The 142,514-nt window shown below is 42.2% G+C and overlaps 8 protein-coding genes across 16 annotated transcripts in view; 6 read left to right on the forward strand and 2 right to left on the reverse strand.

The window, feature by feature from the left end:
- The first annotated feature begins 238 nt into the window (after window positions 1-238).
- LOC133404393 (BTB/POZ domain-containing protein 3-like) lies at window positions 239-11,476 on the forward strand. Its single transcript, XM_061680239.1, has 6 exons — window positions 239-420; window positions 2,659-2,893; window positions 5,381-5,471; window positions 5,657-5,775; window positions 7,110-7,518; window positions 8,735-11,476. Exons 2-6 carry the CDS (start codon window positions 2,709-2,711, stop codon window positions 9,356-9,358), a joined length of 1,428 nt encoding a protein of 475 aa, XP_061536223.1. The 5' UTR covers window positions 239-420; window positions 2,659-2,708; the 3' UTR covers window positions 9,359-11,476.
- A 698-nt stretch (window positions 11,477-12,174) lies between these two features.
- On the forward strand, window positions 12,175-22,823 carry acaa1 (acetyl-CoA acyltransferase 1). 2 transcript variants are annotated; one of them, XM_061679207.1, is made up of 12 exons: window positions 12,175-12,401; window positions 14,383-14,476; window positions 14,544-14,601; window positions 14,686-14,765; window positions 15,733-15,775; window positions 15,901-15,999; window positions 16,107-16,187; window positions 17,757-17,947; window positions 19,598-19,777; window positions 20,631-20,686; window positions 20,751-20,896; window positions 20,993-22,823. In XM_061679207.1, exons 1-12 carry the CDS (start codon window positions 12,234-12,236, stop codon window positions 21,066-21,068), a joined length of 1,272 nt encoding a protein of 423 aa, XP_061535191.1. In that variant the 5' UTR covers window positions 12,175-12,233; the 3' UTR covers window positions 21,069-22,823. The 2 variants fall into 2 exon arrangements, with proteins under 2 accessions (XP_061535191.1, XP_061535190.1); XM_061679206.1 differs by having other exon boundaries at window positions 14,383-14,468; window positions 14,675-14,765.
- Window positions 22,027-40,454, reverse strand: esf1 (ESF1, nucleolar pre-rRNA processing protein, homolog (S. cerevisiae)). Its single transcript, XM_061679205.1, is given in 14 exon segments — window positions 22,027-23,403; window positions 23,405-23,452; window positions 23,573-23,722; window positions 24,089-24,180; window positions 25,407-25,488; window positions 25,565-25,701; window positions 27,858-28,167; window positions 29,091-29,205; window positions 30,261-30,413; window positions 33,704-33,813; window positions 36,812-36,925; window positions 36,985-37,223; window positions 39,420-39,738; window positions 40,375-40,454. Coding segments are annotated over 13 exon segments (2,124 nt in total). The 5' UTR covers window positions 39,730-39,738; window positions 40,375-40,454; the 3' UTR covers window positions 22,027-23,139.
- A 3,561-nt stretch (window positions 40,455-44,015) lies between these two features.
- Window positions 44,016-69,232, forward strand: akt3b (v-akt murine thymoma viral oncogene homolog 3b). The gene is made up of 14 exons (XM_061679606.1): window positions 44,016-44,319; window positions 49,508-49,710; window positions 50,938-51,063; window positions 51,951-52,062; window positions 53,997-54,141; window positions 56,309-56,440; window positions 57,847-57,912; window positions 57,997-58,065; window positions 58,838-58,960; window positions 60,143-60,271; window positions 63,328-63,542; window positions 64,180-64,267; window positions 66,283-66,385; window positions 67,046-69,232. The coding sequence occupies exons 2-14, from the start codon at window positions 49,665-49,667 to the stop codon at window positions 67,129-67,131; spliced, it is 1,440 nt and encodes a 479-aa protein (XP_061535590.1). The 5' UTR covers window positions 44,016-44,319; window positions 49,508-49,664; the 3' UTR covers window positions 67,132-69,232.
- A 2,935-nt stretch (window positions 69,233-72,167) lies between these two features.
- pus10 (pseudouridine synthase 10) lies at window positions 72,168-86,262 on the reverse strand. 3 transcript variants are annotated; one of them, XM_061680356.1, is made up of 18 exons: window positions 86,108-86,262; window positions 85,560-85,690; window positions 84,500-84,724; window positions 84,049-84,135; window positions 82,515-82,549; window positions 82,331-82,445; window positions 80,184-80,245; window positions 80,043-80,088; window positions 77,955-78,019; window positions 77,805-77,890; window positions 77,579-77,704; window positions 76,719-76,775; window positions 76,114-76,190; window positions 75,982-76,037; window positions 75,751-75,868; window positions 74,377-74,519; window positions 73,986-74,085; window positions 72,168-72,606 (listed from the first exon to the last, which is right to left on the reverse strand). In XM_061680356.1, the coding sequence occupies exons 2-18, from the start codon at window positions 85,683-85,685 to the stop codon at window positions 72,568-72,570; spliced, it is 1,563 nt and encodes a 520-aa protein (XP_061536340.1). In that variant the 5' UTR covers window positions 85,686-85,690; window positions 86,108-86,262; the 3' UTR covers window positions 72,168-72,567. The 3 variants fall into 3 exon arrangements, with proteins under 3 accessions (XP_061536340.1, XP_061536338.1, XP_061536337.1); XM_061680354.1 differs by lacking the exon at window positions 72,168-72,606 and having other exon boundaries at window positions 73,496-74,085; window positions 85,560-85,687; XM_061680353.1 differs by lacking the exon at window positions 72,168-72,606 and having other exon boundaries at window positions 73,496-74,085.
- Window positions 86,263-86,943: 681 nt separating this feature from the next.
- cct4 (chaperonin containing TCP1, subunit 4 (delta)) lies at window positions 86,944-97,930 on the forward strand. The gene is made up of 13 exons (XM_061680520.1): window positions 86,944-87,232; window positions 87,666-87,718; window positions 87,798-87,887; window positions 87,975-88,083; window positions 90,387-90,651; window positions 91,462-91,594; window positions 91,667-91,806; window positions 91,890-91,986; window positions 93,396-93,506; window positions 93,573-93,703; window positions 96,283-96,517; window positions 97,626-97,739; window positions 97,820-97,930. Exons 1-13 carry the CDS (start codon window positions 87,115-87,117, stop codon window positions 97,832-97,834), a joined length of 1,611 nt encoding a protein of 536 aa, XP_061536504.1. The 5' UTR covers window positions 86,944-87,114; the 3' UTR covers window positions 97,835-97,930.
- A 1,589-nt stretch (window positions 97,931-99,519) lies between these two features.
- fam161a (FAM161 centrosomal protein A) lies at window positions 99,520-120,328 on the forward strand. Of its 4 annotated transcripts, none has more exons than XM_061680609.1 (8): window positions 99,520-99,854; window positions 104,446-104,675; window positions 106,049-106,595; window positions 107,854-108,464; window positions 112,712-112,879; window positions 115,043-115,142; window positions 116,147-116,265; window positions 116,572-120,328. In XM_061680609.1, the coding sequence occupies exons 1-8, from the start codon at window positions 99,687-99,689 to the stop codon at window positions 116,828-116,830; spliced, it is 2,202 nt and encodes a 733-aa protein (XP_061536593.1). In that variant the 5' UTR covers window positions 99,520-99,686; the 3' UTR covers window positions 116,831-120,328. The 4 variants fall into 4 exon arrangements, with proteins under 4 accessions (XP_061536593.1, XP_061536594.1, XP_061536597.1 ...); XM_061680610.1 differs by having other exon boundaries at window positions 106,049-106,586; XM_061680612.1 differs by lacking the exon at window positions 99,520-99,854 and adding an exon at window positions 100,372-100,704.
- A 3,619-nt stretch (window positions 120,329-123,947) lies between these two features.
- Window positions 123,948-142,514, forward strand: part of usp34 (ubiquitin specific peptidase 34) — a 110,142-nt gene continuing 91,575 nt past the window's right edge. For all 3 annotated transcript variants that reach the window (XM_061680643.1, XM_061680645.1, XM_061680644.1), the window contains exons 1-12: window positions 123,948-124,377; window positions 128,941-129,031; window positions 131,749-132,247; window positions 133,632-133,682; window positions 134,746-134,895; window positions 134,971-135,038; window positions 136,031-136,223; window positions 136,304-136,365; window positions 138,624-138,705; window positions 138,919-139,011; window positions 139,902-140,027; window positions 141,779-141,908. In XM_061680643.1, coding sequence (XP_061536627.1) covers window positions 124,335-124,377; window positions 128,941-129,031; window positions 131,749-132,247; window positions 133,632-133,682; window positions 134,746-134,895; window positions 134,971-135,038; window positions 136,031-136,223; window positions 136,304-136,365; window positions 138,624-138,705; window positions 138,919-139,011; window positions 139,902-140,027; window positions 141,779-141,908 — 1,588 coding nt within the window. In that variant the 5' untranslated portion in view covers window positions 123,948-124,334. The remainder of the gene's footprint in view (window positions 124,378-128,940; window positions 129,032-131,748; window positions 132,248-133,631; window positions 133,683-134,745; window positions 134,896-134,970; window positions 135,039-136,030; window positions 136,224-136,303; window positions 136,366-138,623; window positions 138,706-138,918; window positions 139,012-139,901; window positions 140,028-141,778; window positions 141,909-142,514) is intronic.

Consider the following 142,514-nt stretch of genomic DNA (forward strand, 5'->3'; position numbering starts at 1 on the left):
ATCTGCAGTGATGCAGACTTTGTATCGGTCAGTTGTAGTGAAGAAGGAGCTAAACCGAAAGGCGAAGCTCTCAATTTACCGGTCGATCTACGTTCCTACCCTCACCTATGGTCACGAGCTGTGGGTCGTGACCGAAAGAACAAGATCCCGGATACAAGCGGCCGAAATTAGTTTGATGATGAATTGTTCGATTAAAAACAAAAAAAAAAAAAAAAAAAAACGTTTTGGTCTTCTCTCCACCAAGGGGAGGTGGCGTGTCGTTAAGCTGGTCGAGCAGTAGAAGAAGACTGCAACTCAGCTCAGTTCTCGTTGTTTTCTTCTGTAAACAAGAAATGTGAATCTTTGACAACTTTTTAAAACATTCAATCGGGTTGCCGCCAGCACCACACGATGAACGAAGAGCGCGTGCAAAACTTGAAAGTAAGTCAAATCATTGTCACGATCGACAATTTGATGCGTTCATTAGCTCGGTCGCTAGTTAGCATCAACTAAGCTAACACCACCGAAAAACAAAACACGGCCGCCTTCGACACTTTTCAGCTTTTCTTGTTTGACTCGAGCGTTCTTCCTTTGCGCTGGAACTCCCAACTGCGTTCTTTTAATGTCATGACGTCAAAATTGTTGGATGTGTTCTGTCTATCTGCTAACGTTAGCTTAGCATCGCCCTGTCAGCTGGTGTGCCCTGACTTTGCTTTTGCTTCTGGTGGTTGTGTATGGGTGACACTTTTCAAAGATTCGTTCATTTACACAAGACCAGGATTATCAGACATATCTTTTAAATTTTAAAAACGATTTCACTGATACAAGTGTCATTCATTTCCTGTGATGAATGTTGTGAAAGTTATGACCCTTTAAAACCGGTGCAAATGCACCAATGTCTGGCAGACTTGACCCTATTTGTAGTGATGCCGAGATGAGGCATCGTAACACTTCAGCCATTGGTTCGAATAATGATCCATTTCTTGATGCTTCATGTGCACACGAAACCACCCGTTGGCCAAGTGTATAATCACTGGCAACTGTATTTTAGGCCACATAATGTGTGATGCATTGCAATATGGTTGTTGTTGTGGCACTTGGAAGTGACTATGAATGACAAAAAAACAAGTTTGACCAAATATTGTGTCGACATGAAATAATAAAATATTATTTGAATGTATTCTGTGTGCATAACTGTTTCCAAAATGATAGTAATCATATACAGGCACAGCTATAAAAAAAAAAAAACGTGAATATGGAAGAAAACTCAATTGATTTCAGTACTCACACATATAGATTTATTAAACACTGGGGAAAATACTTTTCAGAGGGCAAATTCCTGCCTAAATTCTACATTAAAAATAAATGTTTCGTAATAGTTTGTTACGTTATGTTCTAGTTTCTAGAGATGGTGAATTTGGAGTTGTCATTTGCTCCAAGCAATAATCATCAAAATTATACATGTATAAAAATAAATCATGAAATATTTCAGTGTGTGTGGTGCATCTCTAGAATATTTAACTTTTTTAAATGAACTACTTAACTAAATTAAGCTTTTGACACTTATAATTTATTGAAATGTACCAGTATGGCAGCTTGTGCAATGTGTTCGTCAACTTTGGAGAATGACATAAACCCCCATTTTCATGGAGCTGCTTGACAGGGTCTATATTGCTGTGCCAAAATGTCACACATTGCGCCAAATTCTGCACCACTTCCTGAAGCGGTCACGTGGTACAGTCGTGCAGCGAAGCTTCGGACGTTATAATTTCCGGCCCCTCCCCCAAATGAAGCAAGCCTCGATACGCACCTCGCAGACACGCCCCCTTAATTACTCGACACACGCCTCGAAGATTCGGCACAACCCGTAACATCACTGCCTATTTATTAAAGCCGAGTTTCAAACTTAGACATATTTTTTAATTTTATTTTAATTCTTAACAAAAAGGGCAGATATCTTCCACGGTCAACAGCATCTGAAATTTTAAATAAGTAAATCCCTGAAGTTTACCCAGTTTTAAATTGATCTCTTATCAGCCGTCGGATTTAAATGCCGAATATCGGCCAGGCTGAATTGGTGTATCCCTACATGACATCATGATTATCAGACAGATCTTTTAAAGTTATACAACTATCATTTTCCTGTGGTAAATGTTAAGAACGATATGATTATGAATCTTTAAAACTGGTGAAAATGCACCAATTTCTGCCCTCCCTTATCGTTCCCATGTTGGGCACCCCTAGCCGCCCTCCTGTCCACCTGGCATGGGCCACATGCTCGCCCTCCGGCTGGGACGGGGCTGAGTTCTGCGACGGGCTCTACTGGTTGGGGGGGTGCGTCTAGCTGTCCCGTGGGTGGGGGACGTGCAGCGAGGTGTGTTGGGCGGCCGGCTGGAGTGGTGGTTGGGCAGGGAGGCAGCGGTGGGTCCCTGCGGTGTCCTCCTGATGGCCGGTTTTAGGGTGCTTCAGTGGGGCTGGTGACCCGCCCTGGATCCCTTGTGTGAGTGGTGTCCTTTCAGGCACTCCGGCAAACTCCCACATTCCCCAAAAACGTGCATGTTTCATCTTGAATTCCCATTGAAACGTGGTAGAAACCTTCTGGTTATTTACCAGCTTTCCCCACGAGTTGGGTTTGACTGGGATGTTGGTGACCTGTTTTGCATCTGTGGGTGTGTACAGGTCGGCGGCTGCCATGAGCGGTGAAAGGTCGGCGGCGTGACTGTCAGAGAATGGCCGCGGAGTTGTTTCCCACCAAGAAGCTTCTTCCGTCCGCCTTGGCGCAGCAGCAACAACAGCAGAAGCAGAGCCAACAGTCCCAGCACACGCACGACCAACAGAACCTGAGCAACAACAACAGGACCTCCAGGCAGGCCGGCTGCACTTGGCAGGGCCTGTACCCCACCATCCGGGAGAGGTGGGTCCCTCTTTCCCAATCACCGCTAATTTACGTGACTCAGAGTCAGGACTGGCCCAAAGCAAAATTTCAGAACTCTGAACTTTGTTGTAATTGTGTCCTAAGAAGGTCTCAACGGATGGCAAGGTGTGGGCCACAATCCAACTTGAAGCAATAACAAGCACTCAGACAAGTAGGGGCAACATGGGCGTATCATCCTGTCCAACGTCAGACCTTCAAAATAAAATCACACGAGTATAGTAACAGTTTCGCCACACTTTCTTTGGCCCCATGGTGGCTTATTAACAAGCTAATCAAACTAATTGTGCTTTTATATTGAGTGTGACTGTTGAATAAGCCACCATGTGGCCCAAGAAAGTGTGGTGAAACTGTGTTATGAAATCAATTCATACGACTACTTATTTTAGGGACAAAATGTCTTGTTTTAAGTGAAAAAAATCTTCTCATGGAACAAGTATGAACTGACTTGATAAGATTCTTAAAATAAGATATTGTATCTTGAAACAAGTCTCTTTTGTCTTTCTGAAAATCTAGAAAAAAGTCTAAACTATCTTGATAGTTTCAATTGACAGTGAGTCAAGATATGATATTGGCAAAATATGTTACTGTGAACTAGGAATGTCCCGATCCAACTTTTCCACTTCCGATCCGATACCAATATTACCCCCTTGAATTTTGGCCGATACCTATATCGGTCCTATCTGATAGCAGCAATAATCATACGTACTTTCCTTATTTCTTACAATGGAATGTTAGAAAAGGCTTGATGAAGTGATGTTACTCAAGCAGAGAACAATAATAATTGTTTTTACTGTCATTTTTTTTTTACTGTCAACATTTGCTTTTTCATTTGCTTTTGTCACGTGCGGCAATACACTTGAACTTCTTGATGCAGCTGGCGTTTAGTTTTATTGACAATCGCTGTTGCTGCTGTGCAAGTCTTGGCCTCTGAGGGGCAGTGTGATACATGCAATGAGATAAACGCAGTAACAAAAAGTAGAAGTCACGATAGAATATTTTAATTTAACTCGTTTTTCACAGAGTTTGAAGAATATATGCCATTGAGTATTGTTATAATGCCTCGTTTGTATATGTTCACACAGCATTTTGGTACCAATATTCATTATTTTGAGATACAAGTGCTGCGAGTTCAATGCTAATTTTCATTAGCTCGTCAATGGTGTTTTTCATTCATTGTTTGTTAGCTTTGAGCTAGCGAGTTTTGTGAACAAATATGAAGAGACAAACAAAGGTTGTTATTTGAACATTCAGCAGGTGTAATTCTTTTGTTATGAGAGTTTAGTTTTACAGTGAACGTAAACTGTAGTGTCAATAAACTACTTTAAGCAAGCAACATTCACTCTTAGTCCTTGCTACTATGTTAGCAACTGAGCAGCCTGTTATTGGGATGACGTGAGCTCTGCATGCCCTCATGCCCTCCGGGCGCTGCTGGATAGAAATGCTGGAGTGGAGCATTTAATGGACCGCTTGTATTAAGAGTGGTCAAATCTGAGATTTTAGATACAGTACGATACGATACCCCCTCCCCCCAGCAGGAGCTGACAAAACAGGTAAATTAAAAACTCATTAAAAAAAAACCAAAGGCTTTACTTTTATTTGATAATTTCTTCGACTCAGAGGGGCAGTTTTTATAGTGAGGGCACCTAACCCTCTTCCCTGGGAAAAAACACTTAATTTCGAGCATTGCCACAACCATATGATTGACATACATTTAAAAATGATTGGATCAGTGTACCACCTCCATATAAAAGTATCATTTATGGTTAGTCACACTCTTTTGCAAATTACTTATGAGCAAAACAAACCAATTTACCTATTTAAAAATAATAGTCCCAAACAGAACATGGATACATAATTTCTACTTAAATTTTTGCACTTTATTTTGTCTTCAGTATACAATAAAAACAAAGGAATTGACTTTGCCATTCCAATACTTTTGGAAGGGACTGTATGTTGCAGCAGGCAGGCAATCATATTGCAGTGGATCACTTTTAACACAAATGGAATTCATACGAGTGATTGACATGGTGTCAGAGCGCTCTCTCTCGCTCTCTCTCTCTCTCTCTCTCTCTCTCTCTCTCTCTCTCTCTTATGTGCAGGAGGAGGAGATTTCAGGAGAAAAAACGGCAACTTTTAACCATTAAAACACTCGCGCACATGCGACAAGATGTAACTTTTAATTGCACAAGCTAAAAACCAATTTGGTCGCAGTCTTGAAAGCTATAAAGGCATTTTTTCCAGAAGAAAAGTCAGAAGAGTTTTACTTCTAAAATTCACTTGTTAAAATATGACTTCTTCCCTGGTTAAACTGAACAAAGACTCTTTCATTTCAAAATGATTTTTTCTATTGTCAATACTCGACATATCCAGGACACAGAAAAATGGAAATGTCGTTTCTCTCTCTACAATAACAGGAATAAAACAAATAGTACAATAATTGTGTTTTTGTTCCTTTATTTTATGCAGGAACTCAGTCATGTTTAACAACGACATGATGGCAGATATCTACTTTGTGGTGGGACCGCCAGGTGGGACACAGCGGATTCCGGGCCACAAGGTACCACCACTCACAAAAAAAAAATATCTTTGGTCTCCATTTTATGATTAATTGGCAATTGGATTATGAGGGGGGCCTTGGAAAAATGTCTCCCCGCTGTAAGGAGTTCCCGGCCCCAAAAAGTTTGACAAAGCCTGGTTTAGTGTACGTGACACCAAACCAAGCCGGTCCACTTGTGTGTGCAGTACGTCCTGGCCGTGGGAAGCTCTGTGTTCCACGCCATGTTCTACGGCGAGCTGGCCGAGGATCAGGACGAGATCCGCATCCCCGACGTGGAGCCGCCGTCCTTCCTCGCCATGCTCAAGTGAGTGCAGCTTGAGCTAACTTGTGCACTATGCTTTATGGAAAGCCATCTGAGCATTTAGTGCATATCCTGTTATCCATCTGAAGGTCCATACTAGTACCATCTTTGTCCATAATAGTAGGACAAATTGGGCATAATAGTAGATTTCCTTCGCCACTAAACAGGAAATGCTGAAAAACTCCCCTGCACATGCTCCAAAAAATCCCAAACTTCACGTTTCATCATAGTCATACCCTGAACAATCTATTTCCTTGTACATATAGCCCCACCTAGTGGCGAAAAAATACGTCTTCTTTTACATTTTAATGTACTGCGCCGAGCACGTTGAAGACATCCACCTGAATTTAAGCCTCAAGACATTGATCATGCTTTGTAAAAAAAAAAAAAAAAAAAATTGTGACATACGGCAGAAAGCGTGGGCGCAGTGGCGTGGCGAATTTTGATGATTCGCCGTGAAATCAAAAGCTAGGAATCAGTTGCCTTAAGGTTTCTGGATCTCATCTTCTAAAACAAACGCGAGCGGTCTCAAGCTGTCCTCTGCAGGTAACGTTATGCTTACAACCAAAAGCAGTTTATGCTTACAACCAAACAGCAGTGCTGGATACTACCAACACTACTAGTTTAACTACATTTCTCCGTAGCGTCACTATTTCAACATCAAATAGCTTTTCAGTAGTTTAGCTACTTTTGTAATCACAGCGATAGCAAAGTAGCGTTCCCCCAGCATTGAATCCGACGTCACGTTACGTACCTTATCTCAAGTCCCCCGTTGACACCGGGGCGAGCGGCGAAATGTGCGCCGCAGATTGTAAACATGCAGACAATATGTGAAAGGTGGGTGCAGTTTGTGGAGAAAAAAATCTTCAAAATGAATTGTTGTATTGTTGTGGTCTATTTAAATAATTAATTTGATATTTAAATAAAATAATATATTTTTATTTTTTACAGTGCCATAAAGCAACAATGCTCAGGGTTAAGTGGTCTTTTATTGTAGATGTTTGAAAATAAGGTTAGACAAATGTCATTTTATAGAATTGTGTTAAGTCAAGGTTTTTGATGATTAGCACATTAACTATCACACTTTTTCTGCACCGAATCGAATCGAGAATCGTATCACTCCCATACTGAATCGAATCGTATCAAATCGTTCCGCCCGTAAAGATATTGTTTTTTAATCAAATCGCTACCTGTGTATCTAGATATGTATGGAATCGGCCTCATGTCAGAGATTCCTATCCCTACTAGAACATGGACACCTTAAAATTGATTTGAACTCAAAATATGGAATAAAGGCTCAAAAGGCTTTCCATACTAAGCAGTGTTCTTCCCACCAGGTACATCTACTGTGACGAGATCGAACTGTGCGCTGACACGGTTCTGGCCACGCTATACGCCGCCAAGAAGTACATCGTGCCGCACCTGGCGCGAGCCTGTGTGAATTTCCTGGAAACGAGCCTGAGCGCCAAGAACGCCTGTGTGCTTCTGTCTCAGAGCTGCCTGTTCGAGGAACCTGACCTGACGCAGCGCTGCTGGGAGGTGATCGACGCTCAGGCCGAGCTGGCCCTGCGCTCCGAGGGCTTCTGTGACATCGATGTGCACACGCTGGAGAGCATCCTGCGCCGCGAGACGCTCAATGCCAAAGAGATGGTGGTGTTCGAGGCGGCGCTCAGCTGGGCCGAGGCCGAGTGCCAGCGCCGGGACTTGAGGCCCACCATTGAGAACAAGAGGCTGGTGCTCGGCAAGGTGTGGCGCTCTTCTTTTGTCCAAAATGACTTGGCAGGCACGATTTGTAGATTTAATTACAGCAGAAGCAATCATTCAGAAGTAAATGCTGAGAGAAGTGGCAAAGGTACTCACACTGTGTACTTGAGTAGAAGTACAGAAACTTTGCAAACGTACAGCTCGGCATGGCAACCACAGTGGGATTACCGGCTCGTGCATTGATAAAGACGGCAGCTTGCAGGCTGCGAGAACTAATGTGAATTGCAGGACACGTTGACCGTCGAGACTTCAAACGTACATCGTGGTAATAAATATGCAAATATTTGGTAAAATTCTGTGCCAAACAGCATTGAGTCTCGTATTCTCCGATGCGCTGCTCCCGGCATCTGGGAAAGTCCGTGAGCCTGACTGCTTATAGACAGCAGCGGCTGGGCGGCTGGACGGCAGACCATTTCACAAAGTAGGGAAAAACTAAACCACTAACACATCTCACACATGGCAGAATGAGCGCGCTCACTTTAACTTTTATCCGGAGTTTACCAGCGTGGCCAACGTAGGCAATATTCGCTTCGCCAAATCCCGTTTCAATTAGCCGTTGGCGAGGTGGCGAACGGGCAGTGCAAACCCTGGCTATATGTCATTCAACTCACCTTTTGGCATAGACGCACTATCTTTTTAAGTGTGTAATGATGCCAAACTTTGGACACTGTCTTTTATGTACTTTTTCCTCCTAGCTCGTGCTTATTGCTATGTGAGTCTGCAGTATTAGTCAGTGTGGAAAAAATGATCACCACAATATCCCATGATAAAGCAAAAAATCTGTGACATAAAATTAGATGTGTACAATGTAAAAATCTGCGATACAATGAAGCCCTGAAAACTGAACCGCGTTATGGCGAGGGACGACTGTACAGGAAAATTAAAAAGTAGATTACACGGGCTGTTAGTAGCTGCATCGGGAGAAAACCAAATACATACTGTACCTTGACTGTTTCCTCCCAGAGGTGCATTCAAGGACTGCCAACAGAAGACGACATCTGAAATGCAGATGGAAATACACCACCAATGAATTAAACCTAACGACACCAATATTCCACAAGATGTATCAAAGTAGTAATTTTTTTGTTTTTAATACTTTGACCTGTGCACAAACACAACAAATAGGTGAAGCCTGAACTACGATTATGCAGGATTGACTACATGTAAATAAGAGTGTGTCTGTGTGTGTTGAAACTAGGCCATCTACCTGATTCGCATTCCCGCCATGGCTCTGGAGGACTTCGCCAACGGGGCGGCGCAGTCCGGGGTGCTGACGCTAAACGAGACCAATGACATCTTCCTATGGTACACGGCGGCCAACAAGCCCGAGCTGCTGTTCTGCAGCAAACCCCGCCAAGGTCTTGCGCCGCAGCGCTGCCATCGCTTCCAGTCGTGCGCTTACCGCAGCAACCAGTGGCGCTATCGTGGACGCTGCGACAGCATCCAGTTCGCCGTGGACAAGCGCGTCTTCGTGGCTGGCTTCGGCCTGTACGGCTCCAGCTGCGGTTCAGCTGAATACGGTGCCAAGATGGAGTTGAAGCGTCAGGGCGCGGCCGTGGCGCAGCGTGTCATCAAGTACTTCTCGGATGGCTCCAGCTCCACCTTTGCCGTGTGGTTTGAGCACCCGGTCCAGATAGAGCCCGATGCCTTCTACACGGCCAGCGTGGTTCTAGACGGAAACGAGCTCAGCTACTTCGGACAGGAAGGCATGACCGAGGTGCAGTGTGGAAAGGTCACCTTCCAGTTCCAGTGCTCCTCAGACAGCACCAACGGAACCGGCGTGCAAGGTGGTCAGATACCAGAACTCATCTTCTACGCCTGAGGTGCCAACACAGGCGTCATGGATCATATGGAAAGCCATTTGAGCATTTATTACATTTATTCATACAAGTATGTGTTTTTGTCCTCACTAGGATGGACAATTCAGGACACTTGTAGAATATAATTTGACAATTGACAGCTGATGTCAAGTCAAGTTTACCTTTATATGGGTCATTTTCATATAATTTGATCAGTAATGATGGACCTCTAATTTAGCATTTTTTTTAATTGGGTAATGTCTCCCAAGCTGAAACAGCCACGCCTTAAATCCTATTTTTAAAATGTTATTGATTTAAAATTGGAGACATTCATGGTAAAAGCAATCTATATTGACAGAGCAATGGCCCACTGAAATAGACTTGAGAGAGAGCTTAAATGACAGAGAAGGACCATTTGTAAAATAAGCAATAAAATATTAACGCTGAAGACACTAAGATGCAATTGTTAGTTTTAATTAAGAAAATGGAGAAAATCCTATCCATCAAAAAAAATGGAATTAGTCTTCAGAAATCGTTGCAACTTCATTTGGGACACCTAACGGAAAAAGACATTTTGGCATTAAAAGTTTGAAAAATATTACTTTAGAATATTTGTTTTTCTTGGAAACAATTATAATCTGATGGATAACAACTGCCAATAATTAATAAATATCAGTAAAATTTATTGATTTTCAAGAGGAAATTAAGTGGTATCCACTGGTTCGCACATCTACCTTGCAGTTCTAAGGTGCTGGGTTCAAATCTGACCTCCCCTGTATGGAGTTTGCATGCTCTCCCCGTGCCTGCTTGTGTTTTCTCGCACATTCCAAATAACATGGATGGTAGGTTAATTGAAGACTCTAAATTGTCCGTAGGTGCAAATGGTTGTTTTTGTGCATGTGCCATGCGATTGGCTAAGCGACCAGTTCAGGGTGTACCCCGCCTCTCGCCCGCCTGAGATAGGTGCCAGCACACCCATGACACTAGTGAGGATAAGCGGTTGTAAAAATGTATGGATGAAATTTACTGGGCCATGTCTTTACCGTTATTGATCAATTTACATGAAAATTACCCATATAGAGAAGCGGCAGTAAAACAAAAATCCAGATGTCAGGGGCGGGGCAGGACAAGAGACTAATTTCATACCAGGTGACGTGTATGAATTTGCTTTAATGATATGACTCGCATCATTCCGCAAAATGTTCTGTATGTTTTGAAGTGATCTTTTGAAGAATGCAGTCATTTTGCTTGGAGATAGATGGAGCGGAAAAATTGGAACTGTACAACATAAGGGCCCGGCATATAATCAATTCAGCATACTAGTATGATATTGAATAAATGCTCTAAAGCTAAAGCTGTTGATCATTTGTCCGATGTCATCTTAAGCTCTATGTACTAGTATGCGTTTTGTCCTCACTAGTAAGACAATTCAGCATACTAGTAGGTTATCTAATAAATTCTCTGATGGCTATAGCTGCGAACAAATTGTCTTACTAGTGGGTACAAAAAGCACTACATACATGGACCTTAAGATGATATGGAATAAATGCTCAAAATGGCTTTCATAAGTTTACGCTTTCTATCTCCTTCAAAGCAACCGAGAAGCGTCTGCTGACTTCCTGTTCACCTGCACCACAGAAGATGCGAATTTCTTTCACGTTTCTTCGCCAAGTTCTGAAGTGAGGCAACAACTAAAAAAAAAAAAAAAAAGGTTTTGATCTCATCCTTCGCCTGGTTTTGTGTTGTCTGTGAAAAATCATAAACTGTTGACTCTTTTTTTGCCTTAAAAATAATCTGACACAAAAACTTTGCCTCTGAAAATCCTAAGAGGTGACATTTTATGTTGTTTTTACCAAGTATGTGGTCACGTGTTTGTGTCAGTAGTTTTCTGTGTCCGACCAAGTTTTTTCACGTCTTTGCTGAATGTGCGCGATGGCGGCAGTGGCCTTAAATCATCAAAATAAAAACAATTCTATCGTCTTGACTATTTGTATATATAGCAATGCGTCTGTTTATTGTTTTTACATTTATTGGCAAAGAAAAAGCTAGGTAGCTAGTTGGTAACTTTTTGTCATTCACGTCCGATCCAAACTTCACAACCCAGATGTGGTCTCAATCATAAGAATAAATACATTATATCACATTGACTAGCTATCTTTTGGTGTATTTTTGGCTTTATACAGTGAACCCCCGCATATATCTGAATTAATCTATTTGCAGACTTTCTTTTTTTTTTTTTTTTTTGCTGAGGGAGTGTCCATTATTTGCAGAAAAACTCACCTATTCACTGGTTTTGTTCTCAGGCCAAACAACAAAAAAAGGTTTTGCAATGTCTTGTGACAGCTTGTCACCAAGAAACTATATTAAAGTAAATGGAGGAGCTTCATTTGGACAAAGTAGCGCTTTGCTGCCATCTTTTGGATAATAGAAAATTATAAACCTTTTTAGTGGGGTTTGCTTTAAAGTAAATATCGGAGAGTAACTAAGTTTTAGAATTGCCTATAGATGCCACAAGATTGTGGCAAAGCACTATTTTGTCTAAATAAAACTCCCCCACTCACTCACTTCAAAAAATAAAATAAAATTCCGTACCGCGAACATGCGGGGGTTCGAAAGTGCAGCTGCTGGGCAGAAGCAGTTTGTCCTTGTCGCAAAGAGGCAGCATTGGTCGTTTTTCCACAGTTGTTTTAATCCTCCTAGTAAAAACATGATTTTACAAAGCATGCTTATATAGCTATCTAGTGATACATTGCTTTATAACGGGAATTGCTAAAAAAAAAAAAAAAAAAAGCAAATCTAGCTAGCATGTATGTGTCGTCAATTCCGGGACGAATTTACGAACCCGGAAGTAAGGGGCCAACTAAACAAACGGCTCGTTGTCATCGCCTTTTCGCCGTCATGCAGAGGCTTAAAATTATCTCGGGACATTTGTGTCCGTCGTTCTCGGAGGAAAAGTGGACGGTGTGGGCCAACGAGTGCACGGCGTCGGTCGCTGGGTCTGACGACGTGGTGGTGATACACGGCCTCCGGACCCCTATTGGGAAGGCCAAGCGAGGAGCTTTCAAGGTTAAAAAAAAAAAAAAACTCACAACTTTATAAGTGCACATTTAAACGTTTAAATCCGTCTTTTAATGTCGTTCATCTACTCAAATTTAATGATGAAATTAACTTTTCCGACATTCAGTGAACACAGCGCAAGTGACTGGCGGCAGGCCACCTGTGGTGGCAAACATACTCCCCCAAAATAGAATAAATAAAACATACAAATACTTAAAAAAAAAAAAAAAAAAGTACCCACACTCTGTACTTTGGTCAAATACTTCCATCCATTCAAGTCCTATACTGTTACTTGTGTGCAAAATTATCTGGTAAAAGTAGAAGTGCTGATTCAACTCCTTTATTCAAATCTTTTCCTCTTGGCTTGTCCCGTTAGGGGTCGCCACAGCGTTTCATCCTTTCCCATGTAAGCCTATCTTCTTTCTCGTCCCCTCTAACACCAACTGCCCTCATGTCTTCCCTGTTCCCTCACTACATCGATCAACCTTCACTTTGGTCTTCCTGTGGGTCTCTTGCCTTGCAGCTCCATCCTCATCATCCTTCTACCAATGTACTCACTAGCTCTCCGTTCCTCTCCTTTGCAGTGCACACCTCCACCTTTTTAAATGTGCCTCCACCTGCTCCCTGCTTTCACTGCAGATCACAATGGCATCTGCGAACATCATGGTCCATGGGAATTCCAGTCTAACCCGATCTGTCAGCTTATCCATCACCACTGCAAACAAGAAGGGGCTCAGGGCTGATCCCTGATGCATTGCCACCTCCACCTTAAACTCCTTTGTCACACCTACAGCAGACCCCACTACTGTTCTGCTGCCCTCATACATGTCCTGTACTATTACAACATACTTCTCTGCCACTTCAGACTTTCGCATGCTTCGATCATACTTCTCTGCCACTCCAGACTCCCTCCTGCAGTACCACGGTTCCTCTCTGGGTACTGTGTCATATGCTTTTTCTAGATCTAGAAGGACACAACACAGCTCCTTCTGACCTCTGTACTTCTCCATCAACACCCTCAAGGCAAATAATTCATCCGTGGTACTGTTCCTAGGCATGAAACCATTCTGTTGCTCGCAAATAGTCACTACTGTCCTGAGTCGAGCCTCCACTACTCTTTACTGTAACTTGATTGTGTGGCTCATCAACTTTATTCCTTTCTCCTTCCCACAACTCTGCACATCACCCTTGTTCTTAAAAATGGATGGCAGCACACTTTCATCAACCCCATCCATCCATCCATTTTCTGAGCCGCTTCTCCTCATTAGGGTCGCGGGCGTGCTAGAGCCTATCCCAGCTATCATCGGGCAGGAGGCGGGGTACACCCTGAACTGGTTGCCAGCCAATCGCAGACTTTAATCAACTCCTTTATTCAAATACAAGTTTTATCAAAGTAAAAACTTTGAAATGTACTCTACAGTGTCAAGTGTGGTACCACAAGTGGCATGCAGGGCTCCCTCTAGTCGTATACGAAAGAGCCACTGCCTAAGTGGAGTTCAGTTGTATTTAACTTTACAGTACATTTGCACTCTTGGCCTTTTAAAACTCAGAATCGTCTTTATTGTCATTGTATGGTATACAACCAAATTCAAAGTGCAACTCCATTGGTGCTTGCTTGTTTTTAAACTTTTTAAGTACAATGTTATGACATAACTTTTATTTGAAATACATTTAAATGTAATCAATATTTAGGTTCAAATTGTCCCCCTATATTTCGGTGTAGTGTTAATGTTCAGATGTGCACAATGTTACATTTTTATGGCTTACCTTAACATTAAAAATACTTTTTAGGAATAAAACCTCTGTCTCATTTTTGCTTAACACTTTGCCCTACTACGCTACTGTATTTTATTTTGGTCATGTTAGTGGACTAATCGTCCAACCTGACTCCAGCCCCTGACCTCACTCACAAGGCCACGCCCCTCAGAGGCACACATCCAACACCCATAATTGTAAGGTGTATTTGTACCTGGACACTTCTCCACTTCAGGACACCACACCTGACGAGCTGCTGAGCACCGTAATGAGCGCCGTACTGAAGGACGTGGGCTTATCTCCTCGCCTGCTGGGCGACGTGTGCGTGGGTGAGCCCTGCCTGACTGATGCTGGTCAATCAATCAAACCGGTCAATAAAGTTGATTGCTTCCGCAGGAAACGTGCTGCAGCCCGGGGCTGGAGCCTTGATGGCCCGCGTGGCTCACTTCCTCAGGTCAGGAGACCTTGTCTCGGCTCACGTTGACGATGTCACCGACACAGTTTGATGATTTCACTAACGGCTCCAGCTTCCTTCCAGCGGCTTTCCCGACTCTGTTCCTGTCTACACTGTCAACAGGCAGTGCTCGTCTGGACTGCAGGCCGTACTCAACATCGCTGGTACACACACACGTGCACACAGTGTTGGGGAGTGAAAATGTCCTCACAGGATGATAAAATAGTATCTATCCGTAAGTACAGGTGTACATACAGAATACAATGTATGAAATGATATACAATGTGTCTAAATGAATGTCTATTGCTGCAGGTATATGCTTTATGTACAGGCTGTTTACCAGCTGTGAACTGGCTCAAACTAAGACTAATAAAATGTGAAGCATCTGCAAAAAGACCTAAAAGGAGTAAAACAGTTACAAAATCATCAAACAAACAAACCAAAAGGTTGTATTCCTCTATTTGTACAGAAAAGTAAGTAACAAATTGGACAAATTTCTACAAACGGACATAAGTTCATCCAGGGAGGTTGGTGGGTCATGAAACATAACTTTGTTAAGTCCACTCGCTTATTGCTAATTTTAACACATAGCGGGAAATGCCATAGGCAAGGCCTATCTAGCATCTATGTCGTGGTGGCTTTAAACCTTTAAGTGATGTATTTTTTTAACACAAACAGTGCAGCAACACACGTAGACAGGCAATATAACAGTACTCACATTCTTTATCCTCTGTGAAAAGCGACCAATATTACCACTAAGGAGTTGTGATGACTCCTCAGTCTCCATCTATAGCTGTATTATACCGCCTCTAGGTGGCCAAGGCCTGCACATCAGTACAAGCAGCACAATGTAAATGAGCACTGAAGCATGAAAGTATGATGCACAAACGTTTTAATTATTGAAATTTCTATTGAATTATGTCATGACTATGTTTTTATAAAAAAATATTACAGTGATAGTTTTCTTATTAAAAAGCATGCAATTTTTTTGGGGGGGGGGGGGGGGGGTGGAACAGATTAATGGCACATTCATTTCAATGAGGAAAGATGATTTGCGATTTGAGTTACAAATGTGGTCACAGAACCAATTCAACTTGTATCTCAAGGCACCACTGTATTTTGTGCGTGCAGGGGCCATCCAGAGTGGCTCTGTGGACCTCGGCCTTGCCTGCGGGTACTGTGGTTTGACCACCCCTAACAACACCTCCGCTTCACCCAAACATGACAACTAAGACTGTGTACGTGGGTGTGCATGTGCCTATGGATGTGTGTGTGTTTGTGTGTGTATGTGTGTGTCAGCGTGGAGAGCATGTCCTTGCGTTCCATCGGGAATCCTGGAGATTTGAGCTCCAGGCTGGTGGACAACAACAAGGCCAGAGATTGCATCACCCCCATGGGGTCAGAGGGCACACACACTTCACACACGCATTTCACACACGCATTCACCTTCTGCAGTGACATCACACTCAGTGTGTGTGTGTGTGTGTGCGTATGTGTGTTTGCAGCATGACATCAGAAAACGTCGCAGAGAGATTTGGGATCTCCAGGGAGAAGCAGGACGCCTTCGCTCTGATGTCTCACCAGAAGTAATCGATACTTTTCAACACTTGAATTGATGTAAAACAAAGTGACTAGAATTGAGTAGTAACCCCCACAATTCATAGAGAAAAGTTACCGACCCCTGCCGCGAATAGCCACGATAGGCTAAAAGGGGATTGTAATTGCGTATAGATGCCAGAAGATAGCAAGAAAGCATTTAAAACCGAGAGGATCACAAACTCATTCACTGGCATCCATTTTCAGAGCAGCCAACCCCATAGCAGGGGTGTCAAACTCATTTTTGTCACATGCCACATGGTAGTTATGCTTTCCATCAGAGGGCCCTTATGACTATGAAAACCATACAGTATAAATGTAGAGTCACGTCACCAAATTATTTGATATACATAATTGCCCAGCAATAGATTGCTCCATACATTTTATATTGTGAGCAACCAATTTAATTGAAAATCAGAAGTCGTGGAAAATTGTGGCATACAAATATTAAGGATACAACTATTGTTCACTTTATGTTAAAAAGGGTTTTGTTGGAAAAAATGCTTGTAATATCTGTTAAAAGTGAAGAAAAACTGCATGAAAAGAACAAACCTACTTAGCAAGAAACATGAAGTAGACACTCTTGAATTGCTTTAGTGGGCCACATCGAGTGGTTTCATTCTATAAACTAGCTAAAACAAAATTTAGGAATGACTTTTGATCGAAAATAATCATCTACTTCCCAATACATGGGCTGTGAGCAACGTTGCCTCACGGATGGCACGTCAGTCGTGGGCTCGTATTGTTTCGTGGCTCCTCATATGGAAAACGTGGTCCTTGTCATTCATCCAAGATCTCTGTTGTACCGGCTAGGCCAAAAGTAGGTTTACCCGAGCAGGGGTGTCAAATTCCTTTTTGTTACAGTTTCCCTCAGAGGGCCTTTATGACTGTGAAACCATAAAACTTTAATCACATAATCATATTATTGCAAATACACAGAAAATTGGACAACTAGTTTTGAAATCAGGAGTCAAGGATAATAGTTTGTTCAAGTTACTGTCAAAGGGTGTTTGGTTAAAAAAAAAAAAAAAAAAATGCTCGCAACATCTCAATGTTATTATTTATTACTGGGATAGGCTCCAGCACGCCCTGCAACCCTAATGAGGAAAAGCGGATTGGAAAATGGATGGATGAATCGAACATTTTAGTACAGATTTGATCAAGAATCATGGAAGTTGACACAAAAGATTTGCTGTCACGGGCCGCATAAATGATGTGGTGGGCCTGATCTGGCCCCTGGGTCTTGAGTTTGACACCTGTGCTGGCAGGTATGCATTTTACAGAGCTAAAACATGTTCTTACATTAATGTGTTTGTTAATCTTACCTTTTTTTTAAGCCTAATTTAATCTTGTTCTTAATTAGATTTTTAAAAAAAACAAAAAAAACACGAATACACCATGTTACATAAACAACTTTGTTCAGTAGTTCATTATTCAACACAAACAAACCACCTTCACACAAGGCCCATCAATAGCAGTAGCAAGCATACGTGCTGAAATAACACGCTGGAAGGGATGAAAACATCAGTCACGAGTGGTTTGTGTTTGTCGCGTGCCAGGGCGTCGCGGGCACAGGCGTCGGGCGCGTTCGACGACGAGATGGTGGCCGTTGTCACCAAGATGGTGGACGAGGACGGCGGGGAGCGACAGGTGACGGTCACCAAGGACGATGGCATCCGGGCGGGAACCACGCTGGCGGGACTCTCCAAACTGCGACCGGCCTTCAAACCCGACGGCACCACCACGGCCGGTCAGTCGCCCTCGGAACGCCCGCCGCTCGTCCTAATTCCTCTTCATAGCAGTGCCAGGGTAGTGATGTGTGGAGTCTGTTCAGGAGGATGGTTTGTGAAATGGTATCAAAACCTGCGGTCAGATCAGAATCAGAATCAGAATCATCTTTATTTGCCAAGTATGTCCAAAACACACAAGGAATTTGTCTCCGGTAGTTGGAGCCGCTCTAGTACAACAGACAGTCAATTTACAGAACACTTTGGAGACATAAAGACATTGACAAAAAACAATTGTGCAAAATGATGCAGAGTCCTCTAGCACTTAGAGCAGTTCGAATGACTAATATTGCAGTAGTCCGGTGCAATGACCATTGTGCAAAGGGCGCTGAGACTTCAAGGAGTGTATGCGGTTTAAAGTGACGAGTAGTGCGATCATCTGGGACAATGATGGTTGTGCAAATGTTACAGATACTCCTCAATCAGTGTGCAAATGGAGCAGATGCTACTCTGGCATGAGTGGCCAGTATATGCAAATAGTGCAGCATGGCGAGACAACTACAGTGAGTGCACGAGTAATACATAATTGGCCCCACAGAAATGTGACAACGAACTCAAGTCAAAAAATTGCCAGCTTGTTGTAATGGAATTATAGGTTAGGTGTTTAAGAAGTTGATCGCAAGAGGGAAGAAGCTGTTGGAATGTCTACTAGTTCTAGTTTGCGTCGATCGGTAGCGCCTACCTGAGGGAAGGACCCGGTTAGAGCCGGTGACCGGGGTGCAGACGGTCCGAGAGGATTTTGCACGCCCTTGTCTTAGTTCTGGCAGCGTGCAAGTCCTCAAGGGTGGGTAGGGGGGTAGGTCTCGACGGTTGACACAAGGCAGCTGGACAACGTGAGGGGCAGCTGCGGCGAAGGATGCCTCCTGAAGTCCACGATCATCTCTACAGTCTCGAGCGTGTTCAGCCCCAGGTTGTGTCGCCCGCACCACAGCTCCAGCCGCTCCGCTTCCTGTCGATATGCAGACTCGTCACCGTCCTTGATGAGGCCGATGACAGTGGTGTCATCTGCAAACTTCAGGAGCTTGACAGTCGGGTTCGCTGAGGTGCAGTCGTTCGTATAGAGAGAGAAGAGCAGCGGAGAGAGGACACAACCTTGGGGCGCCCCAGTGCTGATGCTGCGTGTGGATGAGGTGGCCTCCCCCAGCCTGACCTGCTGTGTCCTGCCCGTCAGAAAGCTGTAAATCCACTGGGGTGATTTTGATGAGGGCCGTTTCGGGGTGTTTTTGGAAGCGATATGGGAGTGGAGCTGGGAAGCGACGGTCTTCACTAAGATTTTTGAGAGAAATGGAAGGGTGAAGAAGGTTATTGAAGTTATTAGGATCTCAACCAGGTTTTTTCAGTGTTGGGATTATGCCTGCAGTTTTGAATGCTGTGAGAAGAATACCAGTAGAGTGAGATGAGTGGATGATTTGAGTGATGATGCGGACCAGGGACAGGAGGCAAGCTTTTACCAAAACAGTAGGGAGAGGGTCAAGTTGGCAAGTGGAGGGCTTGGAGCCAAGGATGATTTCAGAAATCTGGTCACGTAACTTGAATAGGTTAACGATGGTACAGCCGTCGTGCTGCTGGGTCGCTGCTAATGCTAACATGAACGCTCTCTCTCTGGTGGTCAGGCAACTCGAGTCAGGTTAGTGACGGGGCGGCCGCCGTGCTGCTGGGGCGCCGCTCTGCCGTGGAGGCTCTGGGCATGCCGGTCCTTGGAGTCCTGCGGGCCAGCGCCGTGGTGGGGGTCCCGCCGGACATCATGGGCATCGGCCCCGCTGTCGCCATCCCAGAGGCGCTACGCAAGGCTGGTACGACTACAGACCAATAGCATGACGTCATAGTTTACGGTGCCCGAAGTCCGTCGGATTTAAAAACAGATATCACACTTTTTATTTGAAATGATTTTTATAATCAATTTTATCAAATTAAAATGTATTATTTAAAAGTAAATACATTTTAATGTTAACAGTTCAAATCACACAACAAATCATACTAAAAATATCATACTAACATTTTTAAGTGACTGTCACAAGACCGTTTTATTTAATGTAAAAAAGTGTAGTTGCAGTTTTTCTGTGTGTGACCCTCAAGGGAAAGGTTTTGCCCTCATACACTCAAAAAAGGATTTTTCCCCCTAATAAACATCAGAAATTATTGTGAAGTAAACTATTTGAAAGCGATAAAACTAAGAGTGAATTTGATAAGCATAATTCAATGGAAGGAACTTAGATGGGAATTTTACAGTAGACTTACCTAATGAAATGACATGGAAAAACTTCATGTAATTAAAACACTTCAAGTCGGTCTTTTTTGGAAGAAAATGTTTTGGGACTGTACCATGACATCATCGAGTGATGTCATACAGTGACATCATAATGGTAACGTCAACAATGTAAAGGTGCAAGTCAAATGAACAAAGAACGAAGTTGACCGTAATGGGGTTTATCCTTCTGGTGACCGTACTCCAAACACACAGCGCTCTGCCAAGCTCCACCCTTTTAGGTACTCGACTGCTGTGTGAGTGTACCAGAAAGTTCATTTCGTTACCCTGCATCACTAATTGACAACAGGAAACAAGTTCATGACATGAAAGATAAAACATGATGCATTGAAGCGAAACAAGACCTTAGTGGCAACTCTCGTGTGTGTGTGCGTGTGCAGGACTGAGTGTGGTCGACATTGACGTGTTCGAGATCAACGAGGCGTTCGCCAGTCAGGTGAGCTTCACGGCGCCTTCTTGCGTCCTCGCATAACATTGCGGTGCGGTCGCCTCGTGGCCAGGCGGTGTACTGCGTAGAGAAGTTGGGGATCCCCCTGGAGAAGGTAAACCCCAACGGGGGAGCCATCGCTCTGGGTCACCCGCTAGGCTGCACGGGTGCCCGCCAGCTTGTCACCATGTTGCACCACCTCAGACGACAACAGAGAAGGTACGTGTCCTTGTATCGTGCTTTCGTTTTTGTTTTGTTTTTTGTTTTAATGTTTTTGTGTGCGTGACATACGTGTGTGTGTGTGTGTGTGTGTAGGGCCTACGGTGTGGTGTCCATGTGCATCGGCACCGGGATGGGAGCAGCCGCCGTCTTTGAATATCCTGGCCCGTGATGAAGTGCGGGACCACGTGGCCGTACCCACAACCAGACGCTCCTGATGGCCCCTTTGATCGCGCTGATTTAAATAAATTCAAGCGGCTTCTACCCTCTGGCATCAACAAGTTGAAAGTTGACTTTGGTTGCTTAGAATTATGAATTTTTTTTTAGATGATCACATTTAGAGGCGTAATCAGTGGACAACTCTTTATCAAATTAATCAACAGCTATTTTGATAATCAATTAATCACAGAGGCATTATCTTAAAATTGTCCAATTGCTGATTTCAGCCTCTCAACAGTGAATATTCTCTCATTTCTGCAGTCTTCCAAGAAAGCAGACTGATTATCTTTGTGTTTGATCAAAATAAGAGCTTTGCAAACATCTGCTTTTGCTTCAGTCAACAATGATCAACATGTTTCCTGATTTTCTGGCATCTTATGTAACCTAAACTATTACAGGTACATCTCAATAAATTAGAATATGGTAGAAAAGTCAATTTGTTTCCGTACTCATACATTCACTTGGGATAATACTTTTCAGGGGGCAAGTGCTTGCATAATTTCTGCAGCACATTTTTTTTTCATTATGTAATATTCTACTTTCTATAGATGGTGAATTTGGGGTTTTTCTTTGCTTTATACATAAAATATTTCAGTCATGAATCTCTGAGTTTGACTTTTTGAGCTACCTAACTAAATTAAGCTTGAGACACTATTCTAATTTGAGATGTACCTGTATAAACCAGTCATTGAATCATAATTTATGGGGGGAAAAAGAAATCTATTCGAAAATAATGGTTATTTAAAGCCGTAGCATGACTAACGTGCAGTGTTGGGAAGATGACTTTTTGAAATGCAGTTGGGTAACAATTAAAAGCTATCCTGTTGAAAATGTAATAGTCATGAATGGATGCATCAGCAGGACCCTTGGATGTTTTCGCTTCAAAAAAAAAAATTAAAACCAGATAATGTTTTGGAATTAAGCATATATTTGTTCTTTACACAAATGAACTGATAACAAAAGATGTTTGTTGCTTGATGTGGCTAGCATGTGGAAAACCATACCCTATTGACCTAATAACAAATGTGCACATCATTGGTTAAATACTTTTAAATGTAAAAAAAAATGAACGCCAACATGCCAGTTTAATTCTTCGACGACACAATGAATTCTAATTAGCTGCCGTTTCTGTCCTGTTTCAGGCTGTTCCAGAACAGCGATTCTCAAAGTGTGGTTCTATTGTACCACTAGTGCTACACTGGCACCCTCACACTGTGCATAATAGCTATCAGTGGCTTAAATGTTTTTTTAAATCCAGTACAGTACATTTGTTCAGTACAGTTCAACTATATTTTATTTTTGAGTTCAATGCATTTCGATTTAATTTCAAAAACGTTTTTCAGACATTTATTTAGGTACAATTTTTATTTAACTTAATTGTAGTACATTTTATCATTTAACTTTATTTTCCTGTATTTAAGCGCAGTGTTGTGTAATTTGGAATAAAACCTCTCATGTTTTTGAGGAAGACTGTATTTTAACAACACGATTGTACTTGAATGTTGGTCATGATGGTGGTACTAGAGGAGCCAAGTATTTTTTTTAGGTGTTCTTGTCTCAACTTTCAAAACCACTGTTCTAGAGCAGTCTTTCTCCTAGTGTGGTACGCAGGCTCTATAGTGGTATGTGAAATGATCAATGCCCATGTAAAGCTCAGTTGTATTTAACTTTTTAGTACATTTGCATTAAAAACATTTTTTTTTTTGTATTTTCCTGTACTTAAACACAGTGTTAATGTTCAAGCTGCGTAATGTTACAGTGGCTTACAATGATAATGTAATTTTTAGGAATAAAACCACCTTGTTTTTGTTGAACACTTGGGCCTACTACCCTATACTGTATGTTGGACATGATGGTGGTAGTTGGAGGTCTAATGATTTTTTTAGGTGGTACTTGTCAAACGTTTGAAATACACTGTTCCAGAATTACTGAAGTGGCGAAACGGACAAGCTCCATTCAACAAGGTCAACGTTATGATGTTTGTTTGCAAGTTGTGTGTCCATCCGGGAAGTGAAGTTTGATGTTCAAAGTATTTTTGCTTTCTTCCGTGCTTGAAAGTCGTGCGTCTTGCTCTTAATGGACTTGACCAGCAAAGACAAGCTAGCGTCCATCGACGTCTCGGGGGCAACGTCCTGGTCGGCGCGTTTCTCGGGTACCGACTGAGCTACGGCGTCATCCACGAGACGCCGCCGTTCCTCTTCGTGTCGTCGTCGCCGGCGTTTCTCGTCCAGGATGCTCTGCGTGGCTCGCGTTCGTTTGAAGCTCGGGTGCGACGGGTCCAGATTGAAACAGGTGCGACGTGAACACGGCCTGGAAGCGAGGGTCCGACACGTCCACCTGAAAGCAGAAGAACCACGACGGCGTCGTGATGGTCGTGCTGACACACAAGACGGGCGCTGCTGTGGAGAATGTTTTTCATTTCTTTTTTTCCCCTCTCATTGTGAAGTGAACTCTGACCTGGAATTGGTCCTCGGGGGGCACCTGTCCATTCTTCATCATTTTCTTCTTCTTCTTCTTGCTCAGGTTCTGCTGCTCGACCAACTTGTCGTAGTTGAAGTGTTTGTGCTTGTCGTCTTCATCGTCATCCATGAGCAGCGACATCTCAGCCTGAACGTGCACATAAACGCACAAAAACATGTGTATGGGCACACACACATATTGGGACAAGCACACACAAGCGTGGAAAAACAGCCACAAACACATGTACAACTTCACACACACACAGGCAAACACACTAATCCAGACTTACAAGCAAACATGTATAAGCATAAACAGTACAACTGTACACACAAAAACATACATGGAAACACGTACAACAGCGCACAAACACACATTTACAAACATACACACCAACAAACACATTGGGCCAAGCGCACAAACAAAAACACATAAGCACACACACCAGCAAACAACTATGCACACATATACACTGTGTGTCTGTCACGTTGCAGTGTGTGTGTGTGTGCATGAGACCTTGTTTTTGTCCATGTGTTGTTGTTCGCCTGCCGTACGCTCTTCATCATGGTTTTTCTTCTTTTTCTTGTCTTTGCTTTTGGTCTTCATGTCTGAGGATCATCAGCAGGAACCAGGGTTTAGTTAACGAAAAAGGAAAGTCAAAATTAATTAAAGCCTATAATGAAAAATCGAACTATTATAACCTTGGCAGGAACACACTCGCATGACAACATACTACCGTCATTTCTCGTGTATAATACGCTCTCGAATATAATACACACCCCAAAAATCGCAGTTTCGCAGCTGTACTTTCATTGTACCCATGCATAATACACACCAGAACTGCTGGTATCCATGCTAAAAAAATTGAAGTATTATGTGGATAGTAATTTGTGTTTTATTAGGATTTCCCCCCCCAAAAATATATATTCTTTGAAGTAGGTAAACTAGAAATGCATACATTTGAACCTACGGCCAAACGAAACGAAAGCTGAAAATGCTTGCCGGATTTCCTTGCTCTGGGACGACACGGATACTTCCGTCTACGGAAGCAGTTACTTACCCTAAGGAATCAAAATTACATTCATGCACAAAGTACCTCATCGAGTAAACAAATACGGTAAAATTACGTCAAATGGACGCGCTAGCAAGAGATATGATATGATAAAAGGTATCAATATGGCGCCGCCCGGGAGGCCACCGTGATTCTTGGTGAGCAGCAAAAATTATGTTATTATGCATAAAGTAGTAGGGGATGACCAACATGGATTTCTTTTTAGGCCGATTTCTGATAACCTATTAATTGGTCAATCAATTTAAAAAATATGTAATGAATGAAATAACTTTTTTTTGGTCCCTTAACGCTTACAACAATAAAGATATGAATTACAGGCAGAACATTTGATTGTTTTACAATATGTTGTCCTTTAGTATTTGTGTAACTTTACAACAGAGGAAAATCAGGGAGGGGGGGGGGGGAGAGAAAAAAAAAAAAAAAAAAAAAACACGGCCACATTTTTTCAAAATGACAATTTGAGAAGGGTGAATATCAGCCAATTGAATCGTCCGTCTGATGAATCGGTCGGGCCCTATACGTGAGACATTACATTAGACATTACATATCATACATCATTACATTACATTGGAATGGAAATGCACCTTTTCCACAAAAGGTACCCGTATACATCTATACAATGTGACGCAAAATATGTACCCGCCCTCGATTTTTTTTTGCAAAAAAAGTGCATATCATACGTGAGCAATTACGGTAACCTCCAGCCGCTAACATGCCAGTGAGGCGTTTACATGCTAGGTTCACATGGTAGCTAATCCTCACCCACGGACGCAAGTTCCTGTCTGAAGAATGTGTCATCGAGGTCTACGTCAGAAGGAAGTCGGTCATCGCTCAGCTCGTCGTCCTGAAGAAGAGGAGCACACACGAGCATGTTTTCTGTCGCGAATGTGTTAGCTGCTAACAATTCTACCACCGCTAACCTTGTTGTCGTCTTTCTTTTGAGTCTTCTTCTTTTTCTTGTCTTTCTTCTTCTGCATGAATTCCGCCCAAGGCGTTAGCTGCTGCTCCTTCTGCTCCAGCTTTTTCTTCACCAGCTGCTCTGTCACCTCCTTCAGGCCTGGATGGCCAAACGTAACGATTGTCATCGCCATCATCGTTTAACTCGCATCATTTGACCATCACTACACCGATGATGTCCTGACATCCGTCCACCAAACAAGGTCTGAAAAGTGGCCACTAAGGAGCCGTTTAGCTACCGGTCAGTTGAATGCATTGATGACCACTTTGCAACTTTTCAGATTACCCCAGCAACCTTTTATTCCAAAAAAGCACGTGGCAACACATTTAGCTAACTTAAAAAAAATGTGTGGAAACTTGAAAAGTGACTCAAATGCCAAAACCCGTGCATTTACCTCAAAATGATTTTCAGTCACAGTCAGAAAAAAAACATTTACCCATATAAAAACCAAGGCGGCATAAAAAAAATTGCTAAATTATTTAAATTGAAGCTGGTCTGACTGCAGTCGTTTTTTTAAACCGTGTAGGCAATACTACTTTATGCGAGGGGCTCACATATTTCTTGTCCAGTACTTTGACTCTTTTTCAGCCATTTTTTCAGAATTAGATTAGTAGTTATGTTAGCTTTCGGGGCAGACAACTCTGCTGCACTCCTTACATGACTTCTTGTTTACATCACTTGTCCTGAATCGAAACATCTAAACAGCTGATGATCCCTTTTCGAGGCACTAGCTCCCTCACCATCATCTCCAATGTTTGCTGTACTTTTTTCTCCTGGCACGACTTGCTCGCTTGCCACTTCATCCACCGAGCGACTGACTATTGTCTCCCAGCTCCCGCTTCAGGGACTGCGCTCGGCTTGCTTGTTATTTAGGCAGGAAGGCCACCGCTCTAAATTGAACTGGGTCAGCAGTGCCTCTCACCCTTTAAAATCAGAATTTTTAAGCGTAGTTTGTTCAAAATTGATCCGTAGTAAGTTAGGAACTGCAACCGTTCATTTTGGCCCATTGATTTAACTGCCTATGAAAAATTGATCGCCAGTTGTCGCGAACCACTGAGCACTCATTGCTCGCGCCGGCCGTGGGTGAATGGTCGCGTAGCTAACTAGCTGCTAGCCACACGTCAGCAAGCTAGCTCAGCATATTTGATTGGATACCAACTTGATTTGAGCTCATTTAGAGCATTTTAAAGTCATTTTTTTTTTTCAATCTTGCACTGTACATTCTTAATAATTTTAGTTAACTGTCTTTTATTTTCTGGACTTTCTTTTTAAATTTATTTTGTTTTGTTTTTAAATGTTTTTAATCATGTGAGGCACATTATCTTGTGTATAAAATGCACTGTATAAATAAATTTGCCTTGCCTTGAATGACATGACAACAGCTGAGATTCCGCCCAACAGCGACGATGTTTTGCTTTTCCTTGCTGAATATTTAAGAAGTGTGCAGTTTTATTAGTAAATAAAGTGGGCAAGACACGTCATAATACGATTTTAACAAATACTTCACAGATTTAAGTAAACAGGAGAAGATGAAGATATGCACATTTAAAATGCAGTGGACTCCTGCATATTCGGGGTTATTCAAGAAATTGTTTTTTTTTTTTATGCAAGCCACTCTTATGCAGAACATCACGTGGCCAAACCCAATAAACAGGTTAGCTGGCTTCCTGTGTATGCTACTCTAACGAGCATGACTTTGGTTTGATAACATAATTGTCTGAAGCTTAAGTTGCTGAGATGTTGTTTGGACAAAAGTTAAATACATGCGTATCATTTATTTATACAAATGTGATAGATGTAGATATGAACAAAGCCTACACATCGAATATTGGAATCTTCGGTGGCTCTGTGGTGACATCTCGTTTATATATATATATATATACTTTATAAAAAAAAAAAAATAATAATAAAAAAAAAATAAAAAAAAAGGGCATTAGAGACATTTAAAGTTCCTACGGTCGTCCCGAACTGAGAGGAAGTGATTAGACCTGGTTTGCCAAATGCTGAAGTCGGTTGCGCATGTACCAGAATATAATGGGTATCAATTATTTGTGGATTTTTGCTATTTGCGGTCGGACACGGTCCTTCATCCTCCATGAATAGCACAAGTCAGCTTTATGACAGAAAGTTATAACATCTTGGAGTTAGTTCCCTTTTAAAGGTCAAATGTTTTCAACAAGCAACCAGAGAGAGCAGTTGACAAAATTCAAGTTTAGCAAGTGAAGATATTTTGTGTGTTGGAGTTGTCCTCCTACCGGGAACCCATGTGATCTCCATCTCCATGTTTTTGTCCTCCTGCTGCCGTTTCTTCTCTTTGTCTTGGAGTCCTCGCAGCAGCTGCTGGTATTTCCCCATCTGGTCCAGGCTCTTGCTCGTCTTCTTCGTCGTCGTCAGATTCTCATCTTCCTGCTCACCTTCCTCCTCCTTGTCTTCCTCAACGTCATCCTCTTCGCTGGAGGATGCCAGGTAGGCGTTGAAGTCCATGTCCAGAAGCTCGCTTTTGTTGAACTTCCTGCTGAGGGCACTCACACGGTCCTGGTCCGTCTCATCCCAGGTAAGCTCCACCTGATTGGACCGCAAAACATCGTCATCATCATGGCTACTTTGGGCCGGGTAATTCATTGACTAGACATACAATGCAGTTTCTTTTGTCTCTCTCTCTCACTCACACAAGAACCCGCTAGAAACACAGAAATTCACCACAGCACACACACAAAACCCCACACCACACGCAGGGTTCAGCATCTTGCCCAGGACACTTCGACGGCGGACAGTGGGAAATTCAAACCGCCGACTCTTCGGTCAGTGGACAACCCGCTCTACCAACTGAGCCACAGCGGCATAAATAAATAAAAAGTACATTTTAGCGTCTTCCGTATTTGAAAGCATGTCCCCGCTGATGTGCACTGCTTCCACTGCCAACAAATTACTTATTGCAAATTGCTTAAAATTACAAGAAATATGCACTAAAGTTTTGAAACACTTTCTCATGCTATTGAATGAAGAAGTGAATCCAAAATTTTGACTAGTAGTGTACTTCTTAGAATGAAGTCTGTCTCATTTTTGCTTAACATTGAGGTATTTTAATTTTTAATGTCATGATGCCAGTTCTTGGAGAGCCGAGTATTTTCTTGTACTTGGTACTTTGTGTAAAACGTTTCAGAACCCCTGCCCTACAGTGATTAGTTTTCAAAAAAAGTGACGTGCGACTAATTCCAGCTAAAAAAAAAGAAAAAAAAAAAAAAATAGCAGTGATTTATCAAGATTTTAGAAACCTTTGACCCTGAAGTGTTCATTTATTAAAGATTGTTTTTAAATAGTTTGAAGGAGACAAAAGTACTTATTTTCACATTATCTGTCAAGAGGAAATATTTGAAATGAGTAACTTTTTCTGTAACTATATTTTATTTGAAGGCAATATCAGCCACGCCTAAGGTTACTTCCTGTGATGACACATTGTAAACTTTGCTCATTGGTCACCTGACTACCTTTGAGGTGGCGTTGGCTGCCGAAGTGAAAAGTTTTGGTGTGTACATCGCCAAGTTGACATCAGTTGCAACGTCTTTGGGAGAGTCCTCGAACGTCATGTCATCGGGAATGAACCTGGACACACACACACACACACACAAACTTGACAGGTGGCAAATGAAGCAAAACTTGCTTGCTTCAAGCTATTTGTCATTCTCAGTTGTAGTTTATACTGTAAAACTGACACGTAAAACAAATTAAAAATGAACTTCAGCTTTCTTAATGCTAACATTAAAAAAAAAAAGCCATAGACATCCATCCATCCATTTTCTGAGCCTCTTCTCCTCACTAGGGTCGCGGGCGTGCTGGAGCCTATCCCAGCAGGAGGCGGGGGTACACTCTGAACTGGTTGCCAGCCAATCGCAGGGCACATACAAACAAACAACCATTCGCACTCACAGTCACACCTACGGGCAATTTTGAGTCTCCAATTAATGCATGTTTTTGGGATGTGGGAGGAAACCGGAGTGCCCGGAGAAAACCCACACAGGCACGGGGAGAACATGCAAACGCCACACAGGCGGGGCCGGGGATTGAACAGGCAGACACCCTAACTATTCGTCCACCGTGCCGCCCAAGCCATAGACATGCTAACAGAAATTACCACAGATGTTATGGTAATTAATAACCTTGAGGGGCTATGGTCATTTCAAAAGGTACAATTTAAACTGTACAGAACATGTTGCATTAACTAATGCACTGAAATAAAGAATGCATAGTATGTTAAAACCTTATATATAAAAGACTTGTACAAAATTAAGTAGTCGTAGGAATGTGCTAATGGCTACACAGTACATACAACAGTATAAATCGGCGTGAAAATAAATTAGTTTTACTTTGAGTCTCGCTGGATGATGAACCTGCTCGCTACAGTAAATCTAAATACAGAGAGACCTCAGTATACATCTGTGCTCAACTGAACATAGTTTATTTTTTACTGAAGCTATTATCCGTCCGTCCATCCATTCATTCATTCATTCATTTTCCGTACCGCTGCCAGTTAAAAACAAATATATAAATTACTGTGCTTTTTCCCCCTCATATTGTGCAGCTCTGACACACACACGCAACAGGTGAGGGTGTAGTTGGAGTGTTGTTTGTTGTCGTCTTGCTCAGTCGTCCTTGAGTACCTGAGGTCGAGAACGGAGCAGCTGCTCTCATACTCAAAGCCGTCGCACTCCTGGTAGATTTTGGCGGCGGTGGCAGCAGTGTTGCACTCGGCCACGGCGTAGTAGTATTTCAGCCGCTTGAACTGGTAGTTGCGGTTCCTCTCTCGGTAAAACCTAGCAACAAAACGCCATTGCTACGTCACACTGCCATGGTTACGTAACACTGCCATATGGCCTCGAAAGAACATTTCCCATTTTTTTCCACACAACAATCAGATTCTAATTGTTTTCTGTGAAAATAATTGTTTCCTCTAAGAAAAAAATGTCCTCTTTCAAAACGTATGTAAACAAGATCCTTAACATTTTAAACGTTCACCAATTAAGCATCAGAAAATAGCTGTCAAAATGCATGGATCAGCCAGTCCATTATGTAAGCATAAGAGTAACAGCGCACCCCTTCCTGTTCTCTGTCATGCTCTTTTCTCACGTACAGGTGAGGCAAGTTGCCCTTGGCCAAAAATTTGCAGATTGGAAGCGCATCATCTTTTCCTTTTGGCTTGTCCTGTTACGTTAGGGGTCGCAACAGTGCCCCATCCAATCTCTTGCATCCTCCTCTCTAACAGCAAATACCCTCATGTCTTCCCTCACTACATCGATCAACCTTCTCTTTGGTCTTCCTCCAGCTCTCTTGCCTGGCAGCTCCATCCTCAGCATCCTTCTACCAATATACTCACTCTCTCTCCTCTGGACATGTCCAAACTAGACCGCTGTTAGAAAGTAGGCCTCGACTGATATGTATTTTTTGAGGCAAATATCTGGTAGAAAGAAATTCTGATAACTGATTAATAGGGCAATTAATTAAAAACTATATATAATTCTTCTTTCGTCCCTTAACACTTGCAACAATAAAAATATGAATTACAGGCAGAACATTTGACAGTTTTACAATACTTTGTCCTTGACTATTTGTGTAACTTTACAACAGAGAGGAAGTAAAAAGTTATTTAAAAAAAATAAAAATAAATAAAAAAAAACATGCAAACAAAGCATCAACTGATGAATTTATCTTCAGATTTAGGCCATAAATGTATGCATAAAATATCAGCAACATGACTTTAGTGACTGGCAAAACATGATGTATGCTTGATGCCCTTTAACGTTAAATTACATTTATTCTACTCCATTATTTTCTTTGCTTTAAAGTGATGACCTCAAAATAAAAACCAGAGATAGAATACATCTCATCTTTGACAGAGTTACATTTGAAATCTATGATGTACACAGAGAGAGTTAAACAGAAACAGGAGTTGTTTTGCTTTTAAAAAGTTTCCCGGAAACAAATTTCCTGTCAAGAAAAGTCTGTCCACAGTCACGCAAATGCTGAAACTCGCTAGTCGCCTTTTTGGGAAAAATAGCCCCTTGGAGCAGTGGTCCCCAAACTGCCGGGCCGCAGATAGATGGGTTTAAAGGTCCCATATGTGGGCTATTTAGAGCTTTATAGTGAATCTGTAACATTGACTTGGTATAGAAGAGTACATTTGGCTTTGTCATACAAGTGTCAAGAAAAGGCCCCTCTGAGAGCTACTTTTGTTTGACCCAGTTTTGTATCCGCTTTGTCCATATTTGGCTAAGATTGTCCCCTTTCCTCACCTACTTGTGAGAGCACACGTGTCAGTTATGTTGACAGCGCTGGCTCGGGACCGGAGAGGTAGGCGGAGATCTTCGCGAGTGACGTAGATAAAATGGAGAAATTCGAATGACCTGATTTCAGGCCTCTCGGCAGAAAAACATCTGGAACTCAAGAATGAGTGGACGATTTTAATTAATATGTCATGTTTACTGAGCCACCATAGAGCCACAATTGCATCCCACATACAAGAAAAACCTAGTTTGGTAAAATATGGCACCTTTAAAAAAAAAAAACGTAATTGCATTGTAATTGTATTTTAGTAAGAGAGCTTGTTCACAATTGCACTCTTAAAGTTACTACATGATGCTGCAAATATAAACTTAAGATGAAATGCATTATTTTCTAATTATGCGCCGCCTAGCGTTTCAGTGGGCATACACCATTCACTTCTTAATAATGCTTTTATTGGGAAACATTTGCGGGAAGGTGTTTTGGGAAAACTCACTAGCAAGGTTCAGGTTAAAAACTTTTAAATTCTAAATCTACTGCATAACAATTAGGGATGTGCTGATCAGATACCGATATTACAGCCTTGAATTTTGGCCAATACCAATATCGGTCCCATCAGATATCAGCAATAATCATACATACTTTACTTATTTTGTAGTATGGAATGTTAGAAAGGGCTTGAGCAAGTGATATTACTCAAACAGAGAACAATAATCAGCAACAGTAGGTATGAGGAAAAACTGACATTTATTATTAACCAAAGGGTTGCATAAAGTAACTTAAAAAATAAGAATGTAGTACAATTGAATAAATTAAAGAAAAATATATTAGGAATTCCTGAAAAATAACTTCAACGAAACCAAAAACAAAAATATATATTTAAATTGCGACATAGACACAGAACATATGCCAAGGAGTAATGTTATATTGCCTGTTTGTATGTGGTTATACAGCGATTGTGTACCAATATTCATTATTTTGAGATATAAGTGCCACGAGTTCAATGCTAATTTTCATCAGTGGTGTTTTTCATTCACTGTGTTAGCTTTGAGCTAGCGATTTTTGTGAATAACGAAGACAAAAATGAAGGCTGTGATGCATTTGAACATTCAATAGGTGTAATTATTTTGTTATGTGAGTGTTATGTGTCTTATGTGTATTTTTACAGTGTACTTGAACTGGAGTGTCAATAAATGACTTTAAGCAAGCAACATTCACTCGTACTCCTTGCTATTATGTTAGCAACTTACAACCTGTTGTTGTGATCACGTGGGCTCTGCATTCCGTCTGGCCGCTGTTGGATAAAAGTGCTAAAGTGGCGCACGGAGTGGACTGCTTGTACGAGAGTGGTAAAATTTAAGGATTTTAGATCCAGTACGATCCGATACTTGTTTTTTTTGCTGGCATTGGACCGCTTTCCAATCTTATGGATCGGATTTGGGCATTCCTAATAAATATTCTGTTTTATTACATATTCTGAAAGCTACTATATATAAATGCTGCTTTGTTACATAATGTTTAGAAGATTCTGCATAAGAATTTTGTTTTGTTAGATATTCCTGAAAGCTACCGCATAAAATGCTGTTTGTTACGTATTTCTGGAAACACTGCAGAAATATGCTGTTGTGTTATGCCAAGAAGCTCCTGCATAAGTATGCTGTTTTGTTCTGAAAGTTGAATCTGAAAGCTCATATTTGCCTCAGTGAGTAATTAAAGGACAAAATGCAAATTAAAATGCAGTTTTTCGTTTGTTTGGTTTGTTTAAACCGTCATCACCACCACCACGGTCACATCATCATCATCATCATCATCATCCGAGCGTCACCTGTCGTCTTCGGTGTCGTCCTCCGAGTCATCGGGCAGCGCCTTGAGCTCCAGTGGTCCCTGGGACTCCTCCATCTTGAGCCGCTCCTTGCCAAACTCAGACGGGTAAATCTGCAGAAGAAAACAAAGGGAGTCAGCAATGACGAATGTTTGCAAACGCAGTCACCCATTCCTTCCTCCCTAATCAATAAAAAGGGATTGTCAGTGGACATTTTAGAGAACTACTGTATGTAGGTCCACAAGTGGCCAATACAAGCAGACTCAGCATTTTGACAGACATTTAACAGTCATTTTTAGGAAATCTTGTCGCTGTCATACTTCAAGGTTTAGCTTTAGCTCACCGGTAGCTAGTCAAACATGAACTAAGCTTCATGTTAGTGATGAATGCAATTGAAAAGACAAAGTAATGGACAAAATGGAGAGTTGAAAGATGTGAATGCGTTAGTACAGCTGACTGACTAACACAAGTACAGATACTGAGAGCAAGTTGTTTCATTTACTGAGCGAGATTTATGGCTTACAACTTGCTTGACCGAAGTCAAGACCTGACTTAAGTCTTTACAGTAAAGACTTGAGAATTGGACATATGTATTGGAGTACTTACTACGTATCAAGTGCTTACTGTAATTATGACCTCTATTTCAATTCTGTATATAAAAAAATAATAATAAAAAATGTTTGTATTAGGGGTGTGCGGTTTAAACGGTATAGGCGAGTGGTTAGCACATCTGCCTCACAGGTCACTCGCCTGTGTGGAGTTTGCATGTTCTCCTTGTGCCGTGTCGGCAGGGCAGCTACATTTGAATGAGGAAGACACTTCCGCATGTTAATGTTGTTAACTTGGTTAATAGAGATTTTTGATCGATCGCCCCTTGTCATTGTTGATATATAGTACCGTACAGCTTTATATGGTGTTCAACGTGTACAAACCTTTACTGAAATAGGGACTTTTGTTATTTATACATTACTTCTTACGGGAAAATTATGTTCAATTTACAAACTTCTCAATTTACAATTACCGTATTTTCACGACCATAAGGCGCATGTGAAAGTCTTACATTTTCTCCAAAATGGACGGAGCGTCTTATAATGTGGCGCGCCTTATGTGTGCACCGAGTTCCAACATCTATAAATGTTGTGTGATGAGCGCTCCGTTTGACTTTTTTATTTATTTATCCCCCCCCCCCCCTTTTTTTTTTTGGACCGCTTGACTGACTGGGAGCATTTCCTGCCGACACACTGCTTATACAGAGGAAAAGCTGACGTGGCTGAGAACAGCATGCGGACGTAAAGGGGGAAGGGTGCGTGAAGGAGGCCGCTAATGCCACGCCACCAGTAGGTATATAGCACCGGGGTGTGCATTGTGCAAAACAACATCGGTTTGGCTAAGGACCCCCGAAAATGGCACCTAGAAGAGACACACTTACGAAGCACAGTTTAAACTGCAAGCTATCAGTTACGCGGAGGAACATGGGAATCGAGCAGCCGCGAGAGAATTCAAGATCAACGAATCCATTGTTCGCAAGAGGAGGAAGCAGGAAAATAAGCTTAGCCAACTCAAGAAGACGAAGCTGAGTTTCCACGGGAAAAAAAAGAAAAACAAAACGCGGAAACAAGACGAGGTGGCCCGAGTTGGAAGACCAACTCGAGCAATGGATTAATGAGCAAAGAACAGCCGGGAGAAGCGTTTCAAGTCACCATTCGACTGAGTGCAATAACTCTGCCATGTGCAGCAAGTGTGGAAGCTTGCAGTCATTCCGGGAGGCTTGACAAACCGCTGGACATCAGTCTAAACAGGACGTTTAAAGTGAAGTGAGCGGCATGGGAGCCATGGATGACAGATGGCGAACACAGCTTTACTAAGACTAGGAGGCAGCACCGGGCGAGTTACGCCACAATTTGTGAATGGATTGTGGATGCTTGGGCTAACATGTCTGCTTGCACTGTTGTTTGAGCTTTCGTGAAAGCCAGCATCATTTCTCAGGAGCCGCACGGCAACGAGACTGACTCCGACGAGTACGAGAGGGACCCTGGCGTGTTTGATTGAGAACTTGCCCAGCTGTTCATTTCGGATACAGAAGATGAGAACTTTGATGGATTTGTGGATGAGGATTGAACAAATAATAATGTGAGTAAATTGTTAAACACTTCAATAAAGTACAACCGAACTCAGTTTTGCTCCTGCTGCCTTTTTAAAAACATTGTTTTAGTGTGCATGCATGCTACCGTAGGTCTTAAGCTAGCATATGTTTTACCATGCCTGCGCCCAATAATACGGTCCGCCTTATGTATGTGTTAAATACAGAAATAGACCCCGTAACTGAGACTGCGCCTTTTAATATGGTGCGCCTTATGGTCGTGAAAATATGGTAGACTTTACGCCGATCTGACCGGTGTTATCGGTATCAGCCGATAATTAGCACTTTATGCTGATCGGCTTTCATGTCATAATTCGCCGAGCCGATCAATGACGTCATCGATCGACTCCTCACAAGACATTTAACTCTGCGTCTTCGTCGTGTATGAATCCAAAAGCTAGTTTACTTTTAGCCTTGTCACGTCTTGTTGTGCAGTACTGTAACTCTCTGACGGTCAAGTATTTTCAATCTTGCCGGTGAAAAAACACGTCGTCGGTGTGGGACTATTTTGCAGTGTCTCAGACTAACAACACGCAAGTTATTTGCAGTCTGTGCACAACTGAAGTACGTCGTGGGGAACGTCATCTAAATGCTTCAAAACAACAAATTTGATCGAGCACCTGAAGAATGTACACGAGGAGCATGCCACATTCAAGCAACGCAGCGTGGTGGAAATTTTTTTAATAAATAAATACATTTTAAAAAGTCAAACGGACAAACTTGTCCATAGAGCTGGGACAGTGAGAAAGTTAGCATAAGCATGTCATTAACAGTATTTATGAAAGTAATTTAATTGCAATAAAGTAATCGCCCCCAAAAATTCTGATCGTGTAAAGCCCATTTACAATCCCTATTCAAGAACTAATTCCGTTCGTAAATCGAGGTTCCGCTGTATGCGACTTCCTCCCACCCAGCATGCTTTCCCACTCAGCTGTCTCACGTGTCTTTTCTCACACTCCCCCCCCCCTTACCTTGACGGACAGCACGGCGCCCCCATCGGGCTTGAAGGAGTTAAGGATGGCCAACAGGTCTTTGGCCTTCAAGCGGTCCCAGTCCACGTTGCACACGGCCAGTCGGCGCCAGACCTGGAAGAGGCGCCGGGTCAGACCTCCAGTTGACCAGAGCCTGCTTGGGCTTCGCTGACCTGCTCGCTGCGTGCGGCGTCCTTGCAGAGTTCACCCCAGTCATGCTGGATCTCGGCTTCTTCACGCTGCAGGACACCGTCCACGTCTTCCTCGTCCTCATCCGAGCTGGTCTCTACATTGCCTTTGCCACGAGCCAAGTCCGGACCGCTGTCATCCCCGGAATCCGAGTCGGGGTCCTCGCCCTCCTCATTTTGTGACTCGCCATCCTCCTCTTCTACCTCCTCCACCTCTTCATCACCTGATCAGACAAAATGTTTGTTTGACATCCACACAAGAAAAAAACGTAGAAAAGGCTCCAAATGTATTAATCGTGATTGAGAATATTAGTGGTATTCTGCGTTTCTGTATATACTTTAGGTGCTTGTACTTTACTGTTCATTAATACACTTCGTGTCGTCATGATACCAAAATTTTGCCTTCAAAATTATACCTGTATAAATTGCTTTGATAACAATATTAAAACGATACCAAGGCTCAGTAAAAGCAGTTGAATCATAGATGGCACAACGTGGAACTTGTAATTGTTTTGTCATTAATTCAAAACATTAGGCAATCAAAGATATTATATCAAAATTATTTGATTGAAATAAAAACAATTACCTTGATCCTTGCAGGTGAGAGCTGTAGCCTTATTAACAAAAAAACAAAAAACCTAGACATGAAAACCAGCACACATTTCTTTCTTTCATCCTCTCTGATTTATTATTTGAACAGCTTATAATAGCCTCAGTGGACTAAATATGCTCAGTAGAGCACAGAGGTATTTTGAGTCATTTGTGTCAAGTCGACCTGGATTTACAGTTGTGCTCATAAATTTACATAACCTGGCAGAATATGTAATAAGTGTACCATTGTTAAAAAAAAAAAAAAAAAAACGAGTGAACAGGCAAAACAAACTTGTTTTATATTTATCGGGATTCAAATACTGGGATATGGTTTGGTTGAACATTTTGGTGTTTAAATATTCACTTTTTTTGTGCGTCAGTGTCAGTGCGTGAGAATAGGCGCTGCAGAATACTTTAACAAGTGTGTTTTCATAACTTCCAATGTATGTAAAGCATGTGGAACAGGTATAACTCTCTATTCTAGGGGTGGGTAAAAAATATTGATTCATCAATGCATTGCAATTCTTTCCCCCACAATTTAATGCCAATTCAACAAATCCTCTGAATCGAGTCACCTCCTGGCCAGTGGGGGACGCTTTGCTTCAGGATTCACATTGTATGGACAAAAGCCAAGCGTTTAAAGAGAAAAAGCCATAATTTTTTTTTTTTTTGTCCTGTTCGGCTATTAGCTCAAGCAGAATGAATATGAATGAACGAATATATTCCTGAATATGCCAAGAGCCACCAATAGCGAACAAGCTCTCAAAAAACTTCCGGTTCAGTTACATATAGTTACAAAAATGTAAGGGGCATACTCCCTAAGTGCATCCAGCTCAGTGACTTCAATGGCATCATACTCTGAGTCTGGCCTCAAGGGTGGTTCTGTCTGACACCTCGACGAGAATCCAGCCCCACTCGCCTGTATATAAACCACTAAACCTTGTATGTCAAACTCAGGCCCGGGGGCCAAATTTGGCCCACGATGTAATTATATTTGGCCTGTAAGAACATATCAAATGCGTATTAGAGCTGGCCCGCCAGTATATAGCACATGCGCCACTAATATTACAAATCCCAGAATGCTTTGCTAGTCTGTTGGCCCATCAGTCTAGACCGGTGAGCGCCCCTTCCCTTTCTGTTGCAGTCATTAGCAACTATGCTACCAGTCTCCTTGAGTAAATGTACACTTCCCCCTCCCAAAAATGGCCAAACGATAGATGGAAAACAGTTAACTTCCAAGACAGGTGGGAGGCAGATTGTCTGTTCACGAAAGAAAAAGGCAGACCTATTTGTCGTGTGCGGAGCAACGTGACTGTAATAACGAATATAACACAATTTTTTTTTTTTAATGCTCTTTATCAACAACTCCTAGCCAGGGACTGTTAATAGTTTGAAGTTTTGATTTTTATTGAAGAACGTTCTTATTTTTTGGGGTTGTTTTGTTGTTGGCCTTTGAAAAAAGATTTACATAAAAAAGAAAGGTAGTTGGAGATATATAAATAGAAGATGGAGAGACAGAAGAATTCATTCATTCATTTAAATACAAAACAGCAAACAAATAACACCGATGTCTTTTATCGCAAATTGGATTTGTCGTGTTTACAATATTAAAGTTTGTTTATTCCAGATTCAGTGTTTAAGCTAAATTTAAGTTTGTGGTCATATGATAAACTTCAACGCTACATTTCTGCAGAGAAGGGAAACATTCACACCGCAGTGATTTTTCATCAAATATTGAGTTTGGCCCACGGTGTTGTCCCAATTTTTTATTTTGGCCCACCGTGAATTTGAGTTTGACACCCCTGCACTAAACGTTAAGTCTTCCTCACCTCTCTTGACTTGCTTCTCTGCCTCCCCTTCCTCATCGTCATTATCCTCTGAATCATTTTCATCTTCAGAGATCTGGTAGAAGCGTCTGAGGTCCTCGGCAGTGGAGCGCTCGACAGGCCGCCCCCGCTTGTCCACCGTGTATTTGACTTTGAAGCGCTCGTCGTGGAACATGGACGTGAAGCGCTTGTCGATCTTGATCTTTCGCTCGCGGTCGGGCATCTCCCAGAAGCGAGGGTCTCGCTTGACACATGAAAAACGCTCATCCGCAGGCGCACCCACTTGGTCCTTCGCATTTGTTTTGGACGACATGGTAGCCACCTGACAAAGTCATCATGTTACTTCAGTCATAATGAAGAGTAGTTTTACTTTATTTCACTTCTATTTAGGCCTGGGCGATTTATTGATTAAATCAATATTTTTTTCACATCAATTTAAAACTATATATATATATATTTTCCCCCTTTAAAAGGTTCCTTTCTGCAACAGTTTTGTTGCTACATACTACTAATTGCAAAAGTTATTTTTACGTAAAATCGTTAGTCCTTAAGCGATTCTTACAAACAAGGGCTCGTTTTATTTGTTTAACACTTCTCTATCCAATGATATTCTACTTTGATCTTTTTGTAACATTGCTCTACGGATTATGGGTTTCACGGTCATAACGCCCCTTTGAGGGAAAGCATACCAACAATGCGGCCCGCTACAAATACGAGTTTGACACACACCTGCAATAGGGTAAATTACGGACTTGTGTCTGACTTAGTAAATATATTCAACACTGAAATAATGAGAAACTTGAGTGTTGTTCTTCGCGCGTGCACAGCAACGTAGACATAAACAAAACAAAATGGCGGCGGCGTATAAGCAGAAGGACGCAACATTGGAAACAAACTCATTCAATCGTCCACAAAAACGCTTATATACGAAGAATATCAAAGTTGAGAAAAGTCTTACCAATTCGGACCGACAACTCTGGAATTACGCCACACGTGCTTTCCCAGCATGCAATGCGCCTGGGCTCTTCCGGACTGCTGACTACGGAAAGTAAAAAAGACTAAAAGGAACGCCCGAGCTAGGGAAAAAAAGGTCAAACGTTTCAATTTGTAGTGGTTATCAAGTATTGTAACCTAGGTCACCCTTGGAACTTTCTTTTCTAGAAGTTAAACACAATAAGTACATGCATTTTTGGGAATGCATTGTTACAAATAGCCAGCATTTGGCAATATAGGCAAACATGCAATATCGAGATCCAATGATGGGAAGATGACTAAGGAAATGTAGTTGGTTAGAAGTACAAGTTACCCTGTTGAAACTGTAACACAACTGTTTCAATTACTTTCTCAAAGTAATATCACGAATTACATTTGATTACATTTTGATTACTTTCCTTCATTTTTAAATGCATCAGCAGGACCCTATGTTTCCTCGAAAAACATGGACAAACCATAGATCCTTCTTTTGTAATTAAACACATATTTACAGATTTATAAAACATGACAAAATATGAATAAATAATGAAATGCTTCTGTGTTAGTCACTGATGGTGTAGTGGTACACTTGCCTGACTTTGGTACAGGCAGCGTGGCTTCAGTTCCCACTCAGTGACGGTGTGAATGTGGGTGTGAATGGTTGCCCCTCTCTGTGTGTGCCCTGTGACTGGTGACCAGTTCAGGGTGGAGTCCGCCTTTCGCCCAAAGTCAGCTGGGATAGGATCCAGCGCCCTGGGACCCTGACGAGGATAAGTGGTGTTGAGAATGGATGGATGGATGTTTCTGTGTTTTATAAATGTATTAGAATGTGTTTGTTGTACTATCTGTACATGTGGAAAACATGATACCATGTTAACCTAATGACAAATAAGCACAATTTGTGCATATTCTCCCATTTCCGTGCCTTGTGTGGGTTTTCTCTGGGTACTCCGCCCGCTAGGTATCCTGCCACATTGCAAAAACATGCATGGTAGGGTTAATTGAAGACTCTAAATTGTCCCTAGATGTGAATGTGAGTATGAATAGTTTTTTTTTTTTTGCTTTAATGTGTGCCGTGTGATTGGTTGGCGATCACTTCCGGGTGTACCGTGCCTCTTGTCCAAAGTCAGCCGGGATAGGCGCCAGTACACCCGTGACCCTAGTGCGGATAAGCGGTTCAGAGAATGGATTGATGGATGCATGGGCGGAGCTGGGCTGAATGACGCCCTGCGCGACGCCCCTACATTGCGACCCCGGGGGGGATGCATTGCCGCCGGAAAAACAATTGTCCAAAAAAACAATTGTCCAAAAATATGCGCAAATTGTTGTTCACGTTTATTGTGCTAGTCTGGTCGATCGTCCTTTTTGGAGTGTCCCCCAGAGAATACTGCCCAGGTTACCCATATCAGAAACCGCCCTTGGATGGATGGTGTCTAACTTGGTCTAACCTTTTCAAAATCTCAAATAACTCTATAGGTTGGCCCACAAGGTGGCACTTCGAGGTCATATTTGGAAAAAGGGTGGCACCAGAGAGAGCCAATCACAAGCATTAGCTTCAGAAGGAGGAATAGATGGTGTGTCACACAGTGTAGTCCGCCGGCCCTCGCTTGAAAGTGGCTCGATATCTTCTCTCAGCCTGGCTGCCAAATTGTAGAAACTGGGCCTGAGGGCAGTATTATGTCAGTCAGCCTGTTTGTCGCATTGCCGTTTGATAGGAGGATGATGCTTTGGTGTCCTTTGTTTTATCTTTTTCACTATGTTTTGTTTTGGAAGAAGAAGAAGAAACCACAGCAAAGAAAAAGTGGCTTGATTGGTTAAACAACAAATCATCACAAAATCGCATTTATGGATGCATAGAAACTCATAAATTGCTTAATTGGGTGACAAGAAAGACAACACAAAGGATTCCATAATCAATTTTTAAAAATACATTTAATCCTTAACAACCACAACAACAAAACTATGAAACTCAAGATGTTCAAAAGGGATAGAAAGAAGTCACAAATAATTTTCGAGTCCAACAATTCCAGACATCTTTCATAGTAACAAAGGTCTCTTTAGTTTCACATTGATCTTACAGGACACACAAAAGAAATAATCCATGGGCCAATAAACAAGGACAAAAAGAACAATAAAGCTGGGGATCATGGTTTTTTTCTTGTAGCCGTTCAGTATTTGGATTTTTTATTTTTTATTTGGCTCAAGTCTGACACATACTTCATTTGTACAATTATTCCACAAACTCATATCTTTGGATGTAATGCAATGGAGTTTAACATTCGTTCTTATTTGGTACTGTGCTATTTTTTTCCATTACATACCTCGATCTGGTACTGGTATCGGTATTTGGTGCAACACTACAACCAAGTAACTCTTTTGTTATCCGACTACACTGTGTAAAACACTTGTCAAAGCCAAAGGGTAAGCAGAGCTCCACTGAGTTTTGTTGTATGCACAGTCAAGCAATGGCTAACGGTGTTAGGTTCTGATAAGCGGCGCCGACTGGATTGCTCATCGAAGTTTTCAAAGAGGTGGGGGTGGTGTTATTTGTTTGGCTATGTGACAACTGCGTGTGCCAAGCGCACAGATCCACACTAATTGACATGTGTATGAAGTGCTGCCTCCATCAGTCAAAATGGTTTGTCCACTGTGGTTTAAGAGAGCACTAGACTGTGGCAACAATAGTGGGAGTGGGAAAAGTGGAGAAACAAACAACACTTATAGTTTATTTTTTTATTGATAATAGATTTCCAAGATCATTAGGACATAGTACAAACTCATCACAATGCAGACAAATTGGAAAAAAGAAAAAAAAAAGTCAAACAAAACAGGATGGAGCAAGGGAAAATCCTCTGAGAAGTTAGTTTGATAGTCATCCTTTTCTGCATGTATTTAAGTGTAGACAAATATGTTGTTTATCCAGTCAAGCCATTTGCTACCTTTGTGTTAATCATTGTTTAATAACAACTTACAACAATGGAGTGTTGTGCCTGCAGTCACACTGGGAGCAGGTTTGTCAAACAAAGAGTCCCCAGTCACAAGCGAGGGTGCTGAGGGGTGGGGGCGGGAGGGTACTGGGGTGGCGTGGGGTGGGGGGGGGGTCAATGGGTGCTAGATTTTGGTAAGCCAAAAAGTAGTATGAATGACGAGTAGAGTGGAATCATCAAATTGTGGCAATTTGTATTTATTTGTTTTAATTACTCTACATTGTGATGAAGTTCCCCACTGCAGCTAAGTGAGAACAATCAGGTGCACATGAAGTGAACACACACGCAGACACACACTTGGGGGGAGACAACAAAAGCCAGGGACCAACAAAAGCCCTGAATGCCATGATGAGAGTGATGCTGCCTTCATGAACACTCCGTAAAGCCTCAATTTAAAAAGGACCAATCCATTTGGCGCAACAGTAAATAAATATGTCCGTTGTGTACGTTTCATCATACACTGCGAACCTGACGCGATGTAACTCATTCATCTGCCAGTCCTCCATGTTAACATGGATATTTGAATTCAACAGCGGACAATGGCAGTGAAATTTGTTAATGTCAAAACAGACGCGGACGAAGTTGCGTTGTGGGGGGCGAGTGCGCACGCGTCCTGCAGCCCTTGAAGGCATCAGCAGCAGCAGCCTTCCTGGTCGGTCAGATCTGGCTGTTTGCTCGTGACGTGCCCAGCCGAGCTGAGCCGAGCGTGAGCGACGTTTCCTGGCAGAGGAGCGGAGGGACGCGAGTGGTGTTTGTCTGTCTGTCCGCCACCGCCGCCCTCTCTCCGTCCGTCTGTCCGTTTTGGGACTTGTGACCGGCGGCTATGGATTCGTCCGCCTCCTGCTCTTCTCGCCACTGAGGGACCGTCGGATGCTCCAGCAGCCGTCGAGGCGGCGGAGGAGGAGGACTGGGAGGGGGCATCCCGGTCGTTCTTCGACCACCAGGTAAGACGCTTGTGTCATTTGTGTCGCGCTTGACAAGGGCCCCCATCCTCCTGGACGTGATTGAAGGAAGGCGGCTCTTCGTCTTGCCGGGGCCCCGTGAGGGAGAGCAGACGTCGGGGTTGATATTTTTCTGTATTTTCTTTTTTTTTTTTTAATTATTATTGGGGGCGGGGGGGGGGCATACTCGTTGTGGCGGCTGGGAACCGAGGTTAGCACGCTAGGCTAGCTGCGGTTAGCGGGGCTCGGTCGTCGGCTACTCGGGGAGGGATGCTTCCCGCCCGGGGGTGATGAGGGCGAGTCACGGCCTAACCCCCCCTTCTCACGATTGCTAAAAACACGATTCGAAATAAGATGAAAGCAGCATCCCCGTCACTTTAGCTTAGCATCTAGCCCGCCTCCCCCTCCCTTCCTCCCTCCCTCCCTTCCTCCCTTCCGCTAGCATCCTCTGGTCGAGCCGCCGAAAGGAAGGCGCCTCACGCCCGGCGAAACACCAGACCGTCTCCCGCACGCAAGCCAGACGCCAGGCCGGTGAACGGCCACCGGGCGGTTTCCCAACGTTGTCCGACCGGCAGACATTTGCTCGCCTTGAAATAAAATGGAAGTACGCCTAGCGGATGTTGTTATGTAACAAATAAATGACACCACACACGCCCTTGAAACAAAAGCTCTGGTTCCGTTTGTTTGTTTGTTTGTTTGTGTGTTTGTTGGACGCACACCACCGCGGCCTGTGGATTAGAACCGTCCTGGTTGGGTGGAGGAGTTTCAGGTACCACAACACCGGCTGCTCGGCCATTGTTGTTGGGTTTGTTGTCATTCTCCCCTGGAGGACCGTCAAAGTGCGGCCCAAGCCTTTATGGAGCCCGAAGCAGAATTAGATTTGGGGGCACCCCACTCCCACCATTTTTACATGTTTACAGGATTCCCCCACATATTCACAGTTAATTAGGCAATGGCGAATACACCTATCCTCCATTATTTGCTGAAAATATCACCCATTTGATGCTTTTTCACTCAGGCAAAAGCAATAAAATAACAGTGGGGCCTTGATATACAAAACACTCGACACACAACTCAACACAAATCATCTTCCCCCATTGGAATGAGAAGAAATGCAATTAATCAATTACATTACCTCCGCCCAAAAAAAAAACACTAAAATTTTTGTTTTTACTAAAAAAAACAAAAACAGAACTCAATAATATTGTACTTCATAAAAACACGGAGTAACAAGTTTAACAATTCAATGGAATGTGAAGCATGAAACAGTTTGTGCATCATGATCTAATGCTGCATCCAATTTAGTGTGCAGCTCCTTCTGGTGTGCTCACCTTGGCCACCAGGGAGGCAGTATTGTATACGGTGGCACCTTGAGATACGGATGACCCAATTTACGAGTTTTTCGAGATACGATGGTCATTCGGCCGAATTCTTGCTTTGACTGGTGTGCAAATAATTACACGTATATTTAAAACAAGCAAATGCAACAGGAGTTTGCGTGTTTGAGGGTGTCCCACTTGCTTAAGGAAAATGTCATTGACATGCTAACATCAGCATCGACAGTCGCGACGCAACAGGCATTTGAATGCATATGGTGAAACAACACATGAAGACAGGCAATATAACAATACACACAGGCATATATTCTTCATCCTCTATGTAAAATGACTAATATTATTGCAGCAACATACTGAGTGGTAGTGCAGTGGAAGAAGAAGACCGCTATTCTTTGTTTGTCTGCATGACTGTATTGCAGTGGTCCCTCGAGATACGATTTTAGTTCATTCCGTGACCATGCTTATAACTGAAATCTCTCGTATCTTCAATCATCTTTCCCCATTCAAATGAATGGAAATGACATAAATATGTTCCAGCTTTCGGGAAAAAAAAGCTCTGAGTTTTTTTTTTTTTAATGAGATAAATAGTACTCTATAATATTGTACTTTATAAAAATATAATAGTAATCACATAAATAAAATTTTAAAAAGAATAAAACCGTTTTGGTCACACATTCTTATTCAATTCAATGCACATTGTGATGCTGCTCGCCTTGGCCATCGAGGGGCCGTATAAGACAGACAGACAGACATTTATACAGTACTGTACGTGTCTGTAAAATATAGACCTCTCATCTCTCAACTTTTTCAGCTCTTCCAAAGGCATACATAACCGAGGAGTCTGAGGACTGTCATATTTAATGTCAATATATATTGCTGGACCATTTGGGCTCAAATATCAGTTACTTAACGGGTTATATGCATTTCCCATTAGGCCTATGCTTTAACATTCGCATTAAGCTATAGTGCGAAAGGTTCACCTATGTGTTTGAAATACACAAATGTGTAATTAATTCTCTTAGTTTTATTTGTAATTTGAAAGTAAACTTCAACTGTGAGTGGCATTATAAACAGTTTGAAACCTCTTTTTGAAGAATTGTTCTCTATTTGCCAAAGAGCTGCTATTCTGACGTTGAGTTCACTGCCACCATCAAGCGCTTGTATCTCAAGTTTGAGCTTGCAAGTCTAAGCAAAAGAAAAAAAACACGACAGAAAATGGCTAATAGGAAAGTAGTAAATGGTGTTTTGACAGGTTGCGATGTGGTGACATACATGTCAGCGTTCTCGCACTTCCAGGGATTTTCTTTTTTAATGATCTGCAGATGTATTTTTGAGGGTAATGTTGTAAGTAGCAATGTGACAACATTTCCTCATGTGTTTTGAGATTATAGGGTGAAAACTGCAGCTGGCTACTAGTGTGGACTGAATGGGCGGCAACAATGGGGAAATGACATGTCAGTATTTTGAGGGTAATAGCCTGTCAGCAACATACAGTATTGAAAAAAGGCACTATGAACTAATACATTTCGGAACAGTGAACTTAGTTCAAAATTTTGAATTATGAACTATGAACTGAACTCGTTCATTTTTGGAACGGTGAACTGAACTTTGAACTAGTTTGCGTAGAAAATGTGTTTTCCCAACACTGGTCAGCGGCATATTGGCAGAATGAAAGTGGCATTTTAGCTCAATGTTAAGGGCATGTTGGCACAGTTTTGGCAGCATTTTAGTAGCAACGTGACTAATTGCTGGCACCTTGGAGGAATTTTCTAAAAAAAAAAAAAAAAAAAAAATGGAATGAGCACTTCAAATAAATTGTATTTAAATCCTCCGTACAAATAAATTCATGATCCCCCCCGAAGTACATGACACGGTGAAAACTGGTTAGCACATGTGCCTCACAGTTCTAAGGACCCGGGTTCAAATCCGGCCTCGCTTGTGTGGAGTTTGCATGTTCTCCCTGTGCCTGCGTGGGTTTTCTCCGGGTACTCCGGTTTTCTCCCACATACCAAAAATATGCATGGTATGGTAATTGAAGACTCTAAATTGCCCATAGGTGTGAATGTGTGTGCGAATGGTTGTTTGTTTCTATGTGCCCTGCGATTGGCTGAGGACCAGTTCAGGGTGTACCCCTCCTCTCGTCCGAAGATAGCTAGGATAAGCTCCAGCACGCCTGCAACCCTTGTGAGGAAAAAGCAGTACAGAAAATGGATGGATACCAAAAACATGCATGGTAGGGTCATTGAAGACTCTAAATTGCCTGTAGGTGTGAATGTGTGTGCGAATGGTTGTTTGTTTCTATGTGCCCTGCGATTGGCTGGCGACCAGTTCAGGTTGTACCCTGCCTCCAGCACGCCCGCGATCCTTGTGAGGATAAGCGGTTCGGAAAATGGATGGAAGTACATTCTGCTGCTCACACCGCTTCTCTCACTTATAATTAGGGTTGGGCATCGAGAATTGAGAACCGCTTGGAACCGGGACTAACGTTCGGTTCTCTCGGAACCGTCCATCCATCCATCCATCCATTTTCTGAGCCGCTTCTCCTCACTAGGGTCGCGGGCGTGCTGGAGCCTATCCCAGCTATCATCGGGCAGGAGGCGGGGTACACCCTGAACCGGTTGCCAGCCAATCGCAGGGCACATACAAACAAACAAACAACCATTCGCACTCACATTCACACCTATGGGCAATTTAGAGTCACCAATTAATGCATGTTTTTGGGATGTGGGAGGAAACCGGAGTGCCCGGAGAAAACCCACGCAGGCACGGGGAGAACATGCAAACTCCACACAGGCGGGGCCGGGGATTGAACCCCGGTCCTCAGAACTGTGAGGCTGACGCTCTAACCAGTCGGCCACCGTGCCGCCGCTCTCGGAACCGTTCAAATTAAAAACAATTTTGGTTCCCAGTTTCGATGCCTAAAGTGACGCAAATCAATGAAGATGCGGCGAAAACCGACAAAGACGAACGGGCACAAAGACGTGCTGGTGCCCATCAGCGGCGACGGTGAACAAAAGTGTGTCTTAACTTTGTTAAAATTAATGACCAGTTGCCTCAGTGCAACACTTGGAATAAGATTATATTGTGCAAAGGAGGCTTTCACGATGTGTAGCGTCTGACGGACTCCGAGCCCCAGCCTACACCGCGCCTACTTTTTTGACCCAGCCCCCTAAAAAGAATCGGAATCGAGAATCGTTTGGAACCAGAATTGAAATAAGGAACCGGAATCGCTCAAATTCAAACGATGTCCAACCCTACTTATAATGTTCCATTTGTGCTCGTTAAAGCTTTAGTATGTAACTAAAGCTTGAATTCTGCATTACAACAAAAGAACAGAGCCATCGCTTCAATATGACGTAGCCAATACATGTTATGCCTCTTACTGTCTGTGTGATACAACATGTTTTGAATTTTAGCTCCATGTTATCATCATACTGGCACGAAATTAGCAGCATTTTGTCAGAATGTTACACGCACCTTAGCAGAACGTTAGTGAGACATTGCTGATTAGCAGCAAATTAGCAGCCTTTTGACCATGTTGAATGAGGACATGCTAGTTTATTTTCCTTAGAATTAGTGGCAAAGATTTCTAATGTGTGCAAGGTGACCGGTGGGAGAGAAGGAGGAAGTGAGGAAGGCAGAAGGTGATGGAGGGCAGGCCTACCAGCAAAAGAACAAACCAGGAAGGATAAATCAGAGGCAGAGTAGGAATGGTCGAAAAAAGAAAAAGAGGAGAAGAACATGAAGGACACGAGAAAAAGCGAGAAGAAGGCATTCTCGGGAAGGAAAGAAGCAATCGAGGAGACAGGAAGGAAACAAACCACTGACCTCTGCTTTGTTTTCTTTCCTTCCAGACAGACTCACCAGAGCTGCGTCTGACCACAGAAGAAGAAAAAGAAGAAGAGGGCACAAGAAGAGAGGGAGGAAGAAGAGAGAAAGTGACACAAAGGAGGCAAGGACAGGCCTTCATCCTGGGAGAATCTGTGACGAGGCGGAGGAGGAAACGCCACCATGAGCGACCAGAACGTGGTCAAGGAAGGATGGGTCCAAAAAAGAGGTGACATCACTACCCATCAATAACTTCGTACAAATGTCCGGGGGTCCAAGTTGGAGCTTGGACAATAATTTTCAATGATGTGGTATCTTTTTAAAAAAGAACTACGTTGAAGTGAGGAGCAGCCTTTCCTATATTCAGGCTGTCTAATAGAAAAGTAGTACTTTGCTATTATCTTGTGGCATCTATTGGCAATTATAAACTTTTTTGGGGGGCCTCAATTATTCCTGAATTTGCGTCATTCGCAGCAGGTTTCGCTCTCCATCCCCTGCAGATAGTGGAACAGCAATGTAACTGTTTTGTTGCAAAAGCGGTGTTGTCGTAGGAATGAATTAGTCATTTTTTTTAGTGTTAGTGTTTTGTTTTCTGAGAATATAGTTCTATTTGTTTTTGTTTTTGTTTTTAGAAAATAAAGGTGTGTTTTCTGGAAGAAAAGGCGTAATGCTTGGAGAATAAAGTTGAATTTTTGAAATTCACTTGTTAAAATATGTCTTTTTTCTCTTGTTAAACCTGCATTTTACTGACAAAATACATCTTTGTTCTTGTAAAGATTGTGACTTTTTTTTCCTAAAAAAAAAGAAACTATTCTACTAACTTTTTTTTCTATAAGAAATATGAATTTGTTAAAGTAACACGACTTTTATCTTGAAATAGGCAACTTTCTCATTCATATGGCCTTTTGGGATACACATGGTCGTTATGTTTAAATGGCATCTGGATTATGATGGGTGCTTGGAAAATTTCATCCCTTGACCCCAAAAGTTTGAGAAATAGTGAATTTATCAATCAAATCATTGGTTGGCCTGGAGTCCTTCAGTTGCCCCTGAATCTTAATTAAAAAGATTTTGGGTAACTTCATCCGTCACACTTTTGGGGAAGTTTCCTTTATGTTCTTAGTTCTCAAAGTGCAAGCTTGGATGAGTTTGGTGTGGGAAAACAAGGCTGTTAGACAACTGGTGGAAGATGGATAAAATGAAGGCTGCAAGGGGCGCTCGATTGCAATCATTCTTAACAAATATGAAAGAACAACCTGACTGGAATGCACGTTATATGTTAGGTTTCAGATAATAACAGATTTTATGTCAGAGCTTTTAGAGCTGGAGGAAGCCACTTTCAAATTTTATAATCAAGAAAAAGCCTGTTCTAAGGGTAAAACTTGGTATTTAATGGTCGTGTGGCCCATTGACTTTCCCCCCCAAAATATCAATATGCGTCACTTCCTGTGGGCAGGCGAGTACATCAAGAACTGGCGTCCTCGCTACTTCCTGCTGAAGACGGACGGCTCCTTTATCGGCTACAAGGACAAACCGCAGGATTCAGACCTGGCTTACCCGCTCAACAACTTCTCTGTTGCAAGTAAGACTAAAAAATGCTGAGCACTGTGCTGCTCCAAAAGAAGTACCGTGAACCCCATGTTTATTGAGGGGGATACGTTTCAGAACCGCTAGCGATCCGTGATATAGAGAAACCACATAAAAAATAAAGATTAATCCTTCACACACACTTTAAACATTTAAACGTATACAATATTGTGGAAGTATTCCTTAATGCCTGTTCTCACGCTTACTTTTAAGAAATAGGAAACTATCGTATAACATCACTTTGAGGAAGCGAAAAGACTTTCATGCATGCCTGCCTCCCTCATGTGTTTTAATTTTTTTTTAATTTATTTAGTTTTTTTTTGTCACTCCAAGTTGGAATTTACCATAAAACTTGACACGTTAAACAAAAACGAATTAAACGTGTATTTAAACACAAAAATATTCAACCAAACAGTATCATTTAGTCCGATGAAAATCCGCTACCTTGATGCTAACACAATGCAAAATGCTATAGACATGTTAACATCAAGTATTAATTGTTACGGTAAACCTTTGAATAAATGCTACTTAACACACATAGAGCAGCAACACACACAACAATACTCACAGGGATACAGTATATTCTTTTTACTGTGGGAACGATGACTAATTAAGGAGATTACTAGGGGACCTTCTCTGCCTCTTCTTGCTCTTAATCATGCTGCATGTCTTCCTGAAGAGCTAACTGCTGCCCGGCATATTGTGGCACAGCGTGGTACTACACTGAACGGTCTTGCCTTTATCATGTTAAAATCCATTAAAAAAAACGATCGCTTATCCGCGATATATCAGGGGTGCAAACAACGCACCACAATATACCGAGGGTTCACTGTAATTCTTGTGTGACGTGTGCGCATGCCTGTGTGTGTGTGTTACTTTCAGAATGTCAGCTAATGAAGACGGAGCGTCCCAAACCCAACACCTTCATCATCCGCTGCTTGCAGTGGACCACCGTCATCGAGAGGACTTTCCACGTTGACACACCTGACGAGAGGTGAGCCTTCATCGCTCCTGCTCGATGTGCTTCTCGCCATTAAATCGCCTTAAAGCTGTAATTTGCGATTTCTGGGCCCCCCCCCCCCCCTACTGCTGGAATTCAGCATTACAACAAAGCGGTCTGCTGCTTTGATATGATATAGGGTGTGCCGAGTCCAACTGTCCCCGTCTTCCCCTCTCCCAACCCCTTGCGGGTGAATACACACCAACGTAGTGACCCTAGTGAGGATAAGCAGTACAGAAAATGGATGGAAGGGTAGTGTATAATAGAGCTGTTGAAACCCGCGAGGTGAATAAAACGGGCGAGAGAAACTGTCAATAGTTGACTATCCAGGGTACAACTAAACCAGTCAAATAATGTACATTAGAAATTAAACATATTGTTGTTTTACATCAATACTTAACTATATTTCTAATGTACCTGTGGATAAAAAAGCAAAGCCTGTAGCCAGAATGTACACAGGTGGTTTACATATGTACGTTTGTGCCTCTCACCAACCGTTCAAATAAGCGAGAATCTTTTAAAACACTATCGCTCCCGCGTACTGATTCTGTAGCAACCTGCTTCTTCCAACTATGAATCTATCTTTTTATGTTTTAATAAATGTGATAAAAGTACAACATACTATTTGTGCAGCATTGAAACGCGCATCCACATATCCTATGGCTCAGTGTGCGGCTGGGAGGGCTGGGGTCTGGGGTGGGGGGGGTTTGCAAACCACATCGCTGGGTCACTAGCAAGTTAATTTAATGAGCTCAACAAAAGCAGTAAAAACAGATCAGTAAGGATGAAAAGAGTGCTGGGTTGTGACCACTGTGACCACCCACACAGCTGCTGACAGGCAAAGGCTCCTCGAAGAGAGGTAGATGTTGTTCATTTGTGGCAATTTTTATTATAGTTTTCATTTAAACACTAATTATTGTATGACTATTTTATGTATACAGAAATGCAAAGTAATATTTTTAGTGAGCGTTTTACAACTATGCTCCGCCTATTGCTTGCCAAAATGCCTCATTTCCGTGCGGTCATTTCCTTCGACATCATTTTGGGTGCGCCACCAACTGGGCCAGCACGGGAAATGAATCAGGCATTCACTAAACATATAAATAAATAAAAACTATTGACAAATACAGCAAGATGTTAGACGAGCTGACCGGGTTAATAAGCGTTTTGTTATCTCTAGTATTGGCCTGGGTGAAAAAAACCAAAACAAAACAAAAAATATATATATATTAAAAACAAATATATATATATATATATATATATATATATATATATATATATATATATATTTTTTTTAACCAAAAAAAAAAAGTGGTGTATTCCAGCTTTAAAATAAAATCTCTTGACTTTATTCACAAAAATCTACATTTCTATTTAAATCATTTTACCTTTGCATATAGAAAGAGAAAATGATAATGACAGTATTCAAAACAAGATTTTATTTATTGATTTATTTTTCTGGTCACTTTACTGGGCCTTTAAAAATGAAAAATATTGTGGTGTATTATTGAACCCATGTCATAATTCTGCCCACATTTAGTGATGGAGCGGTCTTATATTTGATGGAAATGCCCTTAAAAAGTCAATCTGATTGATTGATTAATAATAATCTCATCTAACTTGAAATGCAGACCATCATTGGGATTCATTTTTCTGCCAAACAAGAATGTCACATTTTTATTGCAGTTTTGGTTTCTTTATTGCCTGGTTGGTGGTTGGCATTCACGCTGGTGCTGGCTCAAATGCGACTTACTTGTTGTTTTCCTCTGCCGGGGCACCGAGAATGAGAAGTGAGAAGAAAAGCAGGAAACTTGGGTGTGGGGGGTCTGGACCAAGACCAAGGCCGGCGCGCAACAACAACACAAATGTGGATTTACTTCACTTCGCTAACCACCCTAACGCCACTGTGCCATTGAATGAATCGGCAGGGACGAGTGGGCGGAGGCCATCCAGATGGTGGCGGAGTCGCTGGCCAAGCAGGAGGAGGAGGGCATCCTGTGCAGCCCCACCTCGCAGATCGAGAACGTCAATGAGGAGGAGATGGACACCTCCATCAGCCACTACAAACGGAAGGTTTGTCTCCATGTTCAATTAAGTGAAATGCTGCATCCAATTTAGTGTGCTGCTCCTTCTGGTGTGCTCGGCTTGGCCACCGGGAGGCAGTATTGTATACAGTGGGGCCTTGAGATACTGGATGACCCAATTTACGAGTTTTTCGAGATATCAGAATCAGAATCAGAATCATCTTTATTTGCCAAGTATGTCCAAAACACACAAGGAATTTGTCTCCGGTAGTTCGAGCCGCTCTAGTACAACAAACAGTCAATTTACAGAACACTTTGGGGACATAAAGACAGTGATAGTCATTCGCCCGAATTCTTGCTTTGACTGGTGCGCAAATAATTACACGTTGTATATTTAAAACAAGCAAATGCAACGAAGTTTGCGTGTTTGAGGGTGTCCCACTTGCTTAATGAAAATGTCATTTACATGCTAACATCAGCATCGACAGTCGCGATGCAACGGGCTTTTGAATGCATATGGTGAAACAACACATGAAGACAGGCAATATAACAATACGCACAGGCATATATTCTTCATCCTCTATGTAAAATGACTAATATTATTGCAGCAACTTACTGAGTGGTAGTGCAGTGGAAGAAGAAGACAGCTATTCTTTGTTTGTCTGTATGACTGTATTGCAGTGGTCCCTCGAGATACGATTTTAGTTCATTCTGTGACCATGCTTATAACTAAAATTTTGATTTCTAGAGATTCCTAATGACCTTATTCACTCCCGTGGACATTTATTTTAATCATCTGGAATTCAAGCCCATACTGTCACCGACTAATATGTTTGTCAAGTATGTTTTTCAACGGGTAGGCAAGGAAGTGGGTCTCTCTCCCCCAGCTTGTTCATGAAAGTCAGGTTTGCAAACCACTGCAATGACTAACAGAAGTTGCATCAATTTGGATTTGAGATCAGCGCAACTCTTGAGTAGAAGATAAAAATTAGGCGGTGAATCTCGGCCTGTTGCGTCGATTATGAGGGAGAGAAATGTCAACACATTGGAAGTCAGAGTATGTGCGAGGTAGTAGAAAGTGTGTGTTGTGATCGTGAGAGAAGATGAGGCAATTCATGGAGTGAACGGCGAACGCCATGAAAAAAAGCCACTGACGTTCAACTCGAGACATAGGGCGAGTCAGCATCGCTAATGGATTATTTCTTAGTTGTATATCTGTAAATGCGTGATTATTTTGCCATCAGGAATCCCTTTCTCTGTCTTGTTTTACTGTGTTATAGTTTCAGGTATCACAAAAGCAAAAAATAATTAGTGTCAAAGTCAGTGTTCTGCTTGACCTTTCCGCTTTTTGGTCAGAAACCGGTGTTTTTTGGTTAAACCAACCCATGTTCTAAAGCTCATTACTCAAGATCGGTCCTTAATTGTCACAGAACATAATATTCTGTGGCTCTAGAAAGATCAGTCAAAATGCTCTAAAACGGCTGGCAATATGGGCAACTCGGCTTTTAATAATGACTGGCAGTGAATGAGTTAATGAAACCTTAATTTGACACACTTTTAATCGTTCCCTCTTCATCCGCAACTTTGTCAAAGAAACAAAAGAGCAGAGGCTGAGCCAGGATAGAGGGAGCGAGGAGATGATAAAGAAAAGGATAGGAGAGAGATATATATATATATAGGATAGAGAGAGGATATACAGGTATATATATATATATATAGAAAGAGAGAGAGAGAGAGAGAGCGAGCACAGATGGGATAGAGGGATTTCAGCTGGGATAAAGAAGCAGTGTGGAGTGTATTTTTTGTATTAGCAAGAATAATGTTATGGTGATTAGCAGTACAGTGTTAGCTAAGCAGACACTATTCATTCTGAGGGAAATGCCAGATTGTAGCAGAAGTAAAAGTGTTGCTGTTTTTGGCTGGAGAAAGAAAAAGGTTTAAGAAAGAAAAAGGGAAGTAAAAAATGTGAACATGATGCAGCAACTCAAAGTATGTAACAGTCCAAATGGAAACCGTCAAGTATCGTCGTACTATAGCAGTAAGCACATATAATGCAAACATCGCACCCCTGGAACAGTAAGTCACAGACGTATTTGGAGAAAATGTCTGAAGTGTCAGTCCAACATCTGACACCCCATGTGTAATGTGCACCCACGTTTTAGATGGCTAACATGTCTGCTTTTTTGTTTGTGTTTTTTTATTAACCTGCACTGCAGACAATGAATGACTTTGACTATCTGAAGCTTCTGGGAAAAGGTACCTTTGGTAAAGTCATCCTGGTGCGAGAGAAAGCTAGCGGAACTTACTACGCCATGAAGATCCTCAAGAAGGAGGTCATCATTGCCAAGGTACACAACCTAATAGAAGTGCTGTGCCTTAGCATACTGGTAGTACAAATTATTATTTTTTATTTGTATTTTAATATTGGGCAAAAAAAAAAATACAAGACAGCAACTAGTGTGATGGAAAATACACCATATTTTCCTAGAACTGGGTCAGCTTAATACAAAAAAGTAAGGATGAACTACTGTATATAGAATATGAAATACAGCCTAAATACGGGCCTAAATATGTTGAACACTGAGTGATGCGGCCGAAACAGATTGAAATGTCGTGCAGTGTGCCGGTTCCGGGCACTGGTTTCGATGAGTGGCTGACCGTTGGCCACTGGTTTTGCTACAATTAAAAAGTTTTCATCGCTGGCAAAAATTCACAAAAAACAACAACATTTCAAGGTTTTAAGCATAAGAGAAACCCATCTGGCCAGCAACTGCCGCCAAGCCATACCAATATGTATACTGTATGTGGTGTTTTACAATATTACTCAACTATATTTAGAATTTCATATGTACCTGAGGCTACAAAGAAAGGCATGGAGTATATTTTGCCAAAATGCATGGGTGTAGTCAGTAAATGGGCAATCAATCATTCCCAACAGCCTCTTAAAATATCCACACGCTCTCCGTTTCCTTTATTTGTGGCCATCTGTTCCCTCCTTGATAATCATGCCATGTTTTTGTGGTTTAATAATATAATAATTGCATACAGTATATTGTCTTTGAAGCCTCAAAACCTGATACAGAGGTGCAGTTTTTCCATTGCAGTGTGTCGGTAGACGTGCTGTGCTTAATCGCTGGTAGTGCGAGTGAAGTCGGCAACTAATTTGTTTCGTTTTGTTTTTTTGTGATGGTCCACAGGTCAAATAATATGTACTAATGTGTAGGTTCCACGCTTTTAAATCAATGCAGGGGAAAACGTCCGCCCAGGCCAATGAAACACTATGTAACAATTAATATTATTTATTATTTTTACTTCTGTATTGTCTCTGCCAGGTGTTTATGCTTGTGTAGTTATTTACGTACAAGTTGTCTGATGTGCTGTATATGAACACAATCATATTGGATATGCGTTGCTGTAAATGTACATGTACAAATAGGTAGTCAACAAAATTGGATGTACTGTAGTAGGCATTAAAAGAGAATCAGCCACTTGGACCTACAGTGTAAATGGATCTGCTAAAAAGAGCAAAATAAATAAAATGTAAAGTGCAGGTCCACACTGTTAGATGCAATTTTATCACGTCATCACTAATATTGTTATTGAAAAATTGACAATTTTTTTTTCATCATTTTGAGTCTATAGTGCCTCCCTTCCCACCACCTCCACCCTTTTTTTCTTTTTGCACCCATCCTTATGTTTGTCTGAGATGCCATCCTTTTGATGTGTGACATACTTGATTTCTACATCCCGACAGGATGAAGTTGCTCACACGCTTACAGAAAGTCGGGTATTAAAAAACACTCGGCATCCATTCCTGACGGTGAGTGTTGTCATTGCGTAAAGTCATAAAGGATATGTTAAGAGCATCATATCAAGTACGCTTTGTCATATATGCCGCACGCAGTCTCTCAAGTACTCATTCCAGACTAAGGACCGCCTCTGCTTCGTCATGGAATACGTCAACGGAGGAGAGGTCAGAAGATTCAACATTATTATTTTTTACACTCTTTATGTTTTATTTCAGGGCCGATACCGATCAATAGTAGTAAAGAAAGCCGATAACCAATATTTTGAGCATATATTAATTTGGAGTAAAAGGAAAAATATTGGCATAAAAATTTTAAATAATCCCTAGATCAGACTACAGGACTGTAGCCGTGATATTGGCCTAATTTGCTATCGCAGGCGATTTCCCAGATCGGGCCTGACATATTTTGGCAGGAACAACGAAACTTCTTGTAGTGTGACATAATCCACGACCAAATATTTGGCCCTACTATGCCAAAATGAAAAGTCTAGCATGTTTGATTTGTTTTTTTGGATAGCTTCCGTGTAGTGTGTCACATCAGCGACAACTCTCCGACAGCGCACTTCGACGTTGACCAATAGGATTGCTTGCGTATTGTGACCTGCGCATCGCCTTCCGAGCTTGCCGTTGTCAACATACTTTGTTGCCGTTGTCAACATTTATTCACACGCTCAAACCAATGTTTACCGAAGCTTAGAGCATGATTTGACACAGGGGTGGTTTCTAATATGTCCCCCCAGCCCTGCACAGACACGGGACACCGTAATGTCCCGCTTCGCTGGGTTGTGTGTGAAAGGCACAATAAATAAATGCCTTCTCTACTGGTGCGCCAAATTGGCGAAAAGGCAGTGTGAAAGGGTTTTTACGCTTTCTCTCTTTTTTTTAAACCTCTGCATTGTTGTGATGTAGACATAAAGTTGTTGTCTTTTCTCCACAGCTCTTTTTCCACCTGTCACGGGAACGAGTGTTTTCCGAGGACCGCACGCGTTTCTACGGAGCCGAGATCGTCTCCGCTCTGGACTACCTGCATTCTGCCAAGATCGTCTACCGGGATCTGAAGGTGACAGGCAACCGCTCCGCCTGACAATCGTCAAATGCGTTCTTGTTGTGATGCACGTTTAATTACAACTTATTCCCCATCTTTGAAACAGCAGTGCACCTTTTTTTATGAATTTTTCGCAATCCCATATGCTTCACGCTGGTCATGAATTGTATTTTTCAATTAACTTTTTAGAACAAATTCGATTCTATCGTGGTTTTTAAGGACCAAGACCCGCCGCAAATTAAAAACATTTGCAAATAGTAAACTCCCACCCTAAAAATGTTTATCATTGCTTATATTAAGTGTAAACCCTAAAAAAGACGATGATCCTAAAACACTTTGTCATTTCAAACTCGTCTTACAACATTACGCTTCAAAATAAATGGCGAGAGTTGACTGTATTTCCCCCAAAAATATTATCTTTTCGAGAGGAAAAAAAGTTGGATAAGCTGTATGGAAAATGGATTGTTTAAAAAAAAAAAAAAAAGGTTGTATATAAAAGTCATATATTTTAAAGAAAAAAGTTGTAATATATATTTCTGGGATAAAAAAGTTGAATATATTCAAGAAAAAAGTTTTATATTTCCCGAAAAAGTGGTACAAGTGGTGTGTGTGTGTGTGTGTGTGTGTGTGTGTGTGTGTGTGTGTGTGTGTGTGTGTGTATATATATATATATATATATATATATATATATATATATATATATATATAATATATATATTTTATTTTTTATTTTTTTTACAAAAAGTCATATGGATTTCTGGGAAAAAAAGTTGTATATTAAAAAAAAACAAAAAAAAAAAAAAAAACGCGATATAGTTCCAAAAAGTAGATATGTTTCTGGCAAAAGGTTGTGTATTTCCGGAACAACAAAAAAATATTCTTAAAAAATGTTGTATATTTTCAAAAATGTTGTATATAACTTTTCTAAGAGCAAAAAAAGTTATCATTTTGGAGAAAAAAGATACAAGTGTATATTTACAAAAAGTTGCATATTTCTAAATGAATTTTTATGTGTACATTTTTAAGAAACGTTTTTTCTGAAAAATATATTTTTTTAATCAAAAAAAAGTATTTCTTAACAAAAGTTATGTGTTGGAAAGAAGGGTTCAAAAATGTGTCAGTTGGGTTATGTGCTGAGAGTTGACTGTACTTGGTTGTGGTGTTTAAAATGGGAGCTTGTATTTATGTTGTGTGCAGCTGGAGAACCTGATGTTGGACAAAGACGGACACATCAAGATCACCGACTTTGGCCTGTGCAAAGAAGGCATCACTGACACGGCCACCATGAAGACATTCTGTGGGACTCCCGAGTACCTGGCGCCTGAGGTCAGACCACAACAGCAACACGCTCAACTTAAAACAATATCATGTTAATATTAGGGATGTTCAATATGACTTATCAGTCCCAAACCAGTATGAGTATTCACTCTTGTGTACTCACCAATACCAAGAACCAGAGGTGGGAGTAAGTCACATATAGTGTGTGCAAGTCACAAGCCATTCTCAAGTCATAATCTTCAAGTCTCAAGCAGGTCTCAAGTCACTGTAGGAAAGAATCAAGCAATTACCCACTAAATTTCAAGTCGAGTCTAGTCATTACTTGGTTTAAGCAAGTCGCAAATCCATCCATCCATCCATTTTCTGAGCCGCTTCTCCTCACTAGGGGCGCGGGCGTGCTGGAGCCTATCCCAGCTGTCATCGGGCAGGAGGCGGGGTACACCCTGAACTGGTTGCCAGCCAATCGCAGGGCACATACAAACAACCATTCGCACTCGCAGTCACACCTACGGGCAATTTAGAGTCTCCAATTAATGCATGTTTTTAGGATGTGGGAGGAAACCGGAGTGTCCGGAGAAAACCCACGCAGGCACGGGGAGAACATGCAAACTCCACACAGGTGGGGCCTGGGGATTGAACCCCGGGTCCTCAGAACTGTGAGGCTGACGCTCTAACCAGTCGACCACCGTGCCGCAAGTCGCAAATCAAGATATACAATCTTACTCCAGTCGCAACATATATTGGAGTGGTATTAAATAGTTTTTTCACAAATCATAACATATATTGGAGTGGTATAAAAAATTTTTTTTCACAAATCATAACACTAAAAAAAGTATTCACACCTTATAAAAGTTAAATGAACAACAACTGATAGTATGATTGGTTGAACTTATTGCACTGAATTGTTTAAAAGTTTTCTAAGTCAATTTAACACAACTTTATTTCTGAACAAACTATGCTGTGTACTTTGTGGTGACAGCCTTGAAGACCATTAAACAAAAGCCAAGACTGTTTTCCCTTGGTCAAATATAATTAGATGTGTACCTAATGGAGAGTGGAAGAGATTAGCAATTAAGGAAATTATACATGACATAAAAATGTTGCCATCCTTCAAAAAAATAAAAAAGTAATGTGAACAAAATCTGCATTCCTCCCATGTCCTCTACTTTAAATAAATTACTCAGTCGGGTTTATTTAGTTAGAAGCACTGACTCTGGACAATTGACAATTGTCATTAGACTAAAGGTTATTTTTCATATGCTGTGGTCTCAATTTTAAAAACATGGTGCAGACAGCTTTATCACAGACCTGACACAACGGATGACATTTTAATGGTGGCACTTCAATAAACGCGTTTAGTAGTATGACAATTATATTCACACATAGCTCCTCACCATTTGTACTGTACTTACTAATGGTCGAACACAATTTTGTCAATTACTTTTTTTATCGCCATCGTTGTAATGCAAAGTGATCTGATACAGCAGACGTATAACGCACCTGGCATCTTCTAGCGCTGACTAGGGCTGGCTGATTAAGGAAAAAAGAATAATCATGATTGGCTGGGATAGGCTCCAGCACGCCAGTAAGACAGTCGGGGTAAAAAGCGTCTGGGTCGTTTCAGACAAAGCCATGACAGTATCTGCTGTTTCTGCTGTGTGCGTCTTGGCCTCTTAGGGGTAGTGAGGTGTTTTGCATGCTTATGAACCGAAAGGAAAGGGTGCGACAATTGTCATAAACCGTCCCACCGCTAGTTAGGTTACTTAGCTGTACCAAAACGTTCACAATCACATGAATGACCCCCTAACACGTTTCTTTCTTTAAAAAAAAAAGGCAAACAGTCCTAATTAAAATGCAGATTTCCAACTTTAAACGAGATGACTTGTCAAGTCATGTAGTTCCAATCAGTCAAGTTTCTTAGCTACCAAGTCTAACGTCATTAAGTCATTAAGTATTTGGCAAGCAAGTCGCAAGTCATAAAACTGGCAAGTCGAGGCGACTCGAGTCAAGTCATTTGAGTCGAGGCGACTCGCACGTTAAGCATTTAATATAAACCTTATAAACCTTATCATGCTACTAAGGCCCGACCGATATGGATTGTGTTTTTTTTTTTTTTTTTTTTGGGACCGATTGCGATATTTGGCGGAATAAAATTCTGATGACCGATTAATCAGCCAAATATATAATGAATAAAATAACTTTTATTTTAGCCCCTTTATGCTTACAACAATAAATATATGAATAACAGGCAGAACATTTGTCTGTTTTACAATTCTTTGTCCTTTAGTATTTTTTTACTTTACAACATAGAGAAAAATCGTCAAAAATCTGATGATATGTTGACGGACTTTATCGTGATTGTTTTTTTGTTTTTAAATTGAATGTATGTATGAGTGTCATTATCTTTGTTTTATGTTTTAATGTTAATGTGTAAAAAAAAAAAAAAAAAACTTTTTTTTTTTTTTTTTTTTTTTTAACGATTTGAAAAAGAGTAGAATTGGCCAATTAAATAAAAATTAAATCATTACAAAAATTAAATCGGCAGCCCATTTAATCAGTTGGGCCCTAACATATACTTATGCATCGTGTGTTAATGGGTATAATATGAGGATGGAGAAGGGTGAAATTCACACAGAAAAACTTTCGGTCAGCCATGCATGTCATTTAGTTCCTGATGGTATGACCGCCGCAAGAGGGCTCCGAAATGGCAAACCAAAAAAAAGTATCGGTGGCTAGTATCGGCAGCTTTCACGAGTACCTGATCATTGAAATAAGGCCGACATGGGCCCAAATTGGTACCTGCCCATCCCTAGTTATTATAACGTATTTATTTGTTCAATATTTACAACGGAAAGTCTACATCTGATGTAATTATGCGACAGCCATGACCTCATTAACGGCACCCGAGTAGAGTTCCAAAATAATGTTTGATTTGACTTATGACTCAGCTATATAGTCCAGTGTGTGTGTGTGTGTGTGTGTGTGTGTGTGTGTGTGTGTGTGTTGTGATAGTGCTATGAGAGTTGGGAATGACTACAAAGGATATGGAGTGGACTTTTTCTAGCGCACATGCACTGTCCCTGATGGTCTGTGTTCGGCGTCAGGTGCTGGAGGACAACGACTACGGCCGCGCGGTGGACTGGTGGGGTTTGGGTGTGGTGACGTACGAGATGATGTGCGGCCGCCTGCCTTTCTACAATCAGGACCACGAGAAGCTCTTTGAGCTCATCCTCATGGAGGAGATCAAGTTCCCGCGCACGCTGTCAGCCGACGCCAAGTCTCTGCTCTCCGGCCTCCTCATCAAGGACCCCAACAAACGGTGAGGTGGCATGGAATAAGATCATGTGAGACCATGAGTGATGTCATCCGCTTGAAATAAGAAGAATAAGAGGAGCAACTTGTTCACCCCGAAAGCAATTTGGAGATTAGGATGTATGACTGGCTCCTCTTCTTGTCCTTCTTGTCCAATTGTTGTTCTCCTCTTTTTTACCTACCTTCATCTTTTTCTTCTCTCCTCTTCTTCATTGTTCTCATCCCTTCCTCTTCTTCTTCTGCACTCTTCTTCTCATCTCCTGCACATCCTACTCTTCTTCTCGTATCCTCATTTTCATCTTGTCATTCTCATGCATTCCTTCTCCTCTTCTTTTGTGTTCTGCCTGTCCTCTCATCCTCCTGCTCTTCTCTTCTTCCCATTCTCCTTCCTGTCATTCTTCTTTTACACCTTCTGTGCTCTTCTTTTCTTCCTCATCCTCTTCTTCTCCTTCCCTTCCTCATCCTCTTCTTGTACTACAACTCTTTTTATCCTCCTTTCCTCTTATGATCCTCCTTTTCATCCTTCTCTTTTCTGCCTACTCTTCTTCTCATCCTCCTTTCCTCTTCTTCCCATTCTTCTTCTTTCTTCTCTTCACTTTTCTTCTCCATTCTTCTTCACGTCGCCCCCGTCTTGTGGCCGCCAGGCTGGGTGGGGGACCGGACGACGCCAAGGAGATCATGCGACACAGTTTCTTTGTCACTGTGGACTGGCAGGATGTCTACGACAAGAAGGTGAGACCAGTCCCTTCGTACACAATACTTACTACAATCTCATAATACAGCAGATGTGTCATGTCTATTTGTCATCACCGCTGTTAGTCCCGCAATGGGGAGAGTCTGCATTTACAGTAGTAAAGTGAATAATCGAAGACAAAGTATAACATCAATTGGTTCACGTTTGTCAACAACCAAGTTTCATGTTCACGTTCATGTTTGTCAACAATTGTCGTCATCAGTGTTTTGACAATTGTCAATCTCGATGTCGTCCCTGTTTGTCAGCAATCCGGTATATGCGCAATTTACTTCAGCAAAACGGGTAAAAGCACTTCCTCATCACTCAAGTGAATGGCAAAGGGGACCGTGACAAAGCACCTGTAGGAACTTTAAACGTCCGCAAGATGACAGTTCATCTTAAAGCTATATCTGGCACAATGTGCTGCACACAAAGGTGTACAATCACAACAAGGGAACTGGGAATAACTCTTCATAGGTAAGAATAGTTTTTGGGCTCTTTTTTTCCTCATGTTCTGTATTAATAGCATATGCTTCGACATTGACCAAAAATGTTAACCTTGTGAAAATTATTTTCACTTTCCATGCATTGCCCTTGATGCAAGGTTTCTACGCAAGTATGGAAAGTGTGGAATTTGATTTCATAAATTTCCAGGTCTGGAAAAGTATGTAAAATGGGAACTATTGTATAGAAAAGTATTTATGTTTCCAAGACTTTTACAACACCTCAATTTTCTAAAACAAAAAGCTATGAATATCTCAAAAATATAGACACTTCGAAATTGATAATATACACTCTTCGAATGTCTCAAGTAGTTCCTGTCAAAGAAATCATTACATTGTTCCAAATGAATGTGTAGCACCCTAGGCTTTTAGATTATACAAGCAAATATACCAACCTGACACAGTCAGATTTTCCGATAAGTAAATGTGAAGTACTCTGAGGACAGAAATTAGTGAATTTAAAACAATAATGGGTGAGTTAATAGTTTACTTGGTGATTACAACACATTTGATGACTGAGATGCTGCTGAGGAATTGAGGGAACAATGAAGAGACATATGTGGCATCAAGAGTTAACTACATAAGATTTAAATCAGCTTGCAGAAGAGAATGATGAAGTCAATGCCACGAAAACAACAAAATAGGCTATTAAAACGCCAAGACTCTTTCTGGCATAAAAACTGACAAATACAAAAAGAACACTAAATTTGTTTTGAATGATATCCTGCGTTGACAGCCTGAGAGTTTGCATTAACCGTCATGTATTAAATATACCGAATATATGTGGAATAGTAAAAACTAAGGGTAAATGTAGACTTTGTTTGAAGTCGTTTAAGATCTCCAGTATGGGGGAAATTATTTGGCGACATAAAGGCAATATAAAGAATCTGAATTGTACACATCTATTTACTCAAATGTCACAAATTATTTGAATTTATTTACCAAGAAATATTGAAATTAGGGTCTGGAAAAAGTATGACATTTTGAAATCTCAAATGTGTAGGAACCTTGTTGATGGGAACGTTGGCCTCACCAAGTGTGGCGGCCACGCTGGCTTATCTAGGTTTCTGTTCATCTCTGTGTATTGCTGTTAGCACTCTGAAATCACTCCGGCAACCACCGTGTGCCGTCCGATGCCACAGCAAGTCCAAGTGCCGCGTCGAGTCTTGAACGGCCACCTAAAACCTCACGATGCGACGCAATATGGCCTTCCTTCGTCACGCCTTTGCAACACACACATAGTAAATGGGTTCCTCAACACCGCACTGCGCCCTGCAAAATGCAGCATGAAAAAGATTAAACGGAAATGTGTCACCCAACCCCTGGTGTTCAGTCGAACCCAGGTTAAAAACCACTGGTTTACATGTTGTCTGTTTGTTGACAAACGTCAACAAGGTTCCTCGTTTTGTCAGCAAAAATCAACGTCGATGTTGGCTGTATTTGTCACCAATCAGCACCTTTGAGGTGACGGTCTTTTTATAACGCGTTTGATTGACATGTGTGTGTTTCAGATGGTCCCGCCCTTCCAGCCTCAGGTGAGCTCTGAGACGGACACGCGATACTTTGACGAAGAGTTCACGGCACAGACCATCACCATCACACCACCCGAGAAATGTGAGGGCGCTGCGGCCGCGTGCACTTGTCTGGTGTGGTCGTGTCTTTACGTGTGGTTATGTGTTTCCGTGTGTCTCCATCCATGATCATGTGTTGTCACGTGTTGATATGTGGTCATGTTTATTCACATTTGATATCATGCGGTCATGTGTTTCTGTCTGTGGTCTTGTGTCAACATTTTGTTCATGTTTTCCATGTGTGGTAGTGTGTCAACGTGTGGTCATATGTGAGGTCGTGTTTTGTCACATTTTTCACATGTGGTCATGTGTTTCCACGTGTGGCCATGTTTCACCACGTGGTTCTGTTTTTTCATTTGTGGTTGTGTGTCATGTGGTCTTGTTTCCACGTGTTTTCATGTCTCCATGTGTGGTAGTGTGTCAACATGCGTGGCGGTGTTTCCATGTGTGGTCATGTGTTGTTGTGTGGCCATGTTTTGTCACGTGTGGTCATGTGTCAACATGCGGTCATGCGTCTTCATGTGTGGGTCCATATGTAAGGTCCTAAGATTTCCACGTCATGTTTCCCCGCGTGCGGTCATGTGTCAATATGTGGTCAAATGTTTTCATGTGTGGTCCTTGGACCAGAAAAGGTTCAGAACCCTCGCTTAAATGATAGGTCACTAACAATGCTAACGCTCGTTTTTGTCGCATGTGTGCGCAGACGACGAGGACGGCATGGACGCCGCAGACAACGAGCGGCGGCCTCACTTCCCGCAGTTCTCCTACTCGGCCAGCGGGCGCGAGTGAGAGCCCACGCCCCGCTCCTCCTGTCCCGACCCGGACCCGAACCCTGCGCTAAACCCAACCCGCCTGCCTCGTCTCTACCGGCGGCCATTTTGAGGAAAACACGTAGCCATTTTAGGAAAAACCAGTACCAGTCTCTCCTCTTTGTTGTCCCGGCGGGCGGGCGGGCGGGCGGGCGGGCGGACGGACGGCCGCAGGAAGTCGGGAAGTCTCTTGGTGGACTTTAAAAAGTTTTTTTGCACAGTGGCCGCGCAACCACACTAAACACGAGTCGGCCACATTTTTCTGCAGAAGGCTAACTTTGTCCTTATTTATTTTTTTCCTCCATCTCAGTATTACCTTCTTCACGTCCATCTCATCCTCGTGCTGGTGATGATCGCCCTTTATTTCTTTTTGCACTGGCGACAGAAGAAGTAGTAGACGACGAGGCACTTCTTTTTCGGGAACAAAGCACCAAAACCGTTGCCTTACATGTGCCCACCTTCGTCGCATCCGCACGCCCTTCGCTTTGTTTTACTCAAGACAAATGTGCATGACTCCTGGTTCACCGCAACCGAACCACATACACGCCGCGCGCGCACAAAATCGTCTCTTGTTCGTTGTGAAGCCGGTTGCCATGGAAATACACGTTCTCAAACAAGGAGAAGAAAGAAAAACGTCTTTAGCATTCCTCTCGTTGTCGCGGCGTGACCACTCTTTCGCACGCGTACTATACACACAGAATCACCTATGTACACACACAAATACAAATACAAACTCATACACACGTACACACAGGCACTGTCTGAGCCCTGTCATTTTCCCAGCGCCATATTTCAGGAGTTGTGTGTCAGGTGAGCCGCCATGTTGAAAACTTGTTCAAGAAGGCTATTTTAAAGGCTAACACGTTGGCATAGTCCAGGGAGCGCTTGATTTGCGTTTGTCCCAGACTTCACCACCAACGCGACTCATGAGTTACATTCGCGTCAGTCCTGACATGTCGAAATCTCTGCCAGAACGCTATTGATTATTGTTTTGTTTTTGATGCTAATGTGCGGGGAAGGCGCGTCAGTCCAATTTGTTGAAATGTTATTCCATCCAGCAGCTTCTACCTGTAGCTTGCCAGAATGCTGTTGAATTGGAAATGCTCAAGTGCTCGATTTGTGTTTTTGTTTGCGTTTTTTCCACCGCCGCGACGCAGAAGTTGCGTGTTATCCCACATTCCCGACATGTTAAGCTTATAGTCTGCAAGAACGACGGAACTGCAAGAAGTCGACACATTTCCCACCGGCAAAACTCAGGAGTTATGCGTCCGTTCAGCTGAAGTCTCGCTCCAATCCAGCTTCCTGTCTGCCAGAATGCTATTGATTTTTAAATGCTAATGCCAGCGGTGGAAGAAACATCAGGTTGTGGCCGTCCGGTGGAAGTCATCCCAAACAGAAGAGAGATACTGATGTTCGCGACTCCACGTTCAGCTTCGTCGCCAGATGTGGAGCGCTTGTTTTGCGTTTGTTCAGTTTCCGACACGCGCGCGTGCGCACGCAACTCGTCGGCATTCCGAGGACGACCAATCACTTTGTGTGTAAACGACGCTTCCAGACGCAGAATTCCGTCTTGTTCCACAAACATTCCCGTGAGATGATGACACTGCCCCGTGTCATGTACATAGTTATGCAATTTTCTCTCTCTCTCTCTGTCTCTCTCTCTCTCTCTCTCTCACACACACACACACACACACACACACACAATCGGTCTGTCGCCGTGGAGACGGGTCTCAGCCCCGCCCCCATTTTCTCCGTTCCCATGGTTCCCGCCAGAGACGTTTGTTCACCGTGACGACAAAGAAGGCGATATATTGAGGAGGGGGGTTGGCGGGTTTCGTCAGCCTCGCTGACCCTCTTCCTTTCTTTTCTTTAACTTGGTGAGCTGGGAAAAAATGAAAAGCACCTCGGAAAAAGTCGCTGGATGATGATTAAGTCATTAACTGGTCTTTCTTTTTTCTCCTTTAGTTTTGTTTTTGGATGGTTTGTTTTTGTTTTCTTACCAAAACGTTAGAGCAAGAACCCAGTAGTGGACTTGCTTTGCTGTGCTAGTATTTATTTTCAATTAAATTAAAACAAATACATTTCACACTCAAGTCTTTCTTTTTTTTTTTTTTATGACATTGAGCGATTAGATTCCCGCCTCGATGGAGCTCATTGCTGCCCCCTGTTGTCAAGGCTGCGGTGTAACACAAGTGGGGACTCCATCATTCTGCTAGGGGACTTCAATGCTTACGTGGGCAATGAGAGTTAGACCTGGAAGGGCGTGATTGGGAGGAAACCCCCCCCCCCCCCCCCTCCCGATCAGAACCTGAGCGGTGTTCTGTTATTGGACTTCTGCGCTCATCACAGATTGTCCATAACGAACACCATGTGCAAGCATAAGGGTGTCCACACGTGCACTTGGCACCAGGACACGCTAGGTCGCAGTTTGATGATTGACTTTGTGGTCGTGTCATCGGACTTGCGGCCGCATGTCTTGGACACTTAGGTGTAGAGAGGGGCGGTGGTGTCAACTGATCACCACCGGGTGGAGAGTAGGCTCCGATGGTGGGGGAAAGATGCCGGTCCGACGTGGCAGGCCCAAACGTATTGTAAGGGTCTGCTGGGAACGTCTGGCAGAATCCCGTTAGAAGGCGTTACAACTCCCACCTCCGGCAGTACTTCACCCACGTCCGGGGGGGAGGCAGGGGACATCGAGTCAGTGGGCCATGTTCCGCGACTCCATTGCTGAGGCGGCCGACTGGAGCTGTAGCCGTAAGGTTGTCGGTGCCTGTCGTGGCGGAAATCCCTGAACCCAATGGTGAACACCAGCGGTGAGGGATGCCGTCAAGCTGAAGAAGGAGTCCTATCGGGCCGTTTTGGCCTGTGGGACCCCTGAAGCAGCTGATGGGTACCGGCTGGCCAAGCGAAATGCGGCTTTGGTGGTCGCTGAGGCAAAAACTCGGGCATGGGAGGAGTTCGGTGAGGCCATGAAAAAAAGACTTCCGGAGGAAATTCTGGTCCACCATCTGGCGTCCCAGGAGGGGGAAGCAGTGCACCATCAACACTGTGTACAGTGGGGATGGGGCGCTGCTGACCTCAACTCGGGACATTGTGAGTCGGTGGGGTGATAACTTTGAAGACCTCCTCAATTCCACCGACACGCCTTCCCATGAGGAAGCAGAGTCTGGGGTCTCTGAGGCGGGCTCTTCTATCTCTGGGGTTGAGGTCGCCGAGGTGGTTAAAAAGCTACTCTGTGGCCAGACCCCGGGCGTGGATGAGATTCGCCCGGAGTTCCTAAAGGCTCTGGATGTTGTGGGGCTGTCCTGGTTGACACGCCTCTGCAACATCGCGTGGACATCGGGGACAGTGCCTCTGGATTGGCAGACTGGGGTGGTGGTCCCCCTTTTTAAGAAAGGGGACCGGAGGGTGTGCTTCAACAACAGGGAGATGACACTCCTCAGCCTCCCTGGTAAGGTCTATTCAGGGGTGCTGCAGAGGATGGTCCGTCGGGAAGTTGAATCTCAGATTCAGGAGGAGCAGTGTGGTTTTCGTCCTGGCCGTGGACCAGCTCTACACCCTCGGCAGGTTCCTCGAGGGTGCATGGGAGTTCGCCCAACCAGTCTACATGTGTTTTGTGGACTTGGAGAAGGCGTTCGACCGTGTCCCTCGGGGAGTCCTGTGGAGGGTGCTTCGAGAGTATGGGGTACCGAACCACCTAATACGGGCTGTTCGGTCCCTGTACGACCGGTGTCAGAGTTTGGTCCGCATTGCCGGCAGTAAGTCGGACACGTTTCCGGTGAGGCTTGGACTCCGCCATGGCTCCCCCTTGTCACCGATTCTGTTCAGAACTTTTATGGACATAATTTCGAGACTCAGCCGAGGCGTAGAGGGGGTCCGTTTTGGTGGCCTCAGTATTGCATCTCTGCTTTTTGCAGATGATGTGGTTCTGTTGGCTTCATCAAGCCGTGACCTCCAACTCTCACTGGAGCGGTTCGCAGCCGAGTGTGAAGCGGCTGGGATGAGAATCATCACCTCCAAATCTGAGACCATGGTTCTCAGTCAGAAAAGGGTGGAGTGCCCTCTCCAGGTCGGGGATGAGGTCCTGCCCCCAAGTGGAAGTATAGTTCAAGTATTCTGGGGTCTTGTTCACGAGTGAGGGAAGAATGGAACGGGAGATCGACAGGCGGATCAGTGCAGCGTCTGCAGTGATCCGGACTTTGTATCGGTCCGTCGTGGTGAAGAAGGAGCTCAGCCGAAAGGCGAAGCTCTCTATTTATCGGTCAATCTACGTTCCTACCCTCACCTAAGGTTGCGAGCTGTGGGCCGTGACTGAAAGAACAAGATCCCGGATACAAGCGGCTGAAACGAGTTTCCTCCGCAGATCTTCTGAGATCTTCCCGGATGACCGAGCTTCTCGCCCTATCTCCCCTAGAGATAGGGCGAGAAGCTCGGTCATCTGTGAAGATCTCAGAGTAGAGCCGCTGTTCCTCCACATTAAGAGGAGGCAGATGAGGTGGCTTGGGCATCTGTTTAGGATTTATATATATATATTTATATATAATTAGGATGCCTCCTGGACGCCTCCCTGGTGAGGTATTCCGGGCACGTCCCACCGGGAGGAGACCCCGGGGACGACCCAGGACACGCTTGAGAGACTACATCTCCCGGCTTGCCTGTGAACGTCTCGGGATCCCCTCGGAAGAGCTGGAGGAAGCGGCTGGGGAGAGCGAAGTCTGGGCTTCCCTGCTAAAGCTACTGCCCCCGCGACCCGACCTCAGATAAGCGGAAGAAAACGAATGAATGAATGAACATGACCTAGTTTTTTTTAGGAGAGGAAAAAATAAGCAATTTTATAACGCTTCTTTTATTAGTAAAATAATTTTAAAAATTCATTGTATTTATGTGATTATATTTTAATTTTACATCATACTAACCCATTTTCTTTTGTTTTTACTATATACATTTTACATTATAAATTCAAAAATTTCAACAATTCAGTGAATTCGACACGACATTTCTACACAAATAACACTCAATTATTATGACTCAAAAGATGGCGTGAAGCACAAATGTTTCTTTCTTTATTTTTTTTAATCTTTAATCCACACTGAAAGTTTTGACATTCCCACTGGACTGTTGCAAGCATTTTCCCACTTGGTGTTAAACTGTTAGTACCCCCCCCCCCCCAAAAAAATAAAAAATAAATCCCTGCAAAATAAACAAACCTTCTAGCACTACCATGAGTCAGAACAACCGATTTGGACTGGACCTATTCTGACTGGATTCATGTCGACTGGACCTGTTCTGACTAGATCTGTTTGGGCTCTGTTGCTATGGACTGTATCCATGTGGACCAGATCCATTTGGATTCTGTTGGTGTGGACAAGACCTATTCGGACCGGACTTGTGTGGACTGTGCCGGTGTGAGTGGAGTTCAGTCTGACAGGGCGGGAGGCCAGTCCACGTCTACGGACTGAGAGACAGAAAACAGGAAGACAACATTATTTGAACAAGCAGAAGAAGAAAAGAAAAAAAATCTGAATTTTAGAAAAAACACTTTATTCACGAAAGAAAATTAACAAAAAGATTTCCCCCACCGCTCCCATTTTATAGTGGGCAAATAAATGTTTGAAAATAAATATAGCTTTTTTATTTTTAACTATTTCGTACTGTATATAACTTTCAATAGTACAAATAAATGCTTGTCTTTTTGTTTAAGCATACATGTTTTTATTTGTGTTTGTTATGGCCATTGTTGCCCCCAGACAAAGCATGCAAATCATCTGGAGAGAAACAAAAATCTCACGATATGTATTTTATTAGGCGGCACGGTGGGCGACTGGTTACAGCGTCAGCCTCACGGTTCTGAGGACCCGGGTTCAATCCCCGGCCCCGCCTGTGTGGAGTTTGCATGTTCTCCCCGTGCCTGCGTGGGTTTTCTCCGGGCACTCCGGTTTCCTCCCACGTCCCAAAAACATGCATGAATTGGAGACTCTAAATTGCCCGTAGGCATGACTGTGAGCGCGAATGGTTGTTTGTTCCGTATGTGCCCTGCGATTGGCTGGCAACCAGTTCAGGGTGTACCCCGCCTCCTGCCCGATGACAGCTGGGATAGGCTCCAGCACGCCCACGACCCTCGTGAGGAGAAGCGGTGAAGAAAATGGATGGATGTATTTTATTATTGGGTTTGAAAAATGTTAATTTACTTTTTACTTAAGTACATTTATAAGTGTGTAGTTTTGTACTTTTACTTAAGAGAGTGGCTTCAGAACTTGCACTTTTACCAGAATTGATTTTTGCACAAATATTAGTACTTTTACTTAAGTACTGAATACCAGTACCTTTGACATCTCTGACTAAGAAGCACTGAACTTTGGTTCATTTTGTTGGGACACTGCATAAAATCTCTTCATAACTGCACATCTCTAAAAAAGTATTCAAGTTTCCTGTGGTCTTGTAGAATAAAAACCTCAGTGCCACAGTCACCTTCACATTACACTTCCACAAGGCCCAAGTTAGGGCCCGAGTGCAATTTGTCTCTTCGCTTTATAAACAGCTAACTTGGCAAACCTGATTGAAAAAATTAAGAGCTGGCACTTCAGTTTTGTGTCCCTTGTGTTTGGCCCCACAACTAAACATCGAACCAAAGAAAACATACCGAAAAAGGTTAAAAACCCTCATAATAAGAGTCAAGAAATGTTTTCGTCACTTGACAAAAACATGGAAAAGACGTTCATACAAATCACCGAATGGACACTTGTTAAAAATAGCAGGATTCACAACAGACGAAAAAGTATAATTGGAATAGCACAGGAAGAGGAAGAAGCGGAGGAATAATAATAAGAGTAGTACCTGTACGTCTAGTTCTAGTATGTCTGTGTGCGTGTCTAGCAGCTGACACAAGTTTGGTTTAGTACGCCCGAAGTCTCCATGAACAAATTCTTTGATGTAGCTAATGGGACCACTTCAGGAGAACAACATCAAAATTGGCATCAAGTACGCAGCGCAACAGTTGGGAGGCGAAGTCAGGAGGCAGTCACGAAGGCAAAGTCAGGAGGTAGAATGAGGAGGCAGAGTCAGGAGACAGCAGAGGCTGGCAACAGAGTTAGCGACAAAGTCGGCTGGCAGAATTGGAAGGGAGGAGGTAGAGTCTGGAGACAGAGTCAACAGGTAGAGCTGCAAGGCAGAAGGCAGGAGGTGAAGTCAGGAGACAGAGTCTTAAGGCAGACTATTGAGAGGATACGTTCCGGCCTGCGTCTTGAGGCTGAGCTGGAAGTGGTGTTGATCCAGTAAATTTGCGCTCATGCTGTGGATAAGGCGCTGGCGCACGGCCAAAGTGCGACGGTGCAGAACCCTCAGCGGAGTCTTCTGGTCCACCCTCAGGTCCTCGAGGACAAAACACAAAACACCTTCAAACGTCAATGCAAGGTCTTTGCTGTGTTTGTAAACAATTGTCAACCTCCATCTTGCCAAAATTTTGGGTATGTCAACTAACATTAACCTCTTCTACGTTTTGCGTTGCAAACAAATGGTAAACTATGACATCTGGATATGGCAACAATTGTTGTCCACATTCCACTTTTGACCACAATTGTCAACCTAGATTTCATCCATGTTGGTCAACAATCGTAAACCTTGATGTCATCCATATTTGTAAACAATCTTGACTCAAAAAACAATTTTGTTCATGTTTGACAACAATCGTCAATCTCATCATCATCCATGTTTCGTGTCAAACTTAATTCCTCCATGTTTGTAATCAACTGTCATCTACGTTTCACTTTTGTCCACAATTGTCAAACTGCTAACGTTGATGTCTTCCACATTTTGTTGGAAACAAATGACAAACTGTGTCACCTAATTTGTCAACAATTGTCCACGTTTGACTTTTGACAGAAATTGTCAACCTTGATGTCATCCATGTTTGTCAACAATCGGCAACCTTTATTTTAATGTTACGTTTGTCAAAAGTTATCAACTTCAATGTCGTCCACGTTTGTGAACAATCGTTATCCTTGATGTCCATGTTTGTAAACAATCCCGAATCAATCACCAATCTTGTTCGTGTTTGGCAACCATCGTCAATCTCAACATAATCTATGTTTCATCTCAACAATCGTAAACCTTAATGCCTCCATGTTTATAAATAATTGTCATCTACGTTTTGCATTTGTCCACAATCGTCAAGCCTCAACGACATCCATGGTTGTCCATAATCATCAACCTCGATGTTGTCCATGTTTCACATTTGTCAACGATCGTTAAACTTGATGGCAGCATGTTTGTTTGTAAACAATCGCCATCCATGTTTCACATTTGTAAACAACCGTCAGCCATGTCATCGTCCACTACAACAAATGGCAATCTTGATGTCTATGTTTGGAAACAATCTTGATTTAATAACCAATCCTGCTCATGTTTGGAAACAATCGTCAACATCGATGTTGTCGAAGGTTCATGTTAGTCAACAATCGTCAACGTAATGTAAAAAAAAAAAAAAAAAAAATACATTTGGATTTTGCCCCATTTTTTTTAACGACCGTCAACCGTGCCGTTATGAATATTTGTCACCAATCATCAACTTCAGTGTAGTGCACGTTTGTCAACAAAGGTCCACCTTGATGTGGTTGATGAAGGCGATGTCGTCTTTGTGGATGGACTTGTGTGTCCACACCAACGCTTGGTATGACTTGGTCTTCTCCTCCTCGCCCTCCTTCATACGACTCATGGCGTCTCTGCACGTGCGCGCGCACACACACACGTCAACATACACTTTGACAGAAGCATTGGGACAGCTCCAGGAAGTGAAACGTGAGTTATAAAGGAGACGTTTGCTTGTCGTTTGTACCTGCTGACCATCTGTAGATCTCGGACTCGGATCTTGTCTGAAGATGCGTTGATGCTCTGCAACACAACCTGGGTTAGTCAGCACCATGGCAACACACACATACAAGCACACTCACACAAAGTGCCGCAGCACCTGCTGGACGTTCTTCATGTTCTCCTCGCTCAGTTTGCTCTTGTGGGGGTTCAGCAGTTCCAACGCAAATGGTCGACCTGGAACAGGAGGAAGAAGAGGAGAAAAATGATGATGGAGAGGAGGAAAAGGAAATTGGAGAAGAGGAAGAAGAAAAGGGAGAGGAAGTTGCAGAAGAGTTAGGCAATTAGGAAGTGGAGGATGAGAAGGAAGAAAAGGAGGAAGAGGAAAAGGAAGTTGAGGATGAGAAAGAAAAGGGAGAGGAAGTTGAAGAAAAAGAGGAAAAGGGAGGAGCAGGAGAAGAGGAAAGGGAAGAAAAAGGATGGGGAGGAAGATAAAAGGGAAGAGAAATATGAGGATGATGAAGCAAAAGAGAAGGAAGAAGAGGAGGAGGGAAAATTGAGGAAGATGAGGAAATGAGAAGAAAGGAGAGGGGGGAGGAAAGGAGGAAGATAAAAGGAAAAAGACAGGAGAAATAAGAGGATGATGAAGAAAAATGAGGAAGAGGAGGGGGAGGAAAGGAGGAGAAAGAGGAAGAAGAAGGAGTGTTTGTCATGGACATGAGGATCACTTGTTGTTTGGTGCCACGTCGCGTTGGTGTTGTTTACCATTTCCCAGGGTGCGAACGTCCACGTCTTCACGGCCGGACGACGAGAAATTAAATCCTACAAAAAAAGCCCCCCCCCCCAAGAACAACAAACAAAAGAAAATAAAAACACAAAGATTAGATTATTCAGCTTGTGCTTGTGGCAGTGAGGACGAGGACAAAGAGTCGTCGTGTTTGTAAACAATTGTCAACCTCCGAGTCTGTTTCATATATGTAAACAATCATTCCCAAAATCATCGTACTCAGTGTTGTCCATGTTTCACGTTCGTCTACAATCAACACCTTCACTGTCCGTGTTTGTCAACAATCGTTAACCTTGATGTCATCCATGATTCATGCTTGTCAATAATCAAAAATTTTAATGCTGTCTGTTTCACATTTGTAAACGTGTTACCTTCAATGTGCATCAATGTTTGTAAACAATCATCAACCTCAATGTTGTCTATGTTTCTGATTTGTCAACAATCATTACCTTCACAGTCACCCATGTTTGTCAACAATTGTCAATTTCAATAGCTTCCATGTTATTAGTTTGTATACAATTGTTAGCCTCAATGTTATCCACGTTTCACGTTTGTTAACAATAACCAACCTCAATCTAGTCAGTGTTTCATGGTTGTAAACAATCGTTGCCTCCAGTGTCGTCCATGTTTGTCTACAGTCAACTTTAATGTCATCCACGCGTCATGTTTGACAACAATTAGCAACCTTGGTCATCCATCTTTCTCCTTTGTCGTCCGCACTTGTCAACATTCACCAAACTCAATCTTGTCCCTGTTGTACGATTGTTAACAATCGTCAACCTCAGTCACCTGCATTTTCTCAACAATTACCAAGCTGGAATTTGTTAACAATGTTCACCGTGTGCTCTGAAGGCAGCAAGAATGGGCGTGGCGATGAGCTCCTCTACAGACGACTCCATCCGCCGCTCGCCATCGATGAGCCAGGGTGTCTGCGGCAGGCTGCGGCAGAACTTGTTGTAGCGCCCTGACGGCCGCCGCCACGCGAAAACACACGATGTTACCCGCACACAAAAAAAGAAGCTCCACAGGGCACACACAACTTTCATGCGTGTACAAACACTTACCCGCCACAAAGACGGACATGTGAACACACTGGACATCCTGCGGCGTGCAGCTGGTGCCTGGACGGGACGGCGGACACGGCGAGTGTCTGACACGCAAAACAACACAATTTCAACAACTTTTTGTACGCACTAATTTTATGGTGGACTTACTTCATAAATTTGCTATCAGGGATCTTCTCCAGAGCTTTCACCACCGCCATCCGGGTAAACACTGACTGCACACACAGTTATGAATAATTGTCAAACATGATGTCATCTTTCATGCTAGTCAACAATCACCAACTCAAAGATGCCCATGTTTTGCATTTGTCAACAATAACACAATATCGACATTTAATGTTTGTCAACAATCGTCAGGCTTGGAGTTGTCCATATTTAATGTTTGTCAACAATCAGTGTTGTCTAAGTTTGTGTTTGTCAACAATCGGCAATGTCAATGTTTTCCACATTTCATTTTTGTCAACAATCAGCAACATCAATTTTGTCCACATTTCATATTTGTCAACAATCGTCAGCCTTAATATTGTGCATATTTCATGTTTGTCAACAATCTGTGTTTTCCGATTTTGTCAACATCGATGTCACCCAAATTTTCTTTGTCAACAATCGACAACCTCATGTGTCGTCCATATTTCATATTTGTCAACAATCAGCACTGTCCAAGTTTGCCAACATGGATGTTGTCTATGTTTTATGTTAGTCAACCTCGATGTCCAAATTGTGTTTGTCAAAATCCGTAAATCTCAATGTCGTCCACGTTTCATTTTTTTGTCAATCCTCAACCTTGATGTCGTCCATACATCATGTTTGTCAACAATCGGTGTTGTCCAAGTTTGTTAATATCGGTTGCACTTGTCAGAAATCATCAACCTCAATGTTATGCATGTTTGTATACAACGCTCAACCTTAATGTTGTCCACATTTGCGTTTGTCAACAACTGTCAACTTTGAAGTCGTGCATCACCCTTGATGTCATCAGTTTGTCAAAATCATTGTTGCTCATGTTTTGCATTTGCAAACAATCAGCAACTTCAATGTTCTCCAAGTTTGTAAACAATCAGCAACCTCCATATCCACGTTTCATATATTTCATCAATCGTCAACAACCATCAACCTTGATGTCACCCATGTTTTCATTTTGTCAACAAACGGCACCCTCGATGTCACCTATGTTATCTTTTTGTTGACCTGGGGAGCATTCCGGCAACCAGGTTGAACATTTTCTTAATCTAAACCTGAGTTCTGACTTGACCTCCCCTGAACTTGAAAACTGTTATCATTCAGGTTCAGAACAGCTGATCCGAATTAGTTCAATGAAGTCTAGGTATGTTCACCTTGAGCTAAGATCATGCACAGCCACAACCAAAAGACATCCTCAATGGAGTCCCGATATGTCGATTGACCATGGAAAACGATAGAAACATTTCAAGTTACTTACTTCCCCCTTTGAATTTGAGGTGCTAATCCGGGCGTTTAGTGATATGAGAATATTCATTCATTCATCTTCCGTTCCGCTTATCCTCACTAGGGTCGCGGGCGTGCTGGAGGAAAGTGGGCGGTTTTAGCCAAATATGGACAAAGCAGATAATTGGTGGTTGATGATTTTCAGTTCAGCATCTAAAAAGTGTACCTTAAAGAAGTTGAATTAAATATTTAAAACATCATTCCGGCAGTCAAGGCATATGTTGCTCGGCCATTTTTGGACCTCACTCAGATTGTATTCATCCTAGTTTACATTTATTAATAAAGTTGATATTCATTTAATATTCAACACAATTTGATTTACATATGTGTGTCATTGATTTGTAGACGAAAATCTAACGGTCTAGATGAATACACAGTAAATAGCACCTCCAAAAACTAACATTTCATTTGTAATCAGCCAACAAAAAGACATTTTCTGCAGCAGCAGTGATGGAATATGCATGACGTGTCCCATCCACATTACATTTGGAAGACAAAATGACATCCAATTAGACTACAGAGGGTGAGCAAAACCTTTTGTGCTGAAGGGCTACATTGGCTTTTTTTTTTTTTTTTTTTTTAAATGCACATTTGTTTTTTTTCAATGCAATTAAAATGAGCATCAATTAACCGCAGATTTTTGCTATTTTTGCCATGTATCTGTCCTTAATGAATTCCAGAGCTATAGGTCAGATCATTTATTAAGATTACGTGAACTCAACCATCCAAAGCAGTCATGAGTCCATTTATCGTGAAATGTTGATTGAGTTTCACCTGTTTGTTCTTGGTGGGTTTGAAGCAGTCGGGACAAGTTGATGCACTAAAAGAGAAAATTGAGTCATTCTTCATTAAAATCTCAAAACATTGACGTAGCACACATTAAGACGCTGCCACAGTAATGGGGTCACAACTCACAGGAAGTGGCAGTCGGCATCCGTTTCCGGATGAGTGAAGCCCACGCTGACCTCAAGCGCACTCTGAAAACAAACACCCACAGAAAAAGTCCATCCATCCATTTTCTGAGCCACTTCTCCTTACAAGGGTCGCGGGAGTGCTGGAGCCAAACCCAGCTATCATCGAGGAGGAGGCGGGGTACACCCGGAACTGGTTGTCAGCCAATCGCAGGGCACATACAAACAAACAACCATTCGCACGCACATTCACACCTAGGGGCAATTTAGAGACTTCAATTAACCTAGCCTGCATGTTTTTGGGATGTGGGAGAAAGCCGGAGTGCCTGGAGAAAACCCACGCAGGCACGGGGAGAACATGCAAACTCCACAGAGGCAGGGCCGGGGATTGAACCCAGGTCCTCAGAACTGTGAGGCAGACGCTCTAACCACTGTGCCGCCTTGTTCATATCAATTGCATGCATTATTTATTTTTTTATTTTACTAATATTGTGAAATTTCTCCCAGTCCACATCTTGAAAACACCCCTTTTCGTTCTCGATCACACTTTTTTCTACATTCACAAAAACTTCAATGGTCACCTCCTACCGTTGCTGTCTTAATAACATCACATTCACACAAACCAGCCAACTCATCTGATACGATTGCTGTTTCTGATCCTGTCGTCATATTCTTGTTCCTCCCCCATCATTCAAACAGTTTTTTTTAATCATCATTATTGCCATCCCATAATGAACTATCCGCATTAAAATCCCCACACCATACTATCCTAGCTGTCATATACATCACCAGTTCATCCAACAATTTAAGTGTAAGCTTCTTACACAGAGTATAATCATTTATTATTTTAATAATACTTTATTTTGTAACCATTTCTATATATTCAAATTCTATACTTTTCAGTTCTATATTGTATACCTTGTTTTATAAAAATCGCACATCCCCCTCACCTACACTCCTCCCTATATCTTCTAATACTCTGATATCTATTAATTACAAAATCTAATGCTGGTTTAAGCAATGTTTCCTGGACACGGATAGCTTCTTTTCAAGTTCTTTAATGAATCCTTTTTTTTTTTTTGTCCATTAGCTAATACATTTTTCTGTTGAAGTAATTATAGTAGTTTATTAAGAAACGTTATTTCTGTTTGTATTTTTGTGTGTTTATTCTTCAAAATATATTTAACTTTTTAAAAAACAACAAGAAAATGTATACATTTCTTGTGAAAAAAGCCCATTTTTCTAAAATGAGTTGGATTTTTTTAAAAGAAAGTTTTTTTTTTTGAGAGAATTGTTTCTTTTTTAAATCCTACTTTTTTTTTTTTTTAACCTGTCCTGTTTAGCTGCATGGCCTTGCAGAATGGTGGATCTGTATGCCTTTTGTACTGGAACAGTTTTGCTGTGCAACGAGGGAGTTTGAAATACTCCCTCTGCTTATTTTTTTATTATTCTGATGCCTATTAAAAATGCAGCAAGACAGAAAAGGTTTTAGGGGATAGACAGGGGGACAAGGGAAATAGGGGTGCGAACCACAGCAGAACAATAGTGAGACAATACTTCATATTTGATTCAAATCCTACTTTTTAAAAATAGCTTTTTTTCAAGAATGCTTTTTTGCTATTTTTTTCAAGACATTTTTGTTTGTATATTTTTGCATTTTCTTTCTTCAAAAAATATTTTTTTTCAAATATGTATCTGTTCTTTAAAAAAGAAATGTTCAAACTTTGCTACAAAAATTATTTTTGACGAAGAAAATATTCTTCGATTTTGTCTTTTGGGGGAAAATATTTTTGTACTTTTTTTCCCTTGTAAGGAAAGTTAAAGATGTGATTAGGGGCTATAGAAGTAAACTTGAAAACTTGATAAAGAAGAGATACATACAATCTTCTTTAAACTTATGTCAAGGTACCACTGTATTTCTATTATTTCTGTGGAAGGTCAAGCTTAAAAAACGTTTGTATAAGGGGGAAAAAAAAAAATCCAAGAAGGGGAAGAAAAAAGGAGCAAAACTTGTCATTCTCATTTGCTTTTCTACAAGTGAAGGGGAGAAAAATCTATTAGAATGGTGTTTTAGTATGGAAAAAAATCAGAGATTATATTTTTAGGGCCTACTTGTGCAGGTTCAACTTCACCACTCAATCCATGCCTCACCTTGGCTACCACGGCAACGCCGGCCAGCTCGTGGGCCAGCAGGCCCTGCATGATCCACCTGAAGGCCTCCTTCACCTGGATGACGTCATCGCGGCCCAGCACGCCACACTTGGCCCTGGCGGGTCATGTGACTACTTGTCAAAATCATGTGACATCAAGTCAAACTTTTGAAAAACGCCTCTACCTCACTTGCTCCTTCACGTGAAGCCAACACGAGTGCTGCGGATTTAAACAGATGTCAAGGTAGCACAAACACACAAACAGTTGCAAGAAAAAGTATGTGAACCCATTGGAGTGAGTCATCTTGACAGCACGGCCACTCCGAGGGAAAGTAGCAGTAAGAGTGTGGAATTTCCAGACAATCCATTTTATGCTACATTACACACTGGATGCGAAATGAACTTTAGACACGCGTGCCTTTCACAAGTTTGATCGCGGGAGTATTTTATACACACTGAATGCGCATTCGCTTTATTTGCGTCACATTTAATGCTCCTCCCACCTCAGTCCTCTTCAGCGGGTCATCGGCGCGCTCGCATCCGAAGACGGTGTGCTCTGAGTGGTCACATTCAGCACAAGTAACCCCGGTTGGTTCCTTTTTTAAAAAATTGATTTTGCACTTGCTTAAATTACTCCCCTTTCCAGCCCCACCAGCTCTCGCGGATGCTGGATAGATCATCCATTTTCTACCGCTTATCCGAGGTCAGTCGCGGAGGCAGGGACGCCCAGACTTCCCTCTCCCCAGTCACTTCATCCAGCTCTTCCGGGGGGATCCCGAGGCGTGCACAGGCCAGCCGAGAGACTACGTCTCTCCAGCGTGTCGTGGGTCGTTCCCGGGGTCTCCTCCCGGTGGGACGTGCCTGGAACACCTGACCAGGGAGGCGTCCGGGAGGCATCCGAATCAGATGCCCCAGCCACGTCATCTGGCTCCTCTCAATATGGAGGAGCAGCAGCTCTCCTCTGAGATACTCCCAGATGACTGAGCTTCTCACCCTATCTCCCTGAGGAGGAAACTCATTTCGGCCACTTGTTCTAACGACCCACAGTTCGTGACCATAGGTGAGGGTAGGAACGTAGATCGACCGGTAAATTGAGAGCTTTGCCTTGCGCCTTAGCTCCTTCTTCACCACAACGGACCGATACAAAGTCCGCATCACTGCAGACGCTGCACCGATCCGTCTGTCGATCTCTCATTCCATTCTTCCCCCACTCGTGAACAAGACCCCAAGATACTTGAACTCCTCCACTTGGGGCAGTATCTCATCCCCGACCCGGAGAGGCACGCGACCCTTTTCCGACTGACCATGGTCTCAGATTTGGAGGTGCTGATTCTCATCCCAGACGCTTCACACTCGGCTGCGAACCGCTCCAGTGAGAGTTGGAGATAACGGCTTGATGAAGCCAACAGAACCACATCATCTGCAAAAAGCAGAATCTATCTGCACTGTCAATTTTAAATAATGTCTTGTTTTTGAATAAATGTGTGGGAATTGAAAAGATGTTTTTTTTATCTGCTACATCGATTGATTGCAAAAATAATTGACATTATGTTTTTGTGTGGTATTAGTTTAAGTAGACTGTTTGTCTATTGTTATGGCTGAGATGAAGATCACATTTTACGACCAAATTATGCAGAAATCCATTAAAAATGGTTCACATATTTTTCCTTGCAACTGTATTTATGCATATGCTGTAGATACACGCACGCACACACTGACCTCCCGCACACACATCTGAGCAGGGAGCGAGATGGACAACACTAAAGTGTCCACCTCGTACTGTTGCTTCTTTACGGTGTCTGCGATCTGTGAAGACATAAAAAGCCAACCTTTCTTCATTTCAACATTTTCTTTTTCCCTAATATTGGCTCATTAAAAGGTATTCTTTTTTATTATACATTCGAATGTACATTTGAGAAAATAATTGGTTAATTGATTCTAATTAAATAGTAATAAAATAAAAATAAAATGAATTACTTAGAAAAGAAACCATTATACATACACATTTGAACTATTATATATATATATATATATATATATATATATTATTATCTTTTTTTTCCCCCAGCCCTGGTCGAAAGTTACATTTTTAGCACATGAATGAGAAGTGCCACCTCAGTGACAACTAGGTGTGTGTGTGTGCGTGCGTGATTGAGTGCGTGCGTGTCACCTGTACAGCTTGGCTGACATCACTGAGGTGCTGCAGGACGCCCAAGCACACCATGCACACACTCGAATCCGGCGCCGGCTCCTCGGGTTCCAGCTTGCTTCTCTTACTCGCGGGTTCTGACACTGTCGCATTCTGGGAATTGTTGTTTCCCTCCTCCACTGTGGATTCGGAAGATTTGCGGTCCTCTGGAGTGCTGATGAATGCTTGAAGCTGCCGGAGGGTTTCCTGTTTAAGAGCAAACACAATACAGGGTGGATCCATTCCTGCCATACATCAGCATCATATTGGATGTCGCAGAACTTTTACTGCAACTTATGCAAGTCAACGGAGAAAACTTCACAAAGTGTGTGTGTGTGGGGGAGGGCTTAATGCCGCTAAGTGCAACGATTGCCCGCTTAATTTGTCTCTCGTTTTCATTTCACTAATTATTACACACACAGAGTAATGTGCAAATGTTTTATTAACTTTTCTATCTATCTATCTATCTATCTATCTATCTATCTATCTATCTATCTAATCTATCTATCTATCTATACCCTGTTTATAGCATAGACATATGAAGATACTGTATGTGCAAAGTTAAAAAGCCCAGACTCCTTTGAAGAGGATCGTATAGTAAAACAAACTATCATTAAAATAAAGCACAATAATTGAAGTAGTAATGATTTATACATGTTCTGTTTGGGACTATGATTCTAAATAGGTAAATTGGTTTGTTTTGCAAGTAAATAATTAGCAAAATAATGTCAATAATCATAAACGATACTTTTATATGGTGGTGGTATGCTTATGTAATCATTTTTAAATGTATGTTAATCATATGGTTGTCATAATGCTCAAAATTAAGCGGGTTTTCCCTGGGGAAGAAGGTTAGGAGCCCTCACTATAAGAGCTGGGTGCTGGCCCCCGTAGTCGAACAAATGATCAAATATAAGTAAAGCTCTCACTTTCAAAAAGGTTGATGACCCCTACTCTATGCATGCATGTCTATGTATTTATTCAATATGTATGATCTAAGCATTCAATCTAGATACTGAATATATGTTTTGGTGGTGTCTACCTGGCGGGTCTGCCTGTAGGCATCCGGGACTCCGATGCAACAGAACCTGAGCACGCAGCGAGCGCAGCAGCCGGACACCAACAGCTTCTGGATGATGACCTTGTCCTTCTCCTTCAAGGGCAACATCTCTTCTTCAGACAGCAAACAACAAAATGAGTTGATTTCATGTGAGAAAAAGATTTGCCTCCGCCTACTAACATCCACATTAAAATTAGGAGCTTATTGTAGGCCGGCAGAGTTCATATATACAGTAAATTGTATTGTCATCCAACTACATTGTTTTGTCAACTATCTAGAAGTTGTTGTTGATGATGAAGTGATGGCGCAATTTTGTATAATAATCGCAATGAACAAGTTCACTAACATCACCATTGTTGTGATTTTTAGGTGCCAACTAAAGAGCGTTGGCTTGAATGACTGATTTTCCCAGGTTTCATTTGCAAAATGAATCCAGTATGATTTCACTTGCATTGTTTTTGACGTGCTAACATGCAGCCTGTGCAGCATGTGTGCGTCACACTAGCCTTATATCAGCAGCACATACTGACCGTCTACGAAAGGCTGCCGAAATGCACGCTCAACTACGACCAGGAGAGAGAACAAATCACACACTTATCCGGGAAGATAATTCAATAATTGTGCGAAAGACTGTTTGAAAGTTGGCTGCTAACATGCTAAGATAATCGAAAGCTGCCTCCTTCTTTCGTCTCACGCCGAGTAGGCAAAGTTAATCGAAACAGAGCGGCTTGTTTTAATTCCGTAATACTCCAACAAAATGTGTTTTTAGTTATTGTTCAATAAATGAGCATTTCTCATCAAATACAGACGTCCACGTTATTCAGAAATGAACATAGTTTAAAACGAAATACAACAATTGTTTTTAGACTTATTAATTCTGTAGTATTAAAATAATAGTGATGGGACGAGTTCTTGTGTTGTATGGTTATTGGGCTGTAAGTACACACATATGTATGGGCCCGTGATTTGGGTACATTTATATAACCCGTTATTGCATTATAATGATTTTATAAGTTAAAATCTATTTAGCGACTAAGGGCTAGGACTAGATTATTTATTTATTTATGTATTTATTTAACTTCCTCTTTCTCCTTTTATCTTACTGCTTTGGTAAACGCTGCCGAACGATGAAATGTATTACTCCTTCTTTCTATTTTCTTTATCTTATTTTATATATTTGTTTTCTGTGTATATGTTCAAATAGAGCATTAAATCCAAAAGTACCATCTGTTGTTTTTTTTCAAATCTTTATTTAACAATAATACAATGATCTCAAATCTATACAATGTACTGTACCGTAAGTAATGTGTAAAATATTGTGCTCGGTCTGTTGTTTCGGTGCTCAGCGAGTACTGTCTGTTGACGTCATCTTTGTGCGCCCTCTTCACTGCTGGCTCTGGAAGCTTCCGAAGTGGGCTGGGTGGACATTTCAAAATCCTCCTCCATCCCAGGTCAAGAGTAGTTGTTTCACCGGCGGGACACATCTGTCCTGTTCTGAAGGTTCCCTCCGACATTTTCCATCGATTATAAAGTTGCGATGCCCGAAGCGATGGCTGTACTGAAGGCTTCAAACGTAGGCAAAAACAAAGGAGGGGTGTATGTGGATCGCGACAAGCCGGCTCAAATCCGCTTCAGCAACATCTCTGCCGCGAAAGGTAATAAAAAACTCACAAAATTCTTAGTAAGAATTGTTCATCTGGTAGGGATTGGCCAAGACAGAAGTCGTCTTTAAGCCCAGAGTTATCGCCATGGGCTGGGCCAGAGACCGTCGCATGTCCCAATGTCGTTAAATTAAAGTACAATTGTTAAAATAATCATTAATGGGAGTCTTGTAATATCTTCTCGAATGCTCGGCCGTCAATGCGTCGTTCATGACGTCATGTTGATTGGTCATGCACAACTGATCTGTTCCAAGGAATCCGCTCTGGGCTCCCAAAAAAACATTTTTTGTTACGTTTTTAATGAATACAAGTACGTTTTTAATTAATACAAGTAGCACTGACTAATTATTGTGACAGGGCTGCTAATATCTCTCATGAAGTGCAATAATTAATAATTGTGCTGATTCATCTGACGCTTGATTGACAGCTGTGGCAGACGCCATCAGAACCAGCCTGGGGCCCAAAGGCATGGACAAGATGGTCAGTGAAGGCATCACGCCAAAACGCTTCAGTGGCTCCTCTGTGTTACAACGCCACCTTCTTATTTTTCTTATTTCAGATCCAGGATGAGAAAGGCGACGTGACCATCACCAACGACGGGGCCACCATCTTGAAGCAGATGCAGGTGCTGCACCCCGCCGCCAAGATGGTACGTTCCTTCCACAGTCCACAGGCATCATTCAGTACTTGCCAGTGTGTGTCTGTCATGGGTGATGGTGTGTACTGTTTGTTGCAGCTGGTGGAGCTGTCCAAAGCTCAGGACATTGAGGCGGGTGATGGCACCACCTCGGTGGTTGTGATCGCCGGCGCCCTCTTGGATGCCTGCTCTAAACTGCTCCAGAAAGGTAGGAAAGGCAATATGTCACTCTTGAGTACTCACCAATACCACTAGTACTTTTGATACATAAAATTTAAATTAACACAATGTCAGATAATTGTAAACAAAGACCTGTATTTCTGATGCACAAACGTGTCAAACTGCTGCAGTGTTGTGCTAACTACTGGTGAGGAGGACTTCGTTGAAGTCAGATTTTCTTACATATCAGTATCAGCAGCTTTCAGGAGTACCCAATATAGTGTTGCACCAAGGACTGATAGCAGTACCGCCCAGAGGTATTTTGACATATACCGTATTTTCACGACCATAGGGCGCACCGTATTAAAAGGCACAGTCTCAGTTACGGGGTCTATTTCTGTATTTAACACATACAAAAGGTAGACCGTATTATTGGGTGCAGACATGGTAAAACATACGCTAGCTTAAGACATACGGTAGCATGCTTGCTCGCCAAAACAATGTTTTTAAAAAGGCAGCGGGAGCAAAACCGAGTTCGGTTGTACTTTATTGAAGTATTTAACAATGTACACGTTGTTTTTTTTTTTTAATCAATCCTCATCCACAAATCCATCAAAGTCCTAATTTTCTGTATCCAAAATGAACAGCTGGCCAAGTTTTTCAACAAACACGCCGGGTTCCCTCTCGTCATTGTCAGTTAGTCCCGTTGCCAGGCTGTTCAGCAATGATGCCTGCTTTCACGAAAGCTCTGACAACAGTCAAAGCAGATACCTTAGCCCAAGCATCCACAATCCATTCACATATGGTGGCGTAACTCGCCCGGTGTTGCCTCCCTGTCTTAGTAAGGCTGTGTTTGCCAGCTGTCATCCATGGCTCCCACGCCGCTTGCAACTTCACTTTGAACGCCCTGTTTACACGGATGTCCAGCGGTTTGTCAAGCCTCCCGGAATGATGGCTGAGTTATTACACTCAGTCGAATGGTGACTGTAGAGATGCTTCTCCCGGCTGTTCTTTACTCATTAATCCATTGCTCGAGTTGGTCTTCCAACTCCTTATAAGACGCCCCGTCCGTTTTGGAGAAAATTTAAGACTTTTACATGCGCCTTATGGTCGTAAAAATACAGTAATTGTGACATTTTCGGGGGTCCTTAGCCAAGCCAAACTGATGTTGTTTTGCACAATGCACACCCAGGAAATGCTCCCAGTCAGTCAAGTGGTAAAAAATATATATATATATATATAAAAAAAACCCGCCGCTATATACGAACTGGGGGCGTGGCTTTAGCGTCCTACTTCACGCACCCTTCCCCTGTCCTCAGCCACATCCGCTTCTCCTCTGTGTAATCAGCGTGTCGGCAGGAAAAAAAAAAAGTCTAGCGGAGCGCTCATCACACAACAACATTTATAGATATTGGAACTCGGTGCACACATAAAGCGCGCCGCATTATAAGGCGCCCCGTCCATTTTGGAGAAAATTGAAGACTTTTAAGTGCGCCTTTTGGTCGTGAAAATACGGTATACGATAATGCAGGCATCAATCTAATTATGTTTTAGAAAATGACTGTTAAGAATGGGGTAATTTCTTTATTTTATTATTTTTCAAGATTATCCTGATATTTTGCATTAATAAAAAGTAAATATGAAAGTAGTTGTTGTTTTGTCAGTTTTCATTCCACTGCTATCGGGGTATTTTAGGCAAGTTTAGTATTGAAGTCAGAATTTTGGTGTTGTGACAACACTAACCCAATACCTTGACATAAGGCCAGTCCGTATTGGTAGTCACCCATCCCGCATAGAATCCTAATAATGACCATAGTAATTTAGGAATATTTTGGGAGAAAAGGTCGTCTTTTTTTGAAGTAAAAAAAAAAAAAGTGTTGTTGAAGTACAAATAAATAAATAAATAAATAATTAAAAGATGCAAACATTTTTTTAAATAAAGTATCGTATTTGTGTAGGAAAAGAAGTAGTTTTCGATCTTTAAAAAGTCTTAAAATATTTTATTTTAATGCCTTCACAAAATTGAATATTTTCGTCAAAGTAAAACTTTAGTGCATTAGTAAATCAATCATAATACTGTAGCCTTTCAATAAAATGTTAACACTCAATTTAAATTGTTGTTAGATTAACATATTTTTGTGTTCAACGACCACAAAAACAGTTTTAAAGAAAAATGTTTTGCCAATGCTTTATGTATGCCAATGTATTTTGCATACTGTAGAGTTATGTAGTTTTAATTAATAAATCCTGCCTTGCAAAATGTTGCATGCATACAGTATTAAATGTTGAATGCATCTTAAATGTTGGATTCATATTCTCCGACATTGGTTGTCTCGTCGTCCACCTTTGCAGGCATCCATCCCACCATCATATCGGAGTCATTCCAGAAGGCGGTGGACAAAGGCGTGGAGGTGCTGACGGCCATGAGCCGGCCGGTGGAACTGAGCGACCGTGAGACGCTGCTCAACAGCGCCACCACGTCGCTGTGCTCCAAGGTGGTGTCGCAGTACTCCAGCCTGCTGGCGCCAATGAGCGTGGACGCCGTCATGCATGTTATCGACCCCGCCACCGCCACCGGTGTCGACCTGCAGGACATCAAAGTCATCAAGAAGCTCGGGTGAGGAGGAAGTGCATGGTATTTGTTAATAATATTAATTTTGTTTGTCTAGTAGCATAATTGCCTCAACGTTTACAGAAGACAAGAACAGGCGCCACAAATTCAACAAACAAGAAGAGTCCAGTTGCCTCAGTTCAACCTTTATGGATTGCAATGACCTGATTGCCTGACAATCTAAACAGATGTGAAGAATAATTTTTTTTTAGCCTGACTTAAGCAATTCTGCTATTAGGAAAATGATGGTAATTAGAGAGAGACTGATGTTGTTTTTAGGGCCAATACCGATTATTAGTAGTGAAAAGGAGGCTGATAACCAATATTCGTTTGCAGTAGGGAAGGGAAATATTGGCGCCAAAATGAATTGAATGATACAAACTCACTCCAACACTTTGTTCACATGGCTTTAAACGTGTTTATTAAACAGCTTTACCAGATGTGCAACATGTTAAGATATTTAATAAATACCTTAGACCAAGGTTGCCAAACTCATTTTTGTTGCTGGCCACATTGTAGTGATGGTTTCCCTCGAAAGGCTGTTGTGACTTTGAATCCATATGATCGTCTCATATTACATATACACAACAAATTGATGGATGACTACTTTTGAAATCAGAAGCCAGTAAATTGGTTTATTAACAAACAACATTTTAAAAAGAGGCTTAGTAACCCAAAAATTCTTGTAGTATCTAAACATTATTAAAAGTGAAGACAATTAGCTATTTTAGCAAAAATATATTAAGTCGATTCACATGATTTGCTCTCGCGGGCCACATAAAATGAAGTAAGTTGATGTGCATTTGTGTGTTTCAGGGGCACCATTGATGACTGCGAGCTGGTGGACGGGCTGGTGCTGACCCAGAAGGTGGCAAGTGCCGGCTTCAGCCGAGTGGAGAAGGCCAAGATCGGCCTGATCCAGTTCTGCTTGTCTCCGCCCAAAACTGATGTGAGTGTCCTCAAATAGCGAGTGGCGTACGTAGCTAAGCCATTTAAACAATGTCGTTTTTGCGTGTGACAGATGGACAACCAGATCGTGGTGTCGGACTATGCTCAGATGGACCGTGTGCTACGTGAGGAGCGCGCGTACATCCTCAACATGGTCAAGCAGATCAAGAAGGCAGGCTGCAACGTGCTGCTCATCCAGAAGTCCATCCTCAGGTAGGATGAAACACCTCGCACATGTAGCAGTATACGTTGGGATACGTGTTGTGACACGTGTTGTTACACTGATGCTGCCCCAGGGACGCCCTGAGCGACCTAGCCCTGCACTTCCTCAACAAGATGAAGATTATGGTGGTGAAGGAGATTGAGAGGGAAGATATTGAGTTCATCTGCAAGGTGAGTGCCTCAGAAACACTCAGTGGACATCCAAAAACCATTTATAAAACTATAGCTATAGTAGGGCTCAGCCATTCAAATTAGGTAAAACGACGACAAAACAAATGTATATCCATCCATCCATTTTCCGTACCGCGTACGAGGATTGCGGGCCTGCTGGAGCCTATCCTAGCTATCTTTGGGCAAGAGGCAGGGTACACCCTGAACTGGTCGCCAGCCAATCGCTGGGTACATACAAATAAACAACCATTCGCACTCACATTCACACCTAGGGGCAATTTAGAGACTTTAATTAACCTACCATGCATGTTTTTGGGATGTGGGAGGAAACCGGAGTGCCCGGAGAAAACCACGCAGGCACGGGGAGAACATGCAAACTCCCCACAGGCGGGGCCGGGGATTGAATTTAGAGTCTTTAATTAACCTAGCATGCATGTTTTTGTCCATCCTCATTTCATTTTCATCATCGTCACGAATGTCTCAGTACATTTGACCATTCATCCTTCATTCAATCATGTGAAGTTTACCAGTACCATTTGCTGAAAAGCAGCCCCACACCATCATGTTCCCACCTCCGAACTTCACAGTTGGTATGGTGTTTTTAGGGTGATGTGCAGTGCCATTTCTCCTCCAAACGTGGATATTATGACATCCAAACAGTTAAATTTTGCTCTCATCTGACCAGACTATATTCGCCGAGGATTTAACTGGATTGTCCAAATGTTGTTCAGCAAACTTTAAATGAGCTTCGACATGCTTTTTTTTTTTTCCCAGTAATGGGGTCTTGCGTGGTGAGCGGGCATACAGGCCATGGCGACAGAGTACATTACTCACGGTTTTCCTTGTGACAACAGTACCTGCTAATTCCAGGTCTTTTTTAAGATTTCCACTGGTGGTCCTTGGCTCTTGAACAACTCTTCTGATTATTCTTTGCACTCCTCTGTCAGAAATCCTGCGAGGAGCACCTGAATGTGGCAAATTTATGGTGGTATGATTGGCTTTCAACTTGCGTATCATGGCCCCAACCGTGCCCACTGGAACGTTTAGAAACTTAGATATGCGCCTGTAACCAATGCCATCGTTATGTTTTGCAACTATTAGTTTGTGATGATAATCTTAAGATTTAAGATTGTTTGACGTGCTTGGTTAGGAAGGCGCAAAATCAGCACAAAAACAGGCCGATTGTCTTTCTGTGTACCGGGCCTAAGTCTTATAAGACAATATAACTAAAACTGTTAAATGCCAGATTTTTTATCTGTATGTGTGGGGTCTGTCACAGATAAAATATATTTTAAGATTTGAAAAGTCTTTAGTGTACCACGCCTAAGGGAAATGGTGTGTTTATTTCAAGGACATATTGTCCAACCCGAATGTAAAGAAATTGTAATTAAAATGTGCCTTTTTTTTAGACAATCGGCACCAAGCCCATCGCCCACATCGACCACTTCACTCCTGAGATGCTCGGCACCGCAGAGATGGCGGAGGAGGTCCACCTGGATGGCTTGGGCAAGCTTATCAAGGTGCGTTGGTGATCACATTGGTGGGGGAAATGAGCCATGCTGCCTCATTGTTCCCGCTGTCCTCAGATCACCGGCTGTGCCAATCCCGGAAAGACGGTGAGCATCGTGGTGAGAGGCTCCAACAAGCTGGTGATCGAGGAGGCCGAGAGATCCATCCACGACGCCCTCTGCGTCATCCGATGCCTGGTCAAAAAGAGGTCTGTTGCCGCACTCTCATTCACACATTCATGCTGGAACTAACTACCAAGATCTTTTGTCGACCAAAAGACCCAGAATTGAAGAGCTCAAATGCAAAACTACACAGCTCCATTCTTTGTGAATTTAATAAAATGGGTTGTTCATTCATTCATTCATCTTCCGTACTGCTTATCCTCACTAGAGTTGTGGATGTGCTGGAGCCTATCCCAGGTGACTCTGAGCGAGAGGCAGGGTACACCCTACACCCTCAACTGGTCACCAGCCAAACACAGGGCACATATAAACAAACAACCATTCGCACTCACATTCATACCTATGGGTAATATAGAGTCTTTAATTAACCTAGCCTGCATGTTTTTGAGATGTGCGAGGAAATGGGAGTACCCGGAGAAAACCCACGCAGGCACGGGGAGAACATGCAAACTCCACACAGGCATGGCCGGATTTGAACCCGAGTCCTCAGAACTGTGAGGCAGATGTGCTAACCAGTCGTCTCACCGTGTCGCTAAAATGTTTTTTTTTCTTCTTCTTCTTCTTCTTTTTTCAATTTTTAGTTCCAGGATATAGCTAATAATAATTATTTGGGGTATTCTGGTGATATGTATTAAGCAGTTAAGAGGTTAATTTGCAAAAAAACCCAAAACAAATTACTTTGATTGGAAAGGTCTTTCAAGTCAGGGGTGTCAGTCATTTTAATTCATGCGCCACATCTACTCCCAATTTGATATAGAGTGGGCCAGACCAGTATATCCGTGCGTGGCCTGATACGCTATAAGTAACGAGAATTCTATTTGTACCACTTTTTTTGGGGTGCACACAATTACAACTACAACCCCAATTCCAATGAAGTTGGGACATTGTGTTAAACATAAATAAAAACAGGATACGATGATTTGCAAAATATGACCGGCCTGTATTTAATTGAATACACTACAAAGACAAGATATTTTATGTTAAAACTGATAAACTTTGTTGTTTTTAGCAAATAATCAATAACTTTGAATTTTATGGCCCGTCGGACCACAGAACACTTTTCCACTTTTCATCAGTCCATCTTGAGGGGCTGGCGGCGTCTCTGGGTATTGTTCATAAATGGCTTTTGCTTTGCATAGTAGAGTTTCAAGTTGCACTTACGGATGTAGCGCCAAACTGTATTTACTGACATTGGTTTTCTGAAGTGTTCCTGAGCCCATGTGGTGATATCCTTTACACATTGATGTCGGTTTTTGATGCAGTGCCGCCTGAGGGATCGAAGGTCACTGGCATTCAATGTTGGTTTTTGGCCTTGCCACTTTCTCCAGATTCTCTGAACCTTTTGATAATATTATGGACCGTAGATGATGAAATCCCCAAATTCCTTGCAAGTGTACTTTGAGGAACACTGTCCTTAAACTGTTCGACTATTTTCTCACGCACTTGTTCACAAAGAGGTGAACCTCGCCCCATCTTTGCTTGTGAATGATCAATTCAGGGAAGCTCCTTTTATACCCAATGATGGCACCCGCCTGTTCCCAATTAGCCTGTTCACCTGTAGGATGTTCCAAACAGGTGTTTGATGAGCATTCCTCAACTTTCGCAATCTTTTTTGCCACCTGTCCCAGCTTTTTTGGAACGTGTTGCAGCCATAAAATTCTAAGTTAATGATTATTTGCTAAAAACAATCAAGTTTATCAGTTTGAACATTAAATATCTTGTCTTTGTAGTGTATTCAATTAAATATAGGTTGAACATTATTTGCAAATCATTGTATTCTGTTTTTATTTATGTTTGACACAACGTCCCAACTTCACTGGAATTGGGGTTGTACATTTGGGAAAATATTCACATTTATTGATTGCAAATCTGGTTTCAAATCAGATGAGCAATCTCAAATGTCATAAAAATTAATGCAATGTCAACAATATTATGTAGCAATGTTTTCATTTATACATGCAACTTAGAGATCACTGTAGATCTGTATATGTGCCTTTTTAAAACATTTTTTTTTATGTACATAAATTTTTTTATCGTAGCCACGTCTGAAATTTGTAGCAAAACAAACCTCATGAAAATCGATTAAATTCAGGAAGTTATGATTTTTTTGTGTGTGCTCATCTCAATAGAAATTAATAGATTGGATGGGGGGCGGGGGGTGTGACCATTGCGGAACTCCTTGTTCAAGTTAGTAAGCACTCTTGTTTTAATCCACTTTATTTTGTGTTCTGCTTGTACTATTATGATTGTCTGATATATATTGAATGTATGTACACACAGAGTATAGAGAAAATGTAATAAAAAAGTGGGGGGGGGGGGAATCGTCAACTTCTATGTATTATTATTTTTTTTTCTGTCCTCTTTGTCTTCAATCCTCTTCTGTCTTGTTATTCTTCCTGAACCTCCTTCAAAGGCGCCCCAGCACATTTCTATCGTGCTGGGGCGTAACAAGTGGAGGCAAATTAACTTTGACGTGTTCCTATTTTCTTCTCACCTGGTTGGTTGTCAGCCTGGCGAGGAAGGGGCATTCACACATGGCAAGATGGCAGCCGTCTTGTTGTTTTGGAACATGATGAAGAGGTTGAACTTTTCTGTGTCTCTGCAGGGCGTTGATTGCGGGCGGTGGCGCGCCTGAGATCGAGCTGGCGGTGCGGCTGGCCGAGTACTCGCGCACACTGGCCGGCATGGAGGCGTACTGCGTGCGGGCGTACGCTGACGCCCTAGAAGTGATCCCGTCCACGCTGGCCGAGAACGCTGGCCTCAACCCCATCTGCACCGTCACCGAGCTACGCAACAGGCACGCCCAGGGAGATAAGATGGCTGGCATCAATGTGCGCAAGGTACGGTATTTACCACTTATCGTGAGGGATACGTTTCAGACACACCCGCCATTAAGTGAAAATCTGCGATGTAGAGAGACCAAATTTAAAAAGCATTTTTAGTTTTCCCCCTCCCACACACTTTGAACACATTTGAAGGTATTAAAACATGCTTACAAATATTTTTAAAAAATAGCTTTTTAAAGTATTCCTGAGGACTTCTTCCTCACTCACTTGCTGTCAAGAAATGGGAAAATCAAAAGACAATTAAACATTGTGTATTTAAACACCAAAATGTTTCACCAAGCCATGGTCTAACAAATGTCTGCTAGCCTAATGCTAACATAATGCAAGAACATCATAGATGATGGGCACAGGCATTCACAGGCTTAATAGACGGGCTAGCGCAAATGAGCATTGATGTTATGGTAATTCTAAACCTTGAACCAAACCATATAATTTCGTCTAGTCAGAGACTGCTAGCTTAGTGCTAACATATAATGCAAAATGTCATAGACTGGTTAGTGTGAATTATCGACTTTGCAGTAATTATAAACCTTCAACCAAACCATATCGTTGCATCTAACGTATGTCCGCTAGGATAATGCTAACATCCATCCATTTTCCATGCTGCTTACCCTCACTGGGGTCGCGGGCGTGCTGGAGCTTATCCCAGCTCCGACTCTGGGAAGGAGGCGGGATACACCCTGAACTGGTCGCCAGCCAATCGCAGGGCACATAAAAACAAACAACCATTCGCATTCACACCTACGGGCAATTTAGAGTTTCCAATTAACCTCCCATGCATGCTTTTGGGATGTGGGAGAAAACCGGAGTACCCGGAGAAAACGCACGGGGAGAACATAGAAACTCCACACAGGCGAGGCTGGATTTGAAGCCGGTTCCTCAGAACTGTGAGGCAGATGTGCAAACCAGTTGCCCACCTAATGCTAACATATAATGCAAAATTCCATCGACAGGGGAGCGGAAATTAGAATAGTGGTGATTGACTGTAATGCCATTGTCATTAGCCTTTTCTCCAAGTGATGTGAAAAAATATATTTTATTGCCCTATCCCTGTCCTGATGTGCGGCTCTTGTTCCTGTGTGGTTGTCTGTTTTTCCCGCAGGGTGGTATTTCCAACATCCTGGAGGAGCTGGTGGTGCAGCCGTTATTGGTGTCCATCAGCGCGCTCACCTTGGCCACCGAGACGGTCCGCAGTATCCTCAAGATCGACGATGTGGTACGACCGTGACCTGCATTTACGCAACATTTACATTCGTTCACACTTCATTTATTTATCGCTGTGCTTTTTGTCTGCAGGTGAACACCCGATAAGGCGCTTGCTTGGCGAGGGTCTGATGATTCGCCAGCTTGTGTTACTGATGCTCTTGATAGGTTGCATAAGTTAATAAAAGACTCTTTGCGATATTACACAGGCGACTCTTATTTCTTTGTTTGAACATCATGTTTAATCTGACATATGCAAATTATCTCAGCAAATATATATTTTTTTCAGGCTTTAATCTTTGTCTTTAATGAGCATAACCACACATTTTAGGATGTGGAAATTCACCTTTACTAAAACAATAAATTTGACAACTGTCACAGGTGGTGAATAAATTTTTTAAAAAAGTTTTAAAATAAATGGCAAGGTGAATTTATTGCGCATTTCATACACAAGGTAACTTCAGGTGCCTTACATGATTAAAAACATTTATAAACAGAGCAAAAGATGTTTAAAAACTGAAAAAATTAGACGGCTTACTAAAAATGTACAGCACAAGAAAGATCATTTAAAAAATTGAAATGTTCAATCATAAACATGAGGGGAAAAAAATAATAGTTTTTGACCTGACTGTTCACACTTGGGGCTTATATGTCACTTCTCTTCGCAACTTCTTATTTGTTGTGTAGCATAACAGCGAAATGCTGCTTCAACATGTTTGCTTCGGAATCTATGCTCCACGATCTGACCTGAGTTCTAAAGGGTAATAGCATAATTGCCCAAGTCATTTTTAACTTAGTGTTACAATAGCAATACAAAAATACCAATGTCCTTGCTATATTTGTTTCTGTGTAGATTGTCAGTCATCCAAGTCATGGTAGTCTGCAAAGGTTGAATCGAGGCAACTATACTTTTGTTGACATTTTTGCACTTATCGCTTGTTTTCTGAAACTTTAAAAAATGACTTGGGCAATTATGTTGTTAGGCTAACTATATGTTACCAAAACATAACATTCAGAACAATTTTAAATTGTATTAAAACCAGGCTATGGTTATTCACGGTTAGTCTTTAAATATTTACACCGTTGTATATACACTGTAGGGATGTTTGATACCACTTTTTTTTTCAGACCGGTAACAAATATTCAAGCTTGAGTACTCACCGATACTGATTACCGATACCACTAGTACCTTTGATACATATCAATTTCAATAAACACAATAACGAATAATTGTGAATAAAGGGCATTCTGGTGGACGTGATAATTCATCGGGATGTATGAAAGCACCACCACTATGTAGTGCTAACTATTGGTGAGGAAGACTTTATCAGAATTTTTGGGTCGTTACTATCATTGGATGGTATTGGCAGCCTTCACGCTTACCTGATACCTTGAAATAAGTCCACTATCAGTACTCAACATTCCCAAATTGTATTGTTTAAACATGTACAAAGAATATTGGATTCCTTGAATGAGAATATTAGATTTTTTTGGAATATTTGATTTCGTATTTAATGAAAGATTCAATTGAAGGGCTCTTCTCGACAAACTATGGACTACACGTGCTAACTGCTATTCCACTGCACTGCCCTAAAATATTTTTATTTCATGTTTCATTCAACATTTTGGGGGAAAAAAAGTAAATTATTTTAAAAGGACACCACAGTTGTGCCGTTTTTAACTTTGTAAATATTTGTAGACCCCTTGGCTTTATGCGACACGGATTTCTCGCACCGTCACTTCCTTGACAACGGGCCGTTTTCGTTGCTAGGCAACCAGTGCTTCCTGTTTAAGCGCCAGGTGGCTGCTGTCACGCGTAACAGGATCAAAGCTCTCCAACTATTTGTTCTTTTTTTATTTCAGGTAATTAAACACTTTTGTCAGTGTGCTTTTTAAAATTTATTTATTTATTTATTTTTTACATTTTTGGACAACAGTAAAACAATTGTTTAGCGTCTTCATGGCCAACGCGCACCGCAATAACGTGCTGGTGACGTCGTGTCTGAAGCGGCCGGTGGACCCGCACACCAGGGTGCCGCTGGCCTCCTACGAGCGGGACAAAGAAACGCCCTACTCGGCCACGACGTACGCCGACAACCGGGACGACTACCAGGATAAGGAGGACCAGGTAAACACACCAACTTGGGCGCAAGTCAACAGGACGACACTTTTTTTTTTCTTCATTGACAATTAAATGTATACAAATTTGAGTCGTTGCTGTTAGTTTACACATCGGTAGTCAGCGGTGTGCACTGAGGGCCCCCAGAGCCTTATCTGCTAGCCTAAACACTATCTATCCAAAGCACTGACTACAACTACTTAATTCAATTCTTAATTAATTATGCTTACTATTTATTATAATGAATTCATTTCCAACATTCTTTTGTCTTAATTTCATAGCGTGCAGCCTTGGCTGCCCAGCTTCTATTTATGTAAAGTACTGTACTAAGTAAAAAAAAAGAATTTCTTGGGGTTCCAATCAGATTTCAGCTTTTATGTGTTGCCATGCAATTATCATCTGTCCAAGGCCTTCAGAATCCCGAGTGCAGGCGTAAAAGCAGTAAAACACACACACACACACACACACACACACACCGTTGAAATGGTCTAACGGACAGCACTTCCTTGATTGCTGGGCAGTGTGAGACGTGGAGCTCATGGTCAAGGCGAGATGGAGGATGGCGAGAAATATTGATCACAGAGACGTTACAAGCAAAGGAAAACGTACAGATCGGAACATCGAAGCAGACCCGACTGGCGGTGTGGCATAAACTGGTTTGTGACTGCATCGGGATGCCAGGGGGAAGTAGAAGAGGATAGTGATGATGATATGGAAGTAGAAAAAGGGAGTAAGGTTAGTGGTAGAAGGGGAAACAATTAAGGGAGGTGGTCAAAATACTAAAAGAAGCTTAGAGAAAAATAGTTCGTATGAAGATAGAGCAGTGGTGAGAAGGAGGATGGGCGAGGAAGATCTGAAGGTAATTCTTCAATTTAATAAGGATAATGAACAAATAAGTTTATTATGGGATGGCAATAATGATGATTAAAATAAACTGGAAAAAAAAAACTGTGTTTGAATGATGGGGGAGGAACGAGGATATGACGACAGGATCAGAAACAGCAATTGACCTCACAGTCGTATCAGATGAGTCGGCTGGTTTGTGTGAATGGGATGTTATTAAGACAGCAACGGTAGGAGGTGACCATTGAGGTTTTTGTGAATGTAAAAAAAAAAGTAGAATAAAGCGTTTAAAGAATGAAAAAGAAATCATAGTTTTGAGAAAGTAATTGAATACAAATGTCGACAAGCAGTGCCAAGGAGAACTATAAATGGAAACTAATATTGCTAAAATGTGGAAAGTTATTAAAAGAATCAATGGCATGAAAATATGGATATCCAGTGTTAAAAGAAACGCGAAGTAATATTAAAAGAAGAGGAGAAAGCAGAGATACTCGTTGAAAATTTGTTAAAATTCATCGTCACCGAAATATAATTGAGGAAGGCAAAAAAGGGAAGGTAGTTAACAAGAATAGCATACGGAGAATTGTTGCAGAAAGAAGAAGACACTAATAAAATATATGAAATAAGCCTTTTACAAAAACTGAACTTAATAGAGCTCTAATAAAGACCAAAATGACAGCACCAGGTAAAGATCAAATATGTTTTATATTTTTGGTCACTTGAAAAGTGGGTGACTTCAAACAAAAGGGGCTCTCTCCTGAGTTGTTTAACACACCTAGAGGGAAATACCATGAAATTAAAAACTGGAATTCTGAACTTTTGTCTCGTGTTCATCTTTTAATCTAAAACCCAAATGTCTTCAGTACACAACAAAACCAAAGGAATTGACCTTGAGGTTCCAATGCTTTGGAATACTTGATTAAAATAGTATTTTAATTCAAAATATATACATTAATTAATTTATTTATTTCAAAAAACTCAACTCACTCATCTATCGGGTGATTGAAAAGTAACTCCCTATTTTAAAATACTAATAATTTATTCATATGTTGTAATATTTTTGTCAATTTTTTTGTGTATGTTCCATGATTAAAGGAGCAAGTTGATTTTACTAAACCAACGACTTTGGAAGAATTTGAAGGGCGAATACGAGAAATTATGTCTGCCATCCCACAAGAGTTCCTTGTGAAATCAGTTAATGCGGTTCCCAGGCGGCTTGAGAAACTGGTGGCTAATGCTTGGCGCCCATATCCAATTTGAAATAAAACTCCATGCAATACACTTACTTTCTTCTCGTTCATTTCTTGTAAGAATTATAGTTAAGAAATAAATTACAAGTACTTAAAAATAGGTAGTTACTTTTCAATCACCCGGTAAAAATATAAACTATATTATTCAGGACGTGAGTTTTTAAATTGTATGATGTTGACAGCATTTTAGTTATTGAATATTTGACTGATTATTCCATTGAATATTCAACATTAAGTTATTGAATTTTTGACATTTGTTAATTGAATATTTGATCTTAGTTAATTGAAAATTTGTCCTTTTTATATTTATTATTTAACATTAGTTTACTGGATATATGACATTTGTTTATGGAATAGTTGACCTTAGTTTACTGGATATTCCATATTAGTTTATTTCATATTTGACAGATTTTTTAAAATTGAATATTTAACATTAGTTTACTGAATATATGACATTTTTAATGGAATATTTGACATTATTATAATTTTTTTTATATTTGACTGTTTTTATTGATTTGAATTGAATTTTATTTTTAATGGAATATTTGAGTGGTTTGTGTCAGGCAAAATTTGGTCTTTTACGGTCAGTGGGCGCTTGTGTGCCGAGCGGATGGGAACACTGTCTTGCTGTCTATTTGTGGCCTAGATTAGACAGCGTTCTGGTCACATAATGGTAATCCCTCATCCGCCCTGCCTGGCACGCCGCCGCCGCCCTGTTAAGCCGCCCCCGGTGGGCCTCCCTCCATATGGAGCCCTAATAGGCTTAAACTGCATTGTACCATTGTATGCTGACAGACGATGGAGATAAAAACGTGAACAATTATCCAGTATGTTGTGATCTTTGAAGATGGCTGAACCCAAAACGACAGCGGAACCTCCAAAGTCCAATTTGAACATTCTTAACTATTACATAAGCGTAAAAAGAAGTTGGCAACTGTCAATGATAAAAACGAATGTGACCCAGCTTACAATTTGTTTACATTACGAGCGATCACTCTGTCAGAAAATGCTTTAAAAAAGAGAGGGGGAGTATAAATGTAGAGATATGACACATTTTATCGTCCAAAAATGCAGAACCACATTAAAAAAATAAATAAATAAATCTGCATATCAAACAATGGAGGGAGACTATGGAACACGCCGAGTGTGGGGCTGAAACAATGTTCAAGCATCAACCTGTTGAAAAAGAAATACAGTACAAACAAATGACCTGTAGGAAATATGAGGTGGAAGTCCTATCAATAAATACTGTATATATCAAATCAAATCCAATTTATTTATATAGCACCTAAAATGCAACACAGAGCGCTTCACGGAGATTAATACAAAAAAAAAACCCAGACAATTAAAATTGCATGAAATATTGAAGAATCCACACATCCCATCCCCACACATAAACACGGAACACACCCACACATACATGTGTATATTTATGTGTATATAATATCGGTCTTAAATAGGTGTTTTTATGGTTGCTTTTGTTTGTAGTAGTTGATCTTTTTTCATTTCTTATCATAAAAATCTAACATACTGCTGTGACTGATATTCATTTGTATTATTGCATTAGTGTAAAGAGGAATATGGATGTGTATAAAGTATATTAATATTTCTGAATTATTATTGTCATTATCCGTCCATCCATTTTCCGTACCGCTTATCCTCACTAGGGTCGCAGGTATGCTGGGGCCTATCCCAGCTGACTCTGGGCGAGAGGCGGGGTGCACCCTGGACTGGTCGCCAGCCAATCGCAGGGCACATGTAGACTAACAGTCATTCACAGTCACATGCACACCTACGGACTGTGTGGGTTCTGGGATGCACATGTAATGGCAACAATGAGTCCCTGGACTTTATCATTATCGTCACGGAATACAGATACAGTATACAGAATCCTCCGCTATGTCACGGTTCTTGCTTTCTGGTCTCGCCATATTGCAAATTTTTATTGCAGTTTTGACTCGGTCTTTCATACTGTTTGTGCATTATTTTTGTGGTATCCGTTGCTCTTGAAAATGTTGTGCCGTAAATGGAAAAAAAAAATACAAAATAATAATCTCTAAAATAGTTGACTTTCCCCAAAGTGTCCCACTTGTTTGCATCTATGCCAGGCTGCTTTCGTGAGCAGGCATGCCGGGTGTTACCGCAACAATGACAATTTATCGAGTCCAGAAAAAAGTCTCCGTTGTCTTAATGAAAAGATAACTCGACCTACTCTGCCTCTGATTGGCTACTGGCTAGCACCAAGACAGGAGACGAACTTTTAGTGGATAATGATTTGCTGAAGCACTTCAGCAATACACACACATACGTGGGTAAACAATGCTGTGCGTTTGTGGACGCAGATTGATCATGTTTGATGCATTCCTGCTCATTTTTGTGCATCTCAGACGGGGGGAAGCACATCAAACGAGATCCCTCTATTGGCTTGGGTGAAAAGGACTCTTCAGCTCACTGAGCTGATTTGCGAGTTGAGGACAGTGTAAAAGTTCATTTTTTTCTCCCTCCAGGCGGCGTACGAGGAGGCGTGCAACAAAAGGGCCACACCAACAGCGAAGGACTGGAGAGCGGCAGGCGGCGACCGCGTGAACCTGCGCAACATCTTCTTCTCCAACGAGGAATACTACAGCAAGCTGGAGGAGCTGAAGAAGGCGCACCTGCGCACGATGGCGGAGCTGGAGAGCATGTACCACCACAAACTGCAGCTTCACGCCAACAACACGCCATGCCACCAACATGGGTCAGGCATTACTTGTCATCGTGACAACATTTTCTCTGCTCTCGGCAAACAGGAATAATACAAATACAAAAAAAGGGTAATATTGCATAGATCTGAGTTGTACGACAGGAGTGTTAGTTTGGAATTGGATACTGCATGTCGCGAGAGATAAAGCTACCTGCGGGGGGGGGGGGGGGGGGGGGGGGGGAATTCTCATTCAATTTCAAATTCCATCTTGGAATGTAGCATCTTTTGTATTTTTTTGGATTCTTTTGAAACTACCTTTTTTTTTAAATAAAATAAAAAATACCACTTCAAAATATCAAACATTTTCATATTTAAAACAAAAAAAAACTTTTCCCTTTAAATATTTTTCATAAAACGTTTGTCCTAAAATTGTATTGTCCTAAAATTAAAACACATATATTACATACATATAAAAAAAAATTTAAAAATAGGACTTAAAATGTGCAACTATCCTTGTCTTATTAAAACTTTTTAAAAACTGTTTTTCCTCAAAATGTTCAATTGTTCAAATTCTCTTTAAGGTTAAAACATTTTGATAAAAAAATAAACTTTTCCCCGAAAAAAAATCAATATATTCTCTAATATTATGAAATTTTGAAAAGTACAACTTTGTTTTGTAAGATTGTGAATTGTTCTCAAAGAAATTATTACTATTTTTCTTAAAAAACACAACACTTTTTTACTTAAAAATCATATATTTAAAATTTTTGGGGAATTCGTATAAACTAACTGCCGTGACCCTCGTGAGGATAATGGTGAAGAGAATGGATGGATGGATGGATGGATAAAGTAACTGTACGACATTTTATCAGAAAGTTTTTTTTTTCTTGAACAGTTTTTCTCAGAAGTTTTTTTAAAAAAAAACTACAGTAGTTTTTTCTGTTTTTTTCTCAAAAAGGTAGTTTTTTGAATTATTTTTTTCCCAAAAATGTATTTTCTCAAAGAAATAGTTTATTTTCTGAAAGAATGTTTTTTTGTTTTTGATACATTTCTCATGTATTCCTTTTTTTACAAAAATATTGTTTGTGTTAAAAATAACTTTTGTACAAGCTTTTTTCTTTAGTATTATTTTTTTCCTCGAAAATAATCCTGCCAAATTAGTTCTCTTTTTCATTTTTTTCATAAACAAAAAACACCATCCATGTGCAATATGCTTTCCTGACACAAAACATTATTGATTATTAGCCTGTCCTATATATTAACTAGAACCATGTCAGTGAGGTTTGAAAATGATGTCAACAGCACATAATGAGTGCATCCTTTTATCGGACACTGCATCAGGTATACATACATTTTGTAACTACATCCAGTAATGTTGTATTTCTCCATCTATCTCTTATACTGTCTATATTTGTATGTGTCAACAGCAGCGGCGGTGAGTCACTACATCTAAGGAAGTCGCACTCGGCTGCGGAGCTCCGGAGAAGTCCCGGCATGCCTGCGTCGTCGGATGAAGACGATGCAGACGACGCCTCCGGGTCTGATGTGGAGAAAGGGCTGCTGTTCTCCCCCAAAGAATTCATCAAGAACATGTGGACCGACTTCAAGCTTTCGCCCCGAACACGCCACCTGTCCACATCGTTGCCGGGCGACCACAGCGGCTTTCGGCCTCGGCGAAGGAGCGGTCACCAGGGGGCGAGCATTCCCAGGGCGACGGTCCCCAAGCCCTTCCAGATGACACTGCGTGAGGCTGAGCGCCGGCGGCGCGGCATCAAGACGCGGTCGGAGGTGGAGCTGGAGAACGCCGAGTTGAGACGACAGCTGGAGGAGATGTCCGAGTGCCACAACAAGTTCCGCGCGAGCCCCGTGCCGGCGCACGTCCACCTGCCGCTTTACAATGACCTACGGGAGCGACGCCAGGAACGACGGCGGAATGTGCGGGAAGAACGCCACCTCAAGACCAAGGTTTCAATAGTTGAGGATTTTTATTTAGTTTGAAAGTCACACCTCGGTTCTGGAAATTAATTTATTCATTGGAAAATTCACCTAAATGCGAATTTTTGGGCCAACCTATGCTCCATTATTTGCACAAAAAAAAACTCAGCTATTTGCTGTGTTAATCAAAACAGAGCAAAAAAGACAAATAAAACAAGCAACGGCTCTTAACTTGAAAAAGTTAAGAGCCGTTGCCCTAGATACTTGAAAAGTATACTTGAAAAGTATCTAGGGCACTCATAAGTCAAGTTACCACTGTACTTTTAACTAGGTTTGTAAACAGACAATGCAGCACAGATCATTTTTACACTTGAGACTACGGGAGTCCCGGAATGCACATGTGACGGAAACAATGAGTCCCAACCTGGGAACAATGAGTCCCTGCAACTTATAGATTTTTATTACAGTTATTACTCTATTTTTTTTTTTGCATACTAATGCAAGTACATCCTTTTTAAAAACAATTCACTTTTAATTCATTGACATTGTAATGAAGAAAAATAAAGAAAATATACATTTTCTACACCGCTTATCCTCACTAGGGTCCCGGTTATGCTTGGTGGGATGGTTGTGTTTAAGATGTATTTAGTCACTTTGAGGTTCTAAGTTGTGTTGTCTTTGTTGCGACTTCATCCAAAATGTTCCCAAATCGTCCCGGTGGCTTTAAGCTTTGGAACTAATTCCATTTATGCCTCTCAATTGTCTAACTGCAGCTACCGGCTCTCCGTCGGAAAACTTAGCTTCGTGTAAGCGAGCGCCTGCATTTCAAACACACGCACGCACGCACACACACACGGCCAATCAGACGTGGGGTCCCTGCCCTTCAATATCTCTGATTGGTTTAGAGACCACGATGGGTTTCATGTGTGTGCTTTCAAGTCGCGGAAATGTTTTTTTCTTCCTCAAATGACTGGGCACCTGAATGCACCCTCTGATATATATATTTTTTTGCCCCAACATTCAGAAATTAGGGTGCATATAAAATTAATACGCCGGATTTCCAGCACCTCGATGGAGTACTGCATCCTAAAACACAGATTGATCAAACTTTATATGTCCCTGCTAATTTGTGTGCATCTCAGATGCGGGACGCACATCAAATGAGATCCCTGATGCAGTTTTAGTAAGTTATCATGTTTTCGTTTGTTTGTTTCTTTTTTTTTTTTTCTATTTCCGTTGACATTTTGTTTTTGTTTTATTCTATTGTATAATAACCTTGCTGGGGACTCTCTCCAAGCCCTTCAGCTTCCTGGAGAGGGAGCGTCTGAAGAAGGAGCAGCGCCAGCAGCAGCCTCAGCACCCTGGCCAGCAAGAGCGGGTGAAGCCCTTCAAGGCCAAGCCGGTGCCCAGGTCGGTGTACGCGGCAGCGACGGGGGAGCTGAGGAAGGAAGAGCAGCTCTACCGATCCATCAAGAAGCAGATGAGAGCCCAGGAGATGCTCTACAGCGCCGCTGCACCTCCGAGCACGCTCACTAAAAGACTGGCGGAGAGCAAGAAGAGCAAAGACCACCCCCAGACCTTCACTCACCGGCCGCACATCAACAAGGATGTGCCCGACTTTGACGCCAGCTTCAAACGCTTCCAGAAGCTCGTGGAGAGGACCAAAGAGGTGAAGCCCACTACGGCATGCGAGCCCTTCCGGCTGAGGACGGCCCAGATCCCGTCCCACCGCGAGCGCATCCTGGCCGAGGTGGAGAAGGAGCAGAGCATCCCGCGGACGCTTCGCTGGCCGTACTTCAAGAGCTCGCGCACAGCAAACTCCAGCCTCTGCTCGTCCCTCTCGGGGAGCATGGAGCTACTGCCCGCCAAGGACACGGACGCATCCAAGAAACGACATGAGGCCGTGAGGTACCGTGACTCCTCCTCCTCATCCTCCTCCTCCTCCTCCTCCTCATAGACCACAGCCTCCTTAGCGACCTCCAGAGTGACTCTCCTCCCAAGAGACCCAACCCCACCCCACCCCACCCCACCACCACCCCTGCCCCTGCAGAAGCCTGTGTAGCTCCCTCAAAGATGCTCATCCTGTAAGTAAAATTTGATTGACATAGAAGTTTGTAAATCGGGGAAAAACATATTTTACAATAAACTAATGCAAAATAAATGTTTACCCAATTATTGGACTAATTGATGGAAAGATCGATAGAATAATTGATGCTAGAGATATTCGATAGTGACAGACCGAGCTGCATAGTCAAGTTAAGTTTATTTCTATAGTCCTTAATCCCAAAAGAGTCGAGTCGAGTATGCATGCAGTGTGGAGTTCCCGCAGTAAATTTTAAAAAAGTATTAAATGTTCAAAGCGGCACGGCGGACGACTGGTTAGAGCGTCAGCCTCACAGTTCTGAGGACCGGGGTTCAATCCCCGGCCCCGCCTGTGTGGATTTTGCATGTTCTCCCCGTGCCTGCGTGGGTATTCTCCGGGCACTCCGGTTTCCTCCCACATTCCAAAAACATGCATGGTAGGTTGATTGAAGACTCTAAATTGCCCGTAGGTGTGAATGTGAGTGCGAATGGTTGTTTGTTTATGTGTTTATGCCTGCGATTGGCTGGCAACCAGTTCAGGGTGTACCCCGCCTCCTGCCCGAAGATAGCTGGGATAGGCTCCAGTACTCCCGTCACCCTAGTGAGGATAAGCGGCTCAGAAAATGGATGGATGGATATTATGTGTTCAAATAAAGTGCTTACCTTCAGAATTCTCTAAAGAAAATTAAAAAAAATACAGATATTTCATGTTTTGATCATATGGGTAGAAGTAAAATCATGCATTGTAAAAATGCATTATACATAGGTAAAAGGGTTTTCCAGAATTTTGAGGGCAACTTTGGGGGTGTGTATTATACATGGATGCGCATTATACATGATAAATTACGGTAATCCATATATTACAGTGCCATGAAAAAGTATTGGCCCCCTTCTCAAAATCAAATATTTTTGCATATTTTACCCACTTTGTTTAAGATCATCAAACAAATAAATATCTGAGAACTGTAACACAAGTGAACTTAAAATGCTGTTTTTAAATGCCGATTTCATTTATTAAGGGCCTGGAGGTGGGGCTCGAAGGCGAGCGCCTGGTGGCCGAGCCTGCACCCATTGGGCCCAGCCGGGCACAGCCCGAAAGGGTAAAGTGGGACCCCCTTCCCATGGGCTCACCACCTGTGGGAGGGGGAATAGGGGTCAGGTGCAGTGTGAGCTGGGCGGTGTTATTGTTATTGGACATCTGCGCTCATCACGGATTGTCCATAACGAACACCATGTTCAAGCATAAGGTTGTCCCTACGTGCACTTGGAACCAGAACACCCTACGTCACAGTTCGATGATCGATTTTGTGGTCGTGTCATCGGAGTTGCGGCCGCATGTCTTGGACACTCGGGTGAAGAGAGGGGCGGAGCTGTCAACTAATCACCACCTTGTTGAGTTGGCTTCGATGGTGGGGCAAGATGCCGGCCCGACCTGGCAGGTCCAAACGTAGAATATTGAATCCGAGTGGACCATGTTCCGCACCTCCATTGCTGAGGCGGCCGACCGGAGCTGTGGACGTTAGGTGGTCGGTGTGGCAATCCCTGCACCCGTTGGTGGACACCCAACGGTGAGGGATGCTGTCAAGCTGAAGAAGGAGTCCTATCGGGCCTTTTTGGCCTGTGGGACTCCTGAGGCAGCTGATGGGTACCGGCTGGCCAAGCGGAATGCAGCTTTGGTGGTCGCTGAAGTAAAAACTCGGGTATGGGAGGAGTTTGGTGAGGCCAAGAAGAAAGACTTCCGGACGGCTTCGAGGAAATTCTGGTCCACCATCCGGCATCTCAGGAGGGGGAAGCAGTGCATCATCAACACTGTGTATAGTGGGGATGGGGCGCTGCTGACCTCGACTCGGGACGTTGTGAGCCGGTGGGGAGAATACTTCGAAGACCTCCTCAATTCCACCGACACGCCTTCACCTGAGCAAGCAGAGTCTGGGTTCTCTGAGGCGGGCTCTCCTATTTCTGGGGTTGAGGTCACAGAGGTGGTTCAAAAGCTGCCTCGGTGGCAAGGCCCCGGGGGTGGATGAGATTCAGAGTTTGGTCCGCATATCTGGCAGTAAGTCGGACTTGTTTCCGGTGAGGGTTGGACTCCGCCAAGGCTGCCCTTTGTCACCGATTCTGTTCATAACTTTTATGGACAGAATTTCAAGGCGCAACCGAGGCGTAGAGGGGGTCCGGTTTGGTGGCCTCAGTAATGCCTCTCTGCTTTTTGCAGATGATGTGGTTCTCCAACTCTCAATGGAGCAGTTTGCAGCCTAGTGTGAAGCGGCTGGAATGAGAATCAGCACCTCCTCAGCAGCAACAACTGAAAACAAGCGTTTTCTATAACTGCCAATTAGTCTTTCATATCTCTGTGGAGATTTTGGCCCACCTCTTTCTTGCAGAATTGTTTGAATACAGCAGAAATGAAGGGTTTTCGAGCATGAACGGTCTTTTTAAGGTAATTCTACTGGATTTCAATCAGATTCAAGTCTGGCATTTGACTAGGCCACTCCAAAACCTTCCTTTTGTTTTTTTAAGCCATTCAGAAGTTGACTTGCTGGTGTGCTTTGAATCATTATCCTGCTGCAGAACCCAAGTGCGCTTCAGCCTGAGGTCACAAACTGATGGTTGAACATTCTCCTTCAGGATTTTCTGTTAAAGAGCAGAATTCATCGTTCCATCAAGCACAGCAAGTTGTCCAGGCTCTGAAGGAGCAAGCCAGCCCAAGACCATAACACTACCACCACCATATTGGACTGTTGGTAGGATGTTCTTTTTCTGAAATGCTGTGCTACACTCACGCCAGATGTAACGAGAGACACACAGTCCAAAAAGCTCAACTTTCGTCTCATCAGTCCATATAATATTCTCCCAAAAGTCTTGGGAATCATTCAGATGTTTTCTTTTTTGTTGTTGTTGTTTTTTTGCAAAGACGAGCCTTTATGTTCTTTTTGGTCAGCAGTGGTTTTCACTTCCTCTCTCTTCCTTATTGTTGTGTTATGAACACTGACCTTAACTAAGGCAAATGAGGTCTTAAGTTCTTTAGAAGTTGACCTGAGTTCCTTTGGGTAATCTTTGTAGGCCGGCCACTCCTGGGAATGTTCACCACTGTTCCATGTTTTCTCCATGTGAGGATAATGGCTCTCCCTATGGTTTGCTGGAATCCTAAAACTTTAGAAATGGCTTTTGTAACCCTTTCTAGACTGATAGATGATGATTACTTTATTTCTCTACTGTTCTGAAATTTCTTCGGATTGTGTGACTTTGTTGAAGCTTTTTTAAATCTTTTATCCGACTTGATTTTGTTAGGACAGATTTCTTGATTGAACAGGTCTGGAGGTAATCAGGCTTGGGTGTGATCAGTGAAAGTTAACCAGATTGTGATTAGCCACACTTATTCACAATCTAACAAGGGAAGTAATTAATTTTTTCACACAGAGCCAGGTAACTTTGCCTTAATAAATGAAATCACCATTTAAAAACAGCATTTTAAATTCACTAGGGTTATATTTGTCTGATATTTACATTTGTTTGATGATCTTAACCACTGAAGTGAGGAAACTAGGACGGAAAATATGATTTTGAGAAGGGGGTCAATACTTTGTCACAGCACTGTATATTATATTTCAAACTCAAGGTGCAGTTATAATTAATCACTGCCATTGACGGCTTTTGAAATCAAATATCCATGTTAATGGGGAAGGCTGGCAGTGAATGAGTTAAAAGAATCGTTGTTACAACCTTATTTCAAAATGGAATATTTTTCTCAAAATTATAGCTACAACACGTTATTTTTCATATTGTAACTTAGAAAATGTATTGAAAATAAAAATTAAGAAATAACTAAGTATTCACAGCCTATGTTGATGCAGTGGCGGCAGAGTGGCCAACTTTGTTCACATTGGCATTATTGGGTATTGTGTGTACAATTTGGAGGGAAAAAAATGAATTTAATCCATTTTGGAAGAAGGCTGTAATAATAAAATGTGGAAAAAGTGAAGGACTGTCAATACTTTCCAGATATATACTAAGTTAGAAATATTTTGGCGGTGAAAAAAGCAGGTTCCGATTTGACTTTGTGACTGTGCGGGCAGGCAGGCTCTGGAGCGCAGGAGGAGGGCTGAGCAGGAAGAGGCACGCTGGACTGAGAGGCAGAAGGAGCGTGAGAAAAAGCTGCAGAAGCTGGTGCAAAAGCGGGCTACCGCCAATGATCCGCACCTGGCGCTCACCCACACACACGGCCACAAACTCCAAGAATTCAGGTGAGATGCGCCAGAAAAAAAAAGGCAATTTGCAAGGTGACTTTAACTCCCAGTTGTGGGAAACGGGCAACTTTGTGGCAGCTGATGTGGCTTCCTGTTATGACATATTTAGATGACATCAGCGCCAGGTATTGTTGTCAACAATTGTCTCCACACCTCAGGCGCAAGGCAATGTGCAGGTTGACTCTGGCTAATTTTTGCAGATTTTTCTCTGTTGCCAAGTTAAATACTAAAGGACAAAGTATTGTAAAACAGTCCAATGTTCTGCCTGTAATTTATATCTTTATTGTTGTAAGTGTTAAGGGACCAAAAAAGAAAGTTGTTTTATTCATTATAGATTTTTAAAACTTAATCAGCTCATTAATCCGTTACTGGATTTTTATTCTTCCAAATATCGCAATTGGCCTAAAAAATATCCATATCGGTTGGCCGCTAGTTTTAACACAGTTGATGCAGCTTCCCGCAATCAGATAATTAGATAACATCATCGACAAGTGTTTCAACGCCTCAGAATTTAGGAATATTTTAGGTAAGCTTCAAAACTTTCCCATAACCCACCCAGCCATCATTCGGAGCGATGAAAAGGCAACTTTGACGCACACATCTGATGCGGCGTCCCGCAACCAGATACTTAGATGACACCAGTGGCGGAAATTGGCATGTGCGAAGTGTGCGACTGCACGGTGCAGGACTCTGATGGGGCCGACAAATGAATGGGTTGACTAATGTAAAGTTGCCAATCAGATAGTGTTTGGACAGGCTTTGAATGGTGAAATGTTTTCATCAGCAACACCCCACCCCCAAAAATAAATGTAAAGCAAATGTAAAGATTTCCCACCCATTGTTTTTGTAACAGATTTGAACTGTGACAAACTTTCGCCCTCCTCCAAGCCCAACCCCCCACCTCATTGACGACACCGTCACTGGATGACACTAACCCCATATATTGTTTTCTACTATTGTTTAGTGATGGGCAAATGATACCGAAGCTTTGGAGCTTGTGTCACTCTTCCTGAAGCGAAGTGATTCGAAACGCTGTGTCGGAACTTGTATCAAAACACCAGTGTCACGTGACCGGTGACGTTTGAAGCTTCGAACGTCATCGCTGTTTCGCTTCGCGCTTCATTCCTTCAAAAATGTTTCGAAGCTTTTCATTGGCTCATGCCGTTTCAACGCATTCTGAGCCAATGACAGCTTGACAGGTTTGACAGATCTGAGTGGTTTGGCGCCATGCTAGTTGTATAGGATGCAACATTATGCTTCAAAATGGAGTTGTGAGGAGATAGAGATTTGGAGAGTGAGAGTATTTTGGCAAGTCAACCATGCAAGTCCCCAAATGACAAACCATTATCTTTAAAGGTTTTCCTACACATACACACACACAAAAACAAAATTCACACACCATGATCATTTGCAAAGTAGGAAGGATCTCTAATCCTGTTAGGGACTTTTAGTACAGTTTTTAAATAAAGCTCTAAGCTTTAAATAAACCCTTAACCGACATTTAACCACATTTAACATTTAATAGAATTTGCATTAATTCTTTGGATTAATCTGCAATGTGTTTTAAGAGTATGGGTGAGAGCATCTGCATATTTTATTGTAATGACGATATAATCATTATTTGGTATGAAGGAACAAAACACATACAGACTTTTCTGAACTTTTATTGCTGTCACGCGAAACAGTGCCATTGCTTCAGTCGTACTCTTTAGAGGTTGCTATAGGTTGTCCACCAGATGTCACCATCACCGAAGCCTTGAAGCTTTGAAGCTTTTTCAGCACAATTGTTAGGAAAGCCTCAGTGTTTCAGAAGGCATCACTTGCCCACCACTACTATTGTTTCAACGCTTCAGAAGCCAAGAAATTGATTTAAACCCCCAGTTTTGGGAAAAGGGCAACTTTGACACAGCTGACATGGCTTGCCGCATCATGTCGTCAGCTTCAGGTGTTAAACTATACCATTTTCCATGTTGCTGCTCTCAACTTACACCTAGCTGCCATCCTGGTTCTGGTACCTCAGAAGCCAGGAAACTCGCAGGTGGACTCGAACCCCTCATTTCTTATCGGAACCTTTGACTCAGAACAGAAACTGTGGGGAAAAGCAGACTTTGAGTGTCAGTGTGAAAAGGACTACCGTGTGCTTCTTATCCCCTTGTTCAGGAAACAAGACCGCCAGCGCAGGAAGGAATATCAGCAGGAAATCAAGGAGATTGAGGAGCGTGTGAAAGGAAGGCCTCTGCTGCTGGAGCAGGTTGCACAGGTACACGACATAACACGCAACGGTTTTAATATAGCCATAGACCGATTCACAGTGTTTTTAAACAAGAGACAAGGGGATACTGACTACCGTTGGCCTGTACTGAAAACGATGACAAAAATTTGTGTTTGGGGTTACGCCACCAGATGTACAGTGGTGCCTTGAGATGTGAGTTGCCTGACTTCTTGAGTTTTTCGAGATATGAGCCGTTGTTTGGACGATTAGTTTTTTTGCTTTGACTCGTAAGCAAACTTGAGATAAGAGCGCTATATGGTGCCAGTGACTCAACTCACTTCACAGCAAGCAGCATTTTGACAAATAGTTCTTCAAAAGAGGCTTCAAGCTTTTTATTGCCACTCCCAGTTGTAGTTTACTGTCAAACTAAATCTACAAGAGAATTACATATTGTGTATTTAAAACAAGCAAACAGGTTTGCTTGAAGAATATCCCTGCTCGCTTAATGCGAACACATAATGGAAAACAAATGGCGTTGCATCAAGAGTCGTGGTGTTATAAACATTTCAGCAACTGATATTTGAACGCAAACAGTGGAGCAACACATGTAGACAGACAATATAGCAATGTTCACAGGCATTTTTCTTCTATAAAGAACCACCTATATTACTGTGGATTACGGAATTTAGTTATCACTGTCTCCATGTGTTTCTGAATGTTTGTCTTATACTGCTCCGAGGTGGCCAAGGCGATAGGAACAGCACATTTCACTAAAGCAAAAAGAGTGACAAAAACTGTTTAATTCTTTACCATGTATTTGTCACTTGTCATGTTTTTATAATATATGATATTATAGCGTGCTAGTTTTCTCAATAAAACATTACAAGAATTTTGGAGCCGATTAACGGCACTTCCATTCATTTCGGTGGGAAAAGATATGTGTTATGAGTTACGAGCACGGTTACGGAACAAATTAAACTTGTATCTCAAGGCACCAGTCTTCTTTATTATATTTATTCCGATTCTGAACATGTGCTCTGCCGAAACAACAGAAGAATGCTAAGCGGGCGGCACAGAAGCGTTTTGCTGATAAGCTGCACGGAGTGCACCTGAACGAGGACTTCCTCAGCAGGAAGGCGGCGGCGGCACGGACACACACTGATGGCACATGGTAAATGTTCACCAGGCATTGGGTAGATTAAGTAGGGCTGGGCCATTTGGCCATCAAAATGTCCCTTTTGTCAAAACATGTACACTACCAGTCGAGGGTTTGGACACGCTTTCTCATGCTATTGAATGAGAAACTGACCATCTTTTGACCGGTAGTGTATGTAAAGATGAAGAAAAGGTTGATTTAAAAATAAATAAGTCATTCTGGCCAATTAATTCAAATGAATGGATAAAATGAATCCCTCACTCAGCCTTTTGACGAAGATACAGTATGTGGACGTCTGCTCATTCTTCTCTTGTTGGCCAGCGAGCCTTCGGATTCCGAGGACGCCGACGCCCTGGAGCCTGTCCACTACTGCAAGGTCTTCCTGGATGACCAAGACCAGGAGGTGGGGAGAGAGGATGAGGACCAGAGTGACAAAGATTCACGTGATCGCAGCGAGGACGGCAAGCGGCATCATTCCGACGGAAGCTGTCACTACTCGGACGATCATGACCACTATGACGATGATGAGGAGAGGGATGCCGAAGAGGCAGAAGACGGGAAGCGGGATGAGGACGAGTAACATCCTTAGCAGCAGTCGGGAAGATGACGTACGATAGTGTACAGTTGACCCTCACTATTCTTGGGGGTTAGGGAACAAGACCAGTGGCAAATAGTCGAGACCCCCTACAAACATTTAGAACTGTCTTATTGTTTAAACCCGAAATATGCCCCATGATCCCAAGACACAGGCAAATTATTTTTGCGTCTGGGGGTTTGGGTTGCTTTGCTCAGGGCCCTGGCACCCCACCCAATTCGGCGCTCCTGATTATTATTGCCGCATTGAGAAGCCAGGAGAGAAGTTGTATGTCTGCATAGATTCTCAGTCATCAAGATCATGGTAATCCGTAAAGGTTGAATCACGGCAACTGGACTGTTCTTGTTTATTGAAGATGTTGTACCTTTAATCAAACATGCTTCTTCATTTCTAAAATTCTAGGTATGGAGTCTCCCTATTCAAGAGAGGAGCTAATTCTCCAGTACAGTATATCCGTATATCTGTCTTATACTGCCCCCAGATCGCCAAGGTGCACATACAAGAATGAGCAGCACAATGTGTATTGAAGATGAAAGTGTGACGACAAACTTTTTTTTTTTTTTTTTATCCACCCTTCCGTCCGTCCGCCCGTCCGTTCTCTTCCACTTAACCGGAGTTGGGTCACGGAGGCAGAAGCTTTAAGCAGGGAAGCCCAGACTTGCATTTCTATTTAATTATGTCATTACTGTATGTTTTTATGAAGTATAGTTTTATATAGTGTAACGTGTTAATATTGACAAAAAACTGCACATTTTTAGGTGGGAGGCTCTCACAGATAATGGCATTTCCATTCTTTTCATTTGGGAATGATGTTTTAAACTTTTCTCAAGGCACCACTGTATTAGGGTTAAAGCTTAAAATTGATAAGCTAACATAGATTAAAATGTAAAGCAATGCTCCATTAATATTACTACAAATGACAATACCAAATGAGTCCAACCCCCCAGCTGATAAGTACCAATGAGGGAGGGGCGAATTTAAAGATGTAACAACAAATAACTTTGTACACCGTGCATCGGCACAAACAACAGGCAGGACCCGTTACCCCACCCGAAGGCGGAGGGAGGCTACCCTCTCGTCCACCGAGGTGAACCCCAATGTACAGGCGCCAAGCCGGTGGCCAATAAGTATACCCACACCACCTCGGCGCCTCTCACCGTGGCCAACTCCAGAGTGGAAGGGAGTGTAACCCCTCTCAAGAGGACTGGTACCAGAGCCCAAGCTGTGTGTGGAGGCGAACCTGACTTTATCTAGTCGTAACTTCTAGACTTCGCACACCAGCTCGGACCTCCTTCCCTGCCAGAGAGGTGACATTCCATGTCCCGAGAGCCAGCTTCTGTAGCTAGGGATCGGATCGCCAAGGTCCCGCCTTTGGCCACCGGCCAGCTCACCCGACCCTTATGGCCCCTCCCACAGGTGGTGAGCCCATGGGAAGGGGGAACCACGTTACCCTTCCGGGTGCAGGCGCTCGCCTTCGAGCCCCACCTCCAGGCCTGGCTCCAGAGAGGGGCCGCGGTGACCCGGGTCCGGGCAAGGGAAAACGTCTTCCTGAATTTTTCATCTTCATAGAGGTTTTTGGAGATGTGCTTTGTCTGGTCCCTCACCTAGCACCTGTTTGCCATGGGTGACCCTGCCAGGGGCATAAAGCCCCAGACAACTTAGCTCCTAGGATCATTGGGACACACAAACCACTCACCACGATAAGGTGACAGCTCAAGGAGTTTTTTAAATATTTTTTTTCCTTTTTGTATATTTTTTTTGTATTTCTAATTTGTTAATTGTGTGCATTGACTTGAGTGACTTCTAAATTTAAGACAATGGTTAAAAACAATGCTATTCGATTTCTTTGGCAACTGAATGTAAATCAATGATTGAGGGGACTTCATATAAAATCTTACCTAGGGCGCCACGTTGGGTAGCGCCTGCCTGTGCACTTTTCTGGGACCCTGTTGAGGGTGTAGAAATGGTCCTCTGTTCCATGGCCAGAAAACCAAACTACCATTGCGTTGACTAGAGTCAATTTTATGACTTAGTTGTGACTTGACAAAAAGGAAAAGGTTTTGAGACTTCACTTGGACTTGGGGAGTTGAAGACTCAGGACTTGAGACATGAGGTGGTGTACATACAAACAGGTGAGCTCAATAGTCCAATAATATCATTATTTAACCTTATTGACATTTTTATAAAGACTCGATAGTGCGGGTAAGACTGCATTATAAGGTGATTTGACTTGGGACTTGACTTGCCCAAGACAAAGCAGTGACTTGCACATGACTTGATCCCATCTTTGTATTGTACAGTAGAATCACGTGTAGATAGTACTCAATGTTAAAGTACACATGACATGGTAGGTGGTGTTGTTAATAAACTGTTCTCAAGTCGGCAATTGTCTTCAGTGGTGGGTAGTAAAGAAAAGTAGTGCAAGTACTTTGTTACGGTACTGTGTGAATATGTGTACACACACACACAGTGGGTACGGAAAGTATTCAGACCCCCTTAAATGTTTCATTCTGTTATATTGCAGCCATTTGATAAAATCATTTAAGTTCATTTCATTAATGTACACACAGCACCCCGTATTGACAGAAAAAAAACGGAATTGTTACAATTTTTGCAGATTTATTAAAAAAGAAATACTGAAATATCACACAGCCATAAGAATTCAGACCCTTTGCTCAGTATTTAGTAGAAGCAGCGCCATTTTGAGCTAATACACCTATGAGTCTTTTTGGGAATGATGCAACAAATATTTCACACCTGGATTTTGGGATCCTCTGCCATTCATCTTTGCAGATCCTTTCCAGTTCTGTCAGGTTGGATGTTGAACGTTTGTGGACAGCCGTTTAGATGCTCAATTGGGTTTAAGTCAGGGCTCTAGCTGGGCCATTCAAGAACAGTCACACAGTTGTTCTGAAGCCACTCCGTCGTTATTTTAGCTGTGTGGTTAGGGTCATTGTCTTGTTGGAAGGTGAACCTTCGGCCCAATCTTAGGTCCTTAGCACTCTGGAGAAGATTTTCGTCCAGGATATCCCTGTACTTGGCCGCATTGATCTTTCCATCGATTGCAACCAGTCGTCCTGTCCCTGCAGCTGAAAAACACCCCCACAGCATGATGCTGCCACCACCATACTTCGCTGTTAAAACTTTATTGGACAGGTGATGAACAGTGCCTGGTCTTCTCCACACATACCGCTTAGAATTAAGGCCAAAAACTTCTATCTTGGTCTCATCAGACCAGATAATCTTATTTCTCACCATATTAGTTCTTCAGGTGTTTTTTTTAGCAAACTCCATGCGGGCTTTCATGTGTTTTGCACTGAGGAGAGGCTTCCGTTGGGCCACTCTGCCGTAAAGCCCCGACTGGTGGAGGGCTACAAGTGATGGTTGATTTTCGAGAACTTTCTCCCATCTCCCGACTGCATCTCTGGAGCTCAGCCACCGTGATCTTTGGGTTCTTCTCTCCCTCTCTCACCAAGGCTATTCTTACCCCAATTGCTCAGTTTGGCTGGACGGCCAGCTCTAGGAAGGGTTCTGGTCATCCCAAACGGCTTCCATTTAAGGATTATGGAGGCCACTGTGCTCTTAGGAACCTTAAATGCAGCATAAATCTTGTTGTCACCTTGGCCAGATCTGTGCCTTGCCACAATTCTGTCTCTGAGCTCTTCAGGCAGTTCCTTTGATCTCATGATTCTCATTTGCTCTGACATGCACTGTGAGCTGTAAGGTCTTATATAGACAGGTGTGTGGCTTTCCTTATCAAGTCCAATCAGTATAATCAAACACAGCTGGACTCTAATGAAGGTGTAGATTACAGGGGTGTCAAACCCATTTTAGTTCGTGGGCCACATTTAGCGTAATTAGATCTCAAGCGGGCCGGACCACAATATTTGTGGCTTACAAATCCATAAATAACATCCATCCATCCATTTTCTTAGCCGCTTCTCCTCACTAGGGTCGCGGGCGTGCTGGAGCCTATCCCAGCTGTCATCGGGCAGGAGGCGGGGTACACCCTGAACTGGTTCCCAGCCAATCGCAGGGCACATAGAAACTAACAACCATTCACACTCACAGTCGTGCCTATGGGCAATTTAGAGTCTCCAATTCATGCATGTTTTTGGGATGTGGGAGGAAACCGGAGTGCCCGGAGAAAACCCACGCGGGCACGGGGAGAACATGCAAACTCCACACAGGCGGGGACGGGGATTGAACCCCGCACCTCAGAACTGTGAGGCTGACGCTCTAACCAGTCGGCCACCGTGCCGCCCCATAAATAACAGTTATTCAAAAATGTCCCCATTGTTTTGGTGCAAATAATTACAAGTAATTTTATAAATATTCACATTTATTCATTATTATCTTGTTGCAAATCATATGAGCAGTTTAAAATTTGTAACCAAAAATTATTTCAACAGTATTATGAATCAGGCCGGCCAGGGGACGACTGGTTAGCACATCTGCCTCACAGTTCTGGGGACCGGGGTTCATATCCCGGCCCCACCTGTGTGGAGTTTGCATGTTCACCCCGTGCCTGGATGGATTTTCTCGGGGCACTCCGGTTTCCTCCCACATCCCCAAAACATGCGTGGTAGGTTGATTGAAGACTCTAAAATTGCCTGTAGGTATGAATGTGAGTGCGACTGGTTGTTTATTTCCATGTGCCCTGCAATTGGCTGGCGACCGGTTCAGGGTGTACCCCGCCTCCCGCCCGAAGATAGCTATAGCCATGAGTCTTTTTGGGAATTAATATATACATATATATATATATACTCTCACACACACACAGTGGGGGCAAAAGGGTATTTAGTCAGCCACCAATTGTGCAAGTTCTCCCACTTAAAAAGATGAAAGGGGCCTGTAATTTTCATCATAGGTATACCTCACCTATGAGAGAAAATGAGAAAAAATATCCAGAAAATCACAGTTTGAGTTTTAAAGAATTTATTACCAAATTATGGTAGAAAATAAGTATTTGGTCACCTACAAATAAGCAAGAATTCTGGCTCTCACAGACCTCTAACTTCTTCTTTAAGAGGCTCCTCTGTCCTCCAATCGTTACCTGTATTAATGGCACCTGTTTGAACTCTCTATCAGTATAAAAGACACCTGTCTCCAACATCAAACAGTCACACTCCAGGCTCCACTATGGCCAAAACCAAAGAGCTTTCAATGGACACCAGAAACAAAATTGTAGACCTGCACCAGGCTGGGAAGACGGAATCTGCAATAGGTAAGAAGCTTGGTGTGAAGAAATAAACTGTGGGAGCAATTATTAGAAAATGGAAGACATACAAGACCACTGATAATATCCCTCGATCTGGGATTCCACACAAGATCTCACCCTGTGGGGTCAAATGATCACAAGAACGGTGAGCAAAAATCCCAGAACCACACGGCGGGACATAGTGACTGACCTGGAGAGAGCTGGGACCAAAGTAACAAAGGCTACCATCAGTAACACACTACGCCGTCAGGGACTGAAATCCTGCAGTGCCAGACATGTCCCCCTGCTTAAGCCAGCCCATGTCCAGGCCCGTCTGAAGTTTGCTCGAGAGCATTTGGATGATCCAGAGGAGGATTGGGAGAATCTCATATGGTCAGTTGAAACCAAAATATAACTTTTTGGTAAAAACTCAACTTGTTGTGTTTGGAGGGCAAAGATTGCTGAGTTGCATCCAAAGAACACCATACCTACTGTGAAGCATGGGGTGGAAACATCATGCTTTGGGGCTGTTTTTCTGCAAAGGGACCAGGACGACTGCTCCGTGTAAAGGAAAGAACGAACGGGGTCATGTATTGTGAGATTTTGAGCGAAAACCTCCTTCCATCAGCAAGGGCTTGAAAATGAAGTGTGGCTGGTTCTTTCAGCATGACAATGATCCCAAACACACCGCCCGGCCAACGAAGGAGTGGCTTCGTAAGAAGCATTTAAACGTCCCGGAGTGGCCTAGCCAGTCTCCAGATCTCAACCCCATTGAAAATCTTTGGAGGGAGTTGAAAGTCCGTGTTGTCCAGCGACAGCCCCAAAACATCATTGATGGGCCAAAATACCAACATTTGTGTGTGAAGACTTACAGAAAACGTTTGACCTCTGTCATTGCCAACAAAGGGTACATAAAGAATGGACATTAACTTTTGTTATTGACCAAATACTTATTTTCCACCATAATTTGCTAATAAATTCTTTAAAAATCAGATGTTTTCTGGATTTATTTTCTCATTTTGTCTCTCATAGGTGACAGGTATGATGAAAATTACAGGCCTCTCTAATCTTTTTAAGTGGGAAAACTTGCACAATTGGTGGCTGACTAAATACTTGTTTGCCCAAGTGTGTGTGTGTGTGTGTGTGTGTGTGTGTGTGTGTGTGTGTGTGTGTATATATATATATATATATATATATATATATATATATATATATATATGTGTGTGTGTGTTTTTAACTCCGGCATGCTGGTTTTCAAATATGCTGGTTTCAGAGGACCTTTATTTTGAAATGCTACATCATATTTTTATGAAAGTGCTTTATTCAGAGTCCTGGGATGGTCTCGTGACCCCCTTGACTGGACTGGTTCTGGAATAACTACAGGATTTTCTTTTTTTAAATATTTTTTTAAGATCGGGGTGAATGGCAGTGAAATTTGCTGATTTCAGAGGACTTTTGGTATACAACCCCTAGTGTATGTGTGTGTGTGTGTGTATATATATATATATATAGTATATATATATATACGTGTGTGTATGTATGTGTGTCTGTCTGTAAATACAAAATTCACTATCTCAATAGAAAAGATAATAGAATATTACACAAGAAACGAATTTATAATATTAAAATGATTTTGAGAGAGAGAGGGAGGGAGGGAGAGATTGCTCAGTATTTTTTGAGGTGATACTTGGTGTGAAAGGTTTTAATAATGTATAATAATATTCCTTGACTGATGTGAAATTGATTGATTGATGAAATTGTAAATTTCATTTCAATTTGTAATTATATTTTGGGGAAACGCTGACGTTATAGTAGGATCTCGCGACATCTAAAGCAGAACGCTGCGCACGAGGTGGCCGGAAAAAGCCGGAAAAGGCCGAAGAGCAGCGCACGCTGCGTCAACCATCAACTCCCCGCCCCTCCCTCCTTTTTTAAACATGGCGGCCGTGTCTACTCTCCCAACTAACGTCCAGCCGCCTGCAAAGTGACGCGGCCTCATTCGGCCTCGCTCGGCCGCCGGTCAGTTGTCCTCCTCCGCCTCTCGGATGCGAACGTCGACCGCCTCCTCGCCGACGCCGTCCCGCCGACAAGAAGCTCCGAGCCCCGGCCGGCCTACCGACCGCTGTAGCCTCCGCGGAGGGGCCCTTATTCTTCTTCTTCTTCTCCTCCTCTTTGGAGCCCAAGCAGCAACGGGCAGTCTGGAAGTCAACCCCCCAGCCAGGCAGCCACCTTCCCCCGTCCGGAGCGATGGTTTGACACGGAGCACTCGGGCCGTCCTCTGCGCCAACGATGTGTGAAAACTGCGCCGAGCTGGTGGAGGTTCTGAACGAAAGTGAGGAGGGCAACCTGCTTGCCCAGTAACACACACAAACATACACGCGCGCGCGCGCACACACACACACGATCAACGTTACCCGCCGACTACCGTTAGATCCGTACAACTTTGTGTCTTTCTTCAGTTATGATCGTGTTTGTTCGCATTTTAACCACCGGCGTCCAGGGCATTCGTGTACACTTGTAGGCCCGTATTATCAGACAGATTGATTGCGGGGGGCCTTGCCTGTCTGTCTGTCTGTCAAAACACAAGTGCGAGACAGACGTCCTCGGTCTCTCTCTGTGGGGAAACCGATAACGACTAAATTGCTTCCCCACGAGGACGTTAGAATGTTATCAAAATTGTTGTTGAACTGCAGGCCAGCAAAGGTAGCTCGACAGGCTAGTGAAGCTAGCCACTTTGTTGGATGTGTTTGTCAGGTCAAGCATCTGCCTTTTGTTTTGGGCTCAATTCCCTTGACTTGACAGCTACACAACGTTTATATGTATAAACTTCCCTCAAATGATCTATTGTTTCTACCTAATCCTTTTTATTGGTGCAAACTAGTAAATATTCGTAGCCGTTAGCTCGCCAGCAAATGTTATCTGCAAGCACGTTTGTTAGCCGAGCTTGTCCCTTTCCCCCCTGTCTGTTTTGTGTGCGTGTATTTCAATGCCCGGCGCCTGACGCCAGTCAGTGTCCAGTCATTAGTGCAAAAAAAGTCCCATTTATCAGCCCATACTGTCAGACAGACTGATTAGGGGCCTGTCCGTCTGTCAAAACAAAAGTAGTCGGTTGAAGTGGGAGACAGGCGTCCTCAGTCAGCTTGTTTGCTGTTAAATGTTTGACAAAATGTGAGAATATTGAAACTGGAGTCAGGAAAGTTAGCCCCAGAGGCTAGTGAAGCTCGCCTACTTTGTTTGATGCGTTTAGTTTGTCAGCTCCTTTGTTTTGCGGGACGACTTGCGGGCAAGCATTCGCTTAAGTGACAAGTCCTCCACTTTTATGTGTGAACTTAACTTGTATATCTTGTGTATGTCTTTTTTTCTATTTGTTATTGTGGCAAATTAGTTAAATCTCTGTAGATGCTAGCGGCGGCTAAGCTAGCATCAGATGGCGTGTTTTTTGTTTTGTTTTTGCCAAATGAATTTTATTCGTCGGTCACGAATTTCACAAAGGCTTCCACTATTGTTTAGTTTTATTTGTGAGTAGTTTGTTTGGCGTTTCATAGCTCCCGTGTTGTCAACGTCAAGTGAGGACAAGTCAACAGAAGCTAAATTTAGCATTGATATGCTAACCAGGCCGTGCTGTGTGCGTTTAAATAGCCACAAAACGCTATCCCCACAGCAGTTAGTCCCTCAAAAGCACACTCAATTACATCGTTTGTGGTCAGCATGCGTACTTATTCCAATTATTAGTGCTGTGAATGCGATTTATTGCAGTTAGCAATGAAAAGAGGTACTGGTCGAGTGGGGGTCGTCGTACACAAAATTAGGGACACTGCAAGCGCAATAAGTGCATTGCATCATACTCGCATTTGATTGACAGTTGGACTGTCGAGCGTAACACCTCTGTTGTATATGTACGTTGTGTTTAATGTCTATGCACATGCACAAGAGAATATTACCTGTAATGTTGCATTTTTACCTCATATTTACTCTTGATATACCTTTATTACTCCGTATTTACAGCATATTTAATGCCTATATGCCTTTAACCCAACACATTTACCTAATTTAATGGGTATACGCCTCTAATGTAGAATATTTGCAGCATGTTTGTCTGTACCTCTATAGCATAATGCTCACTTTGCAATATATTCTAATTAATGTGTACATATCCTTTATAGTTTATTCAATGTATACACCTGTAAGGTACCAATTTGCATTATTAATTTGTCAATGCCACTACTTTACCATATTCACATCTTAATGGGATGTTCATACACCATATGCTGCATATTTACATCATATATAATGTGTATCCACTAGGGGTTGGTCGGTACAGGTAAGCTACAGTACCTGTACCTCTGTTTTTGGGCCACGGTTCGATACATTTTCAGTTTGTGTTTTGTGCATAAAGACAACTTTTTTTCTCTCTCCCAACATTATCGTTTTATTTTATTTGTTAGCAAAAACTGTATTTTGTAGTGTACTGAATAATAGAACTTATTTCAAGTTACTTATTTAAATTTGGTACTTTTTCGAATGGTAGACTGTCTCTTATTACTTGACTAATGTTATACACATCAATACAGTAGTAGTAAAATATAACAAAACATTTACCAAAACAATTTAAAAAAACGGTACTTATGTAACATCTGGATTAAGTGTGGTTCGATTGGTCATGCCTGATCGACACACGCTTAATCCAAGTGTTACACTTAAGTACGGCGGTTGGGAATTCAAATGTATGTATGGCAGAGCACACTATAACGTGGGTCAAACGTTTTCATGAAGTGACCAGCGTCAATGCAAATGTAACGGCAAAGCCGAAAAATCGCGGTCCGTATATGTGTGCATTGTCCTATGTGGAGTGTATCGAACAAAGTAGCGTCCCATCCTTAGTATCCTCTAATGTAGCATATATACATCGTATTTAATGTTCTATGTATTTACTCTAATTTAGATTCTTAGTGGATGTTTTTTGATGTTTGTTTTGTTTTGAGTGGATGCGTTACCGATGGGTGCGTTTCGATGTGTCAAGCTGTCATTGATAGGGTTCATCCCATCTATGGGTTTGAGCTACACTGACACTGGCCGAGATCCGATACGTACCCACATTTGGAAGAGGCCTGAGTGCCATCTGAAGAAATCCGATTCCATGCGTTTTTGTATTATTATATATATATATATATATATATATATATATATTTATTTATTTTAAATCTCTAACACAGTGACACACTTTTGTGGAATTGTCACCAGAATCATGCCTTGTAAATCCAGCTCAAAGTCGAATATTTTTTTAACTAACTGATTTTTAAAATGTGAGAGACCGCAGACATGATGAGGGGAAAACCAGAAACGATGATATGCTGGGGTTTGATTATGAAATTACCTTTTTAAAAAGTATCTTGACATTGTGCTGTTGTGTTTTTATGTGTTTGTGTTGCTGCTGGAAGGCAAACGCAATACGCATGTGCATTGTCGTACAGTAAGTGTCACGTGTGAGCCATTGTTTTTGTATGTCTAGTCACATACAAAGTCAAATGTGTAACGGAATTCCTTCAGGATGCAATTAGTTTTTTTCGCTATGGAATAAGGAAGAAATGGAAATAATCTGTCACGGTCAAACCAGCCACTTAAACCTTTTATTAGGGGTGCACGCGGTATATGAAGTCACATTTTAACATTCTTAACTCACAAGTGTAAAAAGAAGTCAACCACTGTTAGTGGTTTTCAAAGCAGTTCCCCATTTTGCCAACCATTTTAGAACATTTTGACTGAGCCACAGAATATTGTGTTCTGTGACGATATAAGAATTGAACCTACCAAAAGACCGAAAAGACTCTTTAACCAGAAAAAAAGGTTTTCTAGGTTTGTCTTTTCTTTAGTAATCAGCAGTAGAACATGGGTAGAAAAAAAAACATGTCAAGCAGCACATTGACGATAATATTGTATGTTTTTGTGGCACATCAAACTATAAAACAAAAACAAGACTACAAAAGGACTCCTGATTGCAAAATAATCATTTACAGATATACAACTAAGGAACGCACTGTGAATGACGCAGACTCACTGCATGGCTCGAGTTGAACGTCTTTGGCTTTTTTTGGTAGTCGTCATTCATTCCATGAACTACGTCATCTTTTTTTCACAATCACAATAGACACTTTCTACTAACTACTGCAACACATACTGTTTATACTATATATATACATACTCTGTTCGAGAGTGAGGTGCCTACCGTGTCCAACTTCCAACATGTTGGCATTTCTCTCCCTTAGTCGATGTGACAAGCCGAAATTCACAACCTAATCTTAATCTTCTACTCAAAAGTTGTGCTGATCTGAAAGGGTTGCTGTTGTTGTCAGCTGTGTGTTTCCGTTCGACTGGCAGTTCCATATGTTGTGCCGCTGACCTTTGAACTCAGACTTGCTGCCGCAGCACCACATGCTCGCGTGTCGGCACCAGAAACAAAAACCCCGTTTACAACCTTTAACACTTCCCCTCAACCTCTCTCCCCCTCCCAGTCTTAACCCCCACCTTTTCAAATGTTTTGTCTGCTTTACTTGGTGACGCCAGACGGTGCAAATATTAGAAGCAGCTCTTATATTTTGAAAGTGACATTTGTTCATTAATGAATGACGATGACAATGTGTAACTAATGCGGCAACTATTGCCTAACTAACGAGAAAGCGATTAGTTGACCTGCAATTTAAATTTCGACTTTCAGCAAAAATTGTTTCAGACTTTCGGCTACTCATGAAAACTAGTTGCACATCCCACACACTGCGCCGCAGTACAGTTGTGTTTGGCCGCATCGATCGGTGTGCCTTACGTGAAACTACAAACTTGACAGTAACGTGTAACTACTTGGGTGTCGTTGTGTAACAGTGGTGTTGTGCTTGCTCCTCAGTTTCCGACGCAGACGACAGCGAGGGCGGCTTCCAGCTGAAGAAGGAACATGCGCTGCGAGTGTTGGCTCACATTAGCTCATGGACGCAGAGGTAAGGCTGCATGCTTCCTGTTCAAGCCGAGCTGCACATCGCCCAAGTGTTGACAATTATTCAAAAGCAATGGAGTGCCTATAAAAAGCTTGCAGCCAGTAGCACATGGCTAGGCTTCTTTACTTAACTCAACTGCACAGCCTCCTTAGTAGCATAATGCATTTGGTATAAGCATGAAGCATTTGGGGTTGAAAAACTGCAGGTTTGCTACAATACCTTAATGCAACGAATTCCCTCCTGTTTTTTTGTTTTTTAACTGTATAGAATTATATAGTAAGGATGTAACAATATCTCACGGTTCAGTTTTTTCTTGGTATTAATCTCACAGTATGATAATTATTGTGGGAAAGCTCACAGTATTTCTGGAAGGTTCACGGTACAGGTGGGGCGTAGAGGCGCACGCAGGGGAAAAGCGAAAGACCTCTTTTTTTCTTGCTAGGCGAGCCCTCGATAGGCTTTAGTAATTTCTGTGCATTTCCCCCACAGGTTTTGTAAAAAAAGACCTCTTCTAATCATAGGGACGTAATGATATCTACATCTGAGTTTAGTTTTATTACAGTATTAAAGTCATGGTATGATAATTATTGCGATATCGTGGGGAAGCAAATTGCAGGAAGGTTCACGGTACTGGTGGGAGCGGAGAGGTGCACGCAGCAAAACCAAAAGACCTATTTTTCTTGCTGGCCAAGGCCTTCTCAACAGGCTTTAGTAGTTTCTGTGCATTTTCCCACAGGTTTTTGTGAAAAAGACATCTTCATATCATACGCAGTATTACAGTGTACTTCTATTCCCGTCCATCCAATGTTTTCATTCATATACCACAAAAATGCTATAATTGCTGCAGCAATAATCATGCTATGCTTCTAACAACAAGACTATCCACTGAGAAATTCTGTTTACCAATTTTACAGTATTTGTCGTATTTTTATTTTTTTATTTCTAACATTACTAATTGGATATTGCCTACTAACAGTGATTCCATTGCTTAAGTCCAAAAATTCAAGGTCAAGGGTGTCAAACTCATTTTTGTCGCGGGCCACATCACAGTTCTGGTTCCACTCGGAGGGCCGTTATGGATGCAAACCATTATTACATGTACACAAATTAATGGATAATTACTTTTGAAATCAGAAGCCAGTAAAAACTGTTTGTTCAATTACATCCATCCATCCATCCATTTTCTGAGCCGCTTATCCTCCCAAGGGTTGTGGGAGTGCTGGAGCCCATCCCAGCTATCATTGGGCAGGAAGCGGGGTACACCCTGAACTGGTTGCCAGCCAATCGCAGGGCACACATAAACAAACAACCATTTGCACGCACATTCACACCTAGGGGCAATTTAGAGACTTCAATCAACCTACCATGCATGATTTTTGGGATGTGGGAGGAAGCCGGAGTGCCCGGAGAAAACCCACATAGTCACGGGGAGAACATGCAAACTCCACACAGGTGGGGCTGGGGATTGACCCCCGGTCCCCAGAACTGTGAGTCAGACGCTCTAACCAGTCGACCGCCGTGCCGCCTGTTCAATTACAGTATGAATCAATTTTATTTTAAAAGCGGGGTTGGTAACAAAAAATGCTTGCAATATCTCTATTTTTAACAGTGAAGCCAATTTGCAATTTTGGTATTTTAGCAGGCGGCACGGTGGACGACTGGTTAGAGCGTCAGCCTCACAGTTCTGAGGACCTGGGTTCAATCCCCGCCTGTGTGGCGTTTGCATGTTCTCCCCGTGCCTGCGTGGGTTTTCTCCGGGCACTCCGGTTTCCTCCCACATCCCAAAAACATGCATTAATTGGAGACTCTAAATTGCCCGTAGGCATGACTGTGAGTGCGAATGGTTGTTTGTTTCTATGTGCCCTGCGATTGGCTGGCAACCAGTTCAGGGTGTACCCCGCCTCCTGCCCGATGACAGCTGGGATAGGCTCCAGCACGCCCGCGACCCTAGTGAGGAGAAGCGGCTCAGAAAATGGAAAATGGATGGTATTTTAGCAAGAAACACAAAGTCGATGCACACACTCGTGGGCCACATAAAATGACGTGGTGGGCTGGATCTGGGCCCCGGGCCACCAGTTTGACACCTGTGCTCTAGATATTTAAGTGTGATCATGGTCCTTGTAGTTTATTTTGCTACGGTTCGCGATAGCCAACACAATACAAAATTTTAAACAACGGCTCACTATTTTACCGTAACAAAACCATGACGATAGTGAAGCACTTTTAATATAGTGATATGTCATCCATATTATATACTGTAGTGACACTGCAGTTGACACATGAATTGGTGTTGGAGTTTTACAAGTTCCGAGTGTGTGAGGTCTTTAAGGTATCTTAATGTGGTTGGATGAATGAGTTGGGGTGTGTGGCCTGTGCAACTGAGGACGGCAGGGAGTAAGTGTGTAAGCTTGTTTGGAAGCACGCACAGCAAATTGATGACTGAAAATAAATATCAATGATGTCATCAATTAGTCGACGTTTACCCAAATTCGACGTCGTTCAACCCCTAGTTAGCATTTTATTTATTGGGTTGGTGTTGGTGCTTTTTTTTTTTTTATTTTTTTTTTTTTATTATTATTATTTTTTTTAAATGTCCAAGGAAGCAGTATCATGGATTTCCAATAAGCTTGTGGCATAGTAAATCTATTCTTTTCACGTATGTGGTTGATGTATATTGTTAGCGTTGCTGCGGCGCTGACTGATGGGCATTTTCCTCGTAGACAATGTCTGTGCTGCTTCAAGGAGTACAAGCATCTGGAGGTCTTCAACCAGCTGGTGTACGCGCTCATCAACCTGGTGGTCGGACAGATCAGCGGCCTCAGGGACCGCCTGTGCCGCCTGTGCCGCCTCGGACCCCCCGAGGGGGAGGCAGCAGTGGCGGCCGATAGCAAACATCACGACGATGACCGGGCTCCGTTCGAGCCCCCCCACCGGCCGGCTTCGCCCGGGGAGGACGAGCCCGTCAACGTGGAGCGGGACTCGGCGGAAGAGGAAGCCGAGTCTCCTGACTGCGGACTGAACCGGAAGCAGACTGAGACCCAGATGCAAGCGGGGCCCAAGGAGGGGGGCGGGTCAGGAGGTGCTCACGACACCCATGACGCGTTCAGCTTGTGGAACACGGAAGAGCGAGAGAAGCTGCTGCTATGCGCCGCAAAGATCTTCCAGATCCAGTTCCCTCTCTACACAGCCTACAAACACAATACGCACCCCACCATTGAGGTGATCACACACACACACACACACACACACACACAAGATCACATGGAAACACACAAACAGACACACACACACGCACACACATTGGCAGATAGCTGCACACAAATAACATAGATGCACACAATTCACAGACAGACCACACACGGACACACAAATCTCAGATACAAATCACACACTCACGGAAGATAACACAGACACACAAATTACTCCCACAAGAGGACACGAATACACAATCGCTCACAAAATTAGACCTACAGATCTCACAGCCAAATCACAGGCACACACATCATACTCGCACAAGATCAGTCACTCACACAAGATCACATGAAAACACAGTCATACAGACACACAAATCACACTCTCACAAAATCACACACAAATGACAGATTATATGTGCACAACAACAAAATCGTAAATACATACACTATCATGATCATATAGGTGCCTCTCAGTAAATTAGAATATGGTGGAAAAGTTAATTTTGTTCACTAGTTGAATTAAAAAAGGGAGCGAGTGAAATATGTCATTTTGTTGTAATTTTGAGAATTCTAGGTTGCAGCTAAAGAAAACCCAAGATTAATTTCTCCAACACTTTGAATATGATATAAAAAACAAAATGGTTTTTGATATATAGTGGGTACGGAACGTATTTAGACCCCCTTAAATGTTTCACTCTGTTATATTGCAGCCACTTGCTAAAATAATTTAAGTTAATTTTTTTCCCTCGTTAATGTGCCTGGCCACAATTCTGTCGCTGAGCTCTTCAGGCAGTTCCTTTGACCTCATGATTCTCATTTGCTCTGACATGCACTGTGAGCTGTAAGGTTTTACATAGACAGGTGTGTGGCTTTCCTATTCAAGTCCAATCAGTATAATCAAACACAGCTGGACTCCAATGAAGGTGTAGAACCATCTCAAGGATGATCAGAAGAAATGCTCAGCACCCGAGTTAAGTATGAGTGTCACAGGAAAGGGTCTAAATACTTATGGCTGTCTGATATTTTTTTTTCTTTAATAAATCTGCAAAAATGTCAGCAATTCCGTTTTTTCCCCTGTGTGTACATTGAGGGAAAAAATAACTAAAATGAATTTAGCAAATGGCTGCAATATAACGAAGAGTGAAACATTTAAGGGAGTTTCGATACTTTCCGTTCCCACAGTACATAGAAATATTTCCAGAAAGCCAATTCGTACGACTTTCTGAAAAGTATTTTCCAATACGTTTACTGGGTCTATGTACTGTAGTACTCTAATTGAACTACTGGAATAAATTGTGTTCCCTGATATTGTAATTTATTGAGAAGCACCTGTACACAGTATGTCAAATATATTCAGTGTATTGTGTAATAAATTATGTGACTAATAAGGAAGCTTTGTTGTTTTTCAGGATATATCTGCTCATGAGAGCAGCATCCTGGGCTCCTTCTGCGACATGAATGTAAGCAAACACATTTTTAACGCCTAAACGTCCTCACTGCAGCATATTATTGTATGTCTTTACATCCTAACTATAATCAGTCAATGTAACTCCTTTAAGAATACAGCAAAACTGTTGCGTTTTAGTTGAATTTGCAGTCTAACACCACCAAACTGATGATTGTATTGGTTTTGACTGTTTTTGAGGGTTTGTGTGGGGAAGAAGGGGTGCAACCACTCTGATTTGTATTTATTTTTTGTCCTTCATCTTAAAAAGTTCGCCTAAAGGTGGTTTTAACATACTATATCCACATTTGTTGTTATTTGGTTATTAGGGGCGGGACAAAATGTGACTTGGGATGTTTCGTTATCACCGATGATTCATTATTGATATGACTAGGTTAAATATCGTCACTGACGTCATACTTTATCACAGTTTTGACTTTAATATGTTGTAATTACATTTAAAAAAAAACTGTTCTTGCTTTCGTCAGGGTTAAATCGATATCGTTATGTTTTGTCATCTGTGATGATACAGTTATCGATACAGCTGCATCAAATATTGATATTGTTGCTGATGACAATGACAGTTTTGAGTTTCTAATATGTTATAATCATGTTATAAAAAAAAACACAAAGTGGTTCTTCACTTTGTCAGTTACTTTGGTATCGTGACTTATCTTTTTCTTGTATGGTGATTCCGGCCCAAGCCTCCATGGGGCCCTATTCAAAGAATAAAATATATAACTCTGAATGTACAAAAATAGAGTATTAAAAGAACTAAACAATAACATATCAAGCAAATACTTAATGATGTACCTGAAACAAGGTGAGAAAATTGGCTGAAAAAACAAACCCTAAAAACTATGTAGAAATGTGCAAAAGCTTTAGTTAAAATTAAATAAAAATCCACTACCTTAATCTGAACATTTAACTTAGTTATTTTGTTCTGCCTCACTTACTGCTGCAAAAAAATAAAATACTACGCCAGCCTCTGTTGACTGTTAAAAGCATGTGCTTAGTCAGCTTATGCCTTGGATCGCCTCTGGGTTTGTGTAATGAAAACGTGTACTTGTTGTTTCCAGGACGTGGAGGTTCCATTGCACCTTCTGCGCTACGTTTGTCTCTTCTGCGGCAAGCACGGCCTGTCTCTGATGAAGGAATGTTTCCAGGCCGCCACGCCTGACAGCCTCCCCTTCCCCATCGCGCACGCCTTCATTACCATTGTGTCCAACGTAAGGAGACCAAACGTAGGCCCATGCTGTTTGTCTCTCCAAGTTCTGATTTTGTTGTTTTTTGTATGGCCTCAGATACGAATATGGCTTCACATTCCCGCCGTTATGCAGCACATCATCCCTTTCCGCTCGTATGTCATACGGTGAGTGTTCGGCGTCTTGCATAGAATGCTTTTCTTCATGTCTCTATAACTTGCATACGTTCTTGTATATAGTCTTACGTACTTATCCTTGCGTGTCCACATAAGTTATTTTTTTTTTATGCACCACTCCTCCACATTCCGCCACACACAGTGTGGTTGTTGCTATGTAGATCTGCTGTCGCCATAGCGACCAATTCCAGGCCACCGGCAACCCTTTCCTCGTATGACCAGATAAGAGGCAACAAATGATGAACATGAATCTTAAAAACGTGCTGAGTGAGAATGTAGACTGCCATGTGAGGTTTTCTGGTTAGAATGTTGTTTGTCTGGCGCCTCTTGACCATTGTCACGTTACCGTGCGTGTGCTTGTGTGTCTGTCTTTTTGAATGACCGTGTGTATGTCTTGACTGTGTATGCGTGCATCCTAGCAGTCTCTGTGCACGTTTGCTTACGCGTTTCTCTTGACTGTGTGTTTGTGTGTCCGTGTCTTGGCTGTGTGTCTGCCTGTGTCTTGGTTGTGTGTGTGTGTGTGTGTGTGTGTCTTGACGACATGCTTGCGCGCGTGCAATTTGACTGTGAGCGTGTGTATGTTTATCTTGATTGTGTGCGTATGCGTGCATCTTGATTGTGAGAGTGCACTTCTTGACTGTGTGTGTGTGTGTGTGTCTTGATTGAGTGTGTGAGTGTGTTTTTTCGCTCTGCATGTGTGTGCGCGTCTTGACTGCGTGCGTGCGTGCGTGTCTTGACTGCGTGTGTGCGCGTCTTGACTGCGTACGTGCGTGCGCATGTCTTGACTGCGTGCGTGCGTATGTCTAGACAATTATCAACAATTGTCATGTTACTAGGAGCAACAAAATGCTGAACATGAATGACAATGAAGCAGCGAGTGATGCCGTAGACAGCTATGTTAGCGTCTGGCGCTCACTAAGAAAGACATGTTGATGGGTATGTCGCATGCGCGGGTTTTGACATCTATTTGGCGTGGCCTTCAGGTACCTCTGCAAGCTGTCCGACCAGGAGCTGCGTCAGAGCACGGCGCGCAACATGGCCGACCTGATGTGGAGCACGGTGAAGGAGCCACTGGACAGTGCACTTTGCTTTGACAAGGAGAGCCTGGACCTGGCCTTCAAGTACTTCATGTCCCCCACCCTCACCATGCGGCTGGCTGGACTCAGCCAGATCACCGTCAGTCACCTCAGAAACGCACGATGTTTCGCTCGTTCTGGACAAAAATATTTAATAATAACAGTTTTCTCCCTTTTCAGAACCAGCTGCACACTTTTAACGACGTGTGCAACAACGAGTCTCTTGTATCCGACACAGAAACGTAAGTTTGTGCGCGCGTGTGTGTGTGCGCGCGTGTGTGTGTGTGTGTGTGTGTACACACATCAACAGTTGGGCTGTTTTTGTCCCAGTTTTGCCCTTTCCCGGCCGGCCATGGATGACAAATGCCAGATTATTTTATGTCTCATAAAATTATCCTATGAGATGATCCCATTTTCAAGGTTTTTAAGAGTGAATTTGCCCCAGTAATTGGGCCTGTAACGGGTTGGTGCCGACAATCATAAATATTAAACGTGTTGAATATTTCAACAATCTCTGTGTGTGGGGAAAGCTGAGGACTCCTGAGTCATGACTCCGTGAATTGTGACTTAAAACAATGTAGCCACTCAAGAAGCAACCTGACTGACTAACCAGCAAGCGGCTGTAAATAAAAAATACACATACCCGATGTCATATTTTGTATAAGTAGGTTCACCAGATGTCAAGAAGTATTTTCCAAAGCAAGTCTTTATTGACAACACCACCGTTATTCAACACTCCACCGGTCCCTTCAGCAACACTCGAGTGGCCTGTAAAATCAGGCCTTCAAAATAAAAGCATACCAGTAAAATATGGTTCACACACCGAAACAGGTGCGGTGGACCTCAGAAATGGAGGACCAGCTCGTGGAGCTTTGGGAAGCCTGAGTGCATATTTAATGTCTCCATTAAGTTTTGCCACAATCTTTTTTTAGGTCAGGATTTTTTCTGTAAAAAATAGTCCCTTTCCTCCTTGTGTGTCCTGGTCGACATTGCGTCGCTGTGTTTAATCTCTTTTTTTTTTTTTTTTGTTACATCACGTTTGATCAGGTGAGATTTTGGTCTTGGCGGACTTCATTCGAGATTGGTGGCAGAACAGAATATTTATGTATGAGGTGTTCTGTGTTGAAATTATTGCCGCACACCACACACAGTATGAGCTGCTGCTTTTCCTTTTGGCTTGTCCCATTAGGAGTCGCCATAGCGCGTCATCCTTTTCCATGTAAGCCTATCTCCTGCATCCTCCTCTTTAACACCAACTGCCCTCACGTCTTCCCTCACGACATCTATCGACCTTCTCTTTGGTCTTCCTCGAGCTCTCTTGCCTCGCAACTCCAACCTCATCATCCTTCTACCAATATACTCGCTCTCTCTCCACTGAATGTGTCCAAACCGTCTGCGCTCTCTAACTTTGTCTCCAAAACATCTAACCTTGGCCGTCCCTCAGATGAGTTCATTTCTAATTTTATCCAACCTGGTCACTCCTAGAGAGAACCTCAACATCTTCATTTCCGCCACCGCCAGCTCTACTTCCTGTTGTCTCTTCAGTGCCACTGTCTCTAATCCGTACGTCATGGCTGGCCTCACCACTGTCTTATAAACTTTGGCCTTCATCCTAGCAGACTCTTCTGTCACATAACACACCGGACACCTTCCTCCACCACTTCCAACATGCTGGGACCCATTTTTCACTTTCTTACCACACTCACCATTGCTCTGGACTGTTGACCCCAAGTATTTAAAGTCCTCCACCCTCGCTATCTCTTCTCCCTGTAGCCTCACATTTCCCCCTCCACCCCTCTCATTCATGCACATATATTCTGTCTTACTTCGGCTAGTCTTCATTCCTCTCCTTTCCAGTGCGTTTCTCCACCTGCTTTCACTGCAGATCACAATGTCATCTGCGAACATCATGGTCCACAGGGATTCTCATCTAACCTCATTTGTTAGCCTATCCATGACTACTGAAAACAGGAAGGGGCTCAGGGCCGATCCCTGATGCAGTCCCACTTCCTCCTTAAACTCCTCTGTCACACCTACAGCACAGCTCACCACTGCTCTGCTGCCCTCATACATGTCCTGTACTACTCTAACATGCACTATATTGCCAAAGGTATTCACTCACCTGCCTTGACTCACATGAAATTAAGTGACATCCCATTCCTTATCCATCGGGTTTAATATGACGTCGGTCCACCCTTTGGAGCTATAACAGCTTCAACTCTCCTGGAAAGGCTGTCCACAAGGTTTAGCAGTGTGTTAATGTGAATTTTTGACCATTCTTTCATAAGCGTATTTGTGAGGTCTGATAGTGGATGAGAAGGCCTTGCTCTCAAGTCTCTGCTCTAATTCTGCAACACGACACCAACGCACAAAGCAAGGCCCATAAAGACATGGATGAGAGAGAAGGGTGTAGATGAGCTTGACTGGCCTGCACGGTGTCAATGTGTGTCACTATGTGTTAATGCCTACCGATTTGTCCTTGTGTGTGTTGTGGTGGCAGGTCCATAGCCAAGGATCTGGCCGACTGGTTGATCCACAACAACGTGGTAGAGCACCTTTTTGGACCTAATTTGCACATTGAGGTGAGAAACTTTTGTTGCAAACTGTAGTTGGGCATCCACCACCTTTTGTTGTTTCCGTGCATACATGCACAAAGCTACTGTTTAGCTAGTGCGTGCACATTACGCTAAACACGGTAGTTAGGATAATTACAATTTCAAACATTAATACAAAGTGATTGAGATTATTTCTTGATTAATCCCTGCCCACATTGTGACTTATTCTGCTTTCTTCAGATCATTAAACAGTGCCAAGTGATCCTTAACTTCTTGGCTGCGGAGGGCCGCCTCAGCACGCAGCATGTGGACTGCATTTGGGCTGCGGCTCAGGTAAATACCGTAGCGGTCTAAGGACCTGCAACTTGTCTTCTATTCCACTGATACTCAAATTGTGAGTAGGCGGGCTTCCTCTTGTGGTACCCCAAAACAAATCACTGCCTAAGTACAGTTCAGTTGTATTAAGTAAATTCAATCCATTTGCATTTGATTTGACTTTTTAAAGATTTATTTAGGTAATTTTTTTTAATTTAACTTTTATATGCAATATTATCATTAAATTAGGTAGTTTTTTAACTGTCCCATATTTGAGCGCAGTGTTCATGTTCAAACTGGTTACCATAATATTAAATGTACTTTTACTGTATTTCAATGTTGGTACAGTGATGCCTGTTCTAGCCAGCCCCCCCAAATAAATGTAATTTTTTTTCATTAGAAGTATTTCACTCTACAGTAATGTACTGTGTAAAAACACACAGTAATAACATTTGCTCTTCACATAACCTGCAAACAGAAAATGCGAGCACAAAACACAACTGTACCTAATGTGTTGTGCTTCCTTCCTTTTTTGTTTTTGTTCTTTGTGATCTGTTGGTAGTTGGCAAGCCATCTTAATGATGAATTACTGCCCCCATCTGATATTGTACTTCCACTGCAAGGAAACAAATGTGAATGTTGTCTGGATGTTGTAAATTGTGCTGCTGCCATCTAGCGGTGGGGGTGTAAAGCACTATCGTATCTCAGGTATTAACCCGAGACAAAACAAATTGGTCAGGCGACAACTCATATCGTTGAAAATTCTTACGTCAAGGTGGTCCTATCTCAAGGCACCACTGTATTTGGAGAGAAACATATTTTTGAGGTGGTACTATAGCTTAAAAACCACTGTTCTAGTCATTTGTGCCATTCCGTATTTCATCAACAACCTGTGCTTCCTGTCTCAGCTGAAGCACTGCAGCCGCTACATCCACGACCTTTTCCCTTCCCTCATCAAGAACTTGGACCCAGTGCCCCTCCGTCACGTCCTCAACTTGGTCTCAAGCCTGCACCCCAGCGCGCACACCGAGCAGGTGCCCCAACATCTCTTTGAATCCAGATAGTCCGCAACTTAAAAACGAGTTACATTCCAGAAGGATGCTCATGTCTTTAATTGCAAGTTTTAAAAAAAAAAAAAAAAAAAACCCTAAAAAACATTTTTGTGCCGTTTTTCTATTCACGCGTTTCATAGTGCCTGTTCTTTCTCTCGCTCTCTTCAGTCAATACTGTCTCAATGTACGCTTCTAAATACAAAAGCCTATTTCCTAATAAATATTATAATACAGTAAAGGGAACCCCTGTTTTTCACAGGGGATATGTTCCGGAAACACCCTTAAATGTTAAAAGGTGCGATATCGAGAGAAAATATAAAAAGCTGTTTTATTTATTTATTTTTTACCCCTCCCACATGCTTTAAACACATTTAAAACTATTAAAACACACTTTTTGATTGGGGTGGGTAAAAATATCAATTAATCGATGCATTGCAATAGTCCCCTCCCAAATTCAATATCGAATTAGCAAATCTTCTGAATCAATTCATCTCCTGGCCAGTGGTGAGTGCTAAGCGTGTATCCGGAACACAGGAAATAGACAAAAGTGAGGTCCTTTGGAGGCTGTGCTAGGCATAATTTATATTTTCATCACAATTTCCAAAAGTTAATAAATACTACTGGTATTTATGTTTACATGCATTTTACTTTTTCTGAGTTTATGGAAGTAAAATAAATATGACAGCATGTTTTTTTTGTTAGTGTAAATTTTTATTTTCTGATGTTTAATTGCTCAGTAATGGGAGCTAACATGAAACGTGTTCACATGAGCATGAAAATAAATCTTTAAAAATTGTCAAGAGGTACTCTGTGTAATTCTACTTCTTGGCATTTAAATCTATTTAACTGAATCATAACCAAAAGAATTGAAATTGAATTGAATCGCAACTTAAAAAAATCTAATCAAATCATGAGTTTCTCAACTATACCCAGCCCTACTTTTGGAAGTATTCTTTAATGCTGGTTCTCACACTCGCTGTCAAGAAATGGGAGACTATCATACAGTGTCACTTTGACGAAAGACTCTCACTCATACAGTTGTCCAAATAAGAGGCAAAGTGTGCTTTTTTCAAGTTGTTTAGTTGTCACTCTGACTTCAAGTTTACTGTAAAACTGTCACAGAAAAACAAAGAGAATAAAACATATTTACACACCAAAATGTTCAACCAAACTTTGCCATTTCGTCTAACCCAAGTTCGCGAGCTTGTTGCTAACATAAAGTGAAATGTCAGAGACAGGTAATGGATATTAGCATAGAAGTTACGGTAATTATAAACCTTCAAACAGCTACTACTTAACACACACAGAGCAGCAACACATACAAACAGAGCCTACAACCATACTCAAAGGGACATTCTCTCTGCTCTGTGGAAACAACCAGTTACTGGAGATTAGTTGGGGACCTTCCCTGCCTGTTGTTTTTGCTCTTAATTTCGCTGCATGTCATCTAGTAAAGCTCAGTGATACCTGGAATATTGTGGCACAATGTGAATATGAAGGTGCGCAACTCTAAATTTGGACTAAAAACTAAAAACACACACACAAAAAAAAATCACTTAAAAATCTGCGATACACTAGGGTTTCCAATGATGAACTGTGATAATACACTCAAGGTGCGCAACTCAGAATTTGGACTTGTGTAAATTAAGTAGGTAAGTAGATGAGTGTATGGAGTTGCTAATCCCCCAACTGTTTGAGCGTGTGAGCTAACGGAGACTGTTGTGGCTTTGCAGACGCTCTACTTGGCCTCCATGCTTATCAAGGCCCTGTGGAACAACGCCCTGGCCGCCAAGGCCCAGCTGTCCAAGCAAAGCTCCTTCGCCTCACTGCTCAACACCAACATGGCCATGGGCAACAAGAAGGGTCTGTACCACACTCGTGGGAACGCTTATGAAGGTCACAGAGCTGATATCAGGCCACTAACAGCACGCTCAACCCTCACGTGCGACGTAAACCGCCAGGTTGTGACCAAATGTTATGTAGCTTATGTAAGGGGCCCTGTAATGTTTGTTTTATTTATCCGTTTCCCCCCATAAATTTGTTGATATCTACACTGCAAAAATCTAAATCTTTCTTAATGAATGTATCTTTTTTCGAATGTATACTTTTTTCAAAATTTTCAGCAAGACAAAAAAACTTGTTTAAAGATATTAAATCTTATTTTAAGAATCTTATCAAGTCAATTCATTCTAGTTCCGTGTGTTTCACGTCAAACGAGACTTTTTGTCCCAAAAATTAGTGCAAAAAAATCTGCCAATAAAACTAGTATTAATTGACTTAAGAAAATGTCAAAACTGTCTCATGCTAAGTACAGTAACATGTTTTCAAGAGAAATAAGATAAATTCACAAGGTAGGATCTTGCTTTTTGCAGTGTATAATTGTATTCATTAAATAATTGGTACATTGATTTATTGTAAATTATCAAATAAATATTAGATATACAGTAGAACCTCTGTTCACTAACCCGC

The sequence above is a fragment of the Phycodurus eques genome, chromosome 6 (genome assembly GCF_024500275.1).
Source record: "Phycodurus eques isolate BA_2022a chromosome 6, UOR_Pequ_1.1, whole genome shotgun sequence".
Taxonomy (NCBI): domain Eukaryota; kingdom Metazoa; phylum Chordata; class Actinopteri; order Syngnathiformes; family Syngnathidae; genus Phycodurus; species Phycodurus eques.

Excerpts from the sequence above, each read along its gene's own strand:
- LOC133404393 (XM_061680239.1), top strand. The coding sequence starts at position 2,709 with ATGGCCGCGGAGTTGTTTCCCACCAAGAAGCTTCTTCCGTCCGCCTTG. Across the intron at positions 2,894-5,380 it reads TACCCCACCATCCGGGAGAG|GAACTCAGTCATGTTTAACA; the intron begins GTGGGTCCCTCT and ends TATTTTATGCAG. Across the intron at positions 7,519-8,734 it reads AGAGGCTGGTGCTCGGCAAG|GCCATCTACCTGATTCGCAT; the intron begins GTGTGGCGCTCT and ends TGTTGAAACTAG.
- acaa1 (XM_061679206.1), top strand. The coding sequence starts at position 12,234 with ATGCAGAGGCTTAAAATTATCTCGGGACATTTGTGTCCGTCGTTCTCG. Across the intron at positions 14,469-14,543 it reads CCTCGCCTGCTGGGCGACGT|GAAACGTGCTGCAGCCCGGG; the intron begins GTGCGTGGGTGA and ends TTGCTTCCGCAG. Across the intron at positions 14,766-15,732 it reads GGCCGTACTCAACATCGCTG|GGGCCATCCAGAGTGGCTCT; the intron begins GTACACACACAC and ends TTGTGCGTGCAG.
- akt3b (XM_061679606.1), top strand. The coding sequence starts at position 49,665 with ATGAGCGACCAGAACGTGGTCAAGGAAGGATGGGTCCAAAAAAGAG. Across the intron at positions 49,711-50,937 it reads AGGATGGGTCCAAAAAAGAG|GCGAGTACATCAAGAACTGG; the intron begins GTGACATCACTA and ends TCCTGTGGGCAG. Across the intron at positions 57,913-57,996 it reads CTCGGCATCCATTCCTGACG|TCTCTCAAGTACTCATTCCA; the intron begins GTGAGTGTTGTC and ends TGCCGCACGCAG.
- pus10 (XM_061680354.1), bottom strand. The coding sequence starts at position 85,685 with ATGTTGCCCTTGAAGGAGAAGGACAAGGTCATCATCCAGAAGCTGTTG. Across the intron at positions 80,246-82,330 it reads GCGTTGCCGTGGTAGCCAAG|AGTGCGCTTGAGGTCAGCGT; the intron begins GTGAGGCATGGA and ends GTTTGTTTTCAG. Across the intron at positions 74,086-74,376 it reads CTCAAGACGCAGGCCGGAAC|CTACATCAAAGAATTTGTTC; the intron begins GTATCCTCTCAA and ends TGGTCCCATTAG.
- cct4 (XM_061680520.1), top strand. The coding sequence starts at position 87,115 with ATGCCCGAAGCGATGGCTGTACTGAAGGCTTCAAACGTAGGCAAAAAC. Across the intron at positions 87,233-87,665 it reads CAACATCTCTGCCGCGAAAG|CTGTGGCAGACGCCATCAGA; the intron begins GTAATAAAAAAC and ends CTTGATTGACAG. Across the intron at positions 96,518-97,625 it reads CTGGCATCAATGTGCGCAAG|GGTGGTATTTCCAACATCCT; the intron begins GTACGGTATTTA and ends TTTTTCCCGCAG.
- fam161a (XM_061680609.1), top strand. The coding sequence starts at position 99,687 with ATGGCCAACGCGCACCGCAATAACGTGCTGGTGACGTCGTGTCTGAAG. Across the intron at positions 108,465-112,711 it reads AAACGACATGAGGCCGTGAG|GCAGGCTCTGGAGCGCAGGA; the intron begins GTACCGTGACTC and ends CTGTGCGGGCAG. Across the intron at positions 112,880-115,042 it reads CACAAACTCCAAGAATTCAG|GAAACAAGACCGCCAGCGCA; the intron begins GTGAGATGCGCC and ends CCCCTTGTTCAG.